The sequence below is a fragment of the Solanum lycopersicum genome, chromosome 9 (genome assembly GCF_036512215.1).
Source record: "Solanum lycopersicum chromosome 9, SLM_r2.1".
NCBI lineage: Eukaryota > Viridiplantae > Streptophyta > Magnoliopsida > Solanales > Solanaceae > Solanum > Solanum lycopersicum.
Window position 1 is genome coordinate 63,528,670 of NC_090808.1, and position 144,179 is coordinate 63,672,848.

At 30.2% G+C, this 144,179-nt stretch overlaps 8 protein-coding genes and 6 long non-coding RNA genes across 25 annotated transcripts; 9 read left to right on the top strand and 5 right to left on the bottom strand.

Moving 5' to 3' along the window:
• The first annotated feature begins 7,289 nt into the window (after positions 1-7,289).
• On the top strand, positions 7,290-10,297 carry LOC101262252 (zerumbone synthase). The gene is made up of 4 exons (XM_004247422.5): positions 7,290-7,448; positions 7,925-7,990; positions 9,121-9,380; positions 9,464-10,297. The coding sequence occupies exons 1-4, from the start codon at positions 7,429-7,431 to the stop codon at positions 10,003-10,005; spliced, it is 888 nt and encodes a 295-aa protein (XP_004247470.1). The 5' UTR covers positions 7,290-7,428; the 3' UTR covers positions 10,006-10,297.
• Positions 10,298-11,377: 1,080 nt separating this feature from the next.
• LOC101261957 (protease Do-like 2, chloroplastic) lies at positions 11,378-29,654 on the top strand. Its single transcript, XM_004247421.5, has 22 exons — positions 11,378-11,640; positions 12,192-12,371; positions 12,931-12,981; positions 14,839-14,912; positions 16,186-16,249; positions 17,567-17,611; positions 20,028-20,135; positions 20,736-20,813; positions 21,655-21,721; positions 21,941-21,999; positions 22,467-22,566; positions 24,610-24,689; positions 25,635-25,691; positions 27,342-27,445; positions 27,844-27,931; positions 28,019-28,104; positions 28,230-28,254; positions 28,341-28,412; positions 28,736-28,786; positions 28,915-28,975; positions 29,060-29,333; positions 29,416-29,654. Exons 1-21 carry the CDS (start codon positions 11,473-11,475, stop codon positions 29,305-29,307), a joined length of 1,866 nt encoding a protein of 621 aa, XP_004247469.1. The 5' UTR covers positions 11,378-11,472; the 3' UTR covers positions 29,308-29,333; positions 29,416-29,654.
• Positions 29,655-30,397: 743 nt separating this feature from the next.
• Positions 30,398-32,241, bottom strand: FZY6 (probable indole-3-pyruvate monooxygenase YUCCA10). The gene is made up of 4 exons (NM_001320864.1): positions 31,588-32,241; positions 31,260-31,499; positions 31,051-31,173; positions 30,398-30,733 (listed from the first exon to the last, which is right to left on the bottom strand). Exons 1-4 carry the CDS (start codon positions 32,218-32,220, stop codon positions 30,563-30,565), a joined length of 1,167 nt encoding a protein of 388 aa, NP_001307793.1. The 5' UTR covers positions 32,221-32,241; the 3' UTR covers positions 30,398-30,562.
• A 14,293-nt stretch (positions 32,242-46,534) lies between these two features.
• On the bottom strand, positions 46,535-47,414 carry LOC109121123 (uncharacterized). Its single transcript, XR_002028514.3, has 2 exons — positions 47,275-47,414; positions 46,535-46,807 (listed from the first exon to the last, which is right to left on the bottom strand). It is a non-coding gene; the product is annotated as an uncharacterized lncRNA (long non-coding RNA).
• Positions 47,415-51,355: 3,941 nt separating this feature from the next.
• LOC101261065 (classical arabinogalactan protein 26-like) lies at positions 51,356-52,322 on the top strand. Its single transcript, XM_019215582.1, has 2 exons — positions 51,356-51,413; positions 51,997-52,322. The coding sequence occupies exons 1-2, from the start codon at positions 51,356-51,358 to the stop codon at positions 52,320-52,322; spliced, it is 384 nt and encodes a 127-aa protein (XP_019071127.1).
• A 4,290-nt stretch (positions 52,323-56,612) lies between these two features.
• On the top strand, positions 56,613-57,957 carry LOC101260762 (E3 ubiquitin-protein ligase CIP8). The gene has a single exon (XM_004247417.4). It carries the CDS (start codon positions 56,613-56,615, stop codon positions 57,744-57,746), a length of 1,134 nt encoding a protein of 377 aa, XP_004247465.1. The 3' UTR covers positions 57,747-57,957.
• Positions 57,958-58,313: 356 nt separating this feature from the next.
• LOC101259880 (protein NETWORKED 3C) lies at positions 58,314-60,243 on the bottom strand. 2 transcript variants are annotated; one of them, XM_004247415.5, is made up of 3 exons: positions 60,111-60,243; positions 59,839-59,969; positions 58,314-59,290 (listed from the first exon to the last, which is right to left on the bottom strand). In XM_004247415.5, the coding sequence occupies exons 2-3, from the start codon at positions 59,939-59,941 to the stop codon at positions 58,539-58,541; spliced, it is 855 nt and encodes a 284-aa protein (XP_004247463.1). In that variant the 5' UTR covers positions 59,942-59,969; positions 60,111-60,243; the 3' UTR covers positions 58,314-58,538. The 2 variants fall into 2 exon arrangements, with proteins under 2 accessions (XP_004247463.1, XP_010326609.1); XM_010328307.4 differs by having other exon boundaries at positions 59,839-59,955; positions 60,111-60,242.
• A 5,467-nt stretch (positions 60,244-65,710) lies between these two features.
• LOC104649349 (uncharacterized) lies at positions 65,711-66,935 on the bottom strand. Its single transcript, XR_743304.4, has 2 exons — positions 66,811-66,935; positions 65,711-65,946 (listed from the first exon to the last, which is right to left on the bottom strand). It is a non-coding gene; the product is annotated as an uncharacterized lncRNA (long non-coding RNA).
• A 3,610-nt stretch (positions 66,936-70,545) lies between these two features.
• LOC104649347 (uncharacterized) lies at positions 70,546-73,135 on the top strand. The gene is made up of 2 exons (XR_743302.3): positions 70,546-70,999; positions 72,858-73,135. It is a non-coding gene; the product is annotated as an uncharacterized lncRNA (long non-coding RNA).
• A 3,224-nt stretch (positions 73,136-76,359) lies between these two features.
• LOC104649348 (uncharacterized) lies at positions 76,360-77,898 on the bottom strand. The gene is made up of 2 exons (XR_743303.4): positions 77,425-77,898; positions 76,360-76,592 (listed from the first exon to the last, which is right to left on the bottom strand). It is a non-coding gene; the product is annotated as an uncharacterized lncRNA (long non-coding RNA).
• A 6,945-nt stretch (positions 77,899-84,843) lies between these two features.
• On the top strand, positions 84,844-98,137 carry LOC101259669 (uncharacterized). Of its 3 annotated transcripts, none has more exons than XR_011211467.1 (4): positions 84,844-84,995; positions 87,415-96,623; positions 96,785-96,893; positions 97,536-98,137. It is a non-coding gene; the product is annotated as an uncharacterized lncRNA (long non-coding RNA). The 3 variants fall into 3 exon arrangements; XR_011211465.1 differs by having other exon boundaries at positions 97,531-98,136; XR_011211466.1 differs by having other exon boundaries at positions 84,846-84,995; positions 87,415-95,381; positions 97,531-98,132.
• A 4,915-nt stretch (positions 98,138-103,052) lies between these two features.
• Positions 103,053-108,670, top strand: LOC101259367 (tubby-like F-box protein 3). Of its 9 annotated transcripts, none has more exons than XM_026033045.2 (8): positions 103,098-103,320; positions 103,441-103,502; positions 103,626-104,145; positions 106,719-106,806; positions 107,013-107,142; positions 107,221-107,400; positions 107,737-108,217; positions 108,341-108,670. In XM_026033045.2, the coding sequence occupies exons 3-7, from the start codon at positions 103,822-103,824 to the stop codon at positions 108,203-108,205; spliced, it is 1,191 nt and encodes a 396-aa protein (XP_025888830.1). In that variant the 5' UTR covers positions 103,098-103,320; positions 103,441-103,502; positions 103,626-103,821; the 3' UTR covers positions 108,206-108,217; positions 108,341-108,670. The 9 variants fall into 9 exon arrangements, 6 of the variants coding, with proteins under 6 accessions (XP_069145383.1, XP_025888830.1, XP_069145385.1 ...); XR_011211799.1 differs by having other exon boundaries at positions 103,128-103,320; positions 107,737-108,262; XM_026033046.2 differs by having other exon boundaries at positions 103,134-103,320; positions 103,613-104,145.
• Positions 108,671-111,315: 2,645 nt separating this feature from the next.
• Positions 111,316-112,072, top strand: LOC112942170 (uncharacterized). The gene is made up of 3 exons (XR_003248197.2): positions 111,316-111,476; positions 111,585-111,635; positions 111,717-112,072. It is a non-coding gene; the product is annotated as an uncharacterized lncRNA (long non-coding RNA).
• Positions 112,073-126,860: 14,788 nt separating this feature from the next.
• LOC100316892 (TIR1-like protein) lies at positions 126,861-130,861 on the top strand. Its single transcript, NM_001247744.2, is given in 3 exon segments — positions 126,861-127,489; positions 128,490-128,982; positions 129,640-130,861. Coding segments are annotated over 3 exon segments (1,746 nt in total). The 5' UTR covers positions 126,861-127,034; the 3' UTR covers positions 130,438-130,861.
• Positions 130,862-144,179: the final 13,318 nt, after the last annotated feature.

Here is a 144,179-nt window from a genome sequence, read left to right on the forward strand (position 1 = left end):
TAAAAAGAAGGGAATCAATCAAATTTCGTTACGCTTTTAACTATGTTTTTCTAAAAATATCTTGAATTGTTACATTGATATATTAAACTTCTTTTTTTTATTTAATTTTTAAATATGCAACAAATTAGAAATTAAAGCGAAGAATTAAAGTTTTCAAATCATTATATTTTTATATTAAAATATTCAAATCCTTAAAACTCCACATATATGCATAAATTAATAGAACGAAACAAAAAGAATTTTAAAAAATAAATATGAAAGCTCATTTTAATAATAACACATATATATTTCATTTTTAATATATGATCCCTCTTTTTCAATTTATATAAACTTATTTTTTATTTCATCTCAAAAAAAACAACTTCTGAATTTTAATTTTTTTATATAGCATATTTAAGATTGCAGAAAATATTTAAAAATATTTTAATACACAAAATTTAAATATACATATAAATTTTAATTTTATTTATGTTTGATTCCGCCTAATATTTTAGTTGATATATAATTATTAAGAGTTAATCATAATCATGATTTATTTACATTCATATAATAAATAGATATCACAATAATTCATAAAAAATCGAAAAATATAAAAAATGAGGTAATACTAATAATAATAATTAAAGATGTCTAGAACTATTTAATTTTTTTGTTATTGGCAGATTTTTATTTGCATGAGATTACATTTTTTTTCATCTTTGATCATCATTCACTTTATATATAAAAGGATGTTTCTAGAATTATTTATTCTTGATAGATTTTTGTTAGAATGAAATTACATTTTAATTCTTGGTAGTCTTTAATACAGATATATCATCCTAACATTTTTATTTGTAAAGTTACTTTTTAACATCTTTTTCCTTAATTTCAATCTAATATATATTATTAATTTTTATCACACTTAATTAGAGTCAAAATAAAAATAAAAATAATTAATTCATGATAAATTCTTATGTAAAAAGTAGGCATTTTTTATAAGCATAATGAATAGAAAAAATATAAGAATTAAACTAAAGTAATAGTAAAATAGAGTAATAATAAAATAGATATCACAATAACTTATAAAAGAAAAGAAAGTGAAGTAATAACAAAATAAGTTAATGGTAATAACAATAATAACAATAAGGACATTTTTATATCAAAGTAAACAAACATTTTTTATTAAAGTACAAAGAGATGATATTTTTTATTAAAGTACAAAGAGATGACATTTTGTTCCTTTCGCATAGTCTAACCCTTCTCCCAAAAATAAACAATGCAAATATAACTAATACAAACGTTTGCTAATCAACTTTATTTAGTATCATTTTTATATGCTTAGAAAAAATTAAAAATTATTAAAGTGTACTTTTGCATAGTGTTATAATAATAAATTTTTAGAAATAATGATTTTTTATTATTTAAAAATTAAGACATTAGAGTTGATTTGTGTCTTATAATATTTTTTATATCATTTTATTTTCTATTAGTTCTCTTGAATCATGTTTATAATTAATTTAAGCTATTTATTCATTTCTTCAATATTGTGTTATTATATTATTTTAGCATATCATAAAATAAATATTTAATGATCCATAAAACTTACATCTCACCTCAATATATTAAGTAAAATGGCTTGCCTCATGTCCCCCCCTTTTAAAACACTCAAGATCTAATGCATGCATTAGCTTATGTATTAGTAGAACCTCATTTGATACAATTTGCATTAATCATATACTCTATTGTGTATAACTAATACACGAAAATCCTAGCATGAGTTATACACAATATATATTTAATGCATGTATTAACATGGCTAAAGACTAAATTGCCCCTCAAAATCTTTTTACATTATTCCATCATATTTGAGTATGCTAATTTTGTAAATAAATATTTTTTTAAAAATAGTGCAATGTCATTTTTAATACACCAAATCAGTGTTTTAAAAGGTGAGGGCGTGAGGTGAGACATTTTATACAGTACGGAGCTAGGCATAAGTCTCAAGATACGGGGGCGTAAGTCTCATGGATCCATGGGGCATAGTCTTGTGTATATTCAATTATATAGTTTTATTACTAATAAAATAAGTAAAAGTAAACCTTTCAATGATTTGTGATTTTTATTTGAGATAAAAAATTTAAAACAGCAGGGTGTACATTTTTACGCGCGGGACTTACGTTTTTAGTTCAGGACTTATGCTTTATGAAACTACGTTTTTTAATTTACGCCCAAGAGGTTTTAGTTTGTCTCGCCCTGAAACTCGCCCCAACAACGTACTCTTTTCAAAAATGTCCTTGGTTTATAGTTTGGCTCAGAAATGTCTTTACCGTCAATACTCTGGTACAAAAATGTCCCTATAGTTACTAAATCGATCGAAAATGCTCTTTTCCGAATAAGTATATTTTTTTTCTTTTTAACCAAATTTTATTCTTAATTAAATTATTAAAGATCTATGATCTTGTTTTCTTTCTTTCAAAATTACTTTAACAAATTAAAATGTAGGAAATATTTTTTTCTTCTTAATTCTCATCTTATCAATTCATGTATCATCTCGATATGTGATATATGTTATATGTATAAGTTCATAGTATATCCATCATTAATTTATATTTATATAGCGATAAAAATAATTATAATAAAATAAGAAATATTTTCATTATTTTTTTGAATTGAAGATAAAAAATATTTAATTTTAAAAATATTATTAAAAAAGAATGTGTTAAAAAAGAAAATAAATACTATATATTTATTTGAAAAAACGAACATTTTTTGGCCCAAAACAACAATAAGAACATATTTAGATCAAAGTAAACGGACATTTTTGGATTAAACTACAAACAGATGATATTTTATGTTCCTTTCGCATAATCTAAGGTCATTTTTGACCCTTCTCCCAAAAATAAACAACGGAAATATAACTAATACAAACGTTTGCATATCCACTCTATTTAGTATCATTTTTATACCCTTAGAAAAAAATTAGAAATTATTTAAGTGTATACCATATAAAAATAATATTAAATAAAGCGGGTATGCCAACGTTTAGATTAGTGTATTTCTCTTTTTCAAACATCAAACTTGATCCGAGTCAATAAAATAGAATCTCAATAGGTTATACTGTATTAAGACAATAATTTATAATCTTGTGTGATTTTATACTTGATGTGGCAACATTGTCAAAAGAAATTTTTTGTAATATCTCAAGAATAGAGAAAACTTTATAAAATTAGTTGTTTAAAGATAAATTTTATATGAATTTATACAATAAAGTTTTTACATATTTTTTATTGAATTTTTTTTATAATAATATTATTGTAGCCATTTGGTACATATCTATGCCATTCACAAATACGTATGTAATGTTTTAGTAAACATTCAAGATTAATGTAGTATTTTATTCAAATTTTCATTGCCCATGAATTTCAATTTTTTGTCACTAAGGATTTGTTTGGTAAGGTATTTTTTTTTTTAAAAAAATAATGTTTGATTGGTTTATTTTTTTAAAAATAAAGATAATTATTCTAATGATGATGGAAAAAAATAAGTTTGGGAGAGGCTTCCACTTTGTTAAAGATATTACTAATCTTGATTTAACAATAAATGTATACCTCAAATTTTAATTCTTTTATTAATTACAGAAATCTCACCTGTTAGTTTACTTATTATTTTTATCGACCGTAAGTTTTATAAATTTTCAAAATCCATCATTTTTCTCTTAAGTCAAAAATATCATTAATATATATGATCCTCTTTTTAATGTATCAACACTTTGATTTTCTGGCCATTAATATATCTGACCTTTTTTTTAATGTATAAGCGCATGTATCCAACATTTTTTTTAATGTATCGGCGCTTTGATTTTTTGGCCATTAATGTATCTGACCCCTCTTTTTAATGTATCAACACTTATATTATTGTATCTGTTTGAGAGATTTCTGTAATTATAAACTTTTGAAGGATAGATTGTAATTTTACCCTAAAAGTATGTGATTTTTGTAATTTGCCCTTTATATTTTTCTTATCCGAAGAACACGATAAATTAATTCAAGCATTAAAATTCTAAGACTATAATATAGCTTTACGTGTCTACCTTTTATTGTCTAGTGATCTTGAAGTTCAAACTGAGAAAACAAAATCTTGAACTTCAAAAATTATAATCTCAATATTCTAATCTTGAAATAAGTTTGTCTACTTGTCGCTTATGATCTAGCAACCTTAATTTTTAGATACAATATCATATTAATAAAAGGTGAAAGGTATTTTTTTTACACTATAGATACAATTTAAATGATTATTGTATGTTACTACTTGATTTTTTCTCACTATATCATATTAGATTTGACATTGAGAGTTGGGGAAAAAAGGCATGGTATAACTAACCATTAGAAATTTAAATTTAAATTGGCTCAACATTGTTATTATATTCTTAAAAAAATGAATTATAAATTCATAATGATGATAACCTATGTCAAATTTATATCGTACGAGTCTATTAAACTTTTTTTCGCCTATCTCTTCCATATCTCTCCCACATATATCGATAAACTAAAATTGCATATAATATGTACATATTGTATATATAATACTAAATATAAAATGCGTTCTGGATCAATATACATAATGTGTGTATATACATACACAACACATCAATTTCATTTTCTTTTACTTTTGTTCGAATGTAGTGATCGATAAAATTGGGACAAATTAGTTTTAATTATTTCTACAATTGATCGATTTCTTTCCTTATATTCCTGAGCGTTTTTTTATATGTATAATAAGACTACATAAACAAAAATTCCAAGTTATTTCAATGATATTCTCTAAAGGGTTTTTCCACTTTACCACCCATTTTCACTCCAAGAACACCTATAGCAACTTACAATATACATTAGAATTAATAAAATAGAAAAAATTCATCAAGAACAAGTGTAATATTTTATTGTTATCGGTTAGTAAGAGTGTCCAAATTAATCTATAGAATTTACACCTCATGTCTCATGACTTACGTCTCGCTTTTATATACTAAGTAAAAGGGCTTGCCTTACGCCTTCACCTTTTAAAACACTTGAACTATAATAAATCCATTAGCTTATATATAGTAGCAGAGTCTTATTTGGTACAACTTGCATTAGTCGTATGCTCTATTGTGTATTACTAATACATGACAATTGTAGCATGAGTTATACACATATTCAAATTGCCCGTTAATTTTTTCTTTTTACATTTCTCCATCATATTTGTGAAGGCTATTTTTGTAAATAAATATTTTTAAAAAATGTGCAATGATATCATTTTTAATACATCAAATCAAATAATGCATAAAAAATTAATTAATGCAAGCATAACTAATATAAACATTTACTTATCCACCCTATTTAGTATTATTCTTGTATACTCTACACAATGATTAAAAATCATTTGATAGAATATACTATATAAAAATAATACTTAAATAATGTGTGTAAGCAAATGTTTGCATTAATTTATCTTTTTCTTTTTCAACATCAAACTCGGTTTGTGTCAACATTGTCAAAAGTAGATATCGTCAATATTTCAAGAATAGAGACCTCTTTATAAAATTAAATTTTTAAAGCTAAACTTTTATGTGCATTTGAATTTATACAATAAAATTTTTGATTCTTTTCTTCAACACTATTGAAGCAACAAATCTACGCCATTAAAGTAATAGGAGAAAATCATAATACTAGTTATTTGAAAGTTATGCCACACGAGTAGAACAGTAACAATATTGGTTTCATTAGATGAACTAATTATTATTTTTATTTTAAGAAACACCAAGGTTAAAATATATATGACCAATTACGGTTGGATGGATGGAGGAATAAAAGAGATTAAATTCCACTAGTCAAATTCTTATAATCAACAGAAAAGAATTAAACTATAACTATCCAAATTAGCTTATTGACGTGTAATGTGAGCATTAATGTAGTATTCACATGACATTTAACAACTTCAGTTAATTAGAAAAGTTTTTTTGACCAAATAGTTTGATGGGAATGGTAGTTTTGAGTTGAAATATAGTTTAAGGATAAATATGAGCTATTTCGGATAGTTTAATGGTATTTTTGACCATTTTCCATTCAGTCTATGTGACAGTAGAACCCTATTGACGTGCAATGTGATATCCGCATGACATTTAATAACTTCCTTTAATAAGGACACTTTTGATCAATAGTTTGACGGAAAAGATTAAGGTGAAATATAGTTTAATGGTAAATATAATATATTTTGAATAATTTAAGGATATTTTTGACCTTTTTTCGTTATAATCAATAATAATTTAAAAAACTAAAATTAGTTTGTATGTGTAAGTAATTGCCTTAAATTGCTTTAATAGTGTTAAGATTAGAGTGAGAATAATGACGATGAAGACAAATAGTAAAAGACCTTATTTTTAATAAGTCAATTAGTAAATATTTTAAACAATATATTCCCTCCGATTTAAAATGACTCTTTTTTTTTTGGCAACATTTTAGTTTGAACTTTTCACGTGACATGTTTAAGACCACAAGATTAAAGAATATTTTTTGTACATTTCAGGATTAAAAAGTATTCTTTCTTGTTTTAAACTCTGTTTCAAGTCAAACTAGGGTATCCTTTTTAAAACGGAGGGGTAATTACTTTGGTGTCTAACTTACCTATAATACTCTTTTTTGTTACTTTTATTTAATTATTAATAAATACATTTCTTTCATTTATTTTTACTTATCACGATTTAACTTGACACACATGTTAAGAAAAATGATATTTATCATATTTTACAATACTATCTCTATTAAATTATCTGGAGAATTATATTTAATGCTAAGATTAAAACATATTTTTTTTAAAAAAGTTTTTTCTTGATATGTCAAAAATAATAAGTAAAATCGAAAATCTATTTTAGAAAAAAAGTGACAAGTACAAATGAAAGAGACAGTATAAAAATGCTTTATAATATTTCTAAAAATAAATTGATTATGTAATTTTGTTATCCACTATCAATACTTCCTCCATTTCATATTAATTTAATTTTTTGAGACATATTCCATTTTAATTTAATTATTTAGTTTTGAAGATTTCTTTTAGATCCAATTTTACACTTCATTAGTTAGTATTAGAAATACTGATTAATTAATATTTAGTTATTTTAATTATTAATAAGGATAAAAATAAAAAATTATATTCAATTTATATCTTAATCTACTTTTCTTAAAGGACGTGAAACACCCGAAAAATTAAATTAATATAAAATGAAGTAATACTCATTAACAATATTCTAAAAGTAAACTAGACCATATAATTTTACTGTCCCACCTTCAATAAATACTAATAAATCTCATTATTTAATACCCAATTGACTTGAGATATAGAGTGAGAGTAGTGAGAGAAATATTTCTAATTAGATTTCTCTGAAAACTACATCTAACTGAAGAAGAAGAAGCCAACATGCTGAGATTAGCTTCAAGGTTAGTTTTCTCTCATCAATCCTTCAAAAAAAAAAAAAACACACAGAAAAGTTAAATTCATAATAAGTATAATCTTATATATTACAATTTGAATAACATAATTTAATAGCATACGAATCATCTAATTAAACTTTTAGATATCTGCCTATATATCAGCTAGACAAACAATAGAATAATATAGATATTGAAATTTTAGCTATAATATATGGTGTGTATATATATATATATATATAAAATCAATAATTCAGTTCTTTCTCAATCCACCTCTAGTTTGAAATTTGAATACAACTAGTTAGATGTGGGGGAAAAAATATTTCAATTGGTGATAATCAAATTTAATAGGCATTTAATCATAAACAATTTCAAGTATCATGATGTATTCATTTTTGTTTTTATTTTCTCTCATATTCTGCACCTTATCTTTACATCTCATTTTTTTTTTGTTTTCTTGTATTTAATTTTGAACCAATTAACAGGGGCGGCATCAAATCCAGGGGCCTACTTCAAACTTTCAATAAAGACTTCTCCACTCACATTGAGAGGTGTGTTTTCTCTTTCCGCTCCGTTTTATGTAACACAATTTAAATTATAAGTGTTAAATTATTTTATTTATAATGTAAAATTTTGAAATGATCTAGCTAGTCAACATGATTGCTGATCGTTGCATCTTTTCTTATGTTTTGCTCTTTGATAAAAATATGAATTGACTTTATTAGAAAGTGATTTTTTTTATTTTTGACGTACATATTATAGTTTGATTAAATTTAAATTTTATGTCGAAAAATCTTATAATTAAGATTAAAATACTCCCTATTAGAAAGAGAAGTAATAATACATCAAACTTGGCTATTTCAAAGTAAAATTTATATATTTTGAAATAATATAAAGATTGTTACATATATAAATAAAATTTAAAATATAAAGGATTTTAATTATTTTTTCTTTGATGTTTTTAATAATAATCGTAACACATTTTGAGAGTGAAGTATTATTCTTAAATGTCATATGACCGTAAAAAATGACAAGATCTTTTTGTGCTGCTCGAGCACATGTATAACATTTTATTTATTCGCATATAGTACATTGCATGTTAGGTATCATAATTTGAGTGGTAAAAGACAAGGAAAACCATGTATTTTTTTTTATCATATACTTTAGGAATATAAAGTTTATAGCTTTCCATTTTCAATTAAGATGCACATAACTTTTCATAAATAACCTTCTTATTTCAACTATTATCACTTTATATAAATACATTTTTCGATACTTACCCATATCATTACACATGCTTTAATTTTAGGAAATACACTTATATCATTATTAGAATCGAGTAATGTTTGAAATTAGTTTGGCGGACTTGTTAGTAGCTGTGATAATTTGTACATTGCAATCTAAAATTTCAAAATCCGGGATGAAAGCGTTGCGTATTTAGTAGCAATTTTTTTAGTTGGCCTTGGATTCAAGCCTCGAAATAAGAAAAAGTCTTGCTTGAAAGTGTTTTTTTCTTTTTAATCGATCTTCGTATCTCAAAATCAAATTATCCAATATTGATATCAAAATTGAACTAATATCTTTTGGATGGACCAAAATTTTGGGCCTAAATCCTTCCTTGCCGGTCCTGAGTATTCTGAATACAAAAGTTTGAAAATAAGTTTATTTTGTAAAATGCAAGAAAACTTGAAGGCAAGGTGGCGCTGATCACCGGAGCAGCAAGTGGAATCGGAAAAGAAACCGCCGCGAAATTCATCAACAACGGTGCCAAAGTTGTAATAGCAGATGTACAAAATCAGGTCGGCCAAGAAACTGCCTCGGAGCTGGGGCCAAACGCCTCTTTTGTGGTCTGCGATGTCACAAAAGAATCCGACGTCTCCAATGCAGTGGATTTCACCATCTCCAGCCACGGAAAACTCGACATTATGTACAACAATGCAGGTATTCAGAGGCCGAAGTCAACATACAGAGTAACTCATACTATTCTTGTCTCGAATATTCAATTGAATTTTAAAATTTTGTAGGTATACCATGTTGTACTCCACGTTCCATAGCTGATCTTGACCTCGATGCATTTGATAGAGTCATGGCTATCAACGTCCGTGGGGTGATAGCAGGGATTAAACACGCAGCTCGAGTGATGATCCCACGTAAAACCGGTTCCATATTGTGCACAGCTAGTGTCACAGGGGTGATAGGAGGTCTAGCGCAACCTACATATTCGACAACCAAATCCTGTGTGATCGGAATCATGAGATCAGTTACAGCAGAACTAAGTCAGAACGGAATCAGAATCAATTGTGTATCGCCCTTTGCAATTCCAACTCCGTTCTATATGGATGAGATAAAATTGCATTTCCCGAAATTGGAACCTGAAGTTCTTGTTAAAATGTTGCATCGCACTAGTGAATTGAAAGGAGCCTACTGTGAGCCAATTGATGTGGCTAATGCTGCTCTGTTTTTAGCTAGTGATGATGCCAAGTATGTTAGTGGCCATAACTTGATGATTGATGGAGGTTTTACCTCTTATAAGAGTTTAAACTTTCCCATGCCTGATCAAGTATAGTACTCCTACCGTTTTAATTTGAATCATTTTGATTTTACTCAACACCAATATTAAGAATCAAAAGAAGGTTTTTTTAATTTTCTGATTTTAAATTAAAAATATGTGTACGGTGTTAAAATTGTTATATGAGATGTTGGAATTTAACAACTTGGAAAAAATTATTACTCTTTATGCATCAATCGTAATTTTAGCATTGATTTCATTTGAGTTTTCAATTTTAGCTTACCAACCTCCAATTTATTTTTATTATATGATATAAAGAGGTCTTTATAGTCTATTTTAGGAAAGACGCAGATTACCTTTTCCTTTTTTCCATTATTCACACATGAGTATGTATTCTTTGTATATATTAAAGGAAAATGCACGAATACCTCCTCAACCTATGTCCGAAATTTCAAAGATACACTTATACTATATTAAGGTCCTATTACCCCTGAACTTATTTTATAAGTAATTTTCTTTCCATTTTCGACCTATGTGGCACTAGTTTAAAAAAAAAGTCAATCAGCGATGGATCCATAAGATAGTGCCACGTAGGTCGAAAAGGGATAGAAAATTATTAATAAAATAAGTTCAGGGGTAATAGGACCTTAGTATAGTATAAGTGTGTCTACGAGATTTCGAACATGGATTGATGGGGTACTTTTGTATTATCCCTATGTATTAATTATATATGCACGATGTAAAATAGTCTCTCCTCTCTTGCATTTTTTCCCTCTATGACATGCATACTCGTAAATATGAACGATCTCAATGTGATCGATCTTTACTCATATTTAATCTCACATCAATGCATATACATAATATAATATTAATAGAATAGGAGATGATGGTGCAACTCATTTCAATCGAATACCGTACATGTCATATATTCACCTCATTCATCACTGAATTCATTAAAGAAATATGAACGCAAACAACATTCAAGTCAACAACTCGTTTGCTCCATATGCTTTGACATTTTAGGATTATGATAAATCATTTTACAATATTCAACTTTCTCTCTTATAACATCATTACACCGATATTAGAAAAATAACAATCACATACGGGTACAAGACCTCCATTTTCACCCTCATCCACAATCACCTATGCGTTGCTATAATATTTTGGGTTTTTGTAGCAACTATTATCGCCGCTAAAAGCGTATTTATTTTGTAATGAATTCTAGTTGACAATGTAAGAAGGAATAGATCCACCTGATTTGCCACATCAATAAAAATTTGAGATGTTAACTCTTTGAGAACATTTGTAATCTCTTAAAATAACACAAAGTCATTTTTAATCCCAATATATAACTAATAATATAAGTGATCTAATATAGTACCTTAGTTTAGATCCAAAAATCACCCTCAAAATTAAATTCAAACCCACAATAGCAAAAGGGTTGTGAATAATTACATTAGTATTTACTTTATTGCGGATAAGGAAACAGTCCATCTTCACTCTCTTCTCCATTGCATAAATATGGCAGCTGCAACCTGCTGCTTCTCTGCCGGCACCGGCACCGGAAATTCACTCTCCTTTCTAACATCTCACCGCCCCTCAACCTCCCTAAGACCACCTTCTTCATTATTTATTCCGAAAGCTGTACATCAAAAGTCATCATCTCCTCCTCCTCATCCCCCTTCACAGGTAAATTGCATCTCTCGTTTTCTCTATTTCCAGTTAAGCATTGTCTTTATTACTTATTTCATTTCAAGTTCGACTGTTCCCCAATCTCAGGTCTTCTTATTGCGTTTCTGATACTTCACTTTTTAGAAAGAGCACACATCTTGGTTTGTGAATTTGACTTTACTCCTTTTGCTCTTTCCATTGAGTATGCGAGACTGCAATTCGTAGGAATTACTAATATTATAAGTCTCGAGGTTAGTGCAAAAAATGACGGAGGAGGATAAGTTCATGATTTTGGGTTTCATATGAGTGCTTGTGTAGATAATTAGAAAAATTGGAATTCACAATATTTTATCAATAACTTGAATGAAAAAAGATATAGCAGGTAAAATAGATACCCAATTGCTGATGTTTGATGATTAATACAGCTTGAATTGCTCTTATGAGTTCGTGTTTTCTAATACTTGTGGCAATGCGGCTTGTCACATTACTGTGTTCTAATTTAGGGAAAAGGTATTTTTTTATTTGTTCCTGAGTTAAGATTTTATCTAACAAGCAAATGATGGATTCAGAAAGCAGGTGGTAAACAGAACTTCATATGGAGATCAAAAGACGAAAGACATTTAGCAAATAATGATGGAAGAAGCAGTAAAAATGAAACGGGACGATCTAAATCAACTGCATTTAAATTTTCTGGTCTGCAGAGGAAAGGATCAGGAAAGGGCGCTCCATTTGAGTCAAAGGAGCCGCAGGTACGGTGACAGTCGTAATACTTCTTCTGTTTGTGTTGTCTTGGTGTCGTTTTTTTCTTTCTCATTCATGATAGTTGTTAAGAAGAAATAGCAAGGTGACAGGGGAAGGGTGGGGGTTGAGAACCTGAAAAGCCTCTTTATTCTTCTTATGCTTTGGTTCTTCCATAGTTTTGATCACACAGCTTTGTTTTGGATCTGCACATATGAGTCATTAATTTGCCTGGTTGGATGCCATATGCATTTTCTTCTACTTTTTTTGTTTGTGCGCCCTTAACTGTATTTTTCTGTGCTAGAAAACAGCAGCGATATTTTTGAGATCGATTTTTTCTAGTCATAGGGATGTTCTCATGGAAAAGATCAAAGTTCACTTGGACATTGATACATCTACGTTCTTTCAGTTTTGCTTCTGTTCACTTGTTTTTTAATCCTTAACAGTTGTATTATAAAATTATATTATTTTGGTGCTGGTAAGTTCTTTCCACTTTATCATGTCCCAAAAGGAAGTCACACATTGTCTTCAGTTGTTCTATACCACTTTATCTTTGTTGATCTTTTCCAGGTAGAAACTGGTTTCATTGAAGATGCACCTTTTCTCAATGCAGTTGTGAAGGTAAATACGTGGTTAAATGACATTATTTTTGTTGTGCTCATTTCCATTTGAGGCCTCTTCTTTGTAGCTCAATATTTCTTTTCCACTTCACTAATTGTTTTACTGAAATTTATCTGTTTTCCCCCTTTCTACGATTATTATCTGTGGAGAATTGAACCTGTAACTCCTACCAAATATATCCTTTAGCTCCTAGTTTCCTACCCACATTCTATACTCCTTGCTACTGAACCTCTAGCAAGCTGTTGAGCCCAGCTCATCCTCGCTCAGTGATCTCTTCATTGCTGTTTTTAGGAGTTGAGACTGCATTCCTGTTATCTTATGCCCAAGTCATAAATGGTTATGTACACATAGAGAACAACATAATCTGATCTAAATATTGTATGCTAGTCTAAAAAAGAACTGTTGGTGGCTCCTATTTTGTATGTTTCGGTAGCTCTTGCAATCTTTGTAAGTTCAATATTTTGGCATTAAGGTCTAAAAGCCAGCACTAACTTCTCAAATATTTTAAAAAGTTAACTATACTATAGTTTTATGTACTGTGAAATATCAGAGATAACTCCATTGAGTTAATGAACATATTGGAAGCATAGAGGAAATTGATCACAACTCACTTAAAATAATTGTATTTAATCTGTCAATGATTGCCAATTTAATGAAGGGAGTGAAGGACAGGCAGGATGTATTGACATTATTGAAGACATAAAATGTCGATTATGATTCCTTCAGATCTACTGCTCTATCCTTCTTTTCACCTTAAACACTTATAAATGCTTGAGGTTCTCAACATGTGTTTCTTCACCTTGCTTGCATCGAGGTTTTGTTTGCTTTGGTCTAAAATATAAATACTTTTCTATGATTTCTTCGATTAGATATGAAGCTATTTCTTAAGAATTTGATGTCCATATCGTTATATTTGCATTAGATATGTTTAGGCTCTATCATTTATTATTGTTTAGGCCATGTTTTATTCTATTGAATAGCTTCCTAACATGATTTCTGTGAAATGATATTGAAGAAAAAATGTTTGGGGCTTAAAAGAGAGAATTAAAAGGACATGAACAAGGAGTTACGGATAGATCATGTGAGGGGGGTGGGCTGGTCAATTTTATTAAAAACAGAAACTCATAGTAGAGTGGGTCAGGGCTGCTATAGGATGGGACCTCACTCAACCTGCCTAATCCATCCCAAAAAATAAGGGCCTGAACATTCTGTTTAGCCCTATGGGGACTGGGTTTGGACAAAAATTAGATACTGCCAAAAAATATGATTTTGGTCTTGAACAAAACCAATAACCTTCAGCTAGTGCATGACTGGCCCTTCTGGCCATTATTTTGATATAAGCCATATGATTGATTTATTCATTTAAAAGTAATTTGCATTTTGATATTTTATTTAGATTGAGAATAGATTGTGAAGTCTTGGGCGGTACATAGGTTTCTGAGACATTAAAGATATATGGTCTTGTGCTTCCCTAGAACAGATCTTTTTACAACTAAATGGTTTAGTTCTTCCAATTGGAAGATTATGTAAATGTATCATGTGAAACTAACTACTGACTTCCATATACTTCTGCTGTTGTGTTGCGTAGAGTTCCTAGACCTCCATAAACAATTAATGTCAATTTTTTTAAGCATCAGAAGGTATATCAACAATATGAATAGTTATTTTTTGATGAGAAGGGAAACCCGCAGCCTCTACCTTTTGGGTGCGCATAGGGTAAACCCCCCGCTCCTAAGCAATAGCTCGTAAACCACATATGAATAGTTATATCACATATATCGGCACGTGCAGTTGGATTTTGATAATTTTACAAAGCAATGGACTCACTTTTTCCTTCTCCATCATGTTTATCTCTAGGTTTTCTGTACACACACTGCTCCAGATTATTCCCTCCCGTGGCAGAAACAAAGGCAATTTGCAAGTACTGGAAGGCATGCAATTCCAGCTTCTCTCAACTTTAGTACTTCCTTTAAAAGTTGTGAGAAAAAAGTAAAATTTCTTGTAAAGAGTAGTTTTCGATTGGGCCTAAATGCTTCGATTCCCATTATATTGCCAACTTATACATAGAAGACAGAATTTTCTGTGGGATTGGTGCATACAAACATTGTGCCTATTGAAAAATCTACATATAAAGATTAACTCATTGACTTATAATAACAAATTATCTCAAGAAAATTTCACTCCCCATCCCATTTATATGGTAGGTGTTTGATTATACGAAGAGTTTAAGATATTAGTTTGATTTAATTGTTATGTTAGTGGTAGTAGAAGAAAATATAGGCTGACTGGTTGAAAGTTAGTTTCATATGGAAAAAACCGCATCAAAATTGTAACATATATAATCAAATGATTTTAAGTTCCTGAAAGTTGTTTTACTAGTATAAAATAGTATTGTAAGTGTAATAGTGTCAAACATTTTAGGATGTCCCAAGATGGAAATGGTGCCATCTAAAAATTTGGGTGGAGGGAGTATTGACTATTGCAGCATCAACTAAAGTTTTTCTTAGCATATTGCATATATTATAATAGGATGACCGTTGAAACGAATTTCAGTTGAAATAATTTACATAATCGTTACCTTCTCAAAAAAAATAAAATCTTTTACATATGCCTGTAGAAAAAGTATATTTTGGTTATGCTATATCTTATTTGTAGTTATAAGGGGTTGAAAATATTTCTGTATAGACGAGGTTTTTGGTGTCACTTATTCAAATAAAGTTAATTTTTGTACTTATGAGGAGAGCATTCATGTGCAATTCCTGCTATTTGTAAAAAATTGGAACAGTTCCGAGATATCAATTAGTTTAAAAGATTGGGTGCTCTTTGTAAGTAATATTTTGTAAAGAAAAATGTTATTGAATGATGATCTCTGCTTTTTGAATGCAGTTTGTATGTTGAAATTATCTCCATCATATTAATAAAATGTATTGGATGTATATTAATTAGAGTTATGTTGATACATCTGACAATGCATGTGTTCTCCTGTGGTAAATAAGAATCTCAAGTACGTTTCTTCAAGAAATTATTAACTATTGGCTATTAGAAATATTAACCATGGGTCTTGAGATTTAGTTGGTTCCTGTTAATTACTTCTGAAGAATTGCTGGTTTGTACAATTATTCACTGTTATGTGTGTATCTGTTACATATTTTTGAAGAGGGAGTGGGACTGTACACAATTCTGACTGTTGTTTTCTTTGTACAGTGCTTTCATGATTGGTGACGGGAAACTCCTGACGAATGCTCATTGTGTTGAACATGGTACCCAGGTAAAGTCTCACCTTTGCTATGTAGACAATATTCCCATTAACTGGCTTCTATGTGCCTGTTTCTGTCTCCTCCTTTCTTCGTTAAATGGAAGAAAAGCTGAAGTTTTCTCAATCTGCTTTTATTAGAACAACAATTTTTTTATCATAATGGAAACTTATTCTCTAGAAAACTTTTTTCTTCATTATATAATACAACGCCCTTAAACTAAAGCAAATGGTGTCATGAGAATTGATTATTAGGACCGCTAAATCATAATATTTTTGCTTTCTGATTACCAAGAAATCCTAAAGGGCTAATGGCACAAGGTTTGGAATTCAGTGGATAACAGGCCAATCCTCTATCCTTCTCCAATTATATATATGCTAGACTTTCTTTTGTGGTAGGGTCATCATATGTGCTTTCCCCACTAGAACGGGGAACTTTTTTGGTCATTGTCAAATACCAGGCTTCCGTTATTCTGTTTTGTTATGTGAACCGTTCTTTTTCTAGGTCGAGAGCATGTCTATGTTATCCAGAACCATGGTCTTCTGATCTAGGCTTACTTTTAGATTGGTACTGGATTTTGGGGGAAAATGTTTGGCATTCACTTTTATTCTTCTTTTTGTAAAAAGTGAATCTATGAAGTATAACTTACTTTTTTTGGTTATATTTCTACAAATAAGTTGTTATAGAAGAGAAAAAGATTGGAAGATGTGGAAGAGAAGAAGTAATTTGCAATCTGTCTTATTTACTCTTTCGGCTTTGCATGGTGCCTTCCACAAAATATGAGATTGCACTTCTTTTCTAGGTTTTTGAACTTTATTGTAGTTTTTCATCCTAGGCAACGTTTTTTTTTTGGTCAAAAGCTGCTGTAAAGGATATCTAAATGCATGGAAACAGTATGTGGCAAAAATGAAAATTTAGGTGCACTTTTTCTCTCTAATTACATGATAGGGGTGTTGGGACTACTCATGCAAAAGGAACTAGACATAAAAGAAAGTTGAGGCATTTAACTAAGTCTAGAGAAATGTAAGATGGCTTTAAAGAAACTTAAACAGGTCACATTTGGGTTATCTAAACCAGAAAAATATATCCCACCTAATCCACATCACCACGTGAAAATCCGTCGTTTTGGATAATTTGGACAAATCGTCATCCATTTTCAAGCCCTACTTTTATTATTCAGTGTTCTCTAAATGACATCCAACTTGCTAGTCTTAAGTGGAGGAGACCTCTTGCAAGTTTTGAAAATTTTTTCTTGCCCGCACTTTATCAATTTTTTTAGTATATGTAAATTTAAAAATGCACTTTTAGCTGAAGTATCTTTTTGGTGGCAGGTTAAAGTGAAGAGAAGGGGAGATGACACTAAATATGTTGCCAAGGTAAGCTTTTCATGTTAACTTGTGAATGCCTATATTACCTGGTAATCTTCTTCTTTTTTAATTGGTAGAAGTATGAAAGATGCAAACTTGGTGTGGTAGAGAAAAAAAAAATACTCAGCTCAACCGTTTGCTGATCTAGAACCTAGACATTCTGTTTGGGGTCTGGTAAGAGGAAATGTGACCCAACCCAATTAACTCAATTAGGGTGTTCGTGGTTCGGTTTGGATCGGATATTGATTAAATCAAAACCAAACCAATTTAGTCAGTTTTTTAAATTTCTAAAACCAAACCAAACCAACCGAAAAAAATAACCATTGGTTTTGGTTATTGTCGGTTTGTTTCAGTTTTTCTGGTTTATTCGGTTTGAAAGTAACAATTTTTTTGAGGATGTACGTATCTCGATAGACACAAATACCAAGTACATGAACAATTTACAGAAAAACTAATGTCGGTTCAGGCAAGCAATTAAGCAATATTCGTGTTATCATTACAAGAACAAAGTGATTTATTTAAGATAAAGTGTGACTATTTTATGTGAAGTACAGTTAGTAAAGACTAAAATGGATTTTGATGGACTTAGATTTGAGATTGTTATACCTTGGCTAAAGTGTTAGGCTTGAAAAAAATGGTAAAGTTAAAGCCTTAAGTTAATTAAAATTTAACAAAATATTTTTAATTTATCTATGAATAATATATAAATAATTATAAAATTTATGTATCTAATTTATCGGTTCGGTTTGGTTATTTTTGCGGTTGTTTTTAGTAAAACCAAAACCAAACCAAATATTATCGGTTTTCAAAATTTAAAAATCAAACCTAACCAAACTAAACCAGATATCGGTTTTTTTTAATCGGTTTGGTTCGGATTGCAGTTTGGTTTGGTTGTTAACCATAACCATGAACAACCCTAAACCCGATTACCATAGGGCTCATTGGGTTAGTTTAGTTAATTGATAATGAACATTTCCCGTCTGTTGGAACATCAATTTGGAGCTCCCAGCTAATTTCTTCAAAATTGCATTTGGCATTATTATTTCATTTATAAGATGGAATTTTATGTTTATGGAAAGTAAGATGTTGCTAAAGAATAAAAACTTTCTATTTTCTCTTAAATTTGTGGAGCTTCAATTAAGCTCTTTGATCAAAAGAATCAATTTTTATCAATGCCTAGATGAAGTGGTGCAGTTCCAGATTTTGTATAGTTACAATGTGAGAAAATAAAGCATAGAATTTTTATCTCTAATTAACCATACTGGATGTAAAAATAGGTACCAAACGGGCTTTCTTTACTTTTTTCAATGTGGTTTAGTCACAAGCTAAAATTAGTTGTTTATTATTTGAGTGTAAACACGATGGTGTGGTGAAGTTGTCTGCGTTAAGACTGTGCCTCAGCTTTAGGTGCTAACTACTGCTTAGAAGTTTATGTTTCAACTAGGTCTTGTGCTATTATTTTTAAAAAAAGAACTACAGGCTTCTCGTTATCAGTGTGCCCATTCCTTATCCTCTGCATATTCAAAAATCCTCCTCCTCTGGGAGCTCCTGAATGTTTTTTCTATTTCGAACAATTGTAGATTAATTAAATAGGTCCCTCCTAGTTATCAAAAATAAAATAAATTCAATAGGTTATTTCTTTTGTAAGTATAACAATAAATTGAATTTGCAGTCTTGACAATCAGTATGTACTTTAAGACGATGCATTTACTGATGTATGCTAATTATTAGATTATATGGAACAAAAAGTTGGTATGAATATTCCATAACAAGACTCTTTAATGATGTTGAGAATTGTAAAGATATGGCACACCTGGACCAACTCAACCCCCAAAACTAGCTTATGAAGAAGGATTGCCCAAGTTCATATGAGTAAACCACCAGTCCATTCCCAATCAGTGTGGGACTTTGACCCATTCTAACACTCCCTTCATGCCCAGGCCCAACTGGAGCTTGGACCGAGAGCCTAGTCGAGAATGAACCTAACTCTGGTACCATATAAAAATATGACATCTGATCCTGACTCAACCCCAAAAGCTAGCTCATGAGGGGAAGATTTCCCAAGTCCATGTAAGTAGACCACTGCCCAAGTCCATATAAGTAGACCACCAGTCCATTTCCCAATCAATGTGGCACTTTGACCCTCTCTAACAAGAATCTCTAGGTGAGTCTAGGCAGATAATTGGAAAATTAGTTTCTATAGATGAAAAGTTGGATCTAACTTTATATAATGTAATCAGTTTTTGGTTCCAGGAGTAATCTTTAACAAGATTTCTTTTATGTTGTTGAAAACCGGAAGCTAAGTGAGAGATGACCACATTAGCCAGATCCATCAAGAAGATTAATGTTTTTAGATGGAAGTCGTGTCAGAAGTGCTAAAATGTCGTTGAGTTTTAGTGCTTGATTTCAACATCTATTGATGCAGGTTCTAGCTAGAGGAGTGGAGTGTGACATAGCCTTGCTATCTGTGGAAAGCAAGGACTTCTGGAAAGGAGCTGAACCCCTCTGCTTTGGACACTTGCCTCATCTGCAGGTTCGTCTCACATTCATCTGTACAGATCAGTTCTGGTGCCAAGCATGTATTTTTCAAGATATTCTTTGTCGTTTATGTTAATTTGTTAGATGCAACGTTTACCAATCAAACTTAATTTTGGAGAAATATATAATGGATTTGCCAATGTCCTATAATCAGTTTGAGATTTTTCCTAATATGAATGATTCTGTGTCTTATTATGCCAGCAGTTTTATATTATGTTAGGCTTCAATTGAAGATTTAGTAGTTGACACTTAGTTTTTCCTTGAATATAATTATTGGTAACAAGTAAGAATAGTAAATCTACATGAGAGAACTTGCTAAATTTTTAGGAATAGTTTCTGGCTCATAATGAGTGTAAAAACCACTTAGTGCCATAGTTGTGCGTGTGTATAAATGCCACTTAGTGCCATAGTTGTGTGTGTGTATAAATGTTATTTAAGTTTGCTGAACTACTATCTTCTTCTTAAATTGCTGTATTTAATTGAATCTTAGTTGAATTCTTGACTTCTTTTTTAGTACCCAAACTTAAATCTGTCCTGTTCTGTTGCAATCTATAGAGGTGTCATTCTTAAGCTGGAAGTTACTTCTGACTTGCAGGATGCTGTAACTGTTGTAGGTTATCCACTTGGAGGAGATACCATTTCTGTGACAAAAGGGGTGGTATCAAGAGTAGAGGTTTGTGTTTGTATTGTTTGGTTTTCAGTTTAGTGTTGCATAAATTTATCTGTAAAACAAGGCAGTGACTGAACCTTTTTATCTTCATTGAAAGTTTGTATTGCTCTACTCACTAGTGCTGGTCAGTTGTCATTTCTGGGTACACCATCTCGAAAGCATGTTATGATTGCTATTTCTCTTACCTCATCAATTTTGAAGAGTAATGGTCAGCTAGAGTTTGAAGAACTGTGAAATCTTTACTCTGGACTCTGGAGCCTCCATAGATAGTACACGGTTTTCACAAAATTTATTGTATGGTATAGAAGCAATAAAGTGACCTATGCTCAGCATTTGTTTGATGATGAGCCTTTTGTGAATACACAGTTACCTTTATCTCAAAAAATAAATAAAATAGAAGCAATAAAGAGATACCACATAAATTGTTCCATCTCCTTCCAAAACTTGAACATATACTTAAAGCAGTTCGTTGACCATAGATGAGGTTCCTCAGCAGTAACTAAAATGAGCAAAATCTTTTTATTTCATTACATAGTCAACGGGCAAAATGAGATTTCATCAATGGCCTTCTGCAATTTAGCTTGTTGATGGAAGCTAGGCACGCAGGCAAATTCATTCTTCTTTGTGATAAGTACTTTTTGTTCCATTTTATTTTTCTTTTATGTTTTATTGTTTTGTTTCTTATATTGCCCACTTTCTTATAAGTGCTAGCAGCTTCCTTGGAGTTGGTTCTGAGTTGATATGTATATATATAGAGGAAATTGTTTGAAAATAAGACAATCTTCCCTTTGACTGTTCTCGTAATTGTTGAATGCTTAACTCATATATTGGTGTTCATCATTAGGTCACATCATATGCTCATGGATCATCTGAGCTTCTGGGCATTCAAATAGATGCAGCAATAAATCCTGGTAAGAATGGACATTGATGATATGGCTAGTCCTATTAAGCACTAATCATCCCCCATTAATTTGCTCCTATTAATATAACTTGTTTATACCTTGTAAAAAAAATTAAGGAAAAAGAAATTCTTACTTGTTTAATAACTTCTTGCATGTGCTGTACGCGGATTACGGGGCTCTGCTTTCTTGCTTTACTGTAGTTTCTGCTACTAATAGCAACTGTTTTAGGTAATAGTGGGGGCCCTGCATTCAATGATGATGGAGAGTGCATAGGAGTGGCATTTCAGGTAGTTTCTTATCAGAATTTGATAATGCTCTTGTCATGTTAATAAAATTCTGGCTTCTTTTTGGATTTTACCATTTGGTCTGTAAAATATAATGTATTTATCAAAATTCGAGTGCATCTTTTGCTTTTCAAGTTTCAAATTGTTTATGTCTACTTAATTGCCTTAGTTCGTCATTCTACGCTACTGTTATAATCATTGGTTGTGAAAGGCAATTTTTTAAGCTAGCTCGAAATCTTGCGCTCATCATTAATACTCTTTTTTTTACTTCTTTGAATATTTTCGTGATACATGTTCGACTTTAGAAGTTCAAATTTTTCTTTTGCATTCCCTGTTGAAAAAGATTTTTATCATCGTGCTGCTTCTTCACAAACTGCTGTGTCTTCTCTGGATTCTATATTTTATATCAGGTTCTTTTGCAAGTTTGTGCTTTCTTTAGGGTATATGTTTTCACACGACGAGTCCTTTAGGTTTACAGGTCAGATGACGTTGAGAATATTGGTTATGTTATCCCAGCCATGGTAGTGTCTCATTTTCTGGAAGACTACGAAAGGAACGGGAAGTACAGTGGTGAGTCTCTCTCCTTTTTTTGGAAAAATGTCTTCTATGTTGGAAAATTATCTAAATGTCTAGGATTCTGCAAACATTTTTCCAATTGCTTTTTCAATTTGGTATACAAGAATTTTGATTTTCCAAAATGACACCTATTAACCACTGGGTGAGTAACAGGGAAAGAACTTTCAAGTCAAACCGCTTGGGTTTGAATCATGTGGTTAGTCTTTTACATGCGCCAACCTAAATATCTGAAATTCTATTGAAGTTTGGAAAGAAAACTGACCTATTCAGAACCTGCAAATGAAGACTTCAATTAAGGTTTTTAACTTACTTTTTGTTAAGAGTGTCCGACATTGAGGAAATGGGTTATTGTATCCTTAAGGTTTTGAGCAATCGTTGCCTATGAGTTAGCCTTTTGGGTTGAATTAGGCCCAAAGTCTATTTTCTTTACATTGTATCAAAGCCAGACCTACCCATATTCTTGGTTTACTCAATTGTTGGGCGTGTTAAATTGTTTACGCTCCTAATGTATAGCTGTAGGCATGGGGGAGGGGTATTAAAGTGTCCTACATTGAGAGAATGTGATGTTGTCAGCCTTTCAGAGGGTAGGTTGCAAATGAGGGACCTAAGCATTTCATTTCTGAGCCATGGACGTTTATCTTGATGCTTCTTGGTTCTGCAATATAAGCAAGGGTGGCTTTATGAGGGATTTTTGCTAAAGAATTTCAAAAGTCGGTTTTCCATGTGCCCCTTTCTATACAACACTATCACAATTAGTCCAAGAAAAGTGTTTTCATCTTTACTAAGATGTTTTATTTCTTAAATATTTATAATAAAAATGATTTTGATTCATAATTCCTTTTTAAGTATTTCAGTTCTGACCATGGATGGACGTTTATCTAGACTAGAAGCAAGCTCTGATGCTTCTTGGTTCTACAAGATAAGCAAGGGTGGGTTTATGAGGGTTCTTTTGCTAATAGATTTGAAAAGTCGGTACTCCATGTGCCCATTCTATACAACACTATCACATTTAGAGCAAGCAAAGAGTTTTATCTTTTACTAAGACGTTTTATTTTCTTAGATATTTATAATCATAAATGATTTTGATTCATAATTCCTTTCTATGTAGTTTCTTAGTATTTAACTTTTCATCTTTAAAGATAGAAGAGTTGTGTCTGAATGCACACCGATAATAAATGATTTGACCCTCTTTCTCCAAATGCCTTCGTTATTTTCGATAAGATAAAGGGCCTCAACTGAGATTCAATTTCTGAGAGAGAAGGGGTGGGAGGGCAGGAGGCGAGCTGGGCCATTATTTTTCCTCAATGCCTTATTACAAAAGATGACTTCGTTTATTATGATTTATGTTTGCTGCTCTTAAATCTTAATTATTAAGCACAAAAGTAAATCTTTCTACTATGTAGTGGTTTGTGACCCTTCAAAACAATATAGAAACTAGTGCTAATTTATTCTTGCTTGTTCTTATGGTTCCTGCCAACTGCATGGCTGTAATAATTATGTAAAACATAGGCTGAAGTTTTAACCTGTAACTTTCAAACTTTTATTTGGTAAATTGTTTTACTAGTTATTAATTTGTTGATTTTTTTTTATAGTTGACTGCAAACCATCTATTCATTTTCTTAAAAAAATTAAAAAACCATACACAATTCATTTATGTGGTGCCTATTTTTGTTCTTCATTATTTTGGAGTATATTCATTTATAAACGACATTATTGCATAGTGAATTTTGCATTTAGTTGTTTTTGGAAGTCTAAAGATTATCTGCCAGCCAAATATCTAGTTAACGAAAAAAAAAAAATAGAAGAAATAATCATCACTTGAGCCAATTTTACAGAATTGCCATAACAACCCCCTCGCCCTCGCGAAGCTTCTTTTGTTTCTTCTTTCTTTTGCTTAAGCTGCGGCACAGTACAATTGTTTATCTAATTTGTTAGTCTCTTCCTTATGCTTTAAAGAACTACCAGTGCATCATATGATTTGGAAGCTTATTTGCTTGTAGGTTTTCAATAGCTTATCTAACAGTATTGTGATTTCAGGTTTTCCTTGCCTTGGGGTATTGTTGCAAAAATTGGAGAATCCAGCACTACGTGCCTGCTTGAGAGTTCCTTCGAATGAGGTCTGGATTTGTACCTAGATATATAAAGAAGTCCACATTAGTTGCATAAGCTTTTTATAACATATGTCTTTCTTTCTGGAGTTCCTTATCCTTTTCTCGGTAATTTTCTTTTGTGGAGGTAGGGGAAGAGAGGGAGGGTGGGAGGGACATATTTTTGAAGCAAACAAGACCATTTTTCTTCTATATTTAGCTGTTCGTTTGATCTTGTTTCCGAGTAGAACTCTATAATTCCTCAATCAACTTTGTTAATACTAGAGTGGAAATGGTTTCTGCAGCAACATGAATTGTGTGAGAGTGGAGGAAGGATCCAATGGTTAAGTTCCTACAAAGAGATAGGAAGGGGGTTGTCGTGGCTAGAATTCAGTAAATCTTTGCTTAAGGCCTTATATATGATAGAAAAAAGTGTATAATTGAATAAAACATTCATCTTCAGTTACACAGCCAGTAGCAAAGTAATTTAAAGAAAATAGAATAAGTGTCATTAGGCTGTTAATTTGGGAAAATTTATTTCATGGTAGGGATTGAGCTGAGCAAATATAGCTCTTCTTGATGATGAATCCTCTGGGCTCCAGCCAACATCTTTCTACACATAACTGAGCTTTCTTGAATGGAAAGATTGGAAATATCCTGTTTGAGTAACGTCAATAATATCCTCTTCTGCGACGTCTCCAGATCTCTTGAAGGATCGTTGTGTCTACTCCTTCAAATTGGTCAATCATGACAGTAGTTGATTTAATAACCTGTCAACTGAATCCATATCAGATTTTCTAATTTACGCCTCATCTGAAAGAAAACCTAGTTTGCATTGTCAACTGAAGATACCTTGGCTGATCATGTGTTTGAGAGTGTCAAATATAAATTATGTTGATAAATTTGTGTGGAGAGGGTTAATCACTAATCTCTAGACGCCCTTGTTTAATACATGCTGTGTAATTGGTTTTGCAGGGCGTACTCGTACGGAAAATCGAGCCTACTTCTGATGTTAGCAATGTCGTGAAAGAGGTACCGTCCATATATTACTGTTCACGAGTCTTTTCTAACTTTCTAAATATTTTGCTTTATGTGTGATTCTGCTCTTAAAGACATTTCAGTGTACTATTTCATTCTGTTATTACTTATTAATGTCCTCAGAACTTATAACCATTAATGGATGGAAGGACCACGAGTAGAAATGATGTTTGAATGAAAAGGGAGAGATTGATGTGTACCTTAGAAACGTAACATTGAGTTGTTTTTCATGAGAAGCTTGTTGAAAGTCATTGCTTAAAATAGAAGTCTATCATTTTTGGCATAAAACTGTAGTATGATAGTTTCTAGGTTGTTTTACTGCTTTTCATTCATGTCTGTCAATTAAATTAATGTATTACTCCCTCCGTCCCATTTTATGTGTGGTAGTTTGACTCAGCATTGACTTTAAGAAAGAAAATTTGACTTTTAAAACTTGTGGTCCAAAATACAAAATGAATGATAGAAATTTGTGTGGCTGAAAATCATTTCATTAAGGGTAAAATAGACATATTGATGGAATTTTACTTTTGGTGTTTATGGACAAAGAGGAACAAAAAATGTTTTGATGAAATTTCAACTTCTAGAGATCTTTTGCGAGGCAGATGTCTAGTTAGCCTTTTTAGTTGGTCCAAACTTACCCCTGGAAATAATTTAAAACTCTTTTGGATTTTGTTAGCTCTATAGCTAAGAAAGAGGCTACAAACCTTTCTTTTTTGTAAGCTTAACTGATCTATCCTTGTAAAGCTTGCATTTTCTTGATGCATTGAAATGAATCTACTTACTTAATCAAAAAAAATAAAAAATTAAAGGTAAAATAGACATTTTATAGTTAAACTGTTACTTAATATATAAATGTGTCATTCTATTCTTTTTGGGACTGACTAACAAAGAAAGTAAATCACATAAATTAGGACAGAGGGAGTAACCCTTAAGTGCTTGTACTGATTTTCTTACCGTAATTGGATTTTCTGTTTTCTTGGAGGAAGGATAAAACATTTACCATAATTGGTTTTTATATTGCCTAAAAGAAAATATTATTTTTTCATATTTGGCTAATCCTTTTCTTGAAGAAAAAGGTTTAGCACTAAGTAAATTAATGATCCTTCCTTCTCCCTTTACAACATCCACAGTATAGTCCTTACGAAAGTTATGGATTAGGGCTCCAGTCGTACCATTTGTATTATGTCATTCAACATTGATAAACATGCGCTTGGATGTAATTTCTGCTATTCATAAGTAAGCTCTCATTTAAAAGTGAAGATGGATTTCACGAGAATGTTGCATATAAATATCCTTTTGGAGTTTGGGGAGCATGGTGCACTATAGGTGTGTTTCTACAACTCATAAGTGATCTCCTCATGGGAAAGCGAAGATCACGCTATGAGAACGCGAGATTAGACAGGAGTATCCTTTCTGAGTTGTGGGATCATGTTACAAATGGATATAGGTATTGTCCCAGGACCAGCTTAATAACTTGTAGATGAAGAGTATAGTGTATATTTGACCATTTTAGTTAGTACTTAGTCCTACCTACTTCACATCTGTGTGTACCTGTCTCTTTGGAAGGTTTCGTTTTTCTATTATCATTAGGACGGTATTTTGGTATTGTCACATAGTTTAACAATACCTTGTTCATCTTTTCAGGGCGACGTGATTGTTAGCTTTGATGGTGTTCGTGTCGGGTGTGAAGGGACAGTGCCATTTCGATCAAGTGAACGCATTGCGTTTCGCTATCTCATCAGTCAAAAGTAAAACTTAATTACTTCTTAGATTTGTATTTAAGCACAATTCTATGTTGACAAAAATTATTCACTTCATTTCAGTTTGAATGGCTAACTTTGGAACTGCTTGTTAAGTGGTAATACCAATTTGTAAGACACTGCCTTGATGTTGCTCTGCTTTTTGCATCATTTGATTTTTCCTTGGCTAGTGGGATCATTGTCATTGTCTATACAATCAGGGTTAAATTGGAACATCCTTGCTCTTATTCTATTTCTCGGTGACCTTGAACTGTATATTGGTCAATGCACATAATCCACTGAATCCTTAGCATAATTTGAGTTTCCTCATGCTCCTTGCACATACCTCTTTGTAAAGTTTGCTCCTATACCTGTTTGTATGTTAACAAGGGCCTTGTCCTCTTCAGGTTCACTGGTGATGTAGCTGAACTTGGTATTATTAGAGCTGGGGAATTCCTGAAAGTTCAAGCAGTTTTGAAGCCACGTGTGCATTTGGTATGTCACTGGACACTTAGTTTCTTTATTGGCGTCATCATGTAAATCACTGTATGATTGATTTAAATCTGTTGCAATCATCTATAGGTTCCTTATCACATAGAAGGCGGTCAACCTTCATACCTAATAGTTGCTGGCTTGGTGTTTACACCTCTATCCGAACCCTTAATAGAGTAAGTTTTACTAGATATCCTTACATTTTCTTAATGATGGGGAAAGCATTCCGATATCACTCAAATATATTCTGGTCTACCAATTCTCATCCCTTAAAGCAATTGTTTGTTCTTTGTTTTGTCAGGGAAGAATGTGAAGATACCATAGGGGTGAGTGTAACAAATGGGTGCTGCTCACAAGATTAACAAGCATTCCCCTTTTGATTTAATTTAACTGGTTTCTTTGAATTCTTCAGCTAAAACTATTGATAAAGGCTCGATACTCTTTTGCAAAGTTTGAAGGGGAACAGATTGTCATACTATCACAGGTATATTCAGATAAAATTTCAGCTTTTGACAATCAATCTGCAGCTACTCTGTCAAGTAAAGAAAAACAGAAGGGAATCTGCCACCTACTATTTTGCATATATGACTTGAAACTTTGGTCACACCCAGCCCTGAGCCAGAGCTGGGAGCACAGGTGCTAGGGAAAATAAAACTTAGGTAAAAATATGATGTCATGGCAGTGAAAAAATGGGTAAATAGGCTTAAGCGTAGTTCACTAGCTTTCCCAATGCCACCTCCTTTATGATGCTGACAGGTTAAATCTAAGTAAGAAATGATATGTTGTTGATCGTTATTTTACTTGCAGGTCTTGGCAAATGAAGTGAATATTGGGTATGAGGATTTAAGCAATGAGCAGGCAAGTTAACTTTTCCACTTCGATTTTATAATCCTAATCCAGTTCCATCAAGAAGAATAATTGGCGTGAACATCAAAATTTCATTTTCATATATCTTGAATGAAATCTCAAAAACAATTTCTTGGCAGGTCTTAAAGTTGAATGGGACTCGAATTAAGAACATTCACCATTTGGCTCATCTAGTGGATTGTAAGTGTTGGAATAGATAAATCATTTGAGCTTTGTTTCTCTAACTCAGTCATTAAAATGCTCATATTTTGTATATTCACGCAGCTTGCAAGGATAAATATCTAGTGTTTGAATTTGAAGACAACTTTCTGGTTGCTCTAGAAAGGGAGGCAGCCTCGTCTGCGTCATCTAGTATTCTTATAGACTATGGTATTCCGGCTGAAAGATCATCGGATCTCTTGGAGCCATATGTTGATTCTATTGGACCATATGAAGCAACTGATCAACATGAGTTTGGTGATAGTCCAGTTTCTAATTCAGAATTTGGATATGATGGGCTTCTTTGGGCTTGATCATGACATGTGAAGTTCAATTCAAGGTTCTCATTTGGACTATTGTTCCTTCATACTAAAGAACACGGATGATCAGGCAACATTGACCATGCGGAATCTGTATGGCAGGTGTTCTAGTTTGCTGTCTCCTTTGTCAAAGCTGTTGCAAGATTGTCCCTGAGCGTGGATAATGTTCTATACAAATGAAGTGAACAACAAAAATGTCCCCAGGTACACGCATTTTTTTTCACGTGTAAGAAGGATGTTAGAGAAATTGACTTGATGTAATCCATAGGATGTGTAACCCTTAAGCATGATACATTTTATGTAAAACATCATTCCAAGGAGGAAAAAAAAACTTTTAGAAACATTAGTTTCACATTTTAAGGTTGGTAGAATTAGGGTCTTTTCACGTTCTTATCTTAAAAAGTAAGGGACTACTCTTTTAATTGTGGTAGAATCAAAGCAAGGTTTGAACCTTTTGGTGAGCTTTAAGTATCTATATGATTAAGGTTAAGGAAAGGTACGCGCGTTGGAGTCTGACTATTCTGAGGATTCATGCCTCGTATAAGGCCTCATTCTGGGGGAAGCACTCCCTATCGAATTTTCCTATAGTCAAGCCATTCATATGGTTTTCAGTTTAAATTGTGGAACATGCTCAACCTGTTTTGGACAGTTTTCATGTGTGGACAATCCAATCGGATGGGGTTGCTAAGTGAATTTGGATTAGTCGGGTTCTGATACAGATATCGAACTAACAATCACGTAGCGTTAGAACAACCTCATGGTTAAGAAATAACTTCCATCACTTGTAGATGAAGAATTTTCCAATACATTTACTCTCTATTCATATGTTGACCTGATACGATATTAGTGAAATTCCTTTTTGGTGATTTCACTAATTAAGAATCAAGACTCACGATCTACTAAGGTTTATATTGATTCAAAGTCAATTGTGTCTGGCAAGAAACTTGACTACACAACGAGTAGCACACACATGCGTTAAACATATACTTCTTGGAGAAACTTTGATTAGAGGTGTATTTTACTTGGGTAAATATGAAGCATGGTACATATGTATATAACCAAAGAAAAGAGTTGACATATATGATGACTCTTAAGCAAAATAAGTCTATTATGTAAATTGTAAAGAGATAATAATTTTTATCCTCACATTACATAGAAAATAGATCTCATATTTTAATTTAACTAACCAACATTAACATCCCTTCATGTCTAAGACTAAAAACTTTCCCTCAACAAAAGCAACAAATAATTATTCAGAGAGCAGAGAGTTGATATGAGTGGCTATGTTTTGAGCATCAAATGCAATCCCATAAAGTCCTCTTCTTGATAGCCCCACACAATAGAGTCCATTCTTCCCCTTCCAATGTTGTGGAAATTCTGGCTTTGGTAATCCATCTTCATTCAATAGATAATCATCTCCCTACGAAACAAAACATATATAGTCAAGTTCAAATACTGGCTCTACCTCTGAACTTTACGTGATGTGATGTTTATTCATTGAAACAAAAATCGTCTACAACTTTATTGTTGTATCGAAAAAGTTCATTTTTATTATAAATTTTAAGACTACACAAATATAGTGAGTAAAATTTCGTGATCATATCTGACTGAAATTTTGTAACTGCTTAGTTCATCTGAACTTACTGTCATCTTCTTCGAAAACAAAACTAGAAAACAGAGGAAAAAGACAATTTATTATTATTATTATTAGAATATAAAACAAAATAAGTTACTTACCTGAAGCCACTTGTGAGTAGTTCTCTTAAAACCAGTAGCAAAAACAATACCATCAAATTGATGAATTTTACCATTTTCCACCACAACATCATTTCCTCTTATGCTTCTCATTGCAGGTAACACCTGTTACCACCATCATTTTTTTTTTTAATCATGAACAAGAGTAAGTGACACAGTTCAAATATCGAGAGTCAAACAGTTTACGTTACCTGAATTTCACCAGACTTGATCTTTCGATAAGTCCCCACATCAAAAACAGGATACTTCCCATACTTAACTTTACAAGCAAATGGTCCTTCTTCTGGCCTTTTCACACCATAATACTTGCTTATATCTCCATACATCAACTTGCTTAACATCACCATTATAGTGTCAACCACTCTAAGTGCAACTTTGTACTTCAACAACATCAGCGCCAAATATCCCATTTCTCTTGATATCAAGTGCATCTGTAGACGCATTTTGGGATTCTAAATTTTAGGACAGAAGAATGATACAACGAAAAATATATAAAATAAAATTAATTTATTATGTTACCGGGCTTCGAACAATGATTGAAGTATTAGCACCATTATTAGCAAGATCAAGTGCAATTTCCATGCCTGAATTTCCACAACCAACAACTAGGACATTTTTACCCTTATACTTTTCAGCATTCTTGTATTGAGTAGAATGAATAGCTTCTCCAGTGAAACTTGTCAATCCAGGAACATCAGGGATAAAAGGGTAACTAGCTTCACCAGTAGCTACAACAAGAAACTTACAAAAATACTCTTCCATTTCACCAGAATTACCATTTCTAACCTTAACATTCCATTTTTCAGTAATAACATCAAATTCAGCAAATTCAACATTTCTATTGTAAAAAGGGGTGATGTTAAAATGAGTAACATAGTCATCCAAGTATTGAATGAATTGTTTTTTTGGTACATAAGTTGGTGAAGAAGAAGGAAAAGGAAACAAAGGAAGTTGACAAAATTGTTTAGCCAAATGAAGATGAACTCTATCATAAGAATATTTTTTCCACATAGGAGAGTAACAATCTTCTTTTTCAAGAATGAGATTTGGTATACACAATTTATTTAGACATGCAGATGTAGCAAGACCACCAGGCCCACCACCAACAATGATAACCATAGGTTGTTCTACATGATTATCAAATGTTGCCATGACTAAAATTGAGAAAGAAAATTTGTTGGTGTTGAGAGAAATAACAAAGATGAGGGATATGTGTGTATATATATATACATGGAAATATACTAGAGGACAATTTTAGAGTCATTAGAATTTATTATTATTTTTTGACTATTTATGTGTTAATTTATGGTGACTTGTTAATTTTTCTTTTCCTTTTCTTTTTTAAATTTTGGTTTGATTTGGTAGAAATTCTAATGTTTTTTACTATTTTAGTGTTAATTTATGGTGACTTAATAATTTTTCTTTTCCTTTTCTTTTTTTAAATTTTGGTTTGATTTGGTAGAAATTCTAATGTTTTTTACTATTTTAGTGTTAATTTATGGTGACTTGTTATTTTTTCTTTTCCTTCTTTTTTATTTTGGTTTGATTTGGTAGACTGTGTTAATGTTGACTTATAAATCAAAAATAAAAAGTCAAACTCAAATGATTTTTAAGTAAAAAAATAAAAGTAGGGAGAGACCTACTCTTGGCTTCTGATTTATTTTAAGTCATTTTTTTACTTTGGCAAATACTTTATAACTTATTTTAAGTCATTTTTAATTTATTTTATGGTATTTTTTCTATTTGTCAAACACCTCTAGAAGTTAAAAACTGACTTAAAAGTAAATTCGACCGACTTTTAAGTCAATTCTAACACTTCCAGAAGTTAATTTTTATATTAGCAAAACACTTATTAAAATTTAAGTAACACTTCCTCCATTTACTTGTCCACTATAGTGCTTTAGTATGAAAAATAGTCATATTTATCTTTCTTTATATTTTTTTGATATATTTATCCTTGTCATTTGTTTTTGGACTGTTAAGTCTCGTATCTCTATTTTTATCGTCCTATGTGGCGTCTACTTGATACCTACATGGCATGCCTAAATAAATATTTATATTTATTCCACTTAAATTAAAAATTTTAATTTAGTTATTATATCCAACTCAATATTATACTCACTTGTTTAACCAATTAAACTCAACTCCTAATACTTATTTCATTGTCACTTTCGCACAAGAAAATAGTAATTAGATTTGCTTAGTTGAACAAGATTTCATTAAATCCAACTTCTTAGACTTTATTTGGTGTTGGAAAAAACTCCCGCCTATATTTCAACTTAAAAAAAAAACAAACCCGAGATCAACTCAACCTAACATTATATATATAATTTTAAAATTTTATTTTATACGTAAAATACTTACTTTGATAAAAAATTTAAATATCACTTATACTTTTTCATAGTTTTTATCTTTAAATATATTTATTTCATGTTTGAAAGTTAGAATTCTTAATGATCTAATAAAGATTATAGTCCATACATGTTGGTAATTATAATAAAGTTTAAACAAAAATCATATTAATACTAATGCAAAAAGAAATCAATTCAACACTAAGAATGACAACAATATTAAATATTTGTTTTTTAGTTTTACATAGATTTAGACAATTTAAAATATATGATCTAATTTTACTTTCTTTTATTATTTAGTCATGTAACTAATACTTACTAAACTTATTTTAGCATGATTTAATACTTTAAATATGATCAATTTCATTATGACTTATTAATTTGCAATATTTGTTTTACTATTTTTTTTATTATTATTTTTTGTTAGATAATTTAGTGTCATTAATCATATCAAATTTTTTGTTATATTCTTGAGAGATAACTTAGATAGTTGCATTCTGGTAGAACTAAAGAAATATTTGAAGTACAAGTAAATTATATGTTTGTATGAATACTTTATCGAAAAAACTCGAAAATTCAAAAAACTGCGAAAACCCCGAAGAAACCCGAAAAACCCAAAGTTGAAAAATCCAAATTTTATTAATTTGATTTGATTTATAAATTTAAAAATCCGACACAAATAATTTGATTTGATATTTGAAAAACCCAAACCAATCTGATCGTATACACCCCTACCTATAACCTTGGTTCATTCCACTTAACAATTCTATCATTCATGAGACAAAATAGCTATTGTATTATCATATTATCATCAGAAATCAAAATACATATATTTTTGCTTTTACATAAATTGCAACAATCTTAAACATGTAGATGGTGGTTGTGGCTATGCAACGGTGGTTATCTGGTCGATAGTAATAGCTAATGATAATAATTATACTATAAATGTTAGATGGCCATAGTGGATAAAGAGATGATAATTGTCTGTTATGGTTGTCCAGTAAAGGTTAGTGCATACAATTAATAGTGCTAATATATTTTTACGGAATCTCTATAAGTAATTAATGATTTTTGTATAAGAAAATTCAAATAATACTAAATTTACTAGGAATTAATAAGTTATTGTGAGAGGAAAAAGTATATTAAGATTTAAAAATTTAGAAAAAATTGTATAAGATAGTAAATTATTAATTCAAATTAAATGTTATAACCACAGTTTGATTTAATTGTAACGCGTAACAAAACAATTGTCATTCGCCTCTCTCCCAAACGAATCTCGCTCGTCATCTCCCTCGTCTTTCTCACTTTATACAAACACAAATATATAAATTGTGTTTGTGTTTGTATAAAGCAAGAAGAAATGTATATACAAATACAAATTTATATATTTTCGTCCTATATAATTATACAAATACAATTTTTTCTTTACCGGTTCTCTTTTGCCTTTCTCTATTTCTCGTTTTATACAAACACAAATTATACAAATTGCAATGTATATAATTTGTGTTGTATAAAGTGAGAGAGAGATTTAATATACAAACATTTTATTTCGGTTTAATTGTATACAAATTCAAATTTTATACAGATCTAAAAACACATAAAATTAAATTGGGAGACTACCAGCTATTTATACAAACGAGAAGCAGTCAATGATTTGTGAAAATGAGAAGCTACCAATAATTTATACAAATGAGAGCTGTCAATGATTTATACAAATGCTTCATATCAAACATAAAATTTGTTATGAAGTGCAATTACACGAATTATACCTATAACATACAAATATAATTTTTATATTGTTAAACCTAATTTACTCTATAAACATATAAGATTTAAATAGCCTGTATATGCAATTAATTTCCTAAAAAGAATACTAATACATATACATAGTTTAGGTTTTAATGTACCAAATTAGCCCAAACAAATAAACTATACTTTTAACTCTACCCCTATTTTTAGTTAGTAGTTATAATTAAGTATATAATCCTTGAAATATTTTAATGTTATTTTCAAACTCTAGTATTTATTGACATTCAATATATCGTAAGAATTAATCAAAAGGGAACCATGCATAAAAAGGAATATGTATAATTATGAATATATAATTTCAGCGACACGCGCCTCTCTTTATCCTAATGAATTTATTAGACCACATAAAGCTAAGATTGATAAGCTGATATTTTTCTCCGTCTCAATTTATGTGTTACTGTTTAAAGTATTATCAAATATTAAATTTTAAAAAATAATTTTTATGTTCAATAATAATCGTTCATTGTGTAATTTCAGTCGTTTGCTATACTATTTTGAGATGTATAACAAATATTTGTCTATTTTATAAAATTTGTATATAATTTCACACTTAAAAAACGTCTACTTTTATTCTCGTAAAATTTTGATGGTTCTTTTTAATTTTTACGATAATTGTTTAGTAAATAATATTTTTATTTGTTTTGCAGTTTATTTCAATTTTTAGACTACGGTATAAAAATCTCTTCTGAGCAAATAAATATATTCTTTTTAATAATTTGTATTCTTCTAATTGTGCTGGACTTGATTCGATAGGAATATTTGCATGTTATCCAAACATTAAGAAAATAAAGAGAAATACATTATTGATAATTTGTTATTATCATAAATAAATGGTCCAAAGTATAGAATAAACAGATGAGTTTAAAATCTAAACCAATCGATAAAATAAGTTGATTTCATATAAATAATAATAATAATTAAAAATATATATATACGTGGATTAGGACGAATGATAAGTACTTGTCATCTTTAATCAGATCTTTCATATTTGAGTCCTTCGAAATACAAAGTCCATCTGATTAGAATACACTAAGAAATTACCCGAATAAGGACAAATTCACCTACTTTACCTTGGTAAGTTCATTTTTTTTAATTTTACAATTATCGATAGAAAACAATTTTAATATTAAGATATGAAAAAGATCATTTGTTCTAAATTAATGAGCGGACACTTTGTTTTTCATACTCTATAATAAGAAAAAAGGTCCTACAAAAATAATTGAAGAATAAATAATAATTTCCTTTTTTGTATGTGTGTTTCTGCATTTATAATTTTAAAAAGACATGAGGTGCATGCAATGAAATAAATAAAAAAAAAAACACAGTTGGTTATCAATTTCTCTTTTTTAAAAAAGACCTGGTCTAACTAATATTGAGAGGCAATTGATTAATAATTTGTTTTTGATATATACCGTGTGAAATGAAAAATATTTTTTTATTTGAATTAATTTTTTGAATTTAAATTTCCTTAAATACACAGTCAGTTTTATTAAAAATACAAAATTTATGAACCAAATTATTCCACGTTCTTTATGAAATGCCATGAGATTTATAATATATGCATTATTAAATGTGAATTATGAATTATTTTACGATCAACTAGGGTAGGATTTGGTGGCTGCCAGTGAAATTGTTTAAATCAATGTAAAATTATAGAATAAATATTTAATAATATTATTAATTTTTTAGTATTAGAGTAATTTTTTTTTTATCATTATCATATTGATTATATTTTGATTTGAGTTAAATTAAAATTATTAATGTTTATAGATTATGATTTTAATCGGACCGTTCAATATTATTTCTCAAAGGGAAAAGGGTCAAATATGCCCCTAAACTATTCGAAAAAGTCTAGATATACCCTCCGTTTAAAGTTTGGTTCACTCATGCCCTCGACGTCCAACTTTTGGTCCAAATATGCCCTTATGAGTGTTAGTTGCCATGTTGGACATATTTAACTCATTTTTCATTTTTTTAAATATCACATGGAATTACCATGTCATTTTGGCCTTACCACATAACATTTATATGAAAATGGAAAGATATTCGGACTCATAAACACCTAATCTGACCCAAAAATGAGTAATTGATTAATAAAAAATATGAAACAATATAAAATTCACAAATAAATATAGTAACCTTAAATCTAACATTTCAATTTTTTTTATTTTTTTTTATTTTTCGATAAATCTCGAAAATGAGTAATTGATTAATAAAAAATATGAAAAGTATGAAAAAAAATATAAATTAACGCCAAAAGTTCACAAATAAATAAAGTAACATTTCAATCTATAATTTTTTTCAATTTTTTATATTTTTCGGTCCGAAAATGAGTAATTTTTTAATAAAAAGGAAAAAATATGAAGAAAAAAATACACGTCAAAACTCACAAATAAATATAGTAAACTTAAATTCAATAATTTCAAAAAAAAATTATTTTATAATTTTTTTCATATTTTCATATTATTTATTTCTGAATTTTTTGCGTAATTTTATATTTTTTGTTAATAAACTCATTTTTGGGATTTGTCGAAAAAATTAAAAATTTAAAAAATGTTGAAATTGTTGAATGTAAGGTTACTATATTTATTTTTTAATTTTTTGGCGTTAATTTTATATTTTTTATACTTCTTATTAATCAATTACTCATTTCGGGATTTATCGAAAAAAAATTAAAAAAAAGTGTTTAAATTGAATTTAAGATTACTATAATTATTTATGAAATTTTGGCGTTAATTTTATACTTTTTTCATATTTTGCTTTTTTTTATTAATCAATTACTCATTTTCGAAATTTATCGAAAAAATAAAAATTAAATAAAATTGTTGAAAATTGGTCGGATAATTTATTTAAAAGGGGGTTGGATTAGATGTTTATGAGTCCGAATATCTTTCCATTTTTATATAAATGTTATGTGGTAAGGCCAAAATGACATGACAATTCCATGTGGCATTTAAAGAAATAAAAAATGAGTTGGATATGTCCAACATGACAACTAACGCCCATAAGGGCATATTTGGACCAAAAGTTGGACGGCGAGGGCATCAGTGAACCAAACTTTAAACAGAGGGTATATCTAAGCCTTTTTGAATAGTTTAGGGGCATATTTGACCCTTTTCCCTTTCTCAAAATTAAAGTAATATGCCAAAATAAAAAAATACGAAAAAAGAATTAAAAATAATTACAAATTACATCACTATAACTACTTTTAAGTATCAAAGTTTTTTAAAAATTGTATATTTCGAATTGACCTTTTTCTTAGTAGATACCAAATCAAACCACGATCAATTTTTTTTATTTTTTTAAAGAACACAAATCACTAGTTGAAATTTTATTTGCGGTTTGATTAAAAAAAGACCCTTAAGCTTGCAAAATCACTCAATTTGTTTTAATAATTTTCTGCTAATTACTTTATTTCATACATGTCAATTATTGTCTCAAAATTATCATATGAGTTTTTATTTTTATTTTTATCAAAATAAATGGAAAAACAAGAATAATCAGTGCCAATCTCTCAATTAATATTTTTTTAAGGGATAATGCACAAGTACCCCTTCAATCTATGTCTGAAATTTCAGAGATACACTTATACTATACTAAGGTTCTATTATCCCCTGAACTTATTTTATTAATAATATTCTACCCCTTTTCGGCCTACGTGACACTATCTTGTGGGTTCAACGCTGGTTGACTTTTGTTTTCAAGCTAATGCTACGTAGGCCGAAAAGGGGTAGAAAATTACTTATGAAATAAGCTCAGGGGTAATAGAACCTTAGTATAGTACTAAGTGTGTCTAAAAGATTTTGAGCATAGGTTGAAGGGGTACTTGTGCATTTTCCCCTTTTTAATATATATTTTACTATCTTATAAATGTTATAAATTCATTAAATAAGTGGATAGTCCATAAGGTTGGTACATGAACAACCATTCATATTCACTAGGTTACATGAACTTTTTTGGATAAGAATGTATCTATTTATTATGATACTTAATATGGTGACCTTTGGAGTGATTTCTCACTCTATAAATAAGGTTGTTTATTCACTATTGTAATATATAGATATGAGACTTGAATACACTTGAATAAGAAGAAAATTCCTCTTCTTCTATCTACATCTCTTGTCTTCTTCTCTTTATGATTATATCTCTTATGAGCTTGATTTTATAACACGTTATCAGCACGTGTCTCTAGCCAATTAAGATTGAGTTTTAGTTTTTCTTTAACTCATGTTTTGGTTGATCTCGTTATGAGAATCAAGGTATTATATGCATAAATTAAGGTATGTATTTTCTAGAATATTTTTATGATTTAGAATAAAAATAGTATTCAGTCACTAACAATTATCACGAACCGAAGACATATACTATTATTGGTTGAATATTACATGCTATATAAAACTTCTTAAATTGAAGAAGTGTAAAATTTTAATAGCATGAGTTTGAATGTTATTTTGATTATTTTGAAAGACTCAAAGGGTGAGTCATGTTGTACTTCGGTCTATTATACCGTTGGTTAAGGGTAAGACGATGGATTCAAGTTTCATCGCACCAAAAGGGTAAGACATCAGGTTTAAGTCCGGATGCACCATAATGAAAAATATTTGAGGATAAGACGATAGATTCAAGTCTATCGCACCAAAAAGGTAAGACATCAATTTGAGTTTTGATGCACTGTGATTGGATTCAAGTCCCATAGAATTATGGCGTAACATGCCTTATATGGATAAGACATTGAGTTTGAGTCAATGCACCATAGTGATGATATAATGATGACTAAAACTTTGATGAAAAGTCTTGAAATCCGTCCTATTGAATTTGCTCCTTCCTTGAAAAAAATGTGGTAATAACATATGATAATTTTGGAATCGCATGTTCACTTGCTCTATTCTATCGTATGAATGTTGTAGCAGTAAATAGTTAGTTTGAAAGATGACAAATATTTAACGATATGAAAAGGGGCATGAAATGACGGAATTATAATAGTCATTATTGTGGTAATTATAAAAGGAAGAACACTATGGGTTCTCCAAAAAGTCCTTCAAAATGTGAAGGCAATTTTTATTATAAAATGGTATGAAAGGTCATTGGACTTGTGAATGTTGTCGATCCAATTTGACAACTTTATAAATCCTCCATCAAAAGACAAGAAGATAAAGTGATGATACAATTGATCTTTCAAAGTGATGTTGAGGTGTGTCATGAAAATATGATGAATTTTAAAAATCATGACAATGTACTTATAATGCAAATTTATGAAGTACATATGAATGATTAGTCCATTCCTTGAAGAGAATGTGACTTGTGATGAGTATCGTGAATGCTCGACCATTCTATAAGAGAATGAGTCAAAATGTGATAAAATCATTATGGGTTGGATATATGCCACAACTCACCTCTATGGGAGGTTTGAGAAAAAAAATGATATATACACCAAAATTCACCTCTACAGGAGGTTTGAGAGAAAATAAATTTTATTTGCCAAAAATAGTTAATGGTATTGTATGTTTATACGTCACTATGGTATGTTTATTGTGAACTATCGAAAGGGCAAAAGAAAGAAATAGTTCTTGTCTATAAGGGTTGTAGTCATTATTGTGTGGCAATACAAATTTGTCATTGATTGTGTACCATTGGTACAACAAAAGTAAAGCAAGAAACATGTCTTGCTCGTAATGATTTTGACCATGACAATGATAATATAATTTCCTCCTTGAAAGAGATGCTCACCATAGAAATGGTGTCATGGAATATGTGATAGTACACAAAATTAAATTGTAAGTTCTAACGAGTTGTGCTATTATCAAAGGAATAATATTGGATTGTAGCAAGTCTCAAAAGAAACTTTTTAAGTTTCGGATGAATTGAAAAGAAATATTGAGACTATAAATTATGAAAAGATTTAATATCTATAAATTACTACAATCGAAGAGGGTTATAAATATTACCCATTTTTTTCTCGTGTTTGTTGCACACAAACATTTGCATGCTGATGGAATCACATGCAAAAGTAAACTATAAGTATACTGAAATAAAGATCAGTTGGCATGATCAGTTGACCATTCTGATTTAAATGTGATGCAAACGTAATTGAGAATTTATGTGGCTTATATGATGAAGAAATAAAAGATTCGTCAAGAATTCTCTTGTATTACTTGTTTTCATTGTACCAACTAAGGTTGAGATTGTAATACCCTGAAGTTTTTGGAACATATAAAAAGGTAAATATGGGCCCATTCACCTTCCATGTAAATCATCTGCATCAATATGATAGATGCATCTATGCGATGATCACATGCTTTTATTGTCAACTTACAAATTGGTTTTTGTAAGGTTGTTTGCTCGAATTGTTAAAATTAAGAGCACAGTTCCAAATTATGAAATTATATTAATAATGCTAGTTGATTTAGCAGAAATTGTATGCCTCAAATTATAGCTAAATCATGGTTATGAGAACAAAACTCCCAAATAAGATTTGGTATGAGATAATTTTATTTAACATGTAGCAACACATGTATGCATCAAACCAACAAGGTTTCCCCATTAAAATTGGTTCAGGGTCAGGAACCATATAATTTTCATCTAAAATGTTGAATGTGCGGTTATGATTTTAATTGCTCCACCACGCACAAAGATGAACTTCCAAATAAGGTTGGAATGAATGTTAGATTTTCTAACATTCGGGGGAGAAATGATTGACAGCTGAAAATTATGTGTGAGGTTAATTATGAATTATCTAAATCCTCGTCAAATAAATATGTGAACTTAAAGTTCAAGGGATAATTCAGTTACATAATATTGCAAATCAGTTGCCAGATGAATGCACTGACCCTATGATATAATTCAGCTGCAAATGCTTCAGTGTGAAGTCCTTGAAGGACAGAGTTTATAATACGCCGGAAGCGTAATTGACCAATCGATTCCAAATATGAAATTCCTTGAAGAAGGAAGGAGCAAATGATCAATATGGTCATGATAATGAGGCAAGCGCTATAAAAGAGCACATTGACATAACACTTCATAAAATCTTGAAAAAGGTTCAGGTACCTGAAATAATGAAAAATGAAGAGATCTCGATAAGTTATGTCTTGTTGAAATGGATATCAAATAACCGTCGACGGTATCTTTGATATGGGTAGCGCTCAATGATATAAATTGTGACGAGGATCTTCAATTCAAATCTGTCATATAGTGTGGATAGATAAATGGTTGGCCAAGTAAAATGCATAATTCAAGTATATTTTGTTTCACTTAGAAAAGTGACATTTTGGACTGGTAGTCCATAAATCAAGGTATAATGTCAGTGGGGTACAAATAAATAATTATGCGATAGTATAACCGTAATATATCAAATACGGTTTGTGCCTTGGGGCATAAAGATTTATCACAAAAATCCTGACATTATTGGAGATGTTTTCTCTTTTGGTGGATGCAATGAGGTTTGTTTTGATCTGGCGAAATATGAAAACTTGAATGCATGTAATGAATAATTGTAATGTCTAGTTAGACAATGAAGGTTATATGAAAATCCTTGAAACAATCGAGGTGTCTGAAACATATAAGAGTTTGAAAGAAACTTTTCCAATAAAGCTTCAAGAATCCTTATATGGATTGAAATTGTCAAGGAAGAAAAAGGGTACAAAAGAATGACCCTAATAGTCCTTGTATTTTTATGAAAAGGTCTTGGTAAGACAAAATTTTGTCTTGACCTACAGATTGATAATTTGACAAATGAAATATTTGTCTAATAGTGCACATACACTGAAAAGTTTTGATGCAATTATATATGGATAAATCGCATTCATTGAGTACCCCAATGATTATGAGATCACTTGACATAAATGATGATTCAGTTTGATCTCAAAAGAAGGATGATGAGTTTCTTGGTGAAGAAACTCTATCTTGGTGCAATCAGGGCACTAGTGCATCTTACTAACAATATTTGACTAGATATTTGTTTTCCAGTAAATTTACTGGCAAGATTCAGTTTCTCCCCAATAAAAGGACATTGAAATGGTGTTGAACACATGATTGAATATCCTCGAAGGACCATAGTTATGGCTTATTCTATTCCAAGGAATCCAAGATAAAATTGATTGGTTATGCAGATGCAGAATATTTATCTGATCTGCATAAAGTTCTATCTCAATCACGCTATGTGTTTGCATGTGGAGACACAATAATATCCTGGGGATTAATGAAGCAAATGTTGCTCTGCAGAAATAAAAGTCCTCCATGAAGCAAGTCAAAAGTGCGTATGGTTGAGATAAATGACACACCATATTCAAGAAATGTGTGGTTTTTCTTTTAAAAAAAAGAATATACCAACCACAATGTACGAAGATTGGAGACATCATCACAAGAAATTAAGTGATATTTTAATCAGGGGGAGTACAATACGTGTTGCACTCTTTTTCCCTTGATCGAGGTTTTTTCCCACTGGGTTTTCCTGGCAAGGTTTTTAATGAGGCAACAAATGGTGCGTATCAAAAGATATGTGTACTCTTTTTCCTTCACTAGAATTTTTTCCCACAGGGTTTTTCCTAGTAAGGTTTTAACGAGGCACATTATCTATGGACATCCAAGGGGGAGTGTTATAAATTTATTGAATGAGTGGATAGTCCATAAGGTTGGTACATGAACAACCATTCATATTCACTAGGTTACATGAACCTTTTTGGATAAGAATGTATTTATTTATTATGATACTTAATATGGTGACCTTTGGAGTGATTTCTCACTCTATAAATAGGGTTGTTTATTCACTATTGCAATATATACATATGAGACTTGAATACACTTGAATAAGAAGAAAATTATCTACATCTCTTGTCTTCTTCTCTTTATGGTTATATCTCTTATGATCTTGATTTTATAACAATAAATGAAATCTAGAGATCAATATTTTTTCATAATCTTATAAATAATAATAAACAAGTAACTTTTCGTCACAATTTTCCAGCCAATATTTTTAATATTTTAGTGTCTTATAAATGACAATAAGCAAGCAGTTTTTCTTTAACATGACTTGGGTTTCATAAGGATTTTATTGTAATTACAATAAATTGATGTAATTTTATTGATTACATCAATTTTTAATTTCATTCTACTTAATTCATATAACGAAAATAGATACTTCATTATTTTTGTTCATTATAATATTGCAAAAATATTAATTTTTTCTTATATATATTACTTTCAAAGTATTAAATAACTATATTATTTTTTTCGAAATTTACAAACAATTTACAACCTCTGTCACAATCTTTGTCATGTCGTGAACACTGTGTCACAATCAACAAGCTTGCTGCAAGGAATTAATTAAATGTAAATAGTTAAATTCAATCCAATTAATTATCATATCAATTTCAGTTGATAGTGAAATCAGCCAATTGATAACACCAAGTACATAAAGATTCCAAGTAGAAAAGGACATAACATAATAAGAAGAAATGTCATTTTGAACGCGCTTTATGAGTAATGTTAGTTAACAATTAATAGCTTGTACCAACCACTTTTTAAAAATACCAAAAAAAAGTAATTTAAAAAAGGGAAAATGCACAATTACCCTTCAACCTAAGCCCGAAATTCCAGACAACACTTATACTAAACTAAGGTCCTATTACCCCTTTGAACTTATTTTAAAAGTAATTTTCTATCTCTTTTCAGCCTACGTGACATTATCTTTTTTAAAAAAGTCAACCAACAATGGGCCCACAAAATAGTGCCACGTAGGCCGAAAAAGGGTAGAAAATTCTTAATAAAATAAGTTCAGGGGGTAATAAGACCTTAATATAGTATAAGTATGTCTTTGAGATTTCGGGCATAGATTGAGGAGGTACTTGTGCATTATCCCTTAAAAAATGACAAACGTATAATTATTTTTAGAGCCTACTTGGATTGGCTAAAAAGTTTTAATCAAATCTACTTTTAATTTTTTTTTTAATTTAATATCTTTAAACTAATGGAACGGAATAATATATTATATAGTATCAAATGAAGAAGAGCACAAGGAATGTAGGGCTCCACACAATGTGGACATTCACATAATAATTCATGTCCACATAAAGAGTGAAAATAATTGACCTATGAAAATTATTTATGGTTAGAACATATTGAGAACTATATATATATATATATATATATACACACGCAAATGATTTATAGATATACAAATGTTTGTAACTTGTTTTATATCATAAATTTCAAAAAAATAAATAAAAAATCTCAAATTTTATATTCAGTCAAACACCAACCCATAAACTAAAATACAAATAGTAAATAGGTAAAATTATGAATTGTGAACAATTCGACAATAATATCTAGTATCATCTATCATCTCATGATGGTAGTGTACTAATAAAGAATTTGGTAAATGTTTTTGTTGTATAGAATAAATGTATAGATGAATATACAAACATGTGCTAATATACACAGAATTGATCTTCACTGATAAATTAGCTTATATATATGAAAAAAATATGAATTTTATTTTTAGTATCAAATTCAATTTTAAAAATGAAAATGCTATATGAAACAGGTTAAAGTCTTCATGAATTTATAAAAGTTGATGTTAAAAAGCATGAATAATAGGAGATATAGTGTTGTTGTTAGGCCGTTAAATCCAATAGCTAGTAATGTCATTGGGCTGTTCTTGGACCTTGTAGAGAAATAAAGTTTATGCCCAGATTGCTCTTATTTTGGGTGATTTATCCTTACTTATGAATGACTTTAAAAGAAAATATTTTCGTTAAATTTAACTAATATAAATTGTTAGATATCTATCGAAGACTAAACATGTTAATTTTTTACAAACTTAAAAAATAAAATTATTAAGTGAGTAGTGAGGGACTATTTTCAACTTTCCTCAAAGTGAACCAAAAACTATTCACTGTGCATTTAGGGGCCCTTTGGTTATTTATGACAAGAGTTGTGCACTTATATAATAATTATGCAGATATTAGTTATATTGGTATTAATTATTTAAATATTAGTTATATAAGTATTTGTTTAGTTATATGAAAATTACATGAGTTAGTAACTAGTAAATATAGAATTTAATATAAATTAATATATTATTTACAAATAACTAGTATAAATTCTCTCTACAATTTTTTATACTAAACTAATACACTTTTTATTATTATATGATTTAATGAAGTAAAACATATGTTAATTAATAAAAATTAAGTAAAATGGATTGTAAATCTAAACGTATAACGTATATATATTGAATTGATGTAAACACTCGATCTAATGCAGATAAGTTTTACTTTTTTTTTCTCTATTATTTTTTAAAACATATTTAAAGCTTATAAATAGATATAAATTGATCATCAAAGTAGATCTATATATTGAATTGAGCCTCATAAAAATACAATAATAATTAAAAAGTAATAAAAACAAAATATTTATTATTGGTTATTAAATATAATTGGGAGGACATGGCTTTTTGCAATAGCATATAGAGTCACTACACTCTCCAAATTGAAAGCCCTCACTTTGGCAGGCACTTGTACACTTTGCCTGTTCTACACATGGTCCCTGGAATGTTTTGCTTGGTTGTTGACAAATATTTGCCTCTGTTAAAATAAAATATTAGTAAGAATTTTAATAAAATAAAAAAGAAAGAAGAACGATAAGTTTGACTAATACATATTCATGTTACATAAGATTTATATATATTCTTTATAGATTAGATCTAAGACCTTTAATTAAAGGTGAAGAGTTCTCATATATCTATTTCACCATACATATATCCACTGAGGTTAAATTCATAATTTTTCTCGACTAGTTTTGATTCGCGATATACTTTTTTGCAAGACTCAAAGATATTTTATATCGCAATTAATGCTCAACTATATCTGAATTGACAAGATCCAGAATACCCCTACAACAATTTATATTGGTGATTTGCGATATAGTATATTAATTGAATAATTATTCGAAAGTAGAAAGAATATATAAATTTTAAAAACATACATTTCTTTTTATCTCTTTTATCATATTTGATTAGTAAAAAGATGCATAAAATAAAGAGAAGATATACCTGCATTGCCCATGAAAAATAGCACAAGAAGAATCACAATTTTAAACAAAGACAGAGTGGCTGCCATTTTTTTGTGTGTGTGTTATTTCTTCAAAATGTATTTTTGATAATGAAAATACATGAAGCACCATGCTTATCTTATATAGTATTAAGAAATGATTTACTGACTATTTTTTTTAAAGAGATTGCCTTAAATTATTTGGATGGTAAATCTTTTTACATTAATGAGTTTCCATCCTTTTAATAATTTGGATAGAAAATCTTTCATATTTTCTTTTTTGAGGTTTTAAAATAATAATAATAATAAAAGATATATAGACGGCCTAATGTAACACTTTGCACCCACGTAACCATATTTTCAGTTTAAATCTGTATATTTTTAGAAAAAAGATAATTGTATATATTAGCAAATTAATAACCTAAAATAAATAGAGTAGCTACTGTTGAATTTAATTGTGCCCATATTAAATGTTTGCCAAAGTTTGCCAGTCGTCTCTCTCCCAAAACTCTCGCTCGCCACTCTCCCATTCTCGCTCGCTACTCTCCCTATGCTCGTCTCTCTCGCTTTATACGACAGAAGTGTATAAATTGTGTTTCCGTTTTGTATAAAGCGAGAGAAAATTGAATATACACATGCAAAAACATATATCTTCGTGCTATACACTTAATTATACAATTTACAAATATTTTACTTCGCTTTAATTGTATACAAATGCAAATTTTATACAAAAGCGAAAAAGGCCAACGAATTATACAATTGCAGTGAAATACAATTTTCGCTTGCTTTATATAACATATGTGCATGAATTGTGTTTCTGTTTTTGTATAAAGCGAGAGAAAAACATATATCTTCTTCATGTATATTATAATTATATAATATACAAATATTTTACTTCGATTCAATTGTATGCAAAATAAATTTTATACACATAGTACAACGAAATAGGCCAACGAATTATACAATTGCGCATTACACAATTGCAATGAAATAGGCCAATAAATTTTACAATTGCGGCGAAATAGACCAGCGAATCATATAATTGTATATGTATAGTGAGGCCAGCAAATTATACAATTTAGGCAAGCGAATTATACAATTATATATGTATAGCGAATTATACAAACTTTGTTATAACATACAAATATAAATTTTTTATTTACTATTCGTGAAAATTGTCCTTTAAAAAATAATTCATGACAATACTCATACACTTTTATATATCACTACTAGATTTTGGAGTCGCTCTCAGTACGGACTCAATATTTTACCTATTTTGTGGCTTAGAATTTTGAGAGGCTGTCAATTATTTGTTTGTCTTTTAAATTTATTTTGATTTGTAATACTTTTTATGATATTTTGAATAAGATTTATTATTTTTTATCTCAATTTATGTGACACTGACAGAATTTCGATAGTGAACTGATTTTTTTACTCGTATATGTTTTCTAAAATTTGAAGTTGTTATTGTGATTTATAGTCATTTTAGTCATCTTAATATATATGTTACATTCTTTATTTCAATTTATGTGATATATGAATCAATTCATTTCTTATATGACTTTTAAATATTTAAATTATTAATTAGTATAAAGTTGTTTTCACTTTTTTTCACTTCAATACTCACCAAAAATGTAAAACAATTCTAATTTGTAATGATTATAATCCACAACTTCTATTTTCAAATACTTCTTTATTTTAGAAATAAATTTTTAAGTACACACTAATTACACCTTTAATATACTTTATTAATGAAATATTAAGAATACAATTATTAAAAGTTTTTATAGATAATTTGCCATGAAATCAATAAAATGAAAAGAAACAAACTGAGTGGCAGAGAAATGAAATTGTAATTCAAAAAGTAAGAGATGCATATAAATACGTAAGCAGAAGAAATAAAAATCAATTTAAAGAAAATTGAAAAGTGAAAAGAAGGGATAAAGAAAACATACAAGTTGTTTCTTTTTAAGACGACATAAGTAACATTTCGAGATTTAACCAAACTCTTTATATATGTTTTAAAAATATTTTAATTAATTAATTATTGTCATTTATAATATTTTTTATGCATTTTAAAAAATACATAATATATTAATGTTTTCGAAATTACTATTTTAAAAAAATTATATCAAAGCTACTATTGTACTACTGCTATACTACAACCACTAACACATTACTTTATTTTTTATTAGAATATTTAAAAGAGTTGTGCATTTAAGTGCGTTGTCTTAGAAATATATATATATATATATATATATATATATATATATTCATAATTTAAAATGAATACACTATTATAAATTCAATACACTATTATAAATTTTGATCTCAAGAAAATAAAATAAAATTCCATGTTAGTATTCTAGATTTAGTCCAGAATACTCTTATAAAATTTGACTTGTTTTTAAAAAAAAATTCACAATTCATGGCAATTCTATGGATGCCAAAAATTAGCTATTAACTAAACTTTGAAATATATGACTACTTTTGGATGTTATCACTTATGAAAGCTTCTCTAGAAACAAGTTGAGAAGAAAATACAAGATGCCTCTACAAGTAATTGGACAGGTTAAATTAAATTTAAATCGATCAGTATGAATTGAGTTAATAAATGAACGGATTTTGTAAATACAAATGAAAGTCGCTATAATTGAAATGCGAGTCATAACCTAATGTCTTATTTTTTCAAAGTTTTAATTATTTTATTTATTTTCAATAATTTTAATATCTAAATAAAACTATTTTTTTAATCATAGATATATATAAAATGTTAATTAATATAAACAATATTTTTTTGACTAATTGTGATTGGTAATGTTTTCTAATTTCATGTTCAGTTAGTCGAGATTTTCTCCGGGGAAAAAGTTTCTTTATTTTAATTTTTTTTGAAAATAAAGAAAATGACTTCTAAAATTGAAATAGAAAATACAAAATATAGTATAAATATATTTCACAGTGTACTACTAATTAACCTCAAAATTGTTCTAGCATTCAAAAGTCCATGTAAATAATATTTTATCTGTCTTAATTTATATGATATTTTTTATTTTTAAGAGTTAAACAATTTAAATTTAATCGATAATTTATGTATGAAATCTTTAACTTTTTAAAATGATATTTATATAATTATAAACGACATAAAAAGTATAATAAATCAATAATAATTAATAAGTCAAAATATTAAAAAATATATATGAAAAACTTATAATTAAAAAATAAATTAGCTTAAATCTAGAAATTTAAAAAGTTAAATGAAACAGAAGGAATTTAAAATTTTTAATTACATGGTACGCATTCCAAGGACTCCTGTCTTAATAAGCACCAATCACGGACCGAAGAGTCATATTACACATATATAATAGTATTAATAGGTATGATTATATATAAAAAATAAATATAACGTCAAGAAGAATTTTGAATTTCTTTACATATCGAGTTAATCTTTAATTTTATTTCGGTTCAAAATATATATACATAAGTAAAAAATAAAAATTAAATTATATATGATGTGTAAATTTTTGTCTATGATCTTCGGGTGAGCAATATTATTTTCTCTTAGATCCGCTCTAGAATGTATCAGTGAGACATAAACTCATAACTATTATATGTTAAATAATAACATCTCCAATTCAAATTCGACAAATTGATTGTTTAACCCATAAACTTAAAAAGTTGAAAAAAATTATACTTTTATTTAATTAATTATATAAGAAACCATAACTTACTTCAAAAGCCAGATCCCATATAGTGACAATTCAGAAAGTTAAAATCAACAAAAACATCGCAAGTATGATCAAAATGAGTTAGTGAACCTCAATCCAATATCATATAAAATAACGAGTCGTTTGACATAAGGTATAATAATTCTAGTAATAAAATACATGATTATTTTATTCTATGTTTGATTGGAAGTATTAGACCGCTTCTTATATTTTGATAATGTAATAAATTATCTCATATATATAATAAAATAACTTATACCCAATCAAACGACCTATTCAAAATCAAGCAGAGTGGGAGTGGTTTATAGAGTGGGGTGAGGGGTTCACATGTCAGATACAAGAATCTCACGGACGAACAATGGCTGGCTGGAAAAAGCCACAAGAAAAGGACACAAGCAACCTATACAACCTCATGTGTTTCTATACACAAATCCTTGTCCTTTCTATAACCCCACATGCACCCGCTCACCGAGTCAGAATTTTTATTAAAAAGATATATAAATTTATAGTATTATGATTTAATTACATTATATCTCAATTCTTTTTTAAATTACAAAAATTCCTTAAGATTTACGTATTTCGGATACATTACTGGACTTTCAAATATATTACCAGGTACATAGATGAGAGATGTATTTAAAAGGGGAGGAATGTATCATTGAAGGAATAGGATATCCGAATACATAGCCGAGGAATGTATTAGAGAGGGATAAAGATATATCAGCGAGAGGACAGTAATGCATCCTATTTTTGATTTTTTGAAAACATTAAAAAATACAGCGAAGAAATAAATGAGACGCAACATCTATTATATACGATGTAATTTTCCGTCTCCAACAAATCTCTGCCACCTATCATTCTTCCAATTATCCTTCAATCATAACACCAACTCCCTCTCCTTCATTCCAAAATTATCACTAACATTAATGGCTTCCACTTCAATATCTACAAGATTTTTCTTAATTTGTGTTGTTATTAATTTTTTTTCTTTATCACTAGCCTTACACATATCACCATCTTCTTCAATTTCAGCTGCCCCTGCATTGTTACCAAATCCACCTGCTCTGTCTCCTGATATAAGTCCTCTTTTTCCTTCACCAGGTGGCTCTGAGCTTGCTCCTACTGATTCTTCATTACCCTTAATTCCTTCTACCCCTAGCCCTCCTAATCCTGATGCTATGATTGCTCCTGGACCTCTTTATATGCCGTTTTCGCCTACGCAGTCTCTACCGGTGTCCTCTGCTGTTGCTCTGTTTTCATCTTTATGTACAATGGTGGTGTTGAGTTTGATGTCCACCTGGTTTACGCAGCTCCTTCGTGTGTGAAGGTTCAATGATGTTTGGTTGTGAGGTATTTTTGATGAAGTTTCACACTGATTTGTTTACTATGTTATGATTTATTTATGTACTATACTCTTGGTAGTGTATAATTTGTTTGTTGTATTACATTTTCATTGTCAAATAACAACGAAATAAGCACAATTTTTTTTTGTTTAGTTTATCTCAAGATCTGTATTTTGGTTCTTTTGTTGAATGAGTATAATGTAATTAAGTAGATGTAGTGCCAGAGTCACATGTATTCGAGGAGTGTTAACTGATCAGAAAATTATATTTTGTAGATAGGTAAGAAGTGTTTTTTTCTTTTTATTGTGTTGAATGAATTGTGGTGTTGTTGAATTCTCTTGATTTATAGGTATATTTACTTGTTTATACTTGGACACCTCTGGTTTAATTTTCTAGTTCTGTCACTACGAATATTAAGGGGTAAAAACGGTGGGAAAAGGCTTGAAACACTTTTCTATGGAGATGGGATTACACGAGGGGTCAACACTTAGTCCGTTTCTATGTGCCTTGGTGATGGATGTATTTATGCGAGACATTTTAAATAAGGTGTTGTGGTATATGTTATTTGTGGATGACATAGGACTGATTGATGAGACGTGTAGTGAAGCTAATACTAAGTTAGATCATAAATGCATAGACATGAACTTTGAAGGCTAAAAGATTCTAGTTGAGATAGACCAAAATTGAATATGTGGAGTGCAAATTCAGTGATTGAAGCATGAGGTAGGCGTGGATGTGAAGCTTGACATACAAAATTATCCTTAAGAAAGATGAATTCAAGTATCTTAGGTCTATAATTCAGAAGAGTGAGGACATCAATAATGATATCACACACCATATTGATACAATATGGGTGAAATGGAGGCTTGCCTCTTGACTTTTGTGTGATAAGAAGGTACCGTCAAAGCTCAAAGATAAGATCTATAATGTGGTGGTTCGACCACTATTGTTGTATGAGACTGAATCTTGATTAGTCTAAAAGATGCATGTTGTAGAGATGAGAACGTTGAGATCAGGTGAGGTCATACAAGGAGTCATAAGACTATAAATGAGGATAACCAAAATAAGGTAAGATTGATATCTGTTGTGGACAAAATGAGGGAAGCGGGAAATGGTTTGGACATGTGAAAAGGAGATGCATAAACACACAAATAAGGAGGTGTGAGAGATTTGTTATGAGGTATGATAAGAGGCATAAGTAGGTCGAAGAAGTCCTAGAGAGGTGATAAAACATGATATGAAACAACTTCAGGTTACTGAGGATATGACTCTTGATATGAGGGCATGACGACATGTATTAAGGTAGAATATTTTTGTAGGTAGTGTCGCGATGTCTTGCTTATGGTGATTTGTGTTTGCGACAGTACTAGTTGTAGTATTGTAGTGCATCATTTTTTATTATTTATTTTGTATAATCCATCCTAGTGTATTGTTTATAGAGTTTCGATTATCACATGATTTTATTATTGTTTTGGTTCCTCTCTAGTAGACCTTTGCACTGTTTCCTTTTTATTTGCTATATTTTTCTCGTTGTCTCCATCTTCTTTATATCGAGATTTGTTGCACTTTAAAGAAGGGTTTTTAGAAACAGTCTCTTTACCTCCACGAAGTAGTAGTAAGGTCTACATACATTCTAACCTACCCAGACATCACTTGTGGAATTGGACTAAATATGTTGTTGTTGCCACTACTTAAACAATTGCATCGTGTAGGTAGGGGTGTTAAGTGTTTGGATACAAATCGATTTAAATCGAAAAATCAAATCAAACGACTTTATTTGGGTTCGATATGGTTTAAATTTTTAAGAATCGATAATATGTGATTTGATTTTGTTGAGAAAATTGAAAAACTAATATGAACTAAGCCGACAAATTGTATCCATACATTTTATAATTATATATACATAATAAGTTATTTTTTATGAACAATGGTAAATATCTTATATATGTTTTTCATCAAAATTTATTTATGAAAGATGTCCAAAACGAGAATATTTATCCTTTTGATTTCTCATGTATATGAGTGTCTATGACAGTTATTGGTGGCAATGGTGGAGCCATATACACTGTGGGATCTCTACCGACACCTTTTCATCGAAAATTTATATTATTTTTTCAGATATAATTTTTTTCGATGTGTATATACATATACATTACATGTTGATACTCCTTAACTTCTATGCAATTTTGCTTCTTTATATTTTGATAACCCTTGATCAAAATTCTACTCTGCCACTACTTGGTGGGATTAGAAATGTCACTCTCTCTTTTGTCTTGGCCAAAATAGTGAATTGTGAACTTTTATTTACGATAAAATCGAAAGTTTTGTAATCAATAAACGATTCAAACTGACCCATGAACACAACATATCTGGCTGCTGACTTATGCAATTGTAAATTGTGGTAGTATCCAAAAGAAAAAATGAACCTAGAACTGATTATTTAATACTTCATTACTACTCTATAATGCAACAAATTGGTCAGACCAATAATACTAAGAAGAATAACTTAGATCAACTCCAATCCAATACTATATCTTATACCAAATCTTACTTTGAGTTAGTGTTTTTGGATTCTAACTCAATATTATTTCTTACACTATTTTAGTGGGTGATTAGTGCATTTTAAATAGCCAAAATTCAATTCACACTATTTTTTACACCATCACAAAAATGAAAACTGCATACGTAATATGTTGTTAATAAATAACGCAATGCATTTTAAAGAACCAATTAATAAACATTCATTAATAATATATTGTATTTCATCATTAAATTCACTTTATTTGTGTTATCCATATATATATAATGTATAATGTATAATATTTGTCAGCAACTTATATTATCCAATAAATTATTATATAAAATTATTTTATGTCAAATGATTACATAAAAAAAAGATTGTTAATCATATTGGGTGAATATGTGAAAAAAAGAAAGAAATGATTTGCTTTATGAAATAAGAAAGTATAAATATAATAAAAAATAATAATATAATATATAAAAGGAAAAAATATTAAAAAAGGAATATTCATTTTAATAAAAAATTTAGTAAATGAGTTAAAGTTGGTTTACCCTTTACATTAGGGTTGTGTATTCATTGAATCGGTGATTATTAATACGAAGTATTGATTATTGATTTAAAATTATAGGATTATTAAGATATTTACTTGTTAATTTATTGATTATTAATTGTTATCAATTTGATTATTGATTTAATCGATAAGATTTGACACAAAAAAAATATTGAAATTCTCTCATAAACAAAATGACAACCAAGTGAACCATGCACAAGAATAATTGAATATGATAATATAATCAAATAAAGGGGGCTTCAAGACTTTCTTCTTCTTACTACTCGCTCCAAGTATTTCACTTGTTCGCAATTATCAGGGGTATGCTCTACCAATGAGCTAATACCCGTCGTGTAGGCCTCCCACTGGGAGCCCGCTATGCCAAAAGCGAGAGAAACTCCATCCCTCTCTTTTCCTTTTTCGGACCTGAACCCTCTTCTTCCGATAAGAGCTATCTAACCTCTATTGTCTTGCTATAACCTAATCTTACTCGCTATTACCTCCCTGTCTGTTTTCTTTTCTTTCTTTTTTAGAATATTTGCCTTGTTGCCTTTGCTCTCATTTGGGCCTTGGGAATCCCTTGCTTTTGGTTATGGTCTTCGTTTACCTTTTTCATTTCCCCGTTGGAAAGAGGAAGCTAGGAGAGGATTCTAAACAATTCTATCGAGCCGAACAACAAAAAGAGAAAGATGGATTATCTTTTTTAGCTAGCCTAGCGTGCTATACTAACACACTGTAAAATAGTTAAAATTTGGTGCTATATTGACACACTGTCAAATCGAAGACATTTCTTTCCTTGACATATTTCATCTTGTTAAAGAGCAATACTGACACACTATAGAATAGTTAAAATTTTGTGATAACTAGAAAAAAGAACATGAAACTAAACCTTAGGTCAAGACTTTATATACTGAAATTGTATAAATAATTTATTAACTTTCTATCATGTTATGAATTAGAGTGTTAAAAGATGTATAATTTGATAATAAAGAAAATCAAAAATCATTTTAAAAATTGCTAAACTAATTCATTATCAATAACTATTTTTTGCGATTTCGATTGAGTCTTGAAATACCTACTTTACACTAAAATAGTATTCACTAGAATTTGGTGGATATGGGTATTTAGAATAGCAAATGAAATAAGAGTACTTATTAGTCCTCTTTTCTGCTTTTTGTTCCCCTACCAAAAGTCTCCAACAATGGCCGAGGCCCCTTCAGTCCCTGCACCAACCGGGTCGGATCCTGATTACTGGTGCTACCAGTGTGAGACACGAGTTGCCGTCGAAACCCTACCCGATCTCCCCGCCGATGTCATTTGTAACAACTGTAAGAGTGGCTTCGTCGAGTCCATACCCTCACGTGTTGTATCTGTCTCACCGGTGACGGCGTCTACTGATCAGATCGATGACCCTGCTTTCGGCAATCAGTTCATCCAGGTTCTCCGCCTCATAGCTGAGGCGGCGCTTGACAACGACGCGCCCCCTCCCCCGCCTTCTGAGCACGCTGATCCTTCCGATGACGATTTCCTCCGTGTCGAGCTGGACGGTTGGGGAAACGACGAAGAGGAGGAGGAGGATGATGATGAAGAGGAGGAGGAGGATGATGATAATGGAATCGGGGTTAGAATTGGCGATGACAGAGAAAATCGCGGGAATCGAAGCCAATCTGAGGATGACGATGATGATGATGTTGATGATGATGAAGAAGTTGAGAATAGGGATGATGATGAAGAGGATCTTCGGAGAAGGCGGAGGGATGTGCTACGTCTCCGGCTACGTGACTTCGCCGCCAGAGCTGCCAATCGGCGAAACCGGATTCTGGACTGGGCAGAGATTCTGATGGGACTGGAAGACCACTCTATTGAGCTCCGGTTACAAGTTCCTGATGGCGATGGCTACGTCGGGAACCCTGGAGACTATGTGGACGCAGAGGGTTATGAAGCTTTACTGCAAACCCTAGCCGAGAGTGATGGTGGTGGAAGACGAGGAGCTCCACCAGCTTCCAAGAGTGCAATTGAGGGTCTCAATACATTGGTGATCAAGGAAGAGCAGGAGGTAATGGCATGTGCCATTTGTAAAGATGTAGTGAATGTGGGCGAAATGGCTAAGAATTTGCCCTGTGGTCATGGTTACCATGATGATTGTATAGTTCAATGGTTGGGTTCAAGGAATTCTTGTCCCGTCTGTAGGTTTGAATTGCCCACAGATGATCCTGAATACGAAGAGGAGCGCAAGAAGCGAGGAGCATGTGTTACTAGCAGTGGTTCTTCGAGCTCAAGTGAGGCGCCAGGTGCTGCCGCTGCTGCTGATGATAGTAGTCCTAGTTGCCTTTGATTGCTGCTTTGTGGTAAACTCAGCCATTGGCATTCTTTTTTAGCTTTGTCTCTTGCTTCTTTTTTGGTATTTGGTGATTGTTTTCCAGTGTAATTCCACCCTCTCCGCATTTCTTGAATGTAATAATCTGTTTATCTTAATGCTGGTATGAATTCGCCATTTGAATCCTACATATTATACAAACTATATTACTTCTTTTAGACAACAAAAAGACTCAATCTTCAGTTGATTACTCCTTGCGTTGACTCGATATATAGTTTAAGAAAGTGAAAAAGTTTTTAAATTTTGTGGTCTTTAATCATATCACACGAAACTAAATCAAAAAGTTGCTAAACGGAGAAATAAGTCTGCGTTCTGGTTCATTTGTTGAATGAGTGTAATGTAGTGGCAGAGCGACATGTATTCAAGGAATGTCAATATACTGTGTTGAACTCCCTTGATTCTTTGTATATTTTCTTGTTCATATTTTGACACCCCCCTGTAAAAAGATCTTAGTTCTGCCACTATGTTTACACCGGCATTGTTTAGGCATACATGGATGATGACTGATGTAATGGTGCATGAATGTAGAACTGAAAATTACTAGTAATACTTTATTACATATACTGCAACAAATTGGTCAGACCAATAACAACAAGAATGAGTTTAGAGAGTACTAGAAATAGCAAATGAAATAAGAGAACTTATGAATCCTACATACTATAGTAACTAAATTAGTACTATAAAGAATGAAACAATACTGCACAACTAGAACATAGAATGATATCAAATTGCAGTCTCTGAATAAGGAGATCAATTGAAGAGCCTCTTCCAGAACCCGTCCTTGAATGTCTTGAGCTCAATGACGCTTTCCTTCTTTGGAGATGATGATGCTTTCCGGAACCCTTCTTTTAGTGTCTTGTACTCGAAGATGTTTTCCTTCTTTGGAGATGATTTTGGCGTAGCAACACTCTTCTTCCTCAGCATAATGTTTTCCTCCCTCAGCAAATCCATAGCTAAACTGAGCTGCCTGATGACCTCTCTTTTCTCTTCATCTTTCTGCGATAGAAGCTCCTGTTGAACTCTGTTTTCTTCTTTCAGCTTCTCAATTTCCTCCATCAGCTTCACAACTTCATCATTTTTGACGCTAAAGCCACTTGATACTTCCATTGTTTCCTTCTCTGATTTGGGCGTTTGTATTTCTTCTTCTTCTTCTTCTAGGTCAGGATCCTCAACCTCAGACATATTATCTGATAACTCAGACTCAGGGTCAAATATCTCTGAATAGCTGTCATATGATATTTCAGTGGCGCTCATCAGTGTCTTTTGTGGATGATACTTGGTGAAAGACAATGGAGACATCCACGGTTGTGTCATAAGACGAGTACCAGATTCACTCTTGATTTGATCATACTTCTCAGCTAACAAGCGATGGGTCTTGTAGAAATCCTCAACCATGTTAATGAGCTGAGGACGCTTCTTGTAATACATCTCTGCTCTTTGGGCGAAGGAATCTGCATCTTGTTCAACTATCCTCAGCATGGACTCAGTCTTCTCATCTAGTTCTGCAACGTTACAACCTATCAATCAATAGCTGGTCCAGAAACATTGCTAGTCCAAGATACTTAGAAACATCATTATGTTTAACTAATGTAGGGCAATAACTCACTCTAAAAGTTACCAACTTCTAAGTAAAATTACTCACAAGTCATAACTGAAAATATTATGGTTCAGGACATCTCCATAGATACCAACATTCATAACTTCAAACAAGTTGAGCCATATACCGACGAATGAGTAAGACAACTAGCTACAGTGTTTTTAAAACATCAACTAACAAATTTACAACAAAAAACATACCCCGTGTGATCGTCTAAACGGATGGGGGTCTGAAAAGGTCGGATGTAGGCAAACCTTATTCCTACTACTCAAGGTGAATCAAGTATCAACACATCAAGTAAATTTGTCGAAAGCAAACACAAAAATATACTCAGTTTTCCATAAACCTTCAAACCCTAGTGTGTATCTTTGCAAAAGTCAGTTAAAGGAAGAAGAAGAGATTAATCAGGAAAAGTAAATCAACTATTTGAATTGTAGTGCTGTAATGACTCACCCGAGAGAGTTGATTGAAGCCATGGTGAACGATTTAGCGTTCCCTTCTTCTGACTGTCCAGCCACCACCAGTGCGACGATAGCTTATCCTTTGCCTCAACCATTAGATCTATCTTCACTACAAAATTAAAGCTACAACAAAATCAATCAATAATAACGAAAAGAACAAGATAGATGTTGAGTCGCCAGGAGAAATGCAAGTAGATGTAATCGATCAAAAGGATTAGAAGTTTACATTTATATATATATATATGATTAGAGAATGCAATTTACCTGATAAATTTAACTTCAAAGTAGCTCAAGTTTGAATAGAACTGAGATGAAAAACTCTCTCTCTCCTCACTCTCACTCTCTCACCTCCCTTACTGGGGATATGAAAGAGATTAGAGTAGTAGAAATTTAAATGTGCCATAACTCAACGGCCTCGATTTTAGTACTTTCTCTTATCCCACGTCCAATGGGAGATTGACACGTGTTGCTCGTGCATCAACCCCCCAGTTAATGGGCCTCGTGGATCCGGGTTTGTAGTTTTAACTGGGGGGAGCGTCTTGGAAAAAAAATGAAAAAGTATATACAACGGTCGAAATTTGTGTAATCTTTTTTTCTTATAATGTTTTTCAAGTGGAATTTTTTTTTGGTAAGGTATTGTATTTTATTGAGTAAAGTTGACCATATGTTTTGATCATAGATTTTGGAGGAGATTTTTAATTTTTTAAATAATAATTTTTTTTTTAAATTTATCAAAATCAACTAACAATTAAAGACAAAATCAACTATATGTAGATTTTATTTTCAAATAACAAACATAAAATCAACGAATGAAAAAAAGAAGCAAAAAAAGCACTTTTTCTTTACTGTTTCACAGACACAAACCCAATATCCCTTTTTTTCCAAATAAAATATCTGGGTTCATTACTTTTTATATATTAGGTATTGTTATATATATTAATTTGGTATTGTTATTCTAAATTCAAAACTCATAAATCTCAAATTATGAATCCTTGATATGAAAACCATTGAGGATGGAAAATAAAATTGTGAATATACAAGCTCATCATGACTTCTATTCTATTCTTCTAGAGCAAAGAACAAGCAATGAAGCTGAGGCAAATGCTTTCTTATTTGGCCTCAACGGATGTTTAGACAATGGCGGTGCTGTATGGGTTGAGCTTAATCCGTTAAATTTTTAATTTGCTTTGTCCCGCCTTGTATAACAATATTTTTATTTTAAACCTGCCCACTTCGCCTCCATAGATTCACCTCGGATAATTTTTCTAATATTTTTTTTCTAGTTAAGTTTGATACTAAAAATATAATTGATCATTAAGTTGTATTAATTTAATAGGATAGTGACTTAAAATTTTATTTTTTAGAGGTCAATTGTAGAACAGGTAAGAAATTATATTATTTTTTATTGAATCATTTCATTTACTATCTTGAATATTTTAGTAGCTTTGAAGAAATTATCTTAATAAATAATGTTTTATTACTCTTATAACATACAAAAAGAAAAAATTAAAACTAAGTTTGAACCCACATAAAATCAATATACCCACAATACGCCCCTCCTCCCCGCATTAGCTATAAAAAATCCACTTCAACCCGCCCCAACAACCTTATACCACCCCGCCCCGCATAGCCTTAAGCCCACTTCACTCTGTATCCGCACCCCCGCCCCATTGCCATCCCTTAGTATAATGTTTAAATAACAATAAGGATACTCCTTGAATGATAAAAGAAACCATCAATGATATTAGCACAATTGTAGCTAGACATTGTTATAGATAAGCTAATCAAGTTGTGAATAAGCTAAGCTTCTCTAAGTCAAATGGCTGATGCCCAATGAATTCACAAACCAAAGTATTTGACCCAACAAAGGTGCAAAGGCCATATATTGGAATACCGTGTGTGCGCTGCAATTAAGTGGCATACGCCAATTTTTGGAGGGATTTTCTTAACTCAAGATCCCAACAATTCTACTTTAACAAAAGTTTGTTTGTTGGTTGTTTTGGTTTCAACTTTTTAATTTTTTAGAGTCAAATTGATTTAGTTTAGAGTCAAATTTGTTTAAGTTAGATAGCAAATTTAGGCATGAAATTTTTAATTCTTTTTGAAATAAAATTTATATATTTTTAAACTACTTGAAAAATAGGAAAGGTAAAAAATATCCTTCAATTTTGTTTTATAGTTGACTATACCCATTAAAATAAAGTTATATATACCCTCGTCGTTATTAGTTTTGCTATTTATACCACTCAATTGGATGAAAATTCCAAATCAATTAAAATGACTAATTTTAATTCAATTACTTAATTTTAACTCGACCCGCCTAATAATATAAACCCAAATCAAGAAAAGATATCATTTTTCAAAGAAATAGAATGTGGTTAAAATGGGCTTATTAAATGCCAATTAAGTTTATAAATTGTCATAACACAGTAAAATCTCAATAAACTAATACTCGATAAATTAATAATCTCTCTAAAATAATATTTTCCTTCACTCTCAACTTTGGGCCAATTGAAAAAAATCATCATTTTCGACAAAATAATAAGATAATATATTTCTAGAAGATCTCTATATAAATATATGGTCTCATTAATATCATATACTAATAATTATTTAAAAGTACAAATATATCTGTAGACAATTTAGTGAAAATACGGGTCTATTGTATTTTTTTTTTAAAAAAAATCTGGTTGAAGCTCATCTCTAACTTTTCTTATTGCATCCACGAGCTCCGATGTTATATTTTCAAATTGCACATAAGATTGTGAAGTCTAGATGCGATAAGTGTTTTCTTACGCGCAACTGGTTCCAAAGGTATTATCATCTTCAACTTTATCATCAACATTACTTTTTCTGATGGTATCCACGATTACTTCTATGTATAAGTCCTCTGAACATGTATCACTTTCACTCGGATTATCCAACCCATTATTGTCATCCATTTTGTTGTGGTAACAGAGATCATTAACAATGACCTCAAGTTCATGAATAATGTTTTTACAAGCACTTTCATTTAAAGTCCCTGAAATTGCATCTTCCAAATGAATTTTTACAGTGTCGAAAACAATTTGTTATTGTCTTTTGCTGAATATTTTTTTTCAAACAGGGATTGCAAAATTGATAGCATCCAAACATTGATCTTTACTAGACCAGTTTGTCCCACTTCACAACCTACTAATTCCTACAACAAAATCTGCTCGATCATACATCTTGAAATCTCTTATTATCACAAATCACAAGGTCGAAAATAGTAAGATACAATGATTTTGATGTATTCGTTGCACTTTATGTGTAATACTTTTTATGCGAAATCAATAAATATGATATATATATATTAGTAAGACACAATGATTTTGATATAATTAAAATTAACCTTCATCAAATCTCAAATCATTCTTTAAATTAATAAATATTAATTTCTCGATTAAATAATATCTCTATAAAATAATAAAATTTCATAGTCCCACCTATATTAATTCATAGAGATTTTACCGTATGTTATTTTTTCAATTATTATACTGCATGTGTTATTGTTATTGCATAGGAATGTCAATGGGACGAGTGCAGTGAAAATTAACCTTTTTAACCCACAAAAATTTTGAGCCGCATAACACCTTTTTGTGTGTTTTAAGCCTTGCGGCTTTAAGTTTTCGTTCATTTTGTTACGTTGCCAAATATAGATTCATTTCCATTATTTTGCTAGTATTCATTGCCACTGAAATTTAGTAATTTTCTGTTATTTGAAAATAAAATCTACGTGTATCAAAAAGGAAAAAACTAAAGTAATAAAGGAAAAACTTATGAAAGTATATAGTTTCCTTTCAAAAAGAGAATTAGACATGTATATATTTACCAATAAACCATTCACTTATTTATATAAGTATTTACACAAAAATTATAGGATTTGTTTGAAGTAAATAGCTCCGTCGATGGATAGGAGATTTGATCGATAGTAACAAACAACTCTTAAGAAGACTTGAAAAGAGGCTTCATATACCTAATCTGCTAGCATCTTCCCAATTGGTTCCAATTTTTACTTTCTTCAATGTGTATGATGCTCCAAAGTTCCCACATAAGAACCAATTCAATGTAAATGTTAGAGAACAATATAAACAACATAAGTCAATCTTGCATAATGAGTCAATAGCTATTCCTAGCTCTTTAATACAAAAAACCACCTTCTCAATACTATCCAACACAAGATTTCACGCGTTATATATTAAAAAATTAGCCCGAAACTAAATTACACATAAGAGATAGGTGGGGAATCTAAAACTCAAAAGAAATGATGGAAGCTAATTGATATCATCATGCATATGATGGTCAGTGTAGAAGAAAAAAAATAATATTTTAAAGATAGATTTGATATTAGCTTTATTTACAAAAGTAATATGGAATTTGTTTAGCATCCTTATTTTTTGGTGTAAACAACTTAGAATAGAAGATGTAGATCATTGGGAGCTTGCAATTTTGATCTACATCTTTTATACAATTTTTTATATCAAAAAAGAAAAAATACTAAACTATTCAGCTTGCTTACTTATGAAAACAGCTTATGTTTTTTTTTGGGGGGGGAGAGGGGGGGGGGATTGGAACCTTTGATACTCTTGTTTTGTTGTTTTAAGGGAAAGTAGTTACTCCCGTCGATTTCTACCTATTTTTATTTGATTGAAAATTTTAACTCAGTTCGATCTCTCAAACATCAATTTACGAGTGGCCTTATCATTCATTGGAAATTTCGTGTACCTACATACACATTTATTATCATAGCAAGGAAGTGAACGCGATTCAAAATTTGAAGGTTGTCTCGCCTAAAAAATAAGTTTCTAGGATTGTGAAATTTGCAATCAAATATCAATCTTAACCATCCACACTATTTGTTAGGTAAGGATGTTTTGTGTATATTTTTATACAATGTACTAAGCTTGATGCCTAGTATATTGCTCTGTTGAAGCTTGCTGAGAATGTGATCTTAGATAAATAATTAAGGAGGTTACAAATTAAGATAGAACGTTAATAGATAGTTGACTGTTGTATAACTTAACCTTCCACACACCAATAGTGGTAGGTACCATTTATTGTTTCTTGTATCCCGATTGTTGTTGTAGTTACTAGTTCTTTTAAGAATGTTTGTCATTTTTCATTTTTGAATGTTCGTCAATTTTTTTTCTTTTAAGTCAGTTTCGAAAAAAATAATATATTTCTATAGTAGGTAACAATATAAGTATAAAATATCTATTTTACTCTTTTAATTAAATGAATTACAACCACACAAAAAATTTATCATTTATTTTGAACCACAAATTTTAAGTGCCTTCATTTCTTTTTGAAATCTATATCGAGTCAAATAGCCTCACATAAAATTCGCGCCGAGTCAAACTACCTCATATAAAATGGGACGGAGAGAGTAGAAAATAGAGAGAGAATTAAGAAAAAAAAACATTTTCAAGAAAAAGAATGTGGCGGTTCAATGTCAACTAAATAAATAATTTATTGCTAAAAAATTAAAATGGGCTACTAAATACCAATTAAATCTAAAGTTTGTCATAATATGCCAATTTTTCGAATATTATACAGAATATGTTATGGTTATTGTTATTGTATAGGAATGAACATTGAACGATTGCAATGCTAATTAAGCTTTTAAATCACTCACAAAAATTTTAAGCTGGATAACACTTTTTTTGTGTCTGTTTTTAAGCCGCGCGGCTTTAAGTTTCCGTCCATTTTATTACTTTGCTAATGTAGATTCAGTTCATTACTTTGCTAGCATTCATTACTATTGAAACTTAGTAATTCTCATTTATATGAAAATAAAATCTATGTATAGCAAAAAGGAAAAAACTAAAGCAACAAAGGAAAAATGTATGCAAGTATATGGTTTTCATTTAAAAAGAGAATGAAACATGTATTTATTTACCAATAAACAATCCACTTATTTTTATAAGTCTTTACACAAAAATTATATGATTCCAGTAGCTTCACCGCTGAACAGGAGGTTTGATCGAAAGTAAAAGAGAACTCTTAAAAAAAGGTTTCATATATATAATCTGCTAACATCTTCCCAATTGCTTCTTCAAGTGTATGCTCCGATCCAAAGCTCCAAATAAGAAAAAATGTAAATGTTAGAGAACAATATATAACTACATAAATCAATCTTGCATGATTAGTCAATAGCTATTCCTATCTCCTTAAAACAAACAGTCACCGTCTCAACACTGCCCAACACAAAAGATTTCAAACGTTATAAACTAATAATTTGCAAGAAAGTAAGTTACACAGAAGAGATAGGTGGAGAATCTAAAACTCAAAAGTAATGGTGAAAGCTAATTAATATTATCATGGATATGATGGTCAGTCTGCAAGAAAAAAAATGAAAGATATTTTGAAAATAGATTTAATATTAATTTTATTCACAAAAGTAATATGAAATTTTTTAAAATCTTTATTTTTTGGTATAATCGACTTAGAATAGAAAATGCAGATCATAGGGAGCTTGCAACTTTGATCTACATCTTCTATGAAAAGTTGTTTATATCAAAAAAGAAAAGATACTAAACTATTCTATTTTACTTAGCAAATGAGACTAGATCTATCTTCGAAACAACAACTATTTTTTTCAATCCATTCTAACCATCACATGTATAATGGTATTAGATTTCACTACTTCTATTGAATCTTAGATCCGTCTCTCTTTTGTGTAATTTTCTTTAGCACTAGCTATTAATTTATAATGCGTGGGATCTTTTCAGTTAAACAGTGGAGAGAGTTAGTTGCTGGATTAAGGAAATACGAACATAACAAAGTTCTATTTTTTTTCTATTCCATTATTTGAAACACAAAATTGATGTGAGTGAGAAATTTAATATTTAAAGGAACTAAAAATTGAAAGTGAATTGTCTTAAAATAATTTTGGTCTACATACACTGTAATTCTAATAGTTTATAAAAATCAAGACTCGAACCTGCTTCAAGGAGATAAAAACCGCCAGTAAAAGCAACTATATTTTTTCTCGAACTCCTCAAACCTCATCAGTACCTCTCAATAGCTCTAGAGGCATATTACCCAAACAGATTGCTATTCTTGCTTGTCATTTTACAGATGGTTGCTCTCAATTTATACTACTAATTTAGGGTTAAAATATAAATAACAATTGTTGTGTGAGTCCCTATATAATTACAAATAAGTCTACATTCTAGAATACTCTACACACCTAAAATATTTTAAGGCCTTTACATGTAAATCCATAAAACTCTAAGATCTTGCAATGATTTCTCCATATATTTCTATAATAATCCATTAAGAATTGTTTTTCTTTCCATGTAAGTCTTCCATGTGGACAATTATAAATAATAATAATTGTTATATGAGTCCCTATATATTTATAAATAAGTCTCAATTCTAGAAAATTCTACGCAACTAGAATATTCTAAGGCCTTTTCATGCAAATAAATAAATTCTAAGATCTTTCAAAGATTTTCTCTATATATTTCTAGAATATTCTACTAAGAATTATTTTTCTTTCCATGTAAGTCTTCTATGTGGACAATATATAAATAACAATTGTTATATGAGTCCCTACATATTTACAAAATAAGTCTCAATTGTAGAATATTCTATGCAACTAGAATATTGTAACGACCCGTTTAGTCGTTTTGAGCAACAGACTTCAATTCTGGAAAAACTGGCAGAAGCGACGGACCCCACGACGGAACGTCATGGGCACGACGGACCGTCGAGGGGGTCTCGTCCCAAAATACTTAGAAAATCTGAAATTGGGTACTGAAAATCAACTCTCTGAACTTTGTGACGGAATGGCAGGACGGACCGTCACAGGTGTGACGTACCGTCACAGACCCTTGGTGGAAATTTGGGTCTCTGAACTCTGCGACGACCTGCAGGACGGACCGTCGCAGGCACGACGACCCGTCACAGGTTGCGCAAATCCCAGGCAGAGTCGGATTTCTGGTGAAGTTTTAAGGGACGTTTTTGGACTATTCTTTCCTTAATTATAGACTTCGTGGGTTTATATTAATAACTCAAATTCTTGAGGGTTAAAAGAGGTAACCCTAAGTTAATTAGCGGGGTATTATTGCCACCTTTTATTCTTAAATATATACTAATTAGGGTAAAAGAAAGAGGGTTGAATAAGAAAAAGAAGAAAAGAACAGAAAGAGAGGGAGAAACGAACGGGAAAGAGGAGAAACGAGAAGAAGAACAAAGCTTTGTGAACTTGCTTGCTTGATTTCTAATCTTCGGTGGAGGTAGGTTATGGTTTTCATGCTTTCATAGTAAACTCTTAATAGAGAATGATATGTATTGGTAGCATTGTAAACCCTACTATATGCTTAATTGTATGTTTGCATGAATATGATTATATAATTGTGATAAGATAAGCATGATCAAAAATATTGAATCCCAAATCTTGAAAAGAAACTTTAATATACATTATTAATGATGATGCCTTGGTATAGAAGAAGGCTTGATGAATTAAAGTAATGGGATTGAGGATGCCTTGGTATAGAAAAGGCTTGATGATTTACAGAATGATATTAGTGGATCGGAGTGTCACGTTCCGACACATAGATTTAGTGGATCGGAGTGTCACGTTCCGACACATGTAGGGGATCGGAGTGTCACGTTCCGACACATGTAGGGGATCGGAGTGTCACGTTCCGACACATAGAATTAGGGGATCGGAGTGTCACGAACCGACACAAGAGGAGGAAAGATAATGAATCTTGAAAGATGTTAATATACTCAATCTAACGAACATGATTTCCAAATGAGTATGGTATTGGGGCTTGAGTCCTCATGTGTGAATTTGATGGTACTTATTGATGATTATAGTACTTGTTGTTGTTACATGTTGAGTTTTATAGTTGATTTATGATAATACTTGATATATACTATTCCCTATTTTGAGTTGGCCGATGATATCTACTCAGTACCCGTGTTTGTACTGACCCCTACTTTTATTGTTTTCTTCTTGTTTAATTGTGGAATGCAGCAAACGTGCCGTCATCTTCGACTCAACAGTAATTCAAGCCAGTCTTCGTCACACCGGATCTTCAGGGTGAGCTAACACTTCTAGCTTGGACTGGATCTCCTCCGTCACGTCTTGATGCCTTGAACCTCCGGCACGGACTAGCTTCTTATGTATTTTTAGCTTCTAGAATACTCTTAGTTTAGTCATTTGATTGTAGATGTTCTTGTAGTGATGACTTCCAGATTCTGGGGATAATGATAAGTTCTTGAGTTATAGAAGTTGATTATTGATTTTTATTAATGAGTTTAAGTCTTCCGCATTACTTTTTGTTGTTATTACATTGAAATGTTAAGGTTAGATTGGTTGGTTCGCTCACATAGGAGGGTAAGTGTGGGTGCCAGTCGCGGCTCGGATTTGGGTCGTGACAATTCTAAGGCGTTTTCATGCAAATATATAAATTCTAAGATCTTTCAAAGATTTTCTCTATATATTTCTAGAATATTCCACTAAGAATTGTTTCTCTATCCATGTAAGTCTTCCATATGGACAATATATAAATAAGAATTGTTATATGAGTCCCTACATATTTACGAATAAGTCTTAATTCTAGAATACTCAATACAACTAAAATACTTTAAGGCCTTTTCATGTAAATAGATGGAATTCAAAGATCTTTCAAAGATTTCTCCATATATTTCTAAAATATACTTCACTAAGGACTATTCTTCTATCAATGTAAGTCTTTCATATGGTCAATACATAAATAACAATTGTTATACGAGTCCCTACATATTTACAAATAAATCTCCATTCTAGAATACTCAACAGAACTAAAATATTTTAATTAAGAATTTTTCTTGTAAATCCATGAAATTCTTGGATCTTCCAAACATTTCTCCATATATTTATAAAATATTCCGTTAAAGCTTATTATGGACAAATTCATGCCACACAACGGCTAACTGGTACGATGACATGACAAAATCATGACAATAGAGTTGATAGGTTTTGTTGAAAAGTAAGAAAAATTGTCTTTACTTTTTGGACTTTATAGTGACAAAGTGTTGGTATGCGTTGTGGCCTTTTGTCTCACATAACCATTGGATCATCTCTGACATCTACTAGATATAATAATATTTTAATTATCGTAAACCATCATAACCATACCGCATTTGGTCGTAACAATACAAAAAACACTATCATAAAAAGAAAAAAAAGATCATTATGATTTGGATTATCTCATTTTCAAGTAATTAAATTGGCGTAAATTTTGATAGTAACAGTGTCATTATTTTGTGAGGTACTTTTGTATTCCTTAAAAGGAAAACTTTAATAACAGTTTACTTCAATACAATAGAAGGAGAAATGGAAGAAAAAGAATGGTATTATGAATAAAATTACAAAGATACATGAAGTTTCATGATTATTATGAAACCGGACGGAGTTTCATGAAGGCACTTGAAATAGGGGATTGGTCTATGGTTAGAGTGTTTGTAACATAGTGATTAGACAGAATAGAATAAGAATAGAGAATTGAGTTGAAGTTGATTGTCTGAAATAACAAAATAAGAATGAAATAGAAAAAATAATAATAAAATAGAAAATTGAGTTGAACTGAAAAAATAGAAAACTCTAGATTTGAAAAATAAAATAGAGTTCAAGATTGAAGATACCCTTAATAGAATATTCTAGAAATGTATGAAGAAATCTTTGAAAGACATTAAAATTTCATAGTTTTACATGAAAGTCCTTAGAATATTCTAGTTATGTAGAGTATTCTAGAATAGGGACTTATTAGTAAATACATAAGGACTCTAACAATTATAATTTATACATTAGCCCTAATTAGTGGTATAAATAGAGAGACAGACATTGGTAAATTAACCAACAAAGTATCAAGCAATCTCTACTAAAATCCCTTATAAACTCTCTATCTATTCCTACTCCTGCCTTCCTCCCAAATCCTTTAACCCCAGATGATATTCATCCATAAAACTCATCAGAGATAAATCCTTTAACCCCAGATGATATTCATCCATAAAACTCATCAGAGATTTCCAGATCTGTACAGTTGATGACCATGGATCAGTCCATTTTCAGATCTTTGATTGAATGGTTTAGATTGATTCAATTAAAGATTGATGTTCGCATATCCTCGAAGCAGGTTCGAATCTTAATTTTTATAAACAATTATTGTTTAAGTTTATGTCTTTGCTTTCATCTTTATCTGTGTATACTGAGGATGAACCATATACTTGATGTTTATATCTACTAGTATTGTTTATGAAATAAAAGTGAAATTAATGAATATCTTGTGTTAGTTTGACTGGAGGCAGTTTTCAATCTACTTGATTTACTATTTTATGTCCCCTTATTTTTTGCATATCTTGTTTCCTTGCTTTGAACATCTAGACGAGTGAAGCAACGCTTAGATGGTTTAGGCATGTGTACAGGAAGCGCATAGACATCCGGTGAGAAAGTGCAATAGGTTGATAGCAAGGGGTAGAGATAAACAAAAAAAGTATTAATGAAGTGATTAGATATGACATAAAACAACTTTATTTTGTCAAGTACATGACTCTAGATAAGGAGTGAGGGTCGACTATTTGGGTAGAAGGTTAGTAGGTTGAAGTGTTATCCTGCATTGCAAAGGTTTATGCCTGTTAGGGTATGTTTTAGTACTTGTTACCCTTGTGATTCTTGTCATATGTCGTTTATTGTGTTTTAATTATCGCATTGTTTTATTGTTCTTATAGTTTTTTTCTTGTAAATTTCACACTACTTTCTTTTTAACTGTTACGTTTTCTTTATTGTTTTTATTTCTTTTACTTTGATTTGATGCGTACAGTCGAGAATTCTTCGAAAATAGTCTTTCTAGCTTCTTGAGGTAGTGGTGAGTTGCGTACACTATACACTCTCAGTCCCCACTTAGTGGAATTTCTCTGTGAATGTTGTTGTTGTATAGGATGTTGAATGAATGCAATTATGAAAGAAAAGAAAAATACAACAACAATATACATAGTGAAATTCCACAAGAAAGGTTTTGGAAGGGTAGAGTATATGTAGACCTTACCATTACCTCGTGGAGGTAGAAATGTTTTCAAAAGAGTCTCGGCTCAAGTGCAACAAATTCTAGTGCAAGAATTAATAAAACAATATAACAAAACATAATAATTACCAGGAAAGTGGTGGAAATCCTACAAGAATAACAAAATAATGCGATAATTAAAACTCTAGTAAAAACATATGACAATAGATGTTAAAAGCAAGAAGTACAATAATACGGCTAGTACAAGACAAACATAAACTCGTGAAAAGCAAGAGAACACTCCACTACCATCTACCCTAGTACCTATCCTCCAGACTCTCTTATCTAAGGTCATGTCCTCGACAACTTGAAGGTGTGTCATGTCATGTCTAATCACCTATCTCCAACACTTCTTTGACCTACCTCTCCCTATACCTAGTATGACCAGCCTTTTGCACTTCCTTAGTAAACGTGTGCACATCTCTTCACATTTCCAAACCATTTCAATCAGACTTTTTTTGTCAAAGAAAGTTACAAAGTGCAAAATAACACAATACCATACTCTATTTTTTTTTTGGAAGGGGTGGTTACTCCATATCAAAGAAAATAGTTATTTCGAACAACCATAAATTAGTTTGAAGTTTGAACCATATAGCGAACCTGTGTAGTTTGTAGATGTTTTATTCACAGCAGCAAGAGATGGGAGATAACTTAGTTTGAAGCATATAGCAAACCTCATAAATCCAAGTGTCTAAGTATTTATGGTGATAGTTTTAAAAATTACCAAACATAGTAAATCCCTAACAACTATTGATTGATTAGGGCTGTTATACCAACTTATAATCTAAGCTTTATTTTACTTGTATTTGTTGCTCAAGCCACTTTGAGCTGATTGAACAAAACCAATTGCTACACAAGATTGATTTATGTTGTTATATATATATATTGCTCTCTAACATTTACGTTGCTTCTTATTTGGGAGCTACACTTGAAGAAAGTGAAAATTGAGAGCAATTGGGAAGATATTAGCAGTTTATATCTATGAAGTTTCCTTTTAAGAGTTCTCTTTTATTTTCGATCAAACCTCCTATCCAGGGGCGGAGCTACAGTGTTATGTGGGGAAAGAGTTTGGACGAATTCAATTACTTTTCTATAACTTCTATATTTGTATTAGAAAATCGAATAACTAAACAAAAATATTTTACATAATTGGATGATTCATTGGTAAGTAAGAGGCTACCACATTAATCAATATTTTCTCCTTTTCAGCAATACCTGATTCTCTTTTTAAAAGAAAACACATGTGTGCCTTGATTGGTTTATACCGGCTGGTGCATTGGGTTCAAAATGGAAAATGAGTCGTTATGAAAATTGGGTTAATTTGAGTCAATCTGGAAATTTTCGTCAATTAAGGGTTACAAATAATGAAATTAGTGACGACAAGGGTAAGAATGACTTAGTTTAACAATAGAGATAATATGTACAATTAATTCTAGAGATAATATATGTTTCGTTAAAGGTAGTAGAACTTTGCTTGATAATTTAAAATTTTTACAAATGACTGATATTTCATTAATTTGAAATTAAAGAACATTTTACATATTATATATAATAAGATACTATTTTTCTTGCTTCCAAAATTATAAATTATAAATAAATAGACTTTATAATAAAAACAGAATTTTGGGAGTATTTGGTTCTTGGGTCCTAAAGTAAATTCCTTAATGTAGATCAATGTCGAGTAGATTTCAATATCGTGCTTATTTCTTGCCATTTGAGTAGATTAAAATTTGATGATTTAAATTTATAATTAAAACATAAATAATTTTAATCAAATCAAAGCAAATAAATTTCAACCATCAATTTTTAGCTAGATACAACAACTCATGTATTAATCAAAAGTGTAATCAATATATATATATATATAGCCATTTTTTCCCTTTTTTCCAATTGGTAAAAAACTTAAGTGATTGTGTAAAATATTCATGAATAGTAAGGATCTTGTCCATTATACCCTTATAGTAATAAAATAGGCCAAGAATGTCCTCAAGTGAATTGAAAGCAAATGAAAAATACTATTTAGCTATAGTGTGGATGGTATCCCAAATTTAGCTATTCTAAAAAGTCGTTCATATTCTAAAACAATCTTCAAATTCTGAATCATGATCACTTACTTGCTATAATATCAAGGGTGTATGTAACATGGATTTCCTCTCTCCAAACACGCTACACATAAAAACATCATCAAACTCTCAAGATATACTGAATAGTTTAGGCAGATCTTTTCAGTAACATTTTCAAGATGCTTCTTCAAGGAACATCACTTTCTTAAGAACTCGTGAAGTATTAAGTTTGGGATTGATTAATATACTTTTTTTTTGTTTTATGATAAATTTCATACTTAATCGTAAGATATCCCAATTTACTTCATATACATTAATAATCCAATATAATATTTTTCTCGTTTGAAAACGAATGGTTCTTTACTTCCTATTTTTGATAAGTGGCAACTCTCTTATTACAAATTCAACATTTCATATGACAAGTAAGAATTAAAACTACAATATCAAAAGAATATCTTGATACATTTACTCAAAAGTCTCTTTTTTTATTTTATTAAATTTTGTATCAAGTTAAAATAAGACCAAAGCGACGGAAGTAAATACTTTACCTTAAAACGACAAAGCAACAGTATCATAGGTTCCAATTTTTCAAGTTATTATTATTCCATATTAGATTAGGAGAGTTTTTGTTTGTGTTTAATTAGTAGTTTTAATATTCCTAATTTTAACCATTTCTCTCGCTTCCTGTCATTAGGTGTGGGTATGATATCGTAGATATCGAATATTGTATTTTATTATATAACAATTTCATTATGATATCGATATATTAATTTTAAAATATAGCAATGTCAGAAAATATTGATATTTCTTAATATTTCAATCTTGTGTGCTAATATTACTCTTGTATCAGCTAATTCTAATATTGATTCTACCTTTTTTTCTAAATAACAAATTCTTTTTTTAAAAAAAAAATAGAAATCGTTTTAAAAGATTGGTCAAACAAATTGTTAATCAAAAAAATATATCTTGGCTCTTCAAATGATAGAAGATTAAGACACAACAAATTCAGAATTTAAAGTTGCATTAATTTTATTTTGTGTTTTCATATCAATAAGTTGTTGTCTTAAAATTACAAAAACTTCAAACATCGATCAATATTACCTTATTCTTTATTTCAAGTGTTATCATAAAACTTTGATTATCATCATAAAAGTCATATCTAATTTATATTGACTTCCTATATCCTTATAATTTCGTTGATAGTATCATTCTCTTTTTCTTCTCCTTTCTCCTTATACCGTATCAAAGTGAATTGTTAATAATTTATGTCTTTTAAAAACAAGAATGTACCTCACGAAATAATGATGTTACTACTGATACCGATTCATTTGCTTGGAAAGGAGACATATTCATATCCTAATGTTTTGTAGCTATGATGGTTTACGGTAATAGTTTAAAGGTGAAAATAAAATTGTTTGTATGGTTCTTTTTAATATATATATATATATATATATATATATATATATATGTCGAGATATTTTCGGCAAAAATTTAATATATGTCAGGTGTATAGCATTGTGTATACAATTTTATACACATGACATACAAGTACATACATTAATATACAAGTGTATATATCATTTACATACTAGATAAACCTGTCTAATTTAAGAAATCTCGAGATATTATATGTTTTCTTGATAGAGAAATTCTTTCTAGTAAAGTCAAGTCATACAAGACATCTTCATCTTAACCGATGAATATATATATATATATATAAAATGAAACTTACATAAATATACTATAAATAAAAAATATTTATCATTTATAGTAATAATAGTTTTTTTCACTTGGTCACTTTTAATACAATTATAATACAATTTTAATATATATTACTAAGAACAATATATTATTCACGTATTGATGAATAATACAATTATAATATTATGTGTCAACTATTTATCAAACAAGCATAACGTATTTTTAAAAGCACTTATAATAAATGTGGCAGTTTACTGTCAAATAAATAAATAAATAAAATATTTTATAGCTAAAAAAATTAAATTGCGCTATTAAATGCTAATTAAACCTATAATTTGTCATAAAATACCATATTTTTAAAAAATATTATATTGAATATGTTATTATTATTACATAGGAATAACAACAGAACAACTACTACCGTGCAAATTAAACTTTTTAATAAGCCACAAAAATACCGCATAACATTGTTTTGTGTTTTAAAGTCGCTTTGCTTAAAGTTTTGGTTTATTTTGTTACTTTGCTAATATAGATTATTAAATTTCTTTACTTTGCTAGCATTCATTACCACTGAAACTTAGTAATTTTCTGTTATTTAAAAATAAAATCTACATATAGCAAAAAGTAAAAACAAACTAAAGTAACAAAGGAAAAACGTATGCAAGTATATGGTTTTCTTTCAAATAGAGAATCGGACATGTATTTATTAATCAATAAACCATCCACTTATTATTATAAGTATTTACACAAAAAAAAGTATACTTCGAAGTATGTAGCTCCACCCCTGGATAGGAGGTTTGGTTGAAAGTAAAACGGAACTCTTAAAAAGAGGCTTCGTATGTATAATCTGCTAACGTCTTCTCAATTGCTTCCAATTTCACTTCCTTCAAGCGTATGCTCCAAAGCTCCCAAATAAGAAGAAATGTAAATGTTAGAGAACAATATATAACAACATAAATCAATATTGAATAATTTGTCAATAGTTGTTTCTATCTCCTTAATACAAATAGCCACCGCTCACCATTGCCAAAAACAAAAGATTTCACACGTTATAAATTAAAAATTAGCCAAAAAGTAAATTACACAGAAATAGGTGGAGAATCTAAAACTCAAAAGAAAAGAGGAGGCTAATTCATATCATCATGCATATGGTGATGAGCGTGGAAGAAAAAAAATGAAAGATATTTTGAAGATAGATTTAATATCAATTATGTTCATTGTTATTTATTTATTTTTGTTATCAACTTAGAATAGAAGATGTAGATCATAGGTAGCTTACAATATTAATCTACGTCTTCTATGCAAAGTTGTTTATATTAAAAAAGAAAAGATACTAAACTATTTTATTTTATTGGCAAATCAGACTAGATCTATCTTCGAAACATCAATTATTTCTTTTCATCCATACTAACCATCATATGTATAATGGTATTAGATTCCACTACTTCTATAGAATCGTGGATCCCTCTCTCTTTGGTGTAATTTTCTTTTGCACGGTTATTAATTTATAATGCGTGGGATCTTTTCAGTTAAGCAGTGGAGAGAGGTAGTTGATGGGTTAAAGAAATAAGAACATGAAAAAGTTCTATTTTTTTCCCATTATTTAAAACATAAAATTGATGTGAATGAAAAATTTAAAACTTAAAGAAACTGAAAATTCGAAAGTGAATTGTCTTAAAAGAATTTTGGTCTGCATACATTGCAATAATAATAATTTATAAAAATCAAGACTAAAACCTGCTTCAAGGAGACAGAGAACGCCAGTAAAAGCAGCCACATTTTTTCTCGGATGCCTTAATCCTCATTAGTACCTCTCAATGGCTCACGAGGCAAATTACCCCACCAGATTGTTATATTGCTTGTCAATTTACGAATGGTTGTACTCTATTTATACTACTAATTTAGGGTTATTATATAAATAATAATTGTTAAATGAGTCCTTACATATTTACAAAAAGTCTACATTCTAAAATACTCTAAACAACTAGAATATTTTAAGATCTTTTCATGTAAATAATCCAAAAAATTCTAGGATATTTCAAAGATTTCTCCATATATTTCTAGAATATTCTATTAAGGACTATTCTTATTTCCATGTAAGTCTTTCATATGGTCAATACATAAAAAATAATTGTTATGAGTCCCTACAAATCTACAAATAAGTCTTCATTCTAGAATACTTTCTTGTAAATCCATGAAATCCTTAGATCTTCCAAAGATTTCTCTATATATTTCTAGAATATTCCACTAAGGACTATTCTTCTTTCCATGTAAGTCTTTCATATGGTCAATACATAAATAATAATTGTTCTATGAGTCCCTACATATTTATAAATAAGTCTTTATTTTAGAATACTTTACACAACTAAGTTTTTTCTTGTAAATCCATGAAATTCAAAAATTTCTCTATATATTTCTAAAATATTCCTTTAAGACTTATAATGGATAAATTTATGCCACATACCGCCTAACTGGTATGATGACATGATAAATCATGACATTAGGGTTGATAGATTTTGTTGAAATGTAAGAAAAATCTTCTTTTGTTTTTGGGCTTTATAGTGACAACAAGTGTTGGTATGTGTTGTGGCCTTTTATCTCACACAAGACATAACCATTGGATCATCTCTGACATCTATTAGATATATAATACTATAATATCTTAATTATCGTAAACCAATAACCATACCACATTTGGTCATAACAAAACAAAAAACACTTCCATAAAAGGAAAAAAAAAGAAAAAGAAAGTTCATTAGAATTTAGACATATCTCCTTTTCTAGTAATTGAATTGGCGTAAGTAAATTCTGATAGTAACAATGTCATTATCTTGTGAGGTACTTTTATATTTGTTAAAAGGAAAAAGTAATAACAGTTCACTTCGATACAATAAAAGGAGAAATGGAAGGAAAAAAATGGTACTACTATCAACAAAATTACATAGATACATGAAGTTAACATAGGATAAATATGATTATTATGACACCAAAACGGAGTTTCATGATGACATTTAACTAGGCGATTAGAGAGATTGTAAGATAGGAATTAGAGTGAGCTGATAAGAAGAGATAAGATATGAGCCAAAAATTAAAAAAAATTCTATGTTTTCGTAAATGTGGAAATTTTTACTTAGTACCCTAATTGTTAACTTGTTTTTTGGACCTTGAACTCTAATTTTTTTAGTACAAAAAAACAAAATCATCATGGGTTCAAGTAAAGTCATGCACTCTAAAAGTAAAACACCATGCACCATTGGATTTGCGGTTGGAGAAAGAATAATAATTAAAATATTTTCATAATCAGTTGTGAATATTCTAACTGAGCAGCACGTTTCAGAATCGAGATGAAAGATGGAAATTATGGAAGATAAAATACCTTTTTATCAAAATTTATTTCATTCGATGCATAAGGAAACTTTAAAAGAAAGAAGAAGCAAATGAAAGATTTTCATATCATATGATGAAATATGATTTTGAAGTATCATCTTAAAGATATTTTTGATTAATAACCCTAAATAATCACATTTCTCAAAATATAGCAATTTAAGAAAATATAGATATTTTATAATTTTCGGCTCATAACTAATCATAAACCTGTCCCCTTTTTCTAGCGTCATCATGAAACTCTGTCTGGTATCATAATAATCATATTTATCATATGTTGATTTCATCTATCTTTGTAATTTTTGTTCATATTACCATTTTTTCCCTTTCATTTCTCCTTCTATTATTGTATCGAAGTTAACTGTTATTAATATTTTTCCTTTTAAGGAATATGAAAATACCTCACAAAATAATGACATTGTTACTAGAAAATCTAACTTACGCAAATTTATTTGCTAGAAAAGAAGATATGTCTGTATTCTCATAATGAACTTTCTTTTTTTTCTTCTATGAAAGCGATTTTTGTATTATAATGACCAAATGTGTTGTAGTTATGATGATTTACGGTAATGGTTATAATGATATTTGAAGGTGGAAATAATTGCTTGTGTAATGAATCTCACCATAGATATGTTTAAGTATATTTGACATATATTTTTTCTATGTCGAGTGTATGATATTTTATATACAGTATTATACACATGACATACAAGTGTATACTCCCTCCGTTCAAAAAGGATGACTTAGTTTGATTTGGAACGGAGTTTAAGAAAAGAAAGAAGATTTTTTAATCTTGTGGTTCTAAATTAAAGTTATGTCAAATATACCAAAATGTCTCTAAATCTTGTGGTTTTAAACATGTAACGTGGAAAGTTAAAGTTAAAATGTTGCCAAAAAAGGAAATGAGTCATTCTTTTTTAGACAGACTAAAAATGAAATAGGAACATTCTTTTTTAAACTGAGGGAGTATATCATTTGTGTACTACATAAATTTGTCTAATTCAAAAAGCTCTCAAGATATTATGTTTTTCTTGGTAGAGAATTTTATTTTAATAAAACAGAAAAAATATTCATCTTCAACTACGAACATATATATATATATATATATATATATATATAAAAACACAAAGTACTTTCTCAAAATCTTTCTCTAAATACAAGTTACTTTATGCAATAACTCTCAAAGCATATCATTATTATTATATTTCTTCTCGTCTCAGAGTGTATACATATCTATCTATATACAACTTTAAAATCCTCCAAATGTATAATTTAGATGTCAGAGATGATCCAATGCTTATGTGAGACAAAAGTTCACACCACATACCAACAATGACATGTTGTCGGGTTGGAAATCAAAATAAGTCACAAAATATAAAAGTAAGCAAAATAAGTCACTATTTTATTAAGTAACTAAAATAAGCTTAGTGGAAGAAAAAGTTTCACTATATCCAATAATCTAAACGTTTTTCGTTAGTTTTATAACATTTATTTTTAATATGTAACGAAACTTCTTTTTACACTTTATAAAGTGGAGTTTTTTCTTTCACTTTATAAAGTGAAACTTTTTATTCCATTTTATAAAGTAAAAGTTTTTATTCTACTTTATAAAGTGAAACTTTTTATTACACTTTATAAGAAGAATATTTTTCCCGTCTTGAAGAAGTTTTTTCAATGTTGTCATATAAATTATATTGATTTGATATGTCATTAAAACGGAAAAAAATATTTCATTATGTATTTGTATTTTTTTATTCTGAAAAATCTATTTAAGGACGTTTACACATAGTTGATAGTACCTACAACATAAAGTCTTCTATATTTGTTCATTTCAATCTAAAAAAATGTCTTCTACACCTAAAGTTAAAGTTTTAATTTATTGGGATGACGGAATTATACATGATGAAAATACCGTTTATTATAATTTTCCTCCCAAACACAATGCTAAATATCCAATAAATGTCCGATATCATAAATTTATTTCATAAATTTATAGAAGAATGAGTATAAAATAATACGATTATAATTTGATTATAGCCGTAAAATACCCTACTTCATTTTTATCACAAGGACAAGTAAATTTTGGAGAGTGAATTATCTATAATGACAAATCGTTGACCGGCTTTTTGAGGGTTCTAAATGACTATATAGATCAAAGCAAGTTAACAATACTTGAAATCTGTGTTAGGAAGGACCCTAAGATTAGTCCACAACATTCTCCTTTATCAATCGATGTTCATACTTAATTAGAAAATCGTAATAGCATTGATGAATTTTCGATAACTCAATCTACTGATTTTCCTAAAATGACTCATTATCAAAATACTCTTACCGACCGATATGATTTTGATTAAACAAAACTATCAATGATAGTGACCGGTAATGCTCAATTATTATATTTCAATTATTGTTTGTTGATTTTGTCAATTATTTATTAATTTATATTTTTTATTATTCTTATTATTATATATTTTGTAGCGGTTTACCTCAGCAAGATAGAGATATTGCTCCAAGTTATGGACAATAATTATTTTTGGTCAGTCCTCACACTTTGAAATGATGGAAAATGTTGGGACATCCTCAAATTTTCATGTCTCGCCTACTTTTGATGCAGATGATTATCGTTATGTCTAACACTTATTTTTTTATTTGAGTAAGTTAATTGCATGAGCCAAATATTTATATATTTTTTACATATATAGGAAAAATACTACACCAGATGAGCCCATTGATCCTATGAATATTGATGATCCTGACCTTCCTAATTACGGCTCACCTTCAGCTAGTGATAGTGATGATTTGCCTAATGCTGAGGAATCAGGAGATAATATTTCATTTGAGGCATCATCTAGTGATGACGATTTTTTGACTCCCAATCAATCGCCAAGACCAATGTCCATGAGTCAGTTTCGTAATCATGAAATTCCTATCTTGATCATCTCTCGGATGGTCCAGATATCTTTGGTAATACACATGATGAATATACATCACAACGTACGTGGCATGAACCAAAAGATTTCATGAATGATGCTATTTATATTGAAAAAGACATGTTATTCAATTCAAAAAAGCAGTTGCAAAGAGCAGTTAAACTTCTACATTTGAAGATAGCAAGGTGTGCTTTGTTATTAAATCAACAAAAAAATCATGGCGACTTGTTTGCAGGCGTGTACAACAAGGATATCGATTTAGGTTGACTTCTTTTATTGATAAACATACTAACATGTGGAAAGTTGAAAGATACATTAAAGAACATACATGTGATATGGGTACGTGCCACGAAGGGCATTTTAACTTGGATGTTGAGATGATTGCTAACATCCTCCGTGTTGATATAGAAAGAACGCCAAGGTACTATTTTATCCCTAGATGATTTTTATTTAATAAGGAAATATTCATTTTTTATTTGATAATTAATATTATTATTAATTTTAGGTTTCCCATCAAAGACTGTCAAACAGTTGTTCTTAAAGCATATGACATTTCAGTAAGTAAAAGAAAAGCCTATCTTGATCGCAAGCAGGCTTTTGAAAAAGTCTATGGTACTTGGGAGTGTTCTTTTGTCGAGTTGTCGAGGTTCATGGAATTTTTTAAACACTTCAATCCTGGAATAGTAGTCAATTGTATGTTGATAGTCAAGACACATATTGGTGCAGAAATAGTTAAACAATAACATCCACCGTGTGGGAAAATTATGGAAGATTTGTTCATATTTTTTCGAGAAAAAAAAATCAGAAAATTTTTCAACTTAAAGCTAGACAAAAAAATAAATTTTTGTGTACTTTATGACATAGATACTTTTATTTTGTCTTATATTTTACGATATTCTGCTTCTTAATTTACTTTATTTTATTTTCATATGATTTTGAAGTAGTGTTACTATTGAAACTTTTATAGGACGTGTAAACCTAAAGTTTTTTATCTATGAATTTAGATGTCTTCCTAACCAAAACTAAATTAAGTCTAAGGTTGAAAGTAAATCAAACCAAAACCACATTGTTAAAAAGATAAAATTTCCCTACAAGTACAAGGTTGCACCTAAAGCAACGAATATGAGTTGCATGTTGTTGGGTTGTGCTACTCTAAAATTTCGATTTGTTTACTGTGGGCCACTTCGAACTGTCGGATTGGAACCATCTTCAAAGTGAATTTTTTTTGGAAGCCATGAAAAGAAAAAGGAGAGAAGGTGGAGGTGAAAATGAAAAAGTTTCAATTTATAAAGTGGAAGAAAAAATTCCGTTATATATTAAAAAATAAACGTTATGATCGTAAAGGAAAACGTTTAGAAAATTGGATATAGTGGAACTTTTTCTTCCTCTAAGCTTATTTTAGTTACTTATTAAAATAGTGACTTATTTTAGTTACTTTTATATTTTTGTGGCTTATTTTGGTTCTCAACTCCCACTATAAAGCCCAAAAACTACTCCCACTGTAAAGCCATCAAAACCTATCAATCCTACTGTCATGACATGTCACGTCACCATGTCTTTTAGGCGTCATGTGGCATAGAGTTATTCATGCGAAAGACTTATATTGAAAGAAGAATAGTTCTTAAACCATCTCCAATCTACTTCAATTTTACGTTGTATTATTTATATTTGAAGAGTAAAATAGAGCATAGGTACTCCAATTTCCGTCCATATCACAGTCTATTCTTCATATTTAGAGAGCTGAATAGTGGTTCTCCCGATTTGAAGAACTATTATTCACACTTTCTATTTCACCTTTTTAAATATTTTATTATTATTTCTATTATTATCAATTAATATATTATTTTACATATAATTTCATTAATTAAATATCTAATATTTAATTCTTTTTAAATGTAAATGAGTATAATATTTTTAAAAATATATATTATTTAACATATACTACTTTCTTTCGAAATAATAGTATTATATTATTTTTCTTATGTTCGTCAACAATATAATTTGATTTTAGTATTAATTTTCACTATAAAGAATATACAAAATTAAAATAATAAGGTGAAAATTTTAATTTAAAAATACAATACATCATGATAATTTAAATGCAACATAACAATACAATACAACACATAACATAATAATCTAAAACAAGATAAAATACAATATATCCATACAATAATATTTAATTAATCACAAGAATTATTTAGTAATCTGATAGATCGTTTTTAGATTTAGCACTATATAAAAAAGAAAAATAGGATATGTTCCAGAGAATTGTTGCGATTGCGATTGTAATTGTTGATAGACGAATAGAATTAGGGTATGATGCAAAGAATTGTTGTCTATTGTGGTTATGTTATTTAAAAATTTAGAATAAAATATAATTTATATTAGATAAAAAAAATTAGATCACATGAAAATTATATAAAATAATTATTTGGGGAAAAGAAAGAAGAATTTATATTATGAAATAAGAAAATAAGAACGAAATAAAGATAATAATAATAATATTGAGGAGAGAAAAATATTTTTCTTTTTAAAGAGTAAAATAGAGAATTAGATTGGAGTTGGTTGTTTAAAAAATAGAAAACTATATATTTGGAGGGTAAAATAGACTTTAAGATTGGAGAGGCTCTAAGTAGAATATTCTAGAAATATATGGAGAAATTTTTTAATACCATAAATTTACATGGAAAGTCATTAGAACATTTTAGTTACGTAGAGTATTTTAGAATGGGAATTTATATGTAAATATATAAGGACTCACATAACAATTACTATTTATAAATTAGCCCTAAGTTAGTTGTACAAATAGAGAGACAATCATTTGTAAATTAATCAGACAAGAATCAAAGTCATCTTCACAAAAGCCTCATAAACTCTTTGGCTTACTTTAGCTTACACTAAATCCTATAATCCCTCTATCTATTCAAATCTTCAATTGAATGGTGTAGATTGATTCGATCAAAGATTGGCGTTTGCATCTCCTTGAAGCAGGTTCAACTCTTGATTTTTATAAACTATTAATGTTCCAATTTATGCCTATGTGTTCATCTTTGTTTGCTATGCATTAGATTGACTGGATTTTATCTGCATATATTTGGGATGAACCATATAGTTGATGTTTATATCTACTACTGCTGTTGTTTATGAAATGAAAGTGGAATTACTGAATATCTTGTGTTAGCTTAATTGAAGGAGTAAAGGTAGGTTGAAAAAGTATGAAGAAGATGATTAGACAGGACATAATGCATTTTTATGTTGTCAAGTACATGACTCTAGATAAGGAGTGGGGGTCGTGTGTTTGGGTAGAAGGTTAGTAGGGGTGAATTGTTATTTTGCCTTGCAAAGGTTTAGGCTTGTAGGGTTTGTCGTAGTACTTGTTTATTATGTTTTAGTTATCGCATTATCTTATTGTTCTTGTAAACTTTACTCTACTTTCTTATTCACTGTTATGCTTTCTTTATTGTTTTTTTTTCTATTACTTTGATTTGATGCGCTATAGTCGAATTTTTTTTGAAAACAGTCTTTCTACCTCCATGAGGTAGTAGTAAGATTTGATACTCTTATACTCTCTCAGGCTCCGCTTAGTGGAATTTCATTGGGTATAGTTATTGATGTATAGGATATTGTATGAATGCAATTATGAAAAAAAGAAATTACAATAACATACATAGTGAAATTCCATAAGAAGGATCTTGAAAGAGTAGAGTGTATGTAGACCTTATCACTACCTCGTGTAGATAGAGAGGTTATTTTCAAAAAAGTCTTGACTCAAGTTCAACGAATTCTAGTACAAAAAATTACTAAAACAGTATAATTAGAACATAACAACTAACAAGAGAAGTGGTGGAAAGTCCACAAGAACAACGAGATAATGTCATAACTAAAACACTAGTAAAAACAGATGACAATCAGGGGTGGACCCACATTGGGTCCAAGGTGTTCACCCGAACACTCTCGACAAAAAACTACACGATATATATAAGGTAAATTTTCTATATTTCTGTAGATGCATATATTTTGAATCCCCTCAATAACAAATAAAAATAGATGACTCAGTGATAAGACCCTTGTAACTATACCTAATACTTTACAATGCGAACCCATTGAGCAATATTTTCTCCTTTATTTTTATCTACGTCTGATTTTTTTTCTTTTTGATAATAACTGTGAAATATTTCCATTACAACAAGAAGGAGACTATGATTTCGTTTTGATCAGATGCATGCCCTTTGTTTATACTAAGGTACATATTATATCATAATATATCTAAGGTTAATCATTATGCACAATATTACGTGGTCAATCAAAGCATATATGTCTAGCAGACATTTTCTAGAAAACGCAAGATGAAAATACAAAAAATTAGGAAGAATAAACGTAGCTCTAAATTATCAATTAATTATGCTTGATAATTGATATTATTTAGAAAATATAATTCTTAGATTTTTTTTTCCACATATCGAACACAAGAAAATAGATCAAACTTACTTATTATTTCACATATTATTTTTTAACAAAACATTTTACATGAAGATTGAAACATATTCCACCGTACTGAGTTCAATCTATCTAGGTATTACATGATTCTATTTTAATCTCAACATATTAGTCTAATATTTTATTTATAATATCATATTAAATCTGTTTGCTTCTGTAATTAAAATGTCATTATTGTTAAGGTCATTTTATTTCTTTTTTTACGTATATCTAACGAATATACATGAATTATTAACTAAGGGATGCTAAAGTAATTCTTTAATAATATTTTAAGCCAAAAGAATGAAACTTTAAAATCTATTTTTTTATGTACTAACTTTGTTTCACAAATATTATTTTTAATTACCCGTTCTCATCTAATCTATATTAATGTCACTTTCATCTAATTTCCTCTTTATATTAAAAAAAAACATTTTTTTAATCTCTCAATTAAATAAAAAGTTACCGATCAACTCCAACAGTTATACCATCAATTCAAAAAATAAAAATACTCAATTCAAATAGAAAATAAAGTTTATTGAGATAAAATGTACTAGTAATTCTAGTGATATGTAACAACCTAGTTTCCTCGTTATAGAAATGTTAATGAGGGAAAATTGGGATAGGAAACTTTTTTTTCGTAGTGTTGGTATTTTTCCAACCTTGTCAAGATTTGGAGAAAAATTAGAGTCATCGGTGTAGGGAAATTCGGTAACAATCGGGTTGAGTAAATATGAATTTGATTGCATAATCGGTTAGGTAACTCGTTAAGGAACTCGTACGATTTTACCGAATTGAATTTGAATAAGTAGATCCCCGGAAATCGTTCTTTAGCGTTAAGGCTATTTTCTAAGCGTAATGGATTAAGAGTGTTGTAAAATGGAGGAATTCAATTTCTCTAAAAAAGGTTTTGTCTTACTTTTGGCCGTTGTAGCGGGATTTGTGCTTCTAAAGCGGGACGAGTGTCATTGTAGCGGACGCAATGGGGATTGGATGTATAGATTTTTGAGATTTTTCAAGCGAGAGTTCACTGGTTCAAAAGCTGCAACAGGATGGGTGCCGCTACAGCGGGATGAGTATCACTCTAGCAGGACAGTCGCGATTAAAGTCGTAAATAAAACCCCTAAACGACCTTATTTGACATTTTTTTACTTTTAGAGCTAAAGAACGACCTTGGGCTATTCCAAATCGTTTTCCACCATTCATGAAGCTAAAGGTAAGCTTTTAACTCCCCGAATTCACTTTTCGATCCGTAGAATGTAATAGAATAAATATTGATGGGGAAGGGTTCCTTTATAGATTTTATGATGAAAGTAACCCTAATTTAGATAATTGGGATCATGGGTTTGATCTGGGGTTGATCATAGAATTGTTAGTAATCATAGTAAATAGTGATTGTTTGTTGATTCCCGTGTTATTGTGATTGTTTGTAGATCAAGAACAAGCTGAATGAATTCTGAAAGGAAAAGATCCAAGTTTTTAGGGTTTCAAGCTTGTTTCAAGGTAGGTGATAGTTGCAATTTCATGATTGTGTGATGTATGTCTGTTCTTGCTTACTTACGAAAATTGTTTTTCAACTTCTGATTTTTTATTTTTTTTTTTGGAGGGGGGGGGGGTGGGGATTGGAACCTTTGATACTGCTGTTTTGTTGTTTTAAGGTAAAGTAGTTAATCCCGTCGATTTCTACCTATTTTTATTTGATTGAAAATTTTAACTCAATTCGATCTCTCAAACATCAATTTACCAGTGGCCTTATCGTTCATTGGAGATTTCGTGTACCAACATACACCTTTGTTATAATAGCAAGGAAGTGAACGCGACTCAAAAGTTGAAGGTTGTCACGTCTAGAAAATAAGTTTCTAGGATTGTGAAATTTGCTATCAAGTATCAATCTTAACCATCCACACTATTTGTTAGATAGGATGTTTTCTGTATATATTTACACAATGTACTAAGCTTAATGCCTAGTATATTGCTCAGTTGAAGCTTGCTGAGAATGTGATCTTACATAAGTAATTAAGGAGGTTACAAATTAAGGTTAAATGTTAATAAATAGTTGATTGTTGTATAACTTAACCTTCCACACACCAATAGTGGTAGGTACCATTTATTGTTTCTTGTATCCCGATTGTTGTTGTAGTTACTTGTTCTTTTAAGAATGTTTGTCATTTTTTATTTTTGAATGTTCGTCATTTTTTTATTGTTATTTTTCTTTTAAGTCAGTTTCGAAAAAATAATATATTTCTATAGTAGGTAATAATATAAGTATAAAATATCTATTTTATCCTTAATGAAATGATTTACAACCACAAAAATTTCTATCATTCATTTTGAACCACAAATTTTAAGTGTCTTCCTTTCTTTCTAAAATCTATATCAAGTCAAATAACCTCACATAAAATCCGCGCCGAGTCAAACTATCTCATATAAAATGGGACGGAGGGAGTAGAAAATAGAGAGAGAATTAAGAAAAAAATCGTTTTCAAGAAAAAGAATGCGGTGATTCAATGTCAACTAAATAAATAATTTATTGCTAAAAAATTAAAATGAGCTACTTAAATATCAATTAAATCTAAAGTTTGTCATAATATGCCAATTTTTTAAATATTATACAGAATATGTTACTACTACTGTTATTATTATTGTTATTGTTATTGTATAGGAATGAACATGGAACGATTGCAATGCGAATTAAGCTTTTAAATCACTCACAAAAAATTTAAGTATGATAACACTTTTTTTTGTGTGTGTTTTTAAGCCGCGCGGCTTTAAGTTTCCGTTCATTTTATTACTTTGCTAATGTAGATTCAGTTCATTACTTTTCTAGCATTCATTACTATTGAAACTTAGAAATTCTCATTTATATGAAAATAAAATCTTTGTATAGCAAAAAGGCAATAAAGGAAAAATGTATGCAAGTATATGGTTTTCATTTAAAAAGAGAATCAAACATGTATTTATTTACCAATAAACAATCCACTTATTTTTATAAGTATTTACACAAAAATTATATGATTCTTCAATATAAGTAGCTCCACCCCTAAATAGGAAGTTTGATCGAAAGTAAAAGAGAATTCTTAAAAAGAGGTTTCACATATATAATCTGCTAACATCTTCCCAATTGCTTTCAATTTCACTTTCTTCAAGTGTATGCTCCGATCCAAAGCTCCCAAATAAGAAAAAATGTAAATGTTAGAGAACAATATATAATTACATAAATCAATCTTGCATGATTAGTCAATAGTTATTCCTATCTCCTTAAAACAAACAGTCACCGTCTCAACACTGTCCAACACAAAAGATTTCAAACGTTATAAACTAATAATTTGCAAGAAAGTAAATTACACAGAAGAGATAGGTGGAGAATCTAAAACTCAAAAGTAGTGGTGAAAGCTAATTAATATTATCATGGATATGGTGGTCAGTCTGCAAGAAAAAAATGAAAGATATTTTGAAAATAGATTTAATATTAATTTTATTCACAAAAGTAATACGAAATTTTTTAGAATCTTTATTTTTTGGTATAATCGGCTTAGAATAGAAAATGCAGATCATAGGGAACTTGCAACTTTGATCTACATCTTCTATGAAAAGTTGTTTATATCAAAAAAGAAAAGATACTAAACTATGTAGAGTCCATACCCATTGTAGATAAACATAGGAAAAATGGTTGAATTTTGTTTGTTGATTATTGTTAAAGTCAACAAATGTTGCAACAAAATTCAAAGCTCACCATTTCTTTTTTCAACTAAAATCTTAGCAAGATTTCTACATAGGTGAAAATGTTAAAATCTTGTGTTTCTTGTGATGTCATTGGTGACATCATTAGGAGTAGATTTTCCTATAAATAGAGAGCTCTTGCTCATTTCAAAATACACCAAAAAAAGGAATTACAAAGGAGAGAAAAGAAGAGTGAGGCATCACAGAAGAAAATAATCTGTATAGAGAGTGTGAGCGGTATTGTAGTGAGGGGGAAAAATCAAAAGAGTGTTATTTCTTTTGAATGTGTAGTGGTCTTTGGAGTTTTACTCAGACATACAAGTATGAAATCCTTACTATAGTGATATTTGTTGCTCCTCTCGGATCGTGGTTTTTCCCTTATTTAGGAGGGTTTCCACGTAAAATCTTGGTGTCATTATTTCTCTTTTATTCTCGTTGATTAACCGTATTGTTGTGTTCCGCATTTGTTGCCTTTATTACCGCAAATATTATTTCTGTTACGCATTTATTCCCAACAAACTATTCTATTTTACTTAGCAAATGAGACTAGATCTATCTTCGAAACAACAACTATTTTTTTCAATCCATTCTAACCATCATATGTATAATGGTATTAGATTTCACTACTTCTATTGAATCTTAGATCCATCTCTATTTTATGTAATTTTTCTTTTGCACTAGCTATTAATTTATAATGCATGAGATCTTTTCAGTTAAGCAGTGGAGAGAGGTAGTTGCTGAAATAAGGAAATAAGAACATGACAAAGTTCTATTTTTTCTATTCCATTATTTGAAACACAAAATTGATGTGAGTGAGAAATTTAAAATTTAAAGGAACTAAAAGTTCGAAATTGAAATGTCTTAAAAGAATTTTTTGTCTACATATGCTATAGTACTAATAGTTTATAAAAATCAAGACTCGAACCTGCATCAAGGAGATAAGGAATGCCACTAAAAGCAACCATATTTTTTCTCGGACGCCTCAAACCTCATCAGTACCTCTCAATAGCTCAAGAGACATATTACTCAAACAGATTGCTATTCTTGCTTGTCAATTTACAAATGGTTGCTCTCAGTTTATACTACTAATTTAGAGTTAATATATAAATAATAATTGTTGTGTGAGTCCCTATATAATTACAAATAAGTCTACATTCTATAATACTCCATACAACTAGGAAATTCTAATGTTTTTTTCATGTAAATCCATGAAATTCTAATATCCTTCAAAGATTTCTCCATATATTTCTAGAGTATTCTATGCAACTAGAATATTTTAAGGCATTTTCATGCAAATAGAAGGAATTTCTAAGATCTTTCAAAAAAAAATTCCATATATTTCTAGAATATTTCATTAAAAACTGTTTTTTCTTTCATGTAACTCTTCCATATGGACAATATATAAATAACAATTGTTATATGAGTCCCTACATATTTACAAAATAAGTCTCAATTCTAGAATATTCTACGCAATTAGACTATTCTAAGGCCTTTTCATGCAAATAGATAGCATTTTAAGATCTTTCAAAGATTTTCTCTATGTATTTCTAGAATATTCCACTAAGAATTGTTTTTCTTTCAATGTAAGTATTCTATATGGACAATATATAAATAAGAATTGTTATATGAGTCCCTACATATTTACCAATAAGTCTCAATTCTAGAATACTCTACACAACTAAAATACTTTAAGGCCTTTACATGTAAATAGATGGAATTCTAAGATCTTTCAAGGATTTCTCCATATATTTCTAGAATATACTTCACTAAGGACTATTCTTCTATCAATGTAAGTCTTTCATATGGTCAATACATAAATAACAATTGTTATACGAGTCCCTACATATTTACAAATAAATCTCCATTCTAGAATACTCAACAGAACTAAAATATTTTAATTAAGAATTTTTCTTGTAAATCCATGAAATTCTTGGATCTTCCAAACATTTCTCCATATATTTCTAGAATGTTCCGTTAAAGCTTACTATGAACAAATTTATGCCACAAACCGGCTAACTGGTATGATGACATGACTAAATCATGACAATAGTTGATAGGTTTTGTGGAGAAATAAGAAAAATCTTCTTTAGTTTTTGGACTTTAGAGTGACAAAGTGTTGGTATGTGTTGTGGCCTTTTGTCTCACATAACCATTGGATCATCTCTGGCATCTACTAGATATAATAATATTTTAATTACCCGTAAACTATCATAACTATACCCCATTTGGTCTTAACAATACAAAGAACACTATCATAAAAGGAAAAAAAAAAGTTCATTAAAATTTGGATTATTTCATTTTCAAGTAATTAAATTGGCGTAAGTTTTGATAGTAACAGTGTCATTATTTTGTGATATACTTTTGTATTCCTTAAAGGAAAACTTTAATAACAGTTTACTTCAATACAATAGAAGGAGAAATAGAAGAAAAAGAATGGTATTATGAATAAAATTACAAAGATACATGAAGTTTCATGATTATTATGAAACCGGATGGAGTTTTATGAAGACACTTGAAATAGGGGATTGGTCTATGGTTAGAGTGTTTGTAAGATAGGGTTTAGAGAGAATAGAATAAGAATAGAAAATTAAGTTGAAGTTGATTGTCTTAAATAAGAAAATAAGAATGAAATAGAAAAAATAATAATAAAATGGAAAATTGAGTTGAACTGAAAAAATATAAAAATCTAGATTTGAAAAATAAAACAAAGTTTAAGGTTGAAGATACCGTTAATAGAATATTCTAGAAATGTATGAAGAGATCTTTGCAAGACATTAAAATTTCATAGTTTTAGATGAAAGTCCTTAGAATATTCTAGTTATGTAGAGTATTCTAGAATATGGACTTATTAGTAAATACATAAAGACTCACATAACAATTATAATTTATACATTAGCCCTAATTAGTTGTATAAATAGAGAGACAAACATTTGTAAATCAACCAACCAAGTATCAAGCAATCTCCACAAAAAGCCCTTATAAACTCTCTATTTATTCCTACTCCTGCCTTCCTCCCAAATCCTTTAACCCCAGATGATGTTCATCCATGAAACTCATCAGAGATTTCCAGATCTGTATGGTTACTGATCATGGATCAATCCATTTTCAGATCTTTAATTGAATGGTGTAGATTGATTCATTTAAAGATTGATCTTCGCATCTCCTCGAAGAAGGTTCAAATCTTGATTTTTATAAACTACTAGTGTTTCAGTTTATGCCTTTGCTTTCATCTTTATCTGCATATACTGAGGATGAACCATAAAGTTGATGTTTATATCTACTAGTATTGTTTATGATATGAAAGTGGAATTTATATCTTGTGTTAGTTTGACTGGAGGCAATTTCCAATCTCTCTTGATTTGCTATTTTATGTCCCCTTATTTTTTTCCTTGATGTGAACTTCAATATGAGTGAAGCAACGCTAAGATGGTTTAGGCATGTGTAGAGGAAGTGCGTAGACATACGGTAAGAAAGTGCAATACGTTGATAGCAAGGGTACGTGAAGGGTAGAGGTAAACCAAAAAAGTATTAAGGAAGTGATTAGATCTAACATAATACAACTTTATTTTGTCAAGTACATGACTCTAGATAAGGAGTGAGGGTTGAGTATTTGGATAGAAGGTTAGTAGGTTGAAGTGTTATCTTTCATTGCAAAGGTTTATGCCTGTTAGGGTATGTCGTAGTACTTGTTACCCTTGTGATTCTTGTCATATGTTGTTTATTGTATTTAGTTATCGCATTGTTTTATTGTTCTTATAATTTTTTTCTTGTAAACTTCATACTACTTTCTTTTTAATTGTTATGTTTTCTTCATTGTTTTTTTCTTTTACTTTGATTTGATGTGTTACAGTCAAGAATTCTTTGAAAATAATCTTTCTAACTCCTTGAGGTAGTGGTAAGTTCTGCGTACACTATACCCTCTCAGGCCCCACTTAGTGGAAAACCACTGTGAATGTTGTTGTTGTATAGGATGTTGAATGAATGCAATTATGAAAAAAATAAAGTTACAACAACAATATACATAGTGAAATTCCACAAGAAGGGTCTTGGAAGGGTAGAGTATATGCAAACCTTACCACTACCTCGTGGAGGTAGAGATGTTTTCAAAAGAGTCTCGGCTCAAGTGCAACAAATTCTAGTACAAGAATTAATAAAACAATATAATAAAACATAATAATTAACCAGGGAAGTGGTGGAAAGCCTACAAGAATAACAAAATAATGTGATAATTAAAACTCTAGTAAAAACATATGAAGATAGATGTCAAAAGCAAGAAGTACAATAATACAGCTAATACAACGACAAACATAAACTCGTGAAAAGCAAGAGAACACTCCACTACCTTCCACCCTAGTACCTATCCTCCAGACTCTCTTATCTAAGGTCATGTCCTCGACAACTTGAAGGTGTGTCATGTCATATCTAATCACCTATCTCCAACACTTCTTTGACCTACCTCTCCCCATACCTAGTATGACCAACTTTTTGCACCTCCTTAGTAAACGTTTGCACATCTCTTCACATTTCAAAACCATCTCAATCAAACTTCCCTCGTCAAAGAAAGTTACAAAGTGCAAAATAACACAATACCATACTCTTTTTTTTTTGGGAAGGGGTGGTTACTCCATATCAAAGCAAATAGTTATTTCAAACAACCATAAATTAGTTTAAAGTTTGAACCATATACCGGACCTGTATAGTTTGTAGATGTTTGATTCACAGCAGCAAGAGATGGGAGATAACTTAGTTTGAAGCATATAGCAAACCTCATAAATCCAAGTGTCTAAGTATTTATGGTGATAGTTTTAAAAATTACCAAACATAGTAAATCCCTAACAACTATTGATTGATTAGGGCTGTTATATCAACTTATAATCTAAGCTTTATTTTACTTGTATTTGTTGCTACACAAGATTGATATATGTTGTTATATATATTGCTCTCTAACATTTACATTGCTTCTTATTTGGGAGCTACACTTGAAGAAAGTGAAAATTGGGAGCAATTGGGAAGATGTTAGCAGATTATATCTATGAAGTCTCCTTTCAAGAGTTCTCTTTTACTTCCGATCAAAGAGAACTACAGTGTTATGTGGTGAAAGAGTTTGGACGAATTCAATTACTTCTGTGTAACTTCTATATTTTTATTAGAAAATCGAATAACTATACAGAATATTCATTGGTAAGTAAGAGGCTACCACATTTTTTCTCCTTTTCTAGCAATACTGATTCTATTTTTAAAAGAAAACACATGTGTGCCTTGAATGGGATATACAGGCTGGTGCATTGGGTTTAAAATTGGAAATGAGTCGTTATGAAATTGGGTTAATTTGAGTTAATTTGGGAATTTCGTCAATTAAGGGTAACAAAAAATGAAATTAGTGACGACAAGGGTAAGAATGACTTCGTTTAACTATATAGATAATATGTACAAGTGATTCTAGAGATAATATATATGTTTAGTTAAAGGTAGTAGAACTTTTCTTGATAATTTAAAATTTTTACAAATGACTGATATTTCATTAATTTGAAATTAAAGAACATTATACATTTATACAACTTCCTATACTTCACACAGTTACCATTGTACCAGTAGGGAAAAAAGAAGACCCGTATGCTCGAACCAGCTGAGAAGTTCAGTTTCGACTTCGAAAACATAAAATTATATTACTACATTTATCAATCGACTACTCCACGATAGCAAAAATATTTAGGGCGGAGAGAGTTAAGCTTTAGAAAACTTGAAACATAAGAACAACAAGTTCGTTCACCTTGTAAAAAGAGTGCAGTCACAGTTTTACCAAAATCATAGAGTAATCTAATGTACAACAATAATCGAAAAAGTAAGAAAGCATCAGCAGACGTATCCAAAACTCAAATTTTGATATGACTAATTGCAGATCCTATTGAAGGCACAATGATTGAAACTATTGAAAAGTACAAGAAAAAATTAATATCAGCAACAAACCCAAATGAAAAAAAAAATAGGAAAATTTAACACACCCATATCAAATTTGGTCAACTAAATATAAAATTGGGGAATATTTTTTAATGCAATTTCAATTTGAGTAAAACAGAAAGATAAAAAAAATCAAAGAAACATAGAAGCGAAAAGCCTTATTTCAACATGTGTGCTTCTTTTTAATTTTCAAAAAGTTAAAGGGTAAATTTGTCATTGTAAACAGTATCACACAGGTGGCATAAGCTGGATATCCTAAAATTATACGTGTGGTTTGTAAAAGAACTCCAGTTGTCAACGTTAGCATCCTCTGTATATGTTAACCTTCTCACATCTAATCATCATCTCCATCTTTAGTCCTTCACAATTTCTCTTTCTCTTTAAATTTCTAATTACCCATCTGTAATGGATTTTCAGCAACTACAAATTTTTTCCTTTCATAAGATATAATACAAGTGAAAGCTTGTAAGTGATACATATGGTCATGCTTTCTTAATAGAAAAGTAGTAGTAAATAATATAAAACTAAACTCATCCTCATTATTGCATGTAATTTCTTTTTTGGGAGTTGATTTCTCCATTTTCTGATATTTTTTCTTAATTTTATCTCCGATTTCTGTTTGACAGATAGTTGCAATGGAGCTTGAAATTTACCTATCAAACTGTTGAATTTTGAATTATTATGGGTAGATGGTCTCGAGTTTGAAACAATGCAGAGGACGAGAAATATGAGCTGGTGTGATATTTGCAGAATCCAAATCTTCCTTGTATTTGTATTCTGCACATCAATTCATAAAATTTATATAGATAACATGTTTAGGTTAGAGGAATCATAATTAGGAGTTTTGTGCTGGAAGCGGTAACTGATTGTTTTGTAAAATAATTGGGTTGTGCATAATATATGTTAATGACTATAGTAGAAGTTTGTTTGAATAAAGCTGCTAAGAGCTCATTCTAGCAAGAGCACAAACTTAGTTCGCTTTGATTTAACTTTGTTTGCTATGTTATGATATTGTGATGAGACAACTAGAATCTAACAAAGTTTTATTGGAGATTTTCTAGAATTTAGTAATTACCTATGGAGTAATTATGAATAATAAGATATATACCAACACCACTAATTCATGTTCTATTTATGGAAAAAAAATGTAGCGACTGACATTTTTGTGCTCTCTTGTTAATGTTATCTCTATTTGAAATGAAATTGCAAAGATTATCCTCTTCATTCAAATGTAAACTTAAGAGGCTCTTGACACAATCTAATTACTAATGTACCGTGGTTTCACCGTGCTTTCAATGTTTTTCCTTAAGATTGGTGTATGTCTAGAGTCTTTTTGTAGAATTTTTAATATGTTTTTATTTTTGTTTTGTAGGAAAGGTGTCCAAAGTCAAAACGCAAAAGGCAACTGAGATTTAGTGCGGAGGTGACCCACAAAGGCCATCGACGGCCCGTCATTTCATCGACGGACTGTAGATGGTGATTGTTTATTGGAAGTTCAGGCATTTGAAAAAACTCAGGGAAATCTGACCAAGCGTGGGGCTACAAAAAGATCGACGGTCGTTGATTGATCAACGGTCCGTCCTATTAAACCGTTGATTTGATCAGAGAATGTCCTAGACTTAATAACTAGGATAAGCAAGGGATATATTTAAATATATATGTCATGTGTGAATCCTTTGTCATGTTGAGCTTCACTGATCCTTTTTGGCTTGTGTATATTTTGATAGTATGAATTGTTTTCCTCTATAACACTAACCAAAAGAGTTTTATTTATTATTTATCATATAGTTTTTCCATGTCATCATGATGTTTCATCAGAATTTGCTCTATTGAGTGTAAATTTCATCACTTGTAATAGTAAAGGGTGCCTTCTCTTGTTTTGTCTGCATACTGTTTGGATGGTTGGTATATATTGTTCAGCATACTGGTTGATTTACTATAAACCACACTATCAAACCATATGTATAAAGCTGCAACACAGAGGTTATTATTTTGTTGTGTTCATTGATAGTAGGACTTGAAAATAATTTTCCTTCAAGATTTTGTACATATGCTGCACTATGCTAGGTGATCTATAATCTGTATTATTGTGTACAAATGACTTGTGTTACTTGTGTACAAAGACCCTTCTACATTTACTAAATATTTGAGATTTCATCATTTGAATTAGGCTACTTTGTGCTCTTTTATTTTTGAGGTTTCTCTAATTATATATGTTTAACTAAGTATTCAACTTTGAACTTCTATATATCTCTCTTTTTTCACATGTACTTTTTGTCAGGTGATAAGCGATAAAAATGTATCACTACATAAATGATACACATTCAATGTAAATAAAGTAGCCAGGAACTTATTTTATGCATTTAGCTCTGAAAATTATTTTATGCATTTAGCTCAAAAAATTTGTTTAATGTTGGATACGGACCATCTCTACCTAGTATTATATATAATAAGATACTATTTTTCTTGCTTCCCAAATGAAAAATTATAAATAAATAGACTTTATAATAAATTCTTGGGTCCTAAAGTAGATCCCTTTATAATCAATGTCCAGTAGATTTCAATATCGTGCTTATTTCTTGCCATTTGAGTAGATTAAAATTTGATGATTCAAATTTATAATAAAAAGGTAAATAATTTTAATCAAATCAAAGCAAATAAATTTAACCATCAATTTTTAGCTAGATACAGCAACTCATGTATTAATCAACAGTGTAATGGATATATATATATATATATATATATCATTTTTCCAATTGGTAAAAAACTTAAGTGATTGTGTAAAATATTCATTAATAGTAAGGATTTTTATCCATTATACCCTTATAGTAAGTAAAATAGGCCAAGAATGTCCTCAAGTAAAATGAAAGCAAATGAAAAATACTATTTATATATATACGGAAAGCATCCTAGCGAATAGTGTGGATGGTGTCGTAAATTTAGCTATTCGAGAAAGTTGTTCGTATACAAAAACAATTTTTAAATTCTGAATCGTGATCAGTTACTTGCTATAATATCAAAGGTGTATGTAACATGAATTTTCTCTCTCTAAACACGCCACACGTAACAACATCATCAAACTCTCAAGATATATTGAATAGTTTGTGCAGATCTTTTCAATAACATTGTCAAGATGCTTTTTCAAGGAACAGTTCTTTCTTAAGAACTCCTGAAGTATTAAGTTTGGGATTGATTAATATACTTTTGTTTGTTTCATGATAAATTTCATGCTTAATCGTAGGATATCCCAATTTATTTCACATACATTAACAATACAATATAATATTTTTTTTCGTTTGGAAACGAATGGTTCTTTCCTTCCTATTTTTGATAAGTGGCAACTCTCTTATTTCAAATTCAACATTTCATATGACAAGTAAGAATTAAAACTACAATATCAAAAGAATATCTAGATACATTTACTCAAAAGTCTCTTTTGTCACTTTATTAAATTTTATGTCAAGTTAAAATAAGACCAAAGCGGCCAAAGTAAATACTTCACCTTAAAATGACAAAGCAACAGTATTGTAGATATCGAATATTGTATTAAAATTATAAGAGTTATATGACAATTTCATTATGATATTGGTATATTTCTATTAAAATATAGCAATGTCAGAAAATATTGATATTTCTTAATGTTTCAAGCTTGTGTGCTAATATTACTCTTTGTATCAGATAATTCTAATATTGATTCTACTTTTTCTCTAAATAACAATTTCTTATTTAAAAAAGAACAGAATTCGTTTTAAAAGGTTGGTCAAACAAGTTGTTAATCAAAAAAATATATATTTTGGCTCTTCAAATGATAAGCTTAAGACACAACAAATTCAGAATTTAAAATTACGTTATATTAATTTTATTTTGTGTATTCTTATCAATAAGTTATTGAACTCTTAAAATTACAAAAACTTCAAACATCGACCGATATTACCTTATCCTCTATTTCAAGTGTTATCATAAAACTTCGATTATCATCATAAAAGTCATATCTAATTTATGTTGACTTCATATATTCTTGTAATTTCATTTCTCTTTTTCTTCTCCTTTCTCCTTCTACCGTATCAAAGTAAATTGTTAATAATTTGTGTCTTCTATACAAGAAAATACCTCACAAAATAATGATGTTACTATTAGATCTTACTGATACCGATTCATTTGCTTGGAAAGGAGATATATTCATATCCCAATGTTTTATTTTTCTTTTTCCTTCTATGAAAGTGTTTTTTATGTTTTTCTGGTCAAATGTGTTGTAGTTATGATGGTTTATCGTAAAAGTTTAAAGGTTTACTATATTATATATATGTCGAAGGATTTTTGGCAAATATTTAATATATATCAAGTGTATAGCATAGTATATATAATATTATACACATGACATACAAGTACATACATCAATTTTATATATCATTTATATACTAGATAAATCTGTCTAATTTAAGAAATCTAGAGATATTATATGTTTTCTTGATAGAGAAATTCTTTCTAATAAAGTCAAGTCATACAGGACATCTTCATCTTAACCGATGAGCATATATATAAAAAATGAAACTTATATAAATATACTATAAATAAAAAATATTTATCATTTGTAGTAATAATAGTTTTTTTCACTTGATCACTTTTAATATATTTATAATACAATTTTAATATATATTACTAAGAACAATTTATTATTCACGTATTGATGGAAATACATTTATAATACTATGTGTCAACTACTTACCAAACAAGCATAACGTATTTTTAAAAGCACTTATAATAAATGTATATTGCATACTTAGTTCACTTTTAATACATATTGCAGATTGAACATAGTATTGCTATAAGTGGTAATAAGTAAAAAATATCGCTAAAATCAACAATTATTTATTAAAAGACACTCAGTCAAGTAATTTTTTCAAAAAAAGAAAAACAGAAAGTGCATCCTCGGAATATTGTGTAAACGCAAGATATTTTATGCATCAACCATTTAAGAATTTATCGATTACTACATTCTTTCTCATCTCTGAACGTTTAAATATCTATCAATTTACTTAGCAAGTATATACAGCTCAAACCATATATAGCTTTGTCGTAATTCCAACCATCAATGTAATAGTTAGCTACGTAGTGTAATTTCTGAATATAAAAAATAATTTGATTCCACCATAATTCATAATTTTATTGACGACATCTTTTTAAAGTTACGAGTGTTTATCTTAAAAGATCTGAAATAAAAGTCTTTTTTATTAGTTGTCAAACAAATTGTTAATCAAAGAATAAATATTTTGAGACTTCAAATTATAAAGATTAAGATGACAACGGATCCAAAATTTAAAGCTTCATTAATTTATTTTATCTGTTGTTATCCCCCGAGTCATCATGTATACTCTTAAAATTACATATTTGATTTGGACTTTAAAGATACTTTTAGTTAATAACAATAATTGTTAATTCGTTTTTTTTTTGGATTTTGAACCCTAATTCTTTTAATACAAAAAAAAAATCTTTGAATTCAAGTGAAGTCACGCACTCTAATTTATGTCATGCACCCATTTTGCATTAGATTGTACGAATTAATATATTTTATGCCAATCATTAGATTTAAAGTAGCGATTCATTAAAAAAAAAATACAATAATTAAAATACTTTCATGTCGATGAGGGGAATCCAAAAGGAGAAGAGGCAAATGAGAGATTTTCATATCATATGAGGAAATACAATTTCTATGTATCAGTTTCAAAGATAATTTCAATTAGTAATCCAATATAATTATACTTTTCATAAAAATAGAAATTTAAGAAAATATAGATATTTCTAAATTTAAGGCTCATATCTTATATCTTCTTATCAGCTATCTCTTATTCTTATTTACAAGCACTCTAACCGTAAACAAATCCCCAATTTATAATTATCGTCATAAAACTTCAATGGTTGTCATAATAGCCACATTTATCTTAAGTTGATTTCATACATCTTTTTTATTTTTTTTTTATAGTAACATCCTTTTTTCCCCTTTTCTCTCTCTATTGTATCAAAGCAAATAGTTGTAATTTTTTTCCTTCAAAAGAACTTGAAAGTACCTCATAAATAATAGTGTTGTGACTATCAAATTTTACTGGTTCATTTGCTATAAAAAGAGATATATTCAAATTTTAACGAACTTTATTTTTCTTTCTTTTCTTCGACGAAAATGATTTGTATATTTCTATAACCAAGTGTGTTATAGCTATAATGGTTTACAATAATGATTATAATGATTGAAGATGAAAATAATTATTTGTATGGTGAATTTCACTATATGAACATCATAGTATATTTGAAAAAGAAATAGTATACGTCAAGTGTATAGAATTATATATACAATACTATACAAATGACATTCAAGTACATTCATTGATATACAAGTGTATGTGTATATATATACTAAATACTTGTGTAATTAAAAAAAAACTCATGATATTATACATTTTCTTGGTAGAGAATTTTTCTATTAATAAAATCAAGATCTTAAACGACAAGCATACATTAAAAATCCTAAAGTACTTCTTCAGAATCTTGTATAAATATAAAATAATATACAAGTATATATATCGTATATGTACTAAATAAAACTTATGTAATTAAAAAAAAACTCGTGATATTATATATTTTTTTGATAGAGAATTTTTCTATTAATAAAATCAAGATCTTAAACGACAAATATATATATATAAAAAAAACCTAAAATACTTCTCGAGAATCCTACATAAATATAAAATACTTTATGTATCAATCCTAAAAGGTATTTCTAAAATTACTATATTTTTTGTTTCTTGTCTATTACATCTAAATATTTATTAATTTATTACGTCTCAATATCTATCGATTTATACTGTAAGTATATATAACTTGAATCTTCTAAAGTGATGTAGACATTTCTAGTAGTATATGTGTCCCACCCAAAGAGGACTCTATGCCTATATGAGACAAAAGGCCACAGCACATAATACCAACAACACTTGCTGTCACTATGAAGCCCAAATACTAAAGAAAAATTTGCTTCTTTTTTTTTTTTTCATCAAAACCTACCAACCCTAACCCCTAAATTCTCTCTATCTACTCCTATACATGCCTTGCTGCCAAAGTTCTCTAATCCCAAATGATGTTCAGACATGAAACTCTAGGACCCATTTCAGCTGTATGTTTCTATGTACATTCAATGTATCTCATAACAGGTTTCTAGATCTGTATAGCTGCTGATCATGGATCAGTCCTTTTTCTCAAATCTTGAATTGATGGTGTAGATTGAGTTTTGTAGATCTGTAGATGTAGAATTGCTGCTTGGGCGTGTTTAATTTCATCATTTGGAAGGACATTTTGGTGGGTTTCTCTTATCTTGTTTGTTGTTCGGTTTATGACTGCTAGGGTTTCTCTATTTTATTCAAGATTGTAGCTTTTTTTAATCAAAGATTTGATTTTTATCGTCAAAGATTGGATCTTTAGCTTTGCAGATGGCTGGTTATCAACAGAAAACTGACTTTGTTTCTGGGGTTTATCAAGAAAGAGGATCTGGGTACTAGGTGCTGGAGGATTTTGGGTTTGGTACAAAATTCCCATAAAAAAATTGGTTCTTGTAAAGGTGAATTAGGTTGCATTGGGTGTTGTATAGTTTATTATCTGTTGAGGTTTAGGTGGTAGCATGTCCTTTAAGAGTATGATTCAGGACATGAAGGATGAGTTTGGGAGCATTTCTCGGAAAGGATTTCGCTCCAGGTCACATAGGGTGGTTCAGGATTGTACCGTGACTATCGATGCGTTGAGGCAAAGTTGTTGGGCCAACATGCCGCCTGAGCTATTGAGAGATGTGCTGATGAGGATTGAGGAGTCGGACTCTGATTGGCGTCCAAGGAAAAATGTTGTGGCGTGCGCTGGTGTTTGCAGGAGTTGGAGGGAAATCATGAAAGAGATTGTTAAAACACCTGAAGTTAGCGGAAAATTGACGTTCCCAATCTCCTTGAAGCAGGTTCATCTTTTGTTTTTTATTAAACTATTAGTGTTGCAGTGTATGTATGCCTCTACATTCTTGTTGGGGATGAACCTTATAGTTGATGTTATATCTACTATTGCTGTTAGATAAGCATTTGTTGTTCTAATAAACGTCAACCCTCTAATTACCATTTATAGTGATAGTTTTAAAATAGTATGTATAGTGATAGTTTAAAAAAATACCAAACATAGTTGTACTTTGGGTTTTGCAGCAAATCTCTAGTACCCTTGCTCCTCCCTTCCATTCCCATGTTCTTCTTTGTTGATGTCCATTGATTTACCCGCGGGTCCTTTTTACTCTTTTTTTTCTCATTTCCTTTTTCTTCCCAAGTGATTATCAAAGTTGTAGCTAGAAATGTTAATGATTTCTATCTGGGATGTTTCTGGGCATGTGCATAGGAGGTACATTGACGCCCTAATGAGAAGGTGCAGGAGGCTGGTGGTAGGGGGCACGTAGAAGATTATAGGTAGGTTGAAAAAGTATAGGGTAGAGATGATTAGATAGGATATGGTGCATCTTCATATTACCGAGTACGTGACTCTATATAAGGAGGAGTAGAAGTCATGTGTAGGGTAGAAGGTTAGTCGTGGTTAAATGTTGTCTTTTCATGCGAAGGTTTAGACTTGCTATGGTCTGTTGTGGTACTTGTCGTACCCTGGTAGTTTTTGTCAATGTTGTTTATTTTGTTTCAATTATCACTCTTTTTTGGTTATTATTGTATTTGTCTTATTGACTTTACATTGTTTTCTTATTAACAATTATGTTTTCTTCATTGGTTTCTTCTTCTTTTACATGGATTTGATATATTTGAGTAGTCGGACATAGCCTCTCCACCTCCATGACGTAGTGGAAAGGTGTGTGTACTCTCTACTCTCCTCAGACCCCACTTAGTGGAATTTCATTGAGTATGTTGTTGTTGTAAAGCATTCTGAATTAATGCAAGTACACAAGTTACAACAACAACATACTTACTGAAATGCCACAAAAAGGGGTCTAGGAAGGGTAGAGGTTGTTTCCATAAGACTCTCGGCTCAAGTGTAACAAATTCAAGTACAAAGAAGAAGAAAACAATGTAAAAACATAACAACTAACAAGGAAAGCGGTGGAAAGCCTACAAGAACAAAATAATGTGATAATTGAAACACAGCTATAACCGATGACAATAGATATCAAAAGCAAAAACTACAATAATACGACTAGTACAACAACAAATACCAACAAGCCTAAACCCGCGAAAAGACAAGACAACACTCCACTTCTAATCTTTTACCCTAGTATATGTCTTCCGCATCATCCTATTTAACGTTATGTCCTCGGTAACCTGAAGTTGTATCATGCTCAGTCTAATCACCTCTCCCCAATACTTTTTTGGCCTACCTCTCCTCGTACCTCCTATAATCAACTTCTTGCACCTCCTTAGTGGGGCGTAGCTCGATCATACTTCCCTCAGACCTCATCAAAGAAAGTTACAAAGAGCAAAACTATACTCTTCTTTTTAGAAGGGGTGGGTACTCTAGTTGAAATGTCAAAGCAAATAGCTATTTCGAGCAACCATAACTTAGTTTCAACCATATAGCAAACCTCATAAATTCTCAGTAGTTGGTACACCTGCAGATCTTTATTCACAGCAAGAGATGGGAGATAACTTATTTTGAACCTTATAGCAAACCTCTGTAGTCTGTACGCTTGTAGTTCTATTAAATCCTTATTTACAGCAAGAGATGTGAGATCTTTGACCTTTATTACATTCTCATTAAGTTTAATATTCATGTTCCCATTAGATTACTCTGTAGCACATTCAAGGTATTATTATGGTATGCTTCACACATGATAAATGTTTGCGACATGTTTTATGACCATAAACAACTATAGACCTGCAACCTACTGCATTCTTATGCACTTGAGTGAAGATTCTGCTGAAGTAGTGTTGCAGACATTCTCTACTTAAGGCAGGGTTGTTGTTTATTTTGTGCGAGAGTAACTCCAACTGGAACTTTAGCGGCATTTGGAAAGGTCCCGTGTTCTACAACATTTAACTTTGGTAAATAATAACTATTGGACTGAATATGCATTCAATGCACTCGAAAGTGGGTAGGGTACTAGGGAGATGAACAAACAGACGGAACAATTATTGCAAGAGTCATGAAGAGAGATGATTATAGCTTATGAATACAATATGCTCAGTATATGCTTTATATATACCAAGGACTGAAAAATTCTGTCAACCTACAAAAAACCTTTTGGAATGATATTTTGCTAAGACTGCTAGCAACTCTCTGTTGGAATTACTACTGAACAGTTGTACTTTTTCAAGTTGTTATAGAGTTATCATCTAAGCTATATTTTACGTGTATTTGTTGCTCATACCACTTTGAGCTGATGGAACAAAACCAGTTGCTGCACACGATTAATTATGTTGTTACATATTGTTCTCTAATGTTTACATTCCTGTGTACCTATTTCCCTTTTCCCAGTTAAAGTACGCAAACTAGAACAATCTTTATCTGCTTGCAAATCACACTGAATGATCTCTTCTTCTCTTCCTGCAGCCTGGTCCAAGAGACAAACTTGTTCAATGTTTCATCAGAAGGAACCGCAGCTCACAGACATATCACCTTTTCCTTAATTTAAATGAAGGTGAATAAGCATTTCTTTCATTTTCATTTTTTCTTTCTAGGTGTATTAAGCACCCTTCTTGTACCTTCTCCTTTTCAGTGCATCATTTGGTACAATCAGATCATCGTAGGCTTCCTTTTCTATACCTGCATCTATATAGGATTTCTTTGCTTGTATGATTCATGCTAAATGATATTGCACTTACCTTCACTACTTGGCTTTTACAGTTGCTAACGATGACGGTAAGTTCCTTCTTGCTGCTCGGAAGTGTAAAAGGCCAACATACACAGATTACATCATTTCTTTAAATGCCGAAGTTGCTTCCAGGGGTAGCAGCACCTACATTGGGAAGCTGAGGTTTGTCGCCCTAGTACGTTATTTGTTACTTTATAGTCATCTTGCTGACTGCTTTCTCCTTGCTGAACTTTGTAACAGATCCAACTTCTTGGGGACCAAGTTCACTGTCTATGATGCACAACCATCTAATGCAGGAGCTAAAGTCAGTAAATGTCGCTCTACTAGGTTTGTTGGGATGAAACAAGTCTCTCCAAGAATACCCACTGGCAACTATCCTGTAGCTCACATCTCGTATGAGTTGAATGTCCTGGGGGCTAGGTAAGAGATAGTTCCTTTTGTGTGCTTTTATCTACAGGAATGTCCAATAAATGAAATACTTCCTGCATGCATGCCTAATTGGCTGGCATCGTTCATTCTTCAGTTGTCCATAAAATCCAATTCGCTCTTCTTAAAGGAACGTTAAAGTTAGTGTCAGCTCATACCAAAAAGTAAATGTCAAGATTAATTTAATAAGTTTTTGGTGTCACAAGAATATTACACTTTTTAGAGGTTGAAAACATAATGGCTACATTTCTTACTGATTGAGGAAAGGGTGGTTGTTCACCTGTCTTTTACTTGCCAATTGAAATAAATTGTTTTTTTTTTCGGTGTCAGGGGGCCCAGGAGGATGCTGTGTATCATGGACGCAATTCCAGCTTCTTCTATTGAACCTGGGGGTTTAGCCCCTACGCAAACAGAATTTGTTCCAGTGAATGTAGATTCCTTCCCCTCCCTCCACTTTTTTAGATCAAAATCAACTCGCGTGGATAATTTCTCATCCGGGCCTTTACCAAGTCCAAAAGATGAAGTTCTAACTTTGAAGAACAAAGCTCCTAGGTGGCATGAACAACTCCAATGCTGGTGTCTTAACTTCAATGGCCGGGTGACAGTCGCTTCTGTAAAAAACTTTCAGCTAGTTGCTTCTCTTGGGGATGGAGCTGGACAGGAAAATGAGAATGTTATTCTCCAATTTGGGAAAGTGGGAGAGGATTTGTTCACCATGGACTATCAGTATCCTATCTCTGCATTTCAGGCATTTGCTATCTGCCTCAGTAGCTTTGACACCAAAATCGCCTGCGAATGATGAGATAAACAGGTGCTTCTGCTGTAACCTTCTCCTCGAAAAAAAACATCATTTGATGTATGTACAATCTCTCACATCATTTGATGTATGTACAATCTCTCATTTCTGTAATGATCGGTAGACTGAATCGTGCAGGTTCTGCAAGAAGTACTGAGGTGTTTGGATTGGGAGATTGCACTAACCCTATTTACGTTGGTTACTGAACTAACGCTCAGTTAAATTGCAGTAGGTATGTTTGTTGTTGAGGATTAATCACCCGTTCTTCATGCTCTCGGACCTTCCGTTTCTTGGTTTTTTGTAAATAGACAAGGATGTTTTTACAGTTTGGTTCATCCAACTTTTCTATTTCTATTAGCACAATGTTCATCCAACTTTTCTATTTCTATTAGCACAATGTTGAACTGTAATACATATATCTCCTGTGTGAGATGTACTTAAATTTCTGAAGTTTTATGTTCTTTCTCATATAGTTGAGAACTATATCTTCTCATCTAGTTTTTATAACCAAGGAATTTTTGAATGAGACACTAAACTCCACGTAGAGATAAAAGACCAATGTCAGCCCAACAGGCTAGATGTTTTGGCCATCTTCTCCTTTAGAGTGGGTTTAAGTAACGTCTAGTTTGAATCGATTGGTGATCTCCTTATATGAATTTAGTGGGTAGTTTTATGCCCTTACTATTAGAGCTAGTTGAGTTCAATTATTTATATGTCTATTGACAAGTGCAAGAAATTAAAATGGGTCTATTTCTGAACAGAACCAATTAATAGGATATCAAAGTGGGTCTCTGTGGAGCACTAAGAGACCAAACTGCAAATCCACCAGATACAACTCTGTGGTTCAACAATTTGCTGTCAGTATTGTATCACCATCTAACATTATATACATAGTCAATGTAAAAAAAGAAAAAAGATCGATCATATTATGACAATTAAGGATATGATGAAGTTAAAGATTTGGGTTCAATTAATAAGAGGTAATTTAGAATACTTTTTCATCGTGATGCGATTGTCTTGGTGAAGGTTGAATTACATGCAGCGTAGTATATTGATTAACGTAGGTGGAGATGATGATCGATTGAATGTTTTGAAGACACGCCCAAGAGTTTTTAAGGGGTCGTTATTAGAGAAAATGATGCTTGCATTAGTTTGATATATTAGTAGTACGTTTTTAACATATGCATAACTAATGCTTGTATTAGCAATGCATTCTATTCTGTGTTGAAGAATGTATTACTAATACTATTTATTTCTATGCATTAATAATGCAATGGGTTTTAATGCATGTATTAACATTATTAAAGACACGGTTGCCCTTAAAAAAAAAAAATTTACATTCTTTCCACTATATTTGTGGCGTGTATTTTTGTAAACAAATATTTTTTCTAGAAGAATTATGTAATGAATAGTATTTTTAGTACATCAAATCAAGCTTCGCATAAAAAAATTTATTACAATTTATGTAAGCATAACTAATACAATTATTTTTAACGCAAACATCACTAATACACTATATTTTGCATTATTCTTATATACTCTATCAAAGGATCCTAAGGGCTTCTAGTTAAGCAATAGTAAATCGAAAGATCTAGAGTGTAAATTTAGTTATACAACGCGTGAGTCAAATATCGAAATGAAAATTAATGCACACGTCAATTTCAAGTATCTCTGATAAATGGTCTTTGAAATAAGAAAATTGATGACTATGTTGCACATAGTATTACTTCCTCAATTCACAAATATTTGAACAGGTATACTAAAAATAGATATTTCAGATAAATTGTCAATTTAAACAATCAAGAACAAGAAATAATTAGTTATTTTTTTCTAATACTATTCTTAATAATTATTTCATTTTGCTCAACTAAAAAATTGCCTGACAAACAATTGTGGACGGAGAAAGTAATGTAGGGTGGGTGAAATGGAGGTGAGCCTTCAAGTATGTTAGGAACATGTCGAATTCTATAAAGTAATGATTTAGATCAAAATTATTATATGAATCAAGTAATAATATTGTGTCATTAAAAACACCCATTCACATTTAAAAGATAAAAGACGAGTTAAAAAACCATTATACCATAGTAATATTAATTATTGTAGAATAATTAATTCTGGAACTTGTTCCCAACGAAACTAACCCCTTAAATCTTTAGTTTTACAAATAAATCTACTCAACTTTTCTTTTGTTTCTCTAGAAGTCATTATCACCGAAAAATTTGTGGTTTGGTGGGACATAGCTAAACACAATAAACATAACGCATAAAATTTCAACATAATTAATCTCAAAATTAATACATCATACTCAATAGTTGATATTATTCATGTAATAGCAATATAACACAACATCACAAATTTCACATTTCAACAACACAAAGTAATACAGCCATAAACAACGTATTCAATCTAATATCACAGCTGAAATTGACGAATGTATAGTGTGCGTAGATTTTATCATAAGATCGATACAGACTATTTCCGATAAATCTTCGAATAACAATTTACTCGATAAGAAACAATTTGGCCTCAGATTAGCATATTGGCACATTTATCATAGCAACAACAACTGCGCAAAAAAAAAGGATGTTGTTGACGCTCGTGCAAATACTTTTGTCATCACCGGCCATATTTCTCCAAAAATGAAAAAATTAAGCAATCAAATAACAATATTTAACGAATATAAAACTCGATTAGCGAAATGATTGAATTTATAATTCAATGAATGGTGGAGTGCAGCCAAAAAGCGGCGAAAGCTTCAATTTTCGAATTAGGGTTAGGGGTTTCAGTAATAAGAGGAAGAAGAAGAAGATATAGGTGCTCAAAATTGAAACCCTATTAGGCCCAAATGCTTGTTTGGCCCATTTTTTAAAGTGATTTTTACCTAGAAACATTTTTTTAAAAAAATTACATAATTACACAAATATTTCTATTATATGAAATAATTATAGGATGAATTAGCAAACTAGTCAAAAATCTTAACATAATTATTAAAAATAATCATATTTTATTAAAATTTTAGTAAAAATATCAAAATGTCAATGTTTTATAAAATATTGTGTATCCTAATTTAGACTCTATTTTATCTCACATTAACTATACCTTTTCCAACTCATTCTCTCTCGTGTTTTTTTAAAAAAAAAAATATTTTCTCTCTCATTAATTTCACTATTCAATTCTTCTTCATCTTTCAACTCTCGCTTCTCTTTTTTCGTTCTTTTTCTTCAGAAATTGGAAAATATTTATAAAGATATTCACAACAATCTCTTTGATTAAGGTATACATCTTCATCCAATTTTTAGGTTTGTTTACTTACTTTTTTTAAAAAAAGCTTTTCAAAAATTTTATTTGTAGTTGAGTATTAAATCGACCAACTTTTGTTTAGGATTTGAAAACAATCACTCTATAATGGTCGAATCTAAGAGGATTACAAGAGGTATGCAACTTAATCAACAATTCTCTAACGATTTTTCATCTTTTAATATATATATTACTCAAGAAATAACGTACAATGTAGGACCCACTGCTAAAATAACGGAAGAGAGACGATCAAAGAGTTAGTGTTTGCATCTTTTTGTATCACTATTACTAAAAGAAAAAAAAATGGGTGTAGAAGATTTCGAAAACTTGCTGAAGACCAAGTTGAGGAAGAACAATTTTCTATTAGTTTGTTTTGTATTTATAATTCTTTTTCAGAATTTCGTATTTCATCTCAATTTGTATTCAAATCGCTATGCCTTGCTATCAATATTTGTATTTATTAAAAATCTCATGTTGCATAATTTATAAATCTTGTATTAGTCCCTAATTTGTATTCATTCCAAGGTATGTCAGCTAGTTATGTATTTTATTTATAAGAAGAATAGTTTCTATTAGTTTATTTTGTTTTTATAGTTTTTTCTTTGAAAATTTGTATCCTTTCTCAATTCGTATTGAAACTACTATGTACGCTGTATTTGTATTCATTCAAAATCTCATATTGCATAGTTTATGAATCTTATTTGTTCCTAAATATATTCACCTCAAAGGTAAGTCAACTAGTTATATATTTTATTTAAGAATAATTGCAACAAATATTCTCGTATTCTTTTTTAATTTTATATTTCATTCTCACTTATCATATTGTTTTTATATTTTATACATCATTATACAAAATACAATATAATAACTAGATAGAATACAATTACAAATAATATACATATTGGAATGAATACGACTTAGGAAAGAAAACAAAATTTTGAAGAGAAAAATAAATACTGAAAAAATATATACGAATACAAATATATTTCTTGAATATATATATATATATATATATATTTATTTGACATACATGTTGGAATGAATACAAACTAATAAAAGGATACATGTCAATCATTATACAAAATCAACATGAAAATTAGAATGAATACAAATACAAATGGTATACATATTGGAATGAATACAAAATTTTGAAAAATAAAATAAATTAATTATGAGAAAACTATGTCAAATAAACGATAAAAACTATATGTGTACAAATTTCTAAATTAAAAAAAATTAATTGATGAAACTATAACGTATTCATAAAGTTTCATAACAACAATTAGTGAAAATTGAATATTGAATTTTTTGATTTCACGATTTTCAGAACAGTTATTAGTGAAAATTGGATATTGAAAATTTATTAGATGTGATACTTCTTCAATTTCATAATTTTCATAACAATAATTAGTGAAAATTGAATTTATATCGTGGTAAATAAAAGTGTTTAGAAAAAAAAAGATTAAGAAAATTGGATATTGAATTTTTTTAGAACAATGATGAAAGACGTGTTTTTTAAACATGGTGAAAGAAGAAGAAAGAGATAAAAGTTGTTGTATTTTGATAAATTATAACATATGATACTTTTAAGCATTTGTTCCTTTTTTAGAAAAATTCTCTCACCTAAATTACTCTAATCTGTTATATAAAAATTGTATTCTTTAAATAAAAACAAATAATAAAAACATAAATAATATATATAACAACTAAAATTTTGACATTTTTACTATACAGTGAAAGTTGCTAATGAGTCCTCTTAAATGTTAAAATATTGACATTTTGAAGGGCAGATGTACCAATCTTTCATATTTCAAATTAGATACATGTATCAAAAGTAGCATATAATACAGATACATAAGGAGATAGGCAAGCGAGAGAGTCATAAAGGGCAACTTTCACATATGACAAAAATAAAATTCAAATTTGTATGCTATAACAAAGTTTGCATAATTGTGCTCCATAGCAAACATATATGTAAAATTCGTTATACACATACAACTGAAATCTATGTCTATTTCGCTATACATATGTATGATTCATTGGCTCCTCTATAGAGTTGTATAATTTCGCTGAGAGACCATTTGTATAAATTGTTGTTAGCCTCTCATTGTATAAATCGTTCTTAGCCTCTCAACCCAATTGTATGTGTTTGTATATCTATATAAAATTTGAATTTGTCTACAATTGAATCGAATTGTATAAAACGAGAAAGAGAGAAATTATATACAATTTGAATTTGTATAAAACGAGAAAGAGTGAAAGACAAAAGAGACTTGGGCAGAGAATACTTGTGTTGTATAATTATAAGTGTATAGGACGGAGAGATTTGCAATTGTATGTGTATATACAATTTTCTCTCGCTTTATACAAATAGAAATACAATTTATACATTTCTATTGTATGAAGAGAGAGAGAGACGAGCGACAGGGAGCGAGCGAGAGAGGGAGAGTGGCGAGCCAGAATATGAGGGAGAGAGGCGACCTGCAAACAGTTTGCTATAAAACACAAATAAATCAATTGATAGATATTGTATTTATTTTTCATTATTAGTTTGTCATTCTATACAATTATCCCTTAGATAAATGTATTTAAAATAAGAGAGATATTTTCAAAAGATTTTTAAATACATATACATAAAGAGAGATGTGAGTGAGAAAGTTAGTATATTTCAGATACATGTGAGTCACATTTGATACGATGTATCTAAAATAAATTATATCTAATTTGACACGCATGTATGTAGTGAACTAAATTTGATACAGAAGAAAGTTTTGAAAATTAAAATAAAGGAAAAATGCACAAATACCCCCTTAACCTATGCACGAAATCCCAGATACACACTTATATAATACTAAGGTCCTATTACCCTCGAACTTATTTTATAAGTAATTTTCTATCCCTTTTTAGCTTACGTGACACTAACTTGAAAAAAAATCAACCAGCATCAGGCCCACAAGATAGTGTCAAGTAGGTCGAGAAGTGATAGAAAATTATTAATAAAATAAGTTCAAGAGGAGTAATAGAACCTTAGTATAATATAAGTGTGTCTCTGAGATTTCGGACATAGGTTGAGGATGTACTTTTGCATTATCCCTAAAATAAAGGCAGTAATTAGATCCAAACTAGTAAGATTAGTGTTGTTTGCTTAAATTTTTTAGAAAAATAAGAATAAAAAGTAAATATAGGGGCTCAATTATAGGGTTTGGTGAGAAAATCTGTTTTTTAAAAAGAAAATAACAATAGCTTCTTTTTCGAAATGTACAATCCAGTAGAAATAAGTATATAGTTGGCATATACAAAATATACAATTATATTATTGTATGTTTTTTGTATGTATTTGTCTTGTACTGGTACATTGAACAGACATCTAACATTAAAAATATACACAATTAATTAGTATTATTGTTCCTCTTTGATTTTCAATTTCAAATTCCAACAATAGTCAACTATAATCATCACCAAATTACTTCAATAAATTGACATATAAATTCAATAGATATTCTCAATCTTTGCAACAAAACCAATAAGTATTTGTTAAATCCACTTTTCTAGGGACATTAAAGATCAATTTCATTGAAGCTCGGAATGATTTCATATCTTATCTTATTTATTATTGATTAATTATTTGTTTGTTATTTTTTAAACAAGATATTTATAATTCCATTATCTGGTAAATACAAATATTCTTAAATCCCGCATACGAATTCAACTCATTTATCATTTTAAGAGCAAACAATATTCAACATAGTTATCATAGGACTACTCGTACATCATACCAAATTGTTGCAATTCTTTATATAATCATGGAATACACAAACCTATATTATAAGGTCAAATATATCATTTATTTATCTCGTTAAATAAAATATGCATATTTTTATCAAATATAAAAAATAATGGCAGTCTCACTTATATAACCAAGCAATTTTCTTGAAAGAAATTGGGTTAAAAAAAAAAGGTATGGGTCTCCAAGAGGATCAATATGGACCCAATGATATATTGAAATATGTGATGCTAAATATTTTGGCAAAAAGATCTTTTGAAAACTTTTTCTAAAAATGTAGATTAACTTGTTTTTTATAAACTTTCAAAACAATTTTTGTGGTTAAATAGTTTCTAATGCTAAGGATACACTTTTTGGAAATAGTCACAAAATTTCTCAATCATTGTTCTCCAAATAAATTATATTGACATAGGTTAAAATTAACCTAATAAAAAATTATCTTAAGCACTATCTAGGGGTGTATAATATCGAATCGAAAATTGAATCAAATCGTAAATCGAGTTAAATTGAAAAAAGAATTCGAGTAGTGATTTGGTTTGACTTGGTTTGGTGTTGGGGAAAAAAACCTGACTATATTTGGGTTGGGTTGGTTTCAACTAAAAAAAACAACCCGGGATCAAATCAACCCGACATTATATATATTATTTTAAAATTTTATTTTGTACGTTAAAGTACTTACTTTGATATTATTTTTAAATATCTCTTATACTTTTCATAGTTTTTATCTTTTAATATATTTACTTCATGTTTGGAAGATCGAATTCTTAATGATTTAATAAAGATTATAGTCCACACGTGTTGGTTAAAGTTTAAATAATAATCAAATCAATACAAATGCAACAAGAAAGTCAATTCAACACTAAGAATGACAATAATATTGGATATGTTATAAAATCAAGCTCATAAGAATATAATCATAAAGAGAAGAAGACAAGAGAGATAGATAGAAGAAGGGAAATTTTCTTCTTATTCAAGTGTATTCAAGTCTCATATGTATATATTACAATAGTGAATGAACAACCCTATTTATAGTGTGAGAAATCACTCCAAAGGTTACCATATTAAGTATCATAATAAATAGATACATTCTTATCCAAAAAGGTTCATGTCACCTAGTGAATATGAATGGTTGTTCATGTACTAACCTTATGGACTATCCACTTAATTCAATGTATTTATAACACTCCCCCTTGGATGTCCATAGATAATGTGCCTCGTTAAAACCTTACTAGAAAAAACCTTGTGGGAAAAAATTCTAGTGAAGGAAAAAGAGTACACATATCTTTTGATACGCACCATTTGTTGCCTCATTAAAAACCTTGCCAGAAAAACCCAGTGGGAAAAAACCTCAATCAAGGGAAAAAGAGTGCAACGCGTATTGTACTCCCCCTGATTAAAACATCACTTGATTTCTTGTGATGATGTCTCCAATCTTTGTACATTGTGGTTGGTATATTCTTTTTTTAAAGAAAAACCACACATTTCTTGAATATGGTGTGTCATTTATCTCAACCAGACGCGCTTTTGACTTGCTTCATAAAAGACTTTTATTTCTGCAGAGCAACATTTGCTTCATTGATCCCCAGGATATTATTGTGCCTCCACATGCAAACACATAGCGTGATTGAGATAGAACTTTATGCGGATCAGATAAATATTCTGCATCTGCGTAACCAATCAAATTTGTTTTGGATTCCTCGGAATAGAATAAGCCCATAACTATGGTCCTTTGAGGATATTCAATCATGTGTTCAACACCATTTCAATGTCCTTTATCGGGGAGAAACTGAATCTTGCCAGTAAATTTACTGCAAAACAAATATCTAGTCAAATATTGTTAGTAAGATGCACTAGTGCCCTGATTGCACCAAGATAGAGTTTCATCACCAAGAAACTCTTATCCTTTTGAGATCAAACTGAATCATCATTTATGTCAAGTGATCTCATAATCATTGGGGTACTCAATGAATGCGATATATCCACATAAAATTGCATCAAAATTTTTCAGTGTATGTGCACTGTTGTCTGTTAGACAAATATTTTATTTGTCAAATTAACAATCTGTAGGTCAAGACAAAATTTTGTCTTACCAAGACCTTTTCATAAAAATACAAGGACAATTAGGGTCATTCTTTTGTACCCTTTTTCTTCCTTGACTATTTCAATCCATATAAGGATTCTTGAAGCTTTATTGGATAAGTTTCTTTCAAACCTTTATATGCTTCAGACACCTGGATTGTTTCAAGGATTTTCATATAACCTTCATTACAATTTTTTATTACATGCATTCAAGTTTTTCATATGTTGCCAGATCAAAACAAACCTCATTGCATCCACCAAAGGAGAAAACATCTCCAATAATGTCAGGATTTTTACGATAAACCTTTATGCCCCAAGGCACAAACCGTATTTGATATCTTACGGTTATACTATCGCATAATAATTTATTTGTACCCCACTGACATTATACCTTGATTTATGGACTACCAGTCCAAAATGTCACTTTTCTAAGTGAAACAAAATATACTTGAATTGTGCATTTTACTTGGCCAACCATTTATCTGTTCACACTATATGACAGATTTGAATTCAAGATCCTCATCACAATTTATATCATTGAGCGCTACCTCATATCAAAGATACCGTCGACGGTTATTTGATATCGATTCCAACAAGACATAACTTATCGAGATCTCTTCATTTTTTATTATTTCATGTACCTGAACCTTTTTCAAGATTTTATGAAGTGTTATGTCAATGTGCTCTTTTATAGCACTTGCCTCATTATCATGACCATATTGATCATTTGCTCCTTCCTTCTTTAAGGAATTTTATATTTGGAATCAATTGGTCTATTACGCTTTCGGCGTATCATAGACTCTGTCCTTCAAGGACTTCACATTGAAGCATTCGCAGCTGAATTATATCATAGGGTCAGTGCATTCCTCTGGCAACTGATTTGCAACATTATGCAACTGAACTATCCCTTGAACTTTAAGTTCACATATTTATTTAAATTGCCTTCACATTTTGAAGGACTATTTGAAGAACTTATAGTGTTCTTCCTTTTATCATTACCACAATGATGACTATTATAATTATGTCCCTCCACGCCCTTATTCATATCATTAATCATTTGTCATCTTTCAGACTAACATTCACTGCTACCACATTCATATGATTGAATGGAGCAAGTTAACAGGCGGATTTCAGAGTTATTACATGTTGCTACCACATTCTTTTCAAGGAATGAAGCAAATTCAATAGAACGAATTTCAAGACTTTTCATCAAAGCCTAGTCATCATTATATCATCATTATGGTGCATTGACTCAAACTCAATGTCTTATCCATATAAGGTGTTTTACGCCATAATTCTATGGGACTTGAACTCAATCACGGTGCATCAAATCTCAAATTGATGTCTTACCCTTTTTGTGCGATAGAACTTGAATCTATCGTCTTATCCTCAAATATTTTTATTATGATGCATCCGGACTTTTACCTGATGTCTTACCCTTAACCAACGGTATAATAAATCGAAGTACAACATGACTCATCCTTTGAGTCTTTCAAAACAATCAAAATAACATTCAAATTCATGCTATTAAAATTTTATACCTTCTTCTATTTAAGAAATTTTGTATAGCATGTCATATTCAACCAATAGTAGTATATGTCTTTGGTTCCTGATAATTGTTAGTGACTGAATATTATTTTTATTCTAAATCATAAAAATATTCTAGAAAATACATACCTGATTTTATGCATATAATACCTTGATTCTCATAACGAGATCAACCAAAACATGAGTTAAAGAAAAAGTAAAACTCAATCTTAATTGGCTAGAGACTCGTGCTGATAACGTGTTATAAAATCAAGCTCATAAGAATATAATCATAAAGAGAAGAAGGCAAGAGAGATAGATAGAAGAAGGGAAATTTTCTTCTTATTCAAGTGTATTCAAGTCTCATATGTATATATTACAATAGTGAATGAACAACCCTATTTATAGAGTGAGAAATCACTCCAAAGGTTACCATATTAAGTATCATAATAAATAGATACATTCTTATCCAAAAAGGTTCATGTCACCTAGTGAATATGAATGGTTCTTCATGTACCAACCTTATGGACTATCCACTTAATTCAATGTATTTATAACAGGATATTTGTTTTTTAGTTTTATATAAATTTAGACAATTAAAATACATAATTTAATTTTATATCGATTTAGACAATTAAAATACATGATTCAATTTTACTTTCTTTTAATATTTAGTCATGTAACTAATACTTACTAAATTTATTTTAGCATTGATTTAGTACTTTAAATTACGATCAATTTCATAATGACTTGTTGATTTGCAATATTTGTTTTACGCGATTTTATTATTATTTTTTTGTTGGATATTTTAGTGTCATTAATTATATCATATTTTTTGTTATTTTCTTGAGAAATAACTTAGATAGTTGCATTTTGGATACTAAAGAAATATTTGAAGTATAGGTAAATTATATATTTGTATGAATACTTTATCGAAAAAACTCGAAGAAACCCGAAGTTGCAAACCACGAGTTTTATTGGTTCGATTTGGTTTATAAATTCAAAAATTCAACACAAATAATTTAATTTGATATTTGAAAAATTCAATCCAACCCGATCATGTATACCCTAGTATCACCTATGAAATTTGATCGGACTGAACTGACCGTCAATAAGTCATATATAACCTCACTAGGCAAAACACAACATAATATCTTAGATCATAAAAATATAATATTCATATAAGTCTCCCTTTTTCAAAAAAAAATTACTCATATTAACTTTATAAAAGAATTGGTCAATTCACAATAACTATATAATAAATTAACGTGTTAGAATATAAGTCTTTTTTTTTTTAGGAATTTGTGTTAGTAAGTTACATGTTTGAATATTGCTATATATCTCCTTCGAATCCTCTTCCAATGATTTTTTTTTTTTTTATCTTTCTTGTTCAATCATTATTATGTGTTTATCATGTCTAAAAATGATATATCGTGTTATACCAAACTTGTCAAAGTATGCTCAATAATATGAATACAATTGCAATTAAAAAATAAATAATTGAAATTGGTATAGAAAAAGAATATATGAAATGTAGCCATCACTAACATATTTTCATGCTATAGATTGGCTCATGAATGCCTTGATTTCATTGGTTAATTTGGTGTAACATTGCCTCACATCACTAAAGAGAATTAAATTCTCAACTTCAAACATAAAATGGTCATATTTATTCCTATACGTTCAAAATCATATTTACTCTTCATGGCTTAGCTAGAAATTTTAGTGATTTGAATATGGACGTCATGCTAATTTTAAATATATTTTTGTCATTATGTTATATAGTTCATCCTTCATCGTAAGAATATTCAAAATGATTAACTTATATATATATTGTGTTATTTTTTGATCGGCTCATCGTAACCTGCTCTGATACTCCTTGTTGTATTGTTATACTCTTGACCACATATTTATCTTTATACTGTTAATTCTCATGTTTTTACCTTTATTATTTTATGTAGAGCTTATATGAGTATATTATATTTTATCTAAATTAAAATTTCTTTTCCATATATTAATTTTCTATTCAACTTAATAAGGGTTTAATTTACTGTGTTAGTTGGGTTAGGTAGTGATATTGAATCAAGTAGAAGAATAATATTGGTGGAAATTTTTAATTGGAATAAAAATATATCCATGTAAAATAGTGACGTAAGATACTAAATAAATATATGTCTAAATTTGAATAATAGAAACGAGTGTATCAAAATATTGTGATAAGAATACATAAAAAAAAAAATCTTGAAAGTATATGAACAAATAATTTTATTTTTTTCTAATTTTAAATATATTTAAAAAAATATGTGAAATAAAGTTGGAGAAAAATACTAGTCAATCGTAAAAATGGAAAGACGTATAGACTAGCAAATTTGCTTTAAAAAAAGAAAAATGTGACTGAAGTGACATAGAGACATAGTGTCATTTTTTACTATCACAAAAAAAAAAAAAACTATTAGGGTTCATATGATTATGAATTAAGTAAAATATTTCGCGATAAAGTCTGTGATTGTTTAGAATTTAAATTATTTTAAATCGAATAAAATATAGATTTAATTTTAAATTTTTATCTCAATTAATTTCATGCGATATCTTTTATTTTTCTCCAATAACAGATATCAGATAGCTCTACTCACCAAAACAGATATCAGGTAGCTCTATTCACCAAAACTTAAAACCAATAAGAAGAATCACTTAGTGTCTTTTGTCTTCGTTTAATTTTGAATATGAGATCTCATGATTCTCAACCACTTTATTGATCACTAGATCACACATTGAGTGCAATTATAAATATCTATTTTATTTCAATATCAATATATCATTTTCAAATTTATAATTCTGAAATAACGTAATCCACAAACTAACGCCCCCCTAAAGGACTAAGGGGTTGTTTGGTTGCTTAGGCAAATATTAGAAAAACAAAAAATTAATTATACCAGAATTAGTCATGCTAAGTTTAGTTATATTACACTTTGTACCCTACATAAATTACTTATAATTTAAAACATATTTAATTTACATGTGAGATTGTAAGATAATATCCAAAGACCGAAAGTACTAATAGAGTATTATATTTAACTATGTTATTTTTAATACGTGAATAATTTCTGATAAACTAGCAACCAAACAACCCCTAACTAAATTATTGGAGTTTGGTTGGAAGGGAAGTTAATTATCCAAAAATTAACAATTGATGTTGGTAATTTACCTATGGATTAAGATGGTGACTAATGGACAAAAGTAGTAGCTAATCAAAAAACAAATGACGGCTATAATGACTTTTACGTATGATTAGGTGAAAGGACCTGACAAAATCTCTTATATGATTTGATTTCATTGAATTTTGAAAAAAAAAAATAATTTAATTGAATTTTGTAAATGAAAAAATATTTATTTATTATAAGTAATCCATTATTTCAACTTCAAATATGATAAGGAGTTTCACTTAATTAATTTATGATAATTTATCATATGGAAAATAATGATTGTCATATATAATTTCATAAATGTCACAATAATAATAATCAAAATGTTTTAATGATTTAGTTTTAAATCATCATTTGATTGATTGAAAATTAATTATGTTATGGATTTTTATAATTTCACATCAAATTTTATATAGCTTATGGTGGGAACACCAATCTTTTCTTGGAATTTTTGGGAGATTTGTCTTAAAAATGTTAATTATTCGGTTATTAGTAATCCACATCTCTATAATGGATGGACAAAAGGAGCCGTATACCAACAAGGTTTAAAATATGGAATATCGCAGATAAAATTGTTTTTTTCTTAATATTAAGAAATTTTTAATATAGAAAATAAATTAACCAGACTTTAATGCAGTATTAACATCGAATAAAAATAGTATTACTTTTTGTATTTTAATTTACGTGACACTATTCATTTTTCGAGAGTCAAATATTTTAAGTTTGACAAAAAAATTACGTATGAAATCTTTAAAGTTTTTAAACGAAATTCATACATTTATAAAATACATAAAAGTTTTATTATTCACAATATTGACAATTTAAAAGATATATTAAAATTTTACAGTAAATTCGAAAAATACTACATCAATTGAGACGAATGAAGTATTGAAAACACTTATGAACTTAACGTAAATTATCAGTTTCATCTTCAAATTATTGACAGTCTTAAAAACACTCATCTACTTAACTAACTAAACATAGATACACCATTGATCTACCACAACCCACATGATTCCTATCTCTTGTAGAAGAAGTATGAGACTCTTAATAGAAAATCGAGAGAAAATATTGAAACCGTCTCTAAATATATCAATAATCTAGGAGGGTCTTCACTCTTATCACATCGGAGTTGCATTTAAGTACGGGTAATCAAGTTACTTTTATGATTGCCACTGGTTTGAAGAAAAAATCAATACTTTCCTCTATAATTTAAGAGTATTTTCAGTAATTCTCTAAAAAATAAAACAAAATTGTACCAAACTCTCCGAGTTCTATCAAATACAAATTTACATTATAAAATTCGATATAAATTTAAATTTAATCGAATTTAGAGGAACATGATGAGAGGTGTAGAGTACACGTAGGGAGGACCAATCCCATGATAACTCCTTATCATTCATAAGAGTGTGATATATAATTGGTCCCCAATAACACAGATCTAGCTAGCCCTGCAATCAGAATCATGAGATTCTCTTACATTACCATTTTCACCACTTACTATAATTATTATAAATCATATTTCTAAAGAAATTATACTATTTACTATACCTTTTTTTAAAACATCATTCCATTTTATATTTTTATTTTTTAAAAAAGAGCTTGTATTGTATAGTATGGTTATACTATTTACTGTTCCTTTTTTAAAAAAATCACATTAAAAGAGATCATAGAAGTGCAGTTTAACTAGTGATAACATGTTATTATTCTATTATCATGCTAATTTATTAGTCTTCAAGGGAGGATCTAATTCATTTATTATGGATTGAGGTAATTTTAGTAATTTTTTTTAGCAAATTATGTGTTTTAATTAATTAAAATTATATTAAATATCTATAAATGTTTAATAGTGAGTTTAGATATTATTATAGTATTTATTTGATATTGTTATAAAAATAAAAATACGACATAAGTATTCTTAAATTATGATTGAAAACTTCAAGAACAAACTTAACCAAAATAAGATCCTATTACCCCTTGTCCCCCGCCCTCCCTCTGAACTCATTTTTTTTGTTATTTTGTATGTCTTGTTCGCTTATGTGGTATTCGAGCATCTCTGACGCGTCTCAACTATGTGGAGTCTCGAAATGTGTCACGTAAGTCAAAAGGTATATAAAATTACAAAACAAATGAGTTCGAGGGGTAATAAAATCTTAATTTAATTAATGTGTGTCTTTAAAATTTTCCTCATAGGGTAATAAGACCTTAATTTTTAATTAAGATATGTATCTGTGTTGTGATATAATAATACAATGTAATGGTGTAATAAAATTATATATTGCCAGTACAAAAAACTTACACTATAATTACATATTTTATTCTCTCATTTTATAAATGACCTGATGACCATACTTAATTGGATACACACCCTAAAATGCTTGTTTGATTCATATTTAATACCTCAAAGAGAATATTATTGTAAATATGAAATATGAACACTACTCTTTTTTTTTAAGTATATAACTAATTTAAATTCCTAAAATCTACAAAATATATCTATGTATGTAAAAAAGTAAAATGATTTTAAGTACTTTGGAACTTTTAAAAAAGAAAAAAAAAAGTTACTATAAAGTAAAAAAAAAAAAAAAAGGTTTGGTGCAGCTGCAAAAAATAAAAATAATTTTTAAAAAAACGTCCACTAGAAGGAAGAAGTTAAAAAACGAAAAGGACGGTTCACGAATTATACAGTGGGTAAAAAAGCCTTGTGCTATTCTCTAGTCTTTTTCATTTCTCAAGGTCCCCCACCCACCCCCCTACCTATATTTTTCATGCTTACAATTTTTTTAAAAAAAATTATTTCATGTTTTAATTTTTTTTTACGTTTAAATTTATTTATTTGATTTTCATTTGATATAAATTATTAAAAGTTATTTTTGCAAAAATAATAAAAAAAGTAAGATAAATTGAAATAAATACTCTGATTGATTACTTGGTTGCACATTAGACATCTCTTCAGCATCAATCGTTTGATCACATAATAAATTTCTTTATGAATTTTACTAAATGAGTAAATTTAGTTTATGAATAAGATATCAAAATATATGTAGGCGCCATATTAGTAATTACATATTTTTATATGTTGGGTACTTGAGTTATACATAAATATTTGTAAAAATTTATTAGTTAGCAACAATTGTAATTAGTTATTTTTAATATAATACTTTCATATTGTAAAATAGTGTCACTAAACCAAGTATGATCAGTCTTGTTTCTTCTTTTAGTTTTTATCAATTTTTTAAATGATAATTTATATTTTAAAAAAAATTAAAACCACGATTAGAAAAGATATTCCTTTCAAATCATGCTTGTTGGAGAATTTGAGATTTGAATCATAATTTTAAATTGTATGTTTTGATACTTATTTAAACTCGCAATTTTATATTGTGTATATGATTATTCTCTTAAATTAAGAGTTTTGATCTTAAGGTACGTCAATGATTCGATTATCGTATCTATCTTTTTTTCGATATTCACATGATTTTTTTAATTTTTACACTATTTAAAATGTCATGTACGAAATCTCGCAAGCCTAAGTGAAAACATGATATTATTCCATAGGAATTTGATAAATACTCTCGCGATTGATTTTGTGTTTAAAACGTGGTGAATCAAGGAATATCAATCATAATCACAAAAGATTCATCTAATTGTTTTATTGCAAGTCTAAAGACAAAAAATTTATTAAACGAGTGAAAAAAATTAACCAAGATAAGACCCAAAAAATTCTAAGATTAGAAATTCAATAAAAGCAATTTAAATCATAAAAAAATAGATATTCTTAACATCTTGTAACTTGCTACTTAAGACATTGAAATACCATATAATTTACTATTAAAAAAATTAGATCTAATTAATTGTCAATAAAAGTAGCTTAACAAGTTTATGAATTGGACTTTGATTGTCCATTACCTATTGTTTTGTATCATTTTCATACCCCAATGTTCAAAGTGAAAAGTGTAATATATTAATATTTTCAAATTAAAAAATATAAAATTTATTTGGTAATACTCGATACATGATGTAATTTAATCAATTAATTTTTAATTTATAAGTAGAACTTTTGGGTTCAAGTTCTTCTGAATATAATATTATACTTTGTTAAAAAAAAATATTTTTCTTTTAAGAGGCTTTTTGATACGAATGCAAATTTAATCAGACTTTAGTATTAATATTAAACAATAAATGAAAAATCAAATTATTATTTTCTATAGTGAAATTATCATGTTTAAGATTTTATTATACAATATGTTTAAAGTTTATGTTTGAGTTTTACATATAATTATAATATTTACAAAGTACAAACAAAATGATAAAGAAAGACATTTAAACATTAATTTTCACTACACTTGCATTGTTCTGCAATTGAATTTTGACACTGCATTAAGAGTTCATTATTCAAATACTACTCATAATAATAGTATAATGATTTTGTATTATTGTTCAATTAACTTTTCATCATATAATAAAACATATTATTTCAATAAATAGCTCAATTATCAAAAACTCATAAATAGCCATGTAATATATGAATCCGAATTTATAATTACTATCGTGAGCAAATGTTTGGTCATATAATTTTAAATCAAATTTAAATAGAATATTTATTTTTTTATTTAAGAAAAAAAAGGAATTTTTTTTTTTTTTTTTTTTGCAGTAAAGTTTGAATACTAAACTCTGGTTAAATTTTGACCACACCCCCACCCCACCCCCGTACCCCCAACTCCAACATCATCACATAATAAAACCTTATCTTCTCTGTAGTACACTCACATACACTCTCTCTCTCCTCTTTCTCTCTCTAAACACAGCAAATCTAAGCTCGTTAATGTCGATTCAGATCTGAGAGAAGAAGAAGAAGGAAGGAACAAGGAACTACTGTGAATCTCTCAACTCACTGTGAAATTTACACTTTTGCCCTTCCCACCTCCATTACCGTCCAACAATGGCGTACTCATTCCCGGAGGAAGTACTAGAACACGTCTTCTCCTTCCTCACCACCGACAAAGACCGTAACGCGGTATCTGTAGTCTGCAAATCGTGGTACGAGATCGAACGGTGGTGTAGGAGGAGAATATTCGTCGGAAATTGCTATGCTGTTAGCCCTAGGATCATGATCCGACGGTTTCCAGAAGTCAGATCTGTTGAGCTTAAAGGGAAGCCTCATTTTGCTGATTTCAATCTTGTACCGGAAGGTTGGGGAGCTTATGTGTATCCTTGGATTTTGGCTATGTCTAGGTCTTATCCATGGCTTGAAGAAATTAAGCTTAAAAGGATGGTAATTACTGATGAGTCGTTGGAGTTGATTTCTAAGTCGTTTAAGAACTTTAAAGTTTTGGTTTTGTCTTCATGTGATGGGTTTACTACTGATGGACTTGCTGCTATTGCTGCTAACTGCAGGTGAAATTTATCGTCTTACTTCACATTTCTCTTCTGTTTTGCTTACTGTTACTCTTAAAAGTGTTTAGAGAAGTCACAATCTGTAAAGAGATTAGATCTAATTTCGGGTATTATTTTGGACAATGACTTGTACTGTTGTTAAATGTTGAGCTTTTGGATGAATGCAGTAAGCATTTTGGGGGTTTGTTATAAATTCTTGCAGATATTTGTTCTGTTTGTAGGACATGTAATGTATTTGTGGAAATGAAGTATCTACTTTTGATGAATTCATAGTTTGTGAAGTTGAAGAATTGACATTTCTTCTGAGTATGGTATTATTGGATATGTCTTGCTGCTACATTGCATCAGTCTGGTTCATCTGACTTTAATACTTCAAACATTAAAGCTTTTCTTTGGGTGAGCTTCTGGCAACTAATTTTTCGGATTTTGATTGAATGAGCAGATGCCAATAATTTCTGGTAGTTCCTTCCGCAGAACTCTGCATTTGCATTCTATCTTTTTAGATCTCTAAGGCCTTGTAATAGATAATGCTAACTTGTGGGTTTTCTTAATTGTTATAGGATTTAAACAGTTGGACTCCCTTTTAGTAGTAATTTTTTGTGGTATACACTGTGTAAACATGCGCTTTAGCTTTGTTTTGAAGTTCTTGGAGATTTGAATGTTATGTTAATTTACTGGAGATTTCCATATGTTGGTTTCTTGGTTCTCTGGTGGGATTCATTTGTTTTATCAGGAGGGAGTTTTGTAATGGAGTATAGTTGTAGTTCAATTTTGAAATGGTTAAGTGAGTTAGGAATAGGAAATGGCGATTTATTGAACTTCCAATTTGAAGATGTGTCTCTCTGAGGCAAACATGATTCTAATTCTTTCTTATTTATGTTGTTCATCTCGTCTGTCATTTATGATTTGTTGTTTTCTGTTGAGTCTGTTGGTTTGCTATAATTTATCACAGAATAATTGTGTAGATGGGTATTGTCATCTGACTCCTGTTTTGCTGCAGGAATCTGAGAAAACTAGACTTGGGGGAGAGTGAAGTGGAGGACCTTAGTGGGCATTGGCTAAGCCATTTCCCTGATAACTGCACGTCACTTGTTTCACTTAACATAGCTTGTTTGGCCTCTGAGGTCAGTCTGTTAGCGTTGGAGCGCCTGGTTACTCGCTCTCCTAATTTGACAACTCTAAAGATAAATCGTGCTGTGCCCCTTGAGAGGCTTCCAAACCTGCTCCGCCGCACTTCCCAGTTGGTCAAATTTGGTACAGGTGTTTTCTCTGCCGATGTGCGATCTGATTTTTTCTCAAACCTGACAGAAGCTTTTTCAAGCTGCAAGCAACTTAAATGCCTGTCTGGATTTTGGGACGTTGTACCAGCTTACCTTCCAGCTTTATATCCAGTGTGCTCAAGACTCACCTCCTTGAATTTGAGCTATGCTACCTGTCAGAACCCTGACCTTGGCAAGCTCATAAGTCAATGTCACAATTTGCGGCGTTTGTGGGTATGTTCTAAATGTTTTGAAGACTTAACTGATGTCCTTGACATTGCAACTGCAAACATGTTTTTTCTTTCTTTAGAAGAAGAGGCAATGGGATTTTTACATCATACTTGCTGTGATGAAATTTAGCAGAAATTCTGTGAAGAATAAGATAAGAACTTGTTCGTAGTTGTGGCAATTCCCAACTGCTATATTCAACCAATCAAACCACGACTTAATCCCATTTTAGTTGGTCTCAGCTTTATGGGTCTTTTAAAACCATTTTGCTATATTCAGGTCATTTTTGTTCCGTTGCTAAGTTATTTGTCTGTACGCAATAATTGCCATGGATACGCAGAAATAAATTCATTCTGTAGATAAACTTCACCTATGCTGGTTAGGAAGATTCATATTTGATATTATATTGCTAAGAAGCTCACTTTCCTTGAAAGTTGAAGCCAAGTGTACATGCTTGATATTATGATCTGGATGAATGGATTTCAGTTTTTTAATATTTGTGCCTACCCAATGCACATAAAAATCCATCTAAATGAGATGGTTCTATGCTAATAAATTGTATCTATTCTTCCTTAGTGGCTTCCCCAAACTGGTTCTGTAATCTAAACTCCCGTATCATGTTTAAGTGCTGAATTACTTTTCTTGCAATATATGTGACTGCAGGTGCTAGACTACATTGAAGATACTGGTCTTGAGGAACTTGCTGCCAATTGTAAGGACCTCCAAGAGCTGAGGGTGTTTCCTTCTGACCCATTTGCTGCAGAACCTAATACAACCTTGACAGAGCAAGGCCTTGTAGCTGTCTCAGATGGCTGTCCAAAGCTCCAGTCTGTTTTATACTTCTGCCGTCAAATGACTAATGCAGCTTTAGTTACTATTGCTAGGAATCGACCTAACATGATTCGTTTTCGCTTGTGTATCATTGAGCCTCGAACTCCTGATTATTTAACCCTTGGTTCATTTGATGCTGGTTTTGGGGCCATAGTAGAGAACTGTAAGGAATTGCGGCGACTTTCACTTTCTGGCCTCCTTACCGATCGTGTCTTCGAATACATTGGTGCTCATGCTAAAAAGTTAGAGATGCTTTCCATAGCTTTTGCTGGTGATAGCGATCTGGGACTCCACCATGTGCTCTCTGGTTGTGATAGCCTTCGGAAGTTGGAGATCAGAGATTGTCCGTTTGGAGACAAGGCTCTCTTGGCTAATGCTGCAAAGCTCGAGACAATGCGATCCCTTTGGATGTCTTCTTGTTCAGTAAGTTTTGAAGCATGTAAGATGCTAGCTCAGAAGATGCCTAGGCTTAATGTGGAAGTCATAGATGAGAGGGGTCCTCCAGATACAAGGCCAGAAAGCTGTCCTGTGGAGAAACTTTACATATATCGAACAGTAGCTGGACGAAGATTTGATACACCTGGTTATGTTTGGACAATGGATGAAGATGCAGCTGTAAGCTTGACCTGAGCCATACATCAAATGGGAAATTCCAGCAAGACTTCACATGGAAAGATGGGCAGGTATTAGCGCTATGTTTATCCTCCTGCATTTGTTTGTCACGCCTTATGTAGTTGCAGTGCCAGTTGAGGGTTGGAACTTCACTGCTATGAAGTACGAGGCTCCCGAGCTCATACGCCATCAATTTTATTCATGGCTGAGAGCTACTTCACAGCAGGTAGTTTTTAATAAAGAGTTTGAACTCTGAGTTTCTGTGTATCATCTAGAAGTAACAATTATTCGTCTTCTTTGGGTGGGATTTTGCTTGGGGGGTGGGTGGGTTTCGGGGCATATTTTTGCCATGTATGTGCTATTTCCAGACCTTGCTTCATTATGTAGTTCCCTTTATTTCTTCTATTGACTTATTTTCTATGAAATGGAGTGCTTTCAAAAATGTTAGTTTAGCTCTTTTCAGTAAATCAAGCACATACATTGCTGCAAGCGAGTGGCGAGCCTTGATATCGTTATGGTTTAATACTTTATCGATCTGGTATAGCTGGAGCTTAGTGCACGAGGCTAAATTACTAAATCTGTAAGCTTTTGCTTACTTAAATAGATACGAAGAAATCACTTAGTTTTTATTGGAACTCGCGAATATGCCTTCCATAGTTATTTCTTTTGTCTAGGAGCCAACATGCATGTTCACACTACCCATAACCTATGTTTATGGATGAAACATGGTAATATTTGCTCGTTAAAAGGTCACAGATATCTCGTTGAATTAATCGAAAAAAGGGAACATGGTAATATATATTGTCATTTTTTGGTTGAATAGTGGAGCATGTGAAAGATTCCCCATCTATTATTTTGTGTTCACAACTTTTTGAGCATTGCTCTCTCCTTTCCACTATCACTTGATAGATGACTAGTCAAAACAATCCAAAAAAACAAAAAGATGAAAACGAAAACATGTTAAAAATCTGTGTAGGATAATCATACAATTATTATAGCCACAAATTTAATGAAAATAAGTTTTTTTGCCTGTATTATTATGCATTTGAATAGTACCAAATAAAGACAGAAACAGTGTGACAATAATATAAGAGACACCTCATCTGGCAGAAAAGGCTGAATCTCCATCAACCTCCCCACATAGAAAATATAAAAATAAAAGTAGTAATATATACACTACAGATATTCCAGAGCAAAAGCTGGAATCCTTGTCTCTGCTCTTTCTTCTTTGTTTTTCTCTTTATTTTATCATCTCATTTATATTATCGATTTCAAATTCGAATAGATTAAAAACTATCGTAAGATTACAATTGAGTATACTTTTGAGAGGATTTTTTCTAATTGACTTATGATGCTTGCATGTTTGCTTTTGATTTTATGACCATCATTATATTCATAATTGATTATCATTACAGTTTTATTTTTCAACCTTTGGCTTTGGATTCTTTTTCATCTTTCTCTATCATTCTTGCATAATAATAATGACAATGATTAAATCTTGCTACTTGAGTTTTGCATTTTTAGTGGCTTAAAATCATTTCTCATTTCAGTTTATTATTACTATTTCTTTTTTTCATAATTATTTTTGAAAAATAAAATAAAATATCTCTTCGTCACTAAATTATTTTTCTTGCGATATAAGTTTGACTGTTGGCAGTATCTATTCCAAGTGGATTTTGACGTGTTTGGGTGTCGCTTTTGAATCATTTTTTATTTTCTTTTTAAATATCACATAAAAGAGAAATTCGAGTTCGAGTTTTGAAAAAGATAGAAGAAATATTTCGAATGGAAGTGTTTTTTTTTCTTCATTTAATGAATCTTGTGTGGTATAAATTTTAATTACTCGAATCTCAAAATGAATATTGGATATTAACAAGTTACTGTTGAATCCTTTTGGCTTCGATTTGTTATACTCAGAAGCTCCAACAAGTCTTAAAGTCTTTTGTCGTCTAAAACTTTGCTAAAAAGGTATTGTTTTACGTTTGATTCTATGTACTTATATAATGCTATACGTTCTCGAACTATGAATTTCACAAAAAAGAGTGTAATTTTCCCTTTTTGTTTTCTCTTTTATTCACATAGCCAAAAAAATGCTTTCTTTATCCGAAAATCTAAATGAAATTAGGATTTTTTTCATGTGGTTGTTGAATTTTACTCATTATAATAATAGTTATAAATATAGTTTAATTACCTTAAATAATTGAAATATGTGTGAGATTTTAGGAAAGTATAAACATTTAGAAAATATAAAAATGAAACGCCAAAAAAGAAAAGAAGATAGAAGATTGATTACGATATAAGAGTTTAAAGTTTTATTTAACAAGCTAACTTAATTAAAAGGGCATGGGTCTTTTTTTTTTAACCAAAGCAAAAAGAACTTTCATATAGTTTTTCAATTTTCATTTCTTCTTATTAATCTATTTTTTTTGTAATTCTTTTTCGAATGATATTGTAATCAATTCATCAAATCTTTTCTTAGACATTATTTAAAGAAGTCATCTTTTAGATTATAGTAAAGTTTCAACTCTTGCTCTTTTTCCTTTTTGAGTAACGTGATTTATGTTCTATAGTTGACATATTTGAATCCTAATATACAACAGAAAATTCACTCTTAGAAATAAAAGATTTTTTTCACCGTGAAAAATGAGAAATTTATGATATAGAATTAGGCTCGTCTCATAGGAGCGTCTCAAGCATATTAGTTATCAAACGTCAAACATGAATTTAGGGGCGGCTAATTCTTGAAACATAGTATGTTCTTCTAGCTTTTTAAGATGCAAAGATGTTAATATATTATAGCTAAGAAATAAGGCAAATAACACAAATATAGCTTTCCGTAGGTTGGCGAAATTGCCATTCGTGCCTGATTTCGGTCCCTAGATACATTTATCTTGCACATCTAAATACATGTATCTCTCATACCATGGGGTCGCAATTAAGTGTAATTTGTTCTAGATAAACAGTATACAAATAGATTTACATGTATTTTACTTTAGCTAGCCTCTCTCGTGTCGCTCGCCTCTCACCTGTCTTTCTTCCAATTTATTTGTATTTTAGAATGTATATGATATCCTCGATACATGTAATTTTACTTTAGCTTGCCTCTCTCGTGTCGCTCGTCTCTCTCACCTGTCTTTCTTCCTATGTATTTGTATTTTAGAATATAATTCACATGCATATATCTGAGATACACAAGCTTTCTCATTTTCCTATTTGGCTCGTCTCTCCCTCTCTGAATACATGTATCTAAATATATCTAATTTGAAATATGATATGAAATTATTAATTAGCGACACAATAATTAATTATTTCATATTATTAGAAAAAATAATAAATATGATTAAAAAAGTGTAATTAAATAGTTTTTTTTTCAAAAAATAAAGCATGCCTTATTTTTTCAACACCTAGAGCCGACCCTGTTTATAGCACTCTATTTTCTACAACGAAAAGAAAAATATATGTCGACAAGTAAACAATATATATATAATGTACATCCTAGTCTTAAATGAAAAATATGGGGCCACTAAAAATTAATATACTAGTTATTATTATTATGTCTAATAATTTAATTATTTTTTCATACCTATCATTGATGATGTTTATATACCCTTGAAATATGTTTAAGAAAATGTTTGATTTTAATTTGTAAAGGAGGAGGAAAGAAATTATTAGGGATTATTAAAAGACCTAAGCTTATTTAGTCTTATTATGAGATTAATAGCCCTACGAATTATGATGCAGTGACGTAGCCATATATAGTGAAGGGTGATCAGTTAAGAATCTTTGATCATAGAAAAATCATATTGTATATATAGAAAATCATACGAAGTTAATTTTGCGTATCACAAATTACTATATATTACTTTGGTGTATTTTTAACGAAATTTCTGACTTCACTATCGCAATGATAGACAAGTAAATTTAAAATTTTTCGATATGCAGTTATCATTATGTTTAATACCTATTTCGAAAACCCAATCGTTACTCAAGGGGGATAATACTAAGAAAATGCTAGGAAAAAAATGAAAGGGAAAGGCAAGAAATATACAAAGACTTTGAAATTGTCAAAAGTCTACCCAAAAAGCATTGAAATTAATATTAAGTAGACCAATTGAGAATTTCATGCCAACTACAAATGTTCAAACTAAACTAACATACAACACCACCTTATGAAGATTGCTAAGTGCCATAATTAGCCTCATTTCACCTTCGAACTATCAGTTGTTGGATTATATTTGCATTCGTTAACAAATTTTGTTACATACCTAAATTCGATCATCGAAAATGGGAAAACTTGTATGCGCGGAGATGGATGGAGGCAATTTTTTTGATGTGAGTCCACTCTTCATAGCTATTGTTATTGCTATCCTCTTCTTATTCATTTCATGTATGAGTCCACCGCCTCGTCGCAGATTTATTGCAGTCCATCGATTTCATTAAACGATTATCAAAAGTTATTTTGTTTAAATTCTTTAGAAATATTATTTATCAAAAGTGTATCGAAGCCTCCAAAACACCTACACTAGCAATTTTGAAGGCTTCAAACAACATATATAATAAGTCAAAGCTTCATATTTGTTCTACTACTTTTATATATATATATATTTTTTATTTTTTTTCGGGATTTGAGTTATTATTTTATTTCCGTAAACGAATTTGGGGTTACAAATAATGAATTATAGTCTGTGTGGAGTAGATTCTCTTACGTATATTTTGCTATTAATGTTCAATCTATCCGATTCAATTTGTTTTGCTTGATCCGAAATATAAGAATATACTAATTAATGTTCAATATATATTTGGTATAAATTTTTTAATTTTTTTAAATGAAATTTGCTATGTAAAAGTAATATCAATCACCATAGTTAACAATTATCAATATTCAAAAAGAGTATTTTAAAAAAATCATGATCAAAGAAAATATCCTTTGACTATAAATGTGCGAAGTTTATAATCTTTCGTAGATTTAGCCATTTCAAAATAAAGTTCGAACTCATGAGGTGGAAATTTCAAGAATTTCAATTTACAAGTATGAAACTCGGCTTATCAAAACCTAAATGTAAAGTTTTTATCATTTATGCCTAACTAAAAGTCCAATGTATAATAGTTGGGAGTGTTTGATCGCTAGGGTTTCCTTCGATCAATCATAGGGCCTATTCTAGCTTAACCGAATTCATTCTATTATAGAATGACGTATAAAAGTCTTTCTCAATCTTGTATTTCTATCGTATAAAAGTTCGAAAATATTGTCTACCATTATTGAAATAAAAAGGGCAACTTTCACGTATAACAAATAAAAAATTCATATTTGTATGCTATAGCAAAGTTTGCATTATTGCGCTCCATAGCAAACATAGAAACTGTATGATTCGCTATACATATACAGTTGAAGCAAATTGTATAAAACAAGAAAAAGAAAGACACTTGGGCAGAGAACTGTATAAAAACGAAGTGTATAAAACGAATTGTATTATTAAAAGTGTATAGAACGATTATATACAATTTGAATTTGTTTAAAATGAGACTTGACAAGGAATATACAATTAAATCGAATTGTATAAAACGAGAAAGAGAGAAATTAGATACAGTTTGAAAATTGTATAAAACGAGAAAGAGAGAGAGGCAAAAGAAAATGGGTAGGAGAGTATTTTTATTGTATAATTATAAGTGTATAGGACGAAAATATACGTACTTGCATGTGTATATACAATTTTCTCACGCTTTATACAAACAGAAATACAATTTATAGCAAGTGGCGAGCGATATCTGGAAGAGGGGAGAGAGAAGGAACAAAAATATATGTATTTATACAATTTTCTCTTCTTTATACAATTAGAAATAATTTTTATACACTTGTGTTTGTATAAAAAGTGAGAAAGCGAGCGAGAGATTGGAGTAGAGTGGCGAGCGAGATATTTGGGAGAGAGGCACCTGACAATTTTCGCAAACGTTTGCTATGGATCACAATTAAATCAAACCCTAGCTACTCTATTTATTTTAGGATATTATTTTGCCATTATATTCAATTTTCCCAAATAAAAATAGTTGGACACTTGGACAACAGCGGTACAAAAGTGTTTTGTTGGGCTCTGAAACTGAGCCCAATGTGTTTTAATAGGCCCAAAAGTTCCTTCAAACTTCAGACTCATTGTTCAGTATACTAAAAGGAAAAGTTACCGAAATGCACGTTTTGTATTTTTCTTATTTTTAATATTTTTTTTATTTTTAGAAATCTCTAAAATTTCTTATTCTTTTAATGTATTCAAGCTACATATTAATGTATCCGAGCCAGTATTTGATGTATTTGAGCTACATATGATGTATCCGAGCTACGTATTATGTATCTGGTTTATGTTATAATGTATCTGAGATACTCTTTAATGTATTCGGACGGTACATATTAGTATATTCGATTTGTATTACTTAAAGAGGGATATATTGTAATTTCATATTAAAACTATATGATTTCTCAAAAATTATAGTAAAATGCTATTTCTAGAACCCCAGTCCACTTTTATTAAGTGTTATTTATTTGTTCGAGTCTTTAATATAGCTCAATATGGCCATATATGATCTTGAAAAAGCATCTTACAAAATTCCATGTATAATACTTCTCATAATTATACAATTAATCTTAGAATGTGAAAAGTTATGTACCAAATCTTAACATAATTTTTAGAAATTAGGAACACATCTCTTATAAAAAGGGTGAAAAATTATTGTTTTTAATTAAATTCTAACCAATTATTTTGAACGACTAAAAGAGTGCCAAGTTTGAAAAGCAAAATATACAAAGGTCACCGAACAGAACGATAAAAAGTTCAATATATGTCATTTTAATTTGTACGTATACATAAAGTTTTATTAATTATATGTCATTTAGTTTGTACATATATGTAAAGTTTGGACTCGTAACATTAAATTTTATCGAACTTATAAACTCATAGTTAAATCCGTCAATATATTTTTTGTTTTATTTTGCATTGTCAAACCACTAGAGTTAATTTTTAAATAAAAAATTGAGACAAATTGGAAGAAAAGATTTAGAAGGGATAATGATAGAGACATAATTAAGTAGTGGCAATTGAGTGTTTTCCATTACGAGAATTTGGTCATGTAATATTATTGCAATAATAAACGTAGAAGAAACATAAACAAAATAATTATAACTTGTTGTTTTTTTAATTGGGAAAAGACATAGATCTCCCCTTGAACTTATCTCGAAATATCAGTTACACGCTTAAATTATCATGACGATCTATTACACATCTTTATTATTTAAGAGTGAATTGATTTACCCTCTAAAACTGATGTAGCAAAAACATAAAAAATAAATTTAAAAGATGCGCATCAGATATAAAAATTCAAGTTAAAAAAATTAAAATGTGTTGGACGGGATTTGGACGAGTTAAAATGAATTTATTGAAATAGGCTAAAAAAAGGGTCATAGCTGAAGGTAGATTTGTTGTTTTTGATGGACTCTAAATTCAAGTAATATATCTAAAAAGTCAAGTATGTAAAACGAATATACTATAAAGAAGTCACACTGAAAAACAATAGAGAAGAGAATAGTACCGACAACAAATGATATATTAATCGATGCAAAAAAGCGACTAGCAATTCTAAAATAGAAGAATAAATCAGTATGACGGTAATAATAATAATATTAATAAAGAACTAGACAATGTTTGACAACCTGTATTAATTTTCTATCATAATCTTTAACGTTCATATCTTTTTATCTAGGGTCATAACCTCGTTAAGGTGCAAGTATGTCATGTCGTGATCTCTTCCCAATACTTCTTCAATATACCTCTACCTTCTCCTGATCAAACCCACCATGCATATCCAAACTCTCAAACCTCCTCACTGGGCATCTATGCATGCATCCTTTTTTCACATGTATGAATCATCTCAGCCTCGTCTTCTCGTCTGCCATAGAGGCTAGTCTTACCTTATCTTGGATATCTTCGTTTCTAATCCTATATGAGAATATCCATACATTCATCTCAATATTCTTGTTTCCACCACTTTCACCTTCTGTGTGAGTTCTTGACGATCAAACACCCCGCTCCATACAACATGGTTGTTGACCTCAAGTACATCGTCCATAATTTTATAAAACATATCTTTAAGGTTTGGTGACACATTCTTACCCTACAAGACACTGGATGTAAGCCTCCCTTTTATCCACTCTGCTCCAATCTGATGTATAATATTATCATCAATCTCTTTATTTTTTTAGATTGTCGATCCTGAATACTCAAAATTTCCTCTCTTGATGATAAATTGTGCATCACTCCTCATTTCCGCACTTGCCACGTGAATTATGCACGTCATTGAACTTCCACTCCAAGTATTATGTCTTAGTCCTGCCTAATGTGAGCACTTTTGAATTCAGAGTCTGCCTTTAAACCTCCAGCCTATCACTAATTTCTCGCGCAACCCCATTTCGACTAAGAAATGCTACGAGTCCGCTTTAAGTCTTATGCTATTATTAGGTTAATGTAAGTCTTTGTAATTTCTTTCCCTATTTTGCTAGATCAACCTCCTTACAAAATGTATGACTTTTGTAGTCGAACGCCCCAACATGAATCCAAAATTACACACTCCTTCTCGTCCTCATTTCCACTATTTTCTCTCGAAAATTTTATAATGTGCTTAGCATCTATCAACCCTTATATGAGATATCAAATATGTATATATTTTTTTTTAAAATTTTTAAAAAGATTTATTAAGGATCAAGTAAAATTTCATATTAGTTCAATTTTCAGATGAGCTTAATTATTTTTTTCTTTTTAATGACTTGGATAATACAATTTCATATATTAAAGGCAAGCAATGTGCCAATGTCTAAAGGACAAAGCATCAAAGCCAATGGGGAGTTAGGTCATCAATAAAATAAATTAGTAAATAGAGTAATATAGGACAAACATTTTCCATAAGAATAAAATTGCCTGAGAATATTGAGCTAAACAAAACCCATATTTAGGTTGTTGCTTTTCACTTTTCCTTATCCTATCATTACATTTACCTCAATTTTTGCTTTAGTTTGTTATAATAAGTTAGAACAAACCTTCAAGCATTTACTTGCTAAATTATCTCATATGATAATTCATGAGTACTTTTTTTTTATACATATCTAATATTCATATAAAAGTTTAATTAAATATAAAATTTATATGTTGTATGACCTATTTATGAGAATAATACTCTCAACGGAATTGAGAGTTGATGTAGTGACTGAACACTTCTATCAGTAATCGATAGATTGAAAGTTTGAGTTCGACTGGAGAATAAATGAAAATGCTATTGATCCTCCTGATTAGTTTGGTTGATAACCTATTTAGTTCAGATATTACGTGTAATTATCTTATATATGACTTAATAATGTAATTAAGAAAAAGTTTTTGCATAAGATATATATAGAAGTTAAACGATCTGTCTATTGATATTTGTGTCACACACACTATTTTAATACATTTTCTGTCAATAGCGATGCTATTTTATAACTTATTATCTTCATGCACCTATTGGACTAGATACCTTTTTAAAGTATAAACATTTTTAACAATTATTTTTGATAGTTATTTAGTAATAGTTATTTTTTAAAAAAATTTATTGCAATTTATGGATGTTTTAAATCATGATCTAAAGATCTTTTGTTGGGAAATCAAATTGAATATCTTATGAAAAAAATATTAGATTATCATTAAAATTTTTGGAAGTAATTACAATTGTTAGATGACAGATTGTAATTACTAATATTTTACCTAATATTTTTTTTTTCAATAATTGTATTTGCATAACCACTAAAATATGAATAAAATCTAAATGGTAATCAACTTAATTTAAGAATATTTGTCAAACAAACCTTTTAAACATGCCGTGAATATATTTGCACACTATTAGAGCTTGACATCCTATGATTTCTCGTAGTGGCTTATGCAAAATTTTTATAAGCGTTATCACTTTTTAAAATGTGAAAATAATAAAATAATATAGATCATATTTTATTTTTTAAAAAAAATACAAATTAAACACAATTCATGTATATTATTATAATTTTTTCTAAACAAATAAAAAAACACATTATAATAATTTTCATGAGTTCCTTTTTTTATGAAATGTAGTCAAATTAATTTCCATGATGATATTATACTAAATTTTTGTTTATACAAACAAATATCAAATAATTATTAAACAAAGAAGGCCAAAGAAAAAAACATAAACTATGTAGGATTGAACACACAACCTAACCTAAGGAATTTCAATAGAAAATCACCCTAAGCTATAAGCTTCTATTGTTCAAGTAATGTCACTTTTATTATATAGACCTTTTATATTTGCTTTTGTTTCTTAACCGTATAAATGACTTAGCAATTTTTTCAGCGAAGCAGTGTCACGTAACACCTCTTCCCCCTTCATAAATCCGCCCCTGTTGAAAAGGGAGGGTGCCGGTAGAAACACAAACATAAATATAGACATAAAACATATATTGGACCCTAAACATGGATTCAAATTTTAACTTTGACCTTCAACTTTCATAATGCACAAACAGACACTTTAACTATCCAACTTTTAAATAAATAAACACATGAGTTCTATACGGCAAAATACACGTAGGACATCACGTAGGACAAAAAATGACACGTAGGATGACATGTTGGACATGTCTGCCTATTTGCTCAGCTTTATACATGTTTAAGTGTCTACTTGTGCACACCCAAAGTTGAAGGGCATAAATGTGATTCGAATCCAAGTTAAAGGGCAAATTTATGTATTATGCCCATAAATATATGATGCATGACTTTCATCAACTCATGTTGTAATGTCACTTTTATTATATAGACTTTTTATATTTGCTTTTGTTTCATAACCGCATATACAATTTAGCCATTTTTTTGACGAAGCAGCGTCACATGACACCTCTTCCCCATTCTTAAATCCGCCCCTGTTGAAAAGGAAGGGTGCCAGTAGAAACACAAACACAAATATATGATGCATGACTGTCATCAACTCATGTTGTAAGGTATTGAATTAAGTCTAACGACGAGCGCAATTCTCGTATTTAATAGTCTTATTGAGTTTGAAATCCTCAACGACATTCTCAATATTGAATTTGAATTCAACACTTATTTTAATTAGTCTCAGTTAGTGATGATATAAATTTATTCCTACAACTCATGAATTAAGAATAATTAAGCAACTACAGTAGAAAAAACTTATTTTCAGCCAAAAGTTAAAAGCTGGGGTAGGGGTGTTTTTTTTTTTTTAGCTTATAAGCTGTTTTAAATTGACCACATTTTTATCTTTTTGCTCTTAATATTTTTATACAATCTCCAAATTACCCATATAACCTAACATTTCTTTCTTCCATTTTTACCTTTTCACGTTTGACATAACAACTTCAGCACTTTTATCCAAACGCATAACTGCTTATTTTAAAAATAAGTTTCAGCACTTTTAAAAGTACTTTTTTAAAGCTGCTTTTATTAAGCCCATCCAAACGGGCCCTTAGTCTTAGTTTGTGATATAAGTTTCTCTATACAACTCATTAATTAAGAATAGCTAAACAAATGCACCGAAAGAACGAAAAGCCATAAGTCAAAGCACATAACAGTTTTTCAAGAATGAAGGATGTCGTCAGCTCGTATCTTAAGGTATTGCGTAAAGTCTCACAATATGTGAAATCCTTATGTTTAATTGTCATTGTTGCATTTGAAATTCTCAACATTCTCAATATTGAATTTGAATCTAACACTTGTTTTAAGTAGTTCTGTTTATGATAGTATATTTTTTTCCCTCTAACTCATGAATTAAGAATACCTAAAAAACTGCAGTTGAAAGAACGAAAAATCATAAGTCAAATAGATGCATAATAGTTTTTTCAAGAATGAAGGTTGTCATCATCGCATGCCGTAAGGTATTTGTCACGATCCAAATCGGGCCGCGACTGGCATCCACACTTACCCTCCTGTGTGAGCGAACCAACCAAATCTAAACCTTAACATTTCAATATAATATCAACAGAAAGTAATGCGGAAGACTTAAACTCATTAATAAAATCAATAACTATTATTATCCCCAAAATCTGGAAGTCATCACCACAAGAACATCTATGATCAAAGTACTAAACTAAGAGTATTCTAAAAAGCTAAAAATACATGAAAGCTAGTCCATGCCGGAACTTCAAGGCATTAAGACATGAAGAGGAAGATCCAGTCCAAGCTAGAAACATTAGCTCACCCTGATATCCGGAGTAGTGAAGACTGGCTAGAGTTACTGTTGAGTCGAAGATGACGACACGTTTGCTGCACTCCACAAATAACAAGAAGAAAACATAAAAGTAGGGGGTCAGTACAAACACAAGTACTGAGTAGGTATCATCGGCCAACTCAAAATAGAAAACAGTATATACCAAGTAATATCATAAAATCAACTATGATACTCAACATGTAGCATTTACAATTACCATAACCCTTGGTTACAACACCAAGCTCGTCAATGAGGACTCACGCCTCCTCATCATACTCATTTGGGATTTAGGTTCATTAGATTGAGTATATTAACATCTTTCAAGATTCATTATCTTTATTCCTCTCGTGTCGGTACGTGACACTCCGCTCCTCATATACTATCCTGGTGTCGGAACGTGACACTCCGATCCTCATATACTATCCTGGTACCGGAACGTGGCACCCGATCCATATTCTATCCTGGTGTCGGAACGTGACACTCCGATCCTCATATACTATCCTGGTACCGGAACGTGGCACCCGATCCATATTCTATCCTGTGTCGGAACGTGACACTCCGATCCTCATATACTATCCTGGTACCGGAACGTGGCACCCGATCCATATTCTATCCTGTGTCGGAACGTGACACTCCGATCCTCATATACTATCCTGGTACCGGAACGTGGCACCCGATCCCCTAATCTCCTTCTATCAATTCATCAAGCCTTCTTTCTTACCAAGGCATCATCAATCTCATTATTTTAGTTCATTACGCCTTCTTTTATACCAAGGCCTCATCATTAACGAAGAGATTAGGGTTTTTCAAGATTTGGGATTCAATAACTTCATCATGCTTGTATAATCACAATTATATAATTACATTCATGCAAGTATACAATTAAGCACATAACAGGGTTTACAATATTATCAATACATATCATTCGCTATTAAGAGTTTACTACGAATATCGTAAGAGAAACCATAACCTACTTCCACCGAAGACTAGTGATCAAGCAAGCAAATTCCCAAAGCTTTGTTCTTCTTCTCTCCCTGTTCGTTCGTTTTCTCCCTCTCTTATGCTTTTAAATTTTCTTATTCAAACCCTCTTTCTTTTACCCTAATTAGCATATAATTAAGAATAAAAGGTGGCAATAATAACCCACTAATTAACTTAAGGTTACCTCTTTTAACCCCCAAGAAATTTAGTTATTAATATAAACCCACGAAATATATAATTATAGCAGGAATAGTCCAAAACTTCCCTTTAAAACTTAACCAGAAATCCAACTCCGACTGGGATTACGCAACCTGTGACGGCCCGTCGCGCCCGCGACGGTTCGTCATGCAGGTTCGTCAGAGACTCGATTTCCTTAAGGAGTCTGTGACGGCCCGTCGTACCTACGACGGTCCGTCCTGCACTTCCGTCACGACGTTCAGAGAATCGTTCCCTGTACCAAATTCTCAAGAGTTGAAGTGTTTTGAAACGGTGGATCACGACGGTTCGTCGTGCCTGTGACG

What these genes read in the sequence shown, in the direction of transcription:
- LOC101262252 (XM_004247422.5), top strand. Translation starts at nt 7,429, where the DNA reads ATGCTGAGATTAGCTTCAAG. An exon ending in ATGCTGAGATTAGCTTCAAG is followed by an intron (nt 7,449 to 7,924) that starts GTTAGTTTTCTC and finishes ACCAATTAACAG; the next exon opens with GGGCGGCATCAAATCCAGGG. An exon ending in TTCTCCACTCACATTGAGAG is followed by an intron (nt 7,991 to 9,120) that starts GTGTGTTTTCTC and finishes GTAAAATGCAAG; the next exon opens with AAAACTTGAAGGCAAGGTGG.
- LOC101261957 (XM_004247421.5), top strand. Translation starts at nt 11,473, where the DNA reads ATGGCAGCTGCAACCTGCTGCTTCTCTGCCGGCACCGGCACCGGAAAT. An exon ending in AAGGAACGGGAAGTACAGTG is followed by an intron (nt 22,567 to 24,609) that starts GTGAGTCTCTCT and finishes TTGTGATTTCAG; the next exon opens with GTTTTCCTTGCCTTGGGGTA. An exon ending in TTTGGCTCATCTAGTGGATT is followed by an intron (nt 28,976 to 29,059) that starts GTAAGTGTTGGA and finishes ATATTCACGCAG; the next exon opens with CTTGCAAGGATAAATATCTA.
- FZY6 (NM_001320864.1), bottom strand. Translation starts at nt 32,220, where the DNA reads ATGGCAACATTTGATAATCATGTAGAACAACCTATGGTTATCATTGTT. An exon ending in CAATCATTGTTCGAAGCCCG is followed by an intron (nt 31,500 to 31,587) that starts GTAACATAATAA and finishes ATGCGTCTACAG; the next exon opens with ATGCACTTGATATCAAGAGA. An exon ending in CTACTCACAAGTGGCTTCAG is followed by an intron (nt 30,734 to 31,050) that starts GTAAGTAACTTA and finishes TTTGTTTCGTAG; the next exon opens with GGAGATGATTATCTATTGAA.
- LOC101261065 (XM_019215582.1), top strand. Translation starts at nt 51,356, where the DNA reads ATGGCTGGCTGGAAAAAGCCACAAGAAAAGGACACAAGCAACCTATAC. An exon ending in CAACCTATACAACCTCATGT is followed by an intron (nt 51,414 to 51,996) that starts GTTTCTATACAC and finishes CTTTATCACTAG; the next exon opens with CCTTACACATATCACCATCT.
- LOC101260762 (XM_004247417.4), top strand. Translation starts at nt 56,613, where the DNA reads ATGGCCGAGGCCCCTTCAGTCCCTGCACCAACCGGGTCGGATCCTGAT.
- LOC101259880 (XM_004247415.5), bottom strand. Translation starts at nt 59,941, where the DNA reads ATGGTTGAGGCAAAGGATAAGCTATCGTCGCACTGGTGGTGGCTGGAC. An exon ending in GCTTCAATCAACTCTCTCGG is followed by an intron (nt 59,291 to 59,838) that starts GTGAGTCATTAC and finishes GTAACGTTGCAG; the next exon opens with AACTAGATGAGAAGACTGAG.
- LOC101259367 (XM_069289282.1), top strand. Translation starts at nt 103,822, where the DNA reads ATGTCCTTTAAGAGTATGATTCAGGACATGAAGGATGAGTTTGGGAGC. An exon ending in TCCCAATCTCCTTGAAGCAG is followed by an intron (nt 104,146 to 106,718) that starts GTTCATCTTTTG and finishes CTCTTCCTGCAG; the next exon opens with CCTGGTCCAAGAGACAAACT. An exon ending in TTGAATGTCCTGGGGGCTAG is followed by an intron (nt 107,401 to 107,736) that starts GTAAGAGATAGT and finishes TTTCGGTGTCAG; the next exon opens with GGGGCCCAGGAGGATGCTGT.